General features: G+C 44.0%; 1 protein-coding gene across 2 annotated transcripts; it reads right to left on the minus strand.

Annotated features, from left to right (window-relative positions):
• Positions 1-6596: 6596 nt before the first annotated feature.
• FNDC1 (fibronectin type III domain containing 1) lies at positions 6597-103386 on the minus strand. 2 transcript variants are annotated; one of them, XM_046669587.1, is made up of 23 exons: positions 103101-103386; positions 78010-78204; positions 75621-75707; positions 75132-75200; positions 58426-58632; positions 53041-53139; positions 51348-51465; positions 49043-49230; positions 48244-48351; positions 45241-45429; positions 41162-43864; positions 39660-39760; positions 37086-37197; positions 35738-36139; positions 29245-29313; positions 27639-27806; positions 25424-25654; positions 19886-19994; positions 15228-15307; positions 12360-12389; positions 11163-11324; positions 9690-9812; positions 6597-7338 (listed from the first exon to the last, which is right to left on the minus strand). In XM_046669587.1, the coding sequence occupies exons 1-23, from the start codon at positions 103207-103209 to the stop codon at positions 7223-7225; spliced, it is 5775 nt and encodes a 1924-aa protein (XP_046525543.1). In that variant the 5' UTR covers positions 103210-103386; the 3' UTR covers positions 6597-7222. The 2 variants fall into 2 exon arrangements, with proteins under 2 accessions (XP_046525543.1, XP_046525542.1); XM_046669586.1 differs by having other exon boundaries at positions 78010-78228.
• Positions 103387-137682: the final 34296 nt, after the last annotated feature.

A 137682-nucleotide genomic window follows, 5' to 3' on the forward strand; every position in this document is an offset into this window, starting at 1 on the left:
TGGGAAAATCACAAAAAGGCCTTAAAGATAAACATAAAGTAAGTGCCCAGTCACTGTCTTGGAGGAGGGACGGGGCGTGCCTCAGTGACTCTGCTATCCATCTCCTCTTCCCTGTTGATGTCTGGAGCTTGAAGATGGGTGACTAGTTGGATAGGTGGACTTGGACTGAGGTCAGAAGTCCCCTGGGGGGGACAGGATCAAGACATCCTCCTTTACAGGGTCAAAGTTATACCAACATAATGGGTCAACTAGATTAGTCCTCCTGAGTTCAAAGATCATGAAATGGGCATTGTTTTATTATTGCTTTTAAAAGTCAAGTCTGAGATCCCATATGTCAAAGTAGAAACCACACAGTCTCAGGCATTCTTGGCTCCCTCCATGTCCACCTTCCTTATTTCCAGCCATATGGTGTCCAGGTCTGTCTGAGAACAGAGCATTTGAGGGGCCTCTTCACTATCTTCAGTCCCCGCTCGCCCGTGACACAGTCATCTGCTCCTTTCATGTCCAATCACTTTCACCAGCTGACATCTGGTGGACTTGTTTGCGTGTTTTCTGCCTGTTCCACTAGGATGCCATCTCCACGAAGACAGGGACCATATGTATTGTGGTCCTCCTGCAACCACAGTATCTAGAAGAGTGTTTGGCACATGTTTTGGGTTCAGTTGACTTGTGCTTTATAAATAAGATAAGGAGTGACTTGTCACTGATGCCGTGTTCACTGCCCAGGCCTCCATGGACCCTGAAGGCAATCACCCTCCTGCTCCGTGTTGTGTGAGGGGGGATCAGGCTCAGGATGGCATAAGCGTGGGCCCAGGTCCCGACTCATCTGCTCACTACGGTCATCCTCACTCCACCACATCCCAGGGGTGACAGAGAAGGGGTGGCCGCAGGGCCCTGCTCCTCCCAGAACCCCAGCTAGCATCCCCTCCACCATCTTGGGGGAAATGTCTCCTCTCAACACCACTATAGCTCCAAAATCACTCACCTCCCCCCGCCCCATACTCACGTAATCTCTTTAATGTGTTTAAGCTTTTGAAAGAAAAGCCAGGGAAGAGAGTTGCGTTCAGACCTGTCTCCATTCACCCTGAAACATTGAATCCTCTTAAACAGGGACTAGAGGGCCTGGCGACCATTTTGGACCTGGGAAGGGGAGAATCACGGAGGAGAATGGCTCAAGGAGGACAAGCTGGTAAAGACTGTCAGGTAGTGCCAAAAGATCACAACAGAGAAAGACTGGCCAGTATCCCCTGGATTTAGCCCCCAGGATAGATTGGGACCTGGGAGAGCTGAGTGTGGGAGGTAGCGGTCACAGAAACCAGGGTGTGGCAGAGAGAGAAATGTGTGGGAATGAGGAGGAGGGCAGGGAGATGGAAGGGGGGTGACTAATTCAGGAACTCAGCTCAAAGTGAAGCCAAGTGTGATGGGAATGGCAGGAGAGGGACCTGGGGGGATGGAAAAAAGATTGTTTAATTTAAATTAAAAATGAATTTTTTTTTTTAAGATGAGAGTCCAGAGCATGTCTGAATGTTGGAGAAGAATCTATCAAGAGGGAGACACTGCAGTCGCAGGAGATCAGAGTCGAGCACTGGTCTTGAGCCTGAGGGGGCGGTTCTTGGTGAAGGTAACAGGATGGGCGTGGACGCAGGTGTGTGTGCCCATCTGCCATCTGGTGGCTCCATCTGCCTTGTAAAATGAGGCGTCTCCTGAAGTGAGAGGGGAAGTGGAGGATGGTGGTGAGGGGCCACGGGCAGTAGAGTGTGAGAGCATGGACAGGCTGATAAACCATTACGGAAAACCGCAGGGAGCTGAGCACGAATCACACATGGGATGGTAGGCTGGAGGGGCGCATTTTGCTCGTTGATAATCTGGGATTAAAAACTTCTGCCTTTTTAATTCTTATCTATATTCTTAGCCATGCATTTACCTGTTTGACAAATATTTACTGTGGGCCTACTCTGTGCAGACTCTGTGACAGGCAGGAGCAGATGAGAAGAGAGTGGTGGGGAGACGGTAGGCCAGCGTGGTGGCGGGCTTGTTGGTGTGAGTTGGGGGGCGGGGGGGGCGTGACCAGATCATGGAGGGCCTTGGAGGCTGTGGGAAGGACTTAGGATTTTACTCTGAGGAAGCTGTCTATCTCAGAGCTCCCAACGATCTACATCCCCAGGTTACTCCAAAGACACTCCACTTCCCACCATGAGCATTCAGGGCCAGCTACTCGCCATGGCTTTCAAGAATTTTCAGTCTCTAGCTAATCTCCATTGTATCTTGTTATTCATTTCATTGTTGGTCGGATAACAGAAGGACTTTGTGTATTTAATTGCTTTCTTATTTCTGTTCAAAATTAAGAATTTTCCTGGAGCATCCCAGACAGTAAAAGGAATGCACTCATCTTTTCTTTAAAAACATAGGTGTGGTTGAGTGAAACTAGCCCATGATTTAATTATAAATATTTGGAATAGTTCTCAAACTTCTCTTAGTTTAACAAGGAAGGCGATCCCAGTGGTAGCTAGAAAGACTGGAGAATAGAAAGCATTAAGCCTTGCAGTGACCAAACATGAAATTTTTAATATATTTTGTGAAGTTATTTTAAACTTATCAGTCACCTAATAAAATGACTCATTGTTCTTATCATTTTATTTGTCATTCACCCATGGGTATTTGTCTTAGATGTGTCACTCATTATCTCTTTCCACCTACAAACAGCCTCTGCTCACAGGGCCGGCGTAGGCGGTCATGTTTCTACCAGGTGACACCCCCATGTGGGAAGAGCTGCTTGGACCAGAGTGTATATACTTGCCCCAAGATATCCAATCAGGGCCTGATCCCAGATCTTTGGATCTGGATACTGAGAGCCTTAGATAGTTGGTTGAGTTCCAATGTAGACAGACAGCTGCATACATTTGTGGCAGCTGGACACAGCACAGCCATATACAGCAGCCCTATGTGAAATCTGGGGCTGGTGGCCACTTGGGCCACATATGCCCAGAGAAAGCCCGCCTGCAAGGAGGAGAATGGAGCAATGAATGGAAAGGAGGAGAGAGAGAGAATAGACTAGAGGGAACAGGAGGCAGCCTTGCTAACATGTCGTTCCCCACACCCAGCACCACCTCCCGCACGTTATTTCCTGTCCTGAGGCTGTGTGGTCCAGCCATATATACATCATTTACTTAACAGTCAAATTATTTCTCTTCTTGGCCATCAAATAATCTCTGCCTGAGAGAATATTGCTTTTCCAATTTGGAGGAAGAATTTGTTTGTGTGTTAAATTTATTGGCTTCCAATTCTATATTAATTTTATTTCACTTTTATCATAAACCCTTATGTGCTTAGCTCTTCATGATTTTTAAATTTTGTACATTAATAATTTTACAACTAAGATTGAAAACCACACCTCCATTCATAACAGGTATGCTCTGTGTTTTCATATAATTTTACTGAGAATTTTGGGACATGGGATGGTTAGGAAGATATTTTACTTTTGTGTGTGTGTGTCTGTGTGTGTGTGAGGAAGACTGGCCCTGAGCTAACATCTGTTGCCAATCTTCCTCTTTTTGCTTGAGAGAGATTGTCCGTGAGCTACCATCTGTGCCAATCTTCTTCTGTTTTATGTGGGATGCCACCACAGCGTGGCTTGACGAGCGGCGCTAGGTCCACACCTGAGATCCTAACCCGCAAACCCTAGGCAGAAGCGGAGTGCGTGAACTTAACCACTACACCCCTGGGCCAGCCCCTGTTTTGCTTTTTAAATTCACTTCTTACCTCCACTTGCAAGATAATTTCATCTCAAGGAAGATGATTTTAAGGCATCCACAACATGTAAGATGTTGCACAAGCATGCGCTGATTCTTCCAGTGGAATCGTTTTATAATTATGCACAGTGACTAAGGCTTGTGTTCCTGGCCCAGATAGGCAAACCCACCCTAACCCATTCATCATCACGTTCTCAAATTCCCCACCCTGCTGAGCTGACCCCGATATTCGGCTTGGTCAAAGGGGAAAAAAGAAGTCAGAACTCATCTGGTAAAAGCTAGAAATTATTTTAACCAAATGGTAATGTTAAATATGCATGGAGCCTCCTAAAGAGCATAATACTTCCTGAGACCACAGCACAAACAGAAGGCTTGCCAAACGGGAGACTGGGGGACTGGGGGTCCAACCACTCAATGCAGAGTCCAGGTTTTAGTCACTGGAGATGGTTAGAAAATAAATACAACTCAAGTAACAGAGAAGGAAACAAACATCTATTAAGTAGTAGGTGCTAGTTTTCAAATTACAACTTTGCTTAAACCTTCCTTAAATCTCAAGAAAACTCTAATCTGTGGGTACGCAAACTTTTTCTCATAGGGCGAGATAATAAATATTTTAGGCCTTGCAAACCACAGACGGTCTCTGTTGCGTATTATTGGTTTTTTGCTTGTCTCTTTGTTTGTTTTGTTTACAACCTTTAAATTTGAGAAACTATTCTGAGCTCACAGGCCATGTAAAAGCAGGCTGGAGTCTCCAATGGCAAGTTTAGACATTTCCAGTTATTTAAGGTTTTTCAGTGACGGACATGTCGCTATTGTCCAATGAGGCTTATTTGATAGTTGGACTCTTCTACAACTCTTTGTCATATTTAGCCAAATTTTCTTTTCCTTTAATTCCCACCCAGGTCTACTTCCAACCTCTAGAGTTGGCCAACTTGCTTCTTCCTCAGAGCCTAGGAAATAGATGAAGTCTTCTTTAGGAAAACAGCCCCATTAATTTCCTCCTAACTTGATATGAAATGGTTTTTAGATCCATGTGGTTCCTAAAACATGGCCTCCAGAATTTACACAGTAAATTAATGTGACCCCTGTGGACTCACTTGAACTATTATGTGACCTGATTTAGACAGAATATTGGAAATAATACCACCTATGCTTAGAGTCAGTGTTTTTGTTTTTGTTTTGGCTGCTTTATCATCTGGGGTTTGTAGCAATTTCCATCAAAATTGCAAACGTTGATTTTTAATGAAAGTTCAGGTTTCTATAATCAAATACAGTCTAAGGTTCCAGGCAGGGCTTGAAAATCATTGCATGAGGGAATGCCAGTGAATTCTTTGTATCTCTGTGCAGTGAGCATAAAATTCTTCTGAGGGAAATGCATCCTTTAGTATATTAAAGGAGCATAAAACCCTTTCGGGGGTGAGGCAGGAAGCATACCCTGTAGTGTATGAAGAGCGGGAACCATAAAGAAGAGGTTGTCTGCATCTCTGTTGTTCCGGGTCTCTCTCTCTTCCATAGGAGGCCCCAGAACCCAGCCAGGTTTGTGGCCCACACCAGACAGCTCTTGTCTTGTACCTGCTAATGAATTATTTACACCCCAGGAAATACTTTTAGGAAATGTGCGGTCTGCTGGTGCTCCCCACCCACCCCAGCCCCGCCCACAAGGGCCTCATCTTGGCATCTTTCTCTGCTCTCCGATTGCAGGCCAGTGGATGCTGAAACCAGACAGAAATTGGGAGGTGAGGTGGGAAAAATAAAGCAAGCAAATGATGTGCTTATTGGGAAAATTCACTTATATTTAAAGATCTTATCTTCCCCTTGGCATTGTGAAGTGCATTTAAATGGTAGTGTGAAAACTAAGGTGTTTTTTAAACATCCCTTTTTAAAGAATCTTTCTTTCATGTACAAGAGCCCCAAAAGCTACTTAGAGGGTCCTATCTTATTTTGTAAACTAAAAAGTGAGTAACATATGAACTGGATCTCGTCTGTCCCACTAAGGAATTCTACTATTTTCCCAGGCTGTCAGGATGCTTGCATTTTCTTCACTTTTGTTTACTGTAGAAAGGGGATTATGGAATTTGAGGAAAATGTCAGCTATCACAGCCTCATCATGAAGACCCTGGAGAGTTACTCGTTTCCTTCCAAGTTTCACCTTCAAATCCATCAGATACATCAGGTGGACACAGTACTGGCATGAAAATAATTGACTCAAGGAGCCTGGACAACATTCCGCCGTTAACTTGTTTACCTAGAATGACAGCCTGCGGGCCCCGGAAAAGTGTCTCTCCCTCATTGCCACCACTGCATTTCTTAGGCTGAAACCTTTATGAGAGAAGACAAACCCCTCATTCCACAGAGCTGCCTGAGGACAGAGGAGCCAAGCACATGGAAAGGACATCATGTCTTAAAAATAACTAGAATAAAGTGTTTTTAAAAAAACTCTCTTGTGCTGCAGCCAAGAGAGGTAAGATGCTTATATTTTTAGGAGTGAATACTGAGGTGGCAGAAAAGGGCAAAGGAGTTTTTAAAAACTGGATTTTAAAATCATTTGGGACCTAAAATCTTACTCAATCTGGAAGTATACTGGATGTGTCCCCATGGAGGCAACTAGTCCATTTTTCACACAGGTTTGGAAAGACTGTCTCCTTCGGTAGAAAGCTCTCAGTCTGCGGCTAGTTCATTGCTAGATTCACAGCATCCCCATCATTTCCATAGTTCAGCAACATTCACAGGAAGAACACACACACCTTTCCATTATTGTCAGATTATGCAGAGTACATATTCTCTGGATACTTCTAAAATGTGTTCATAAACAGCACCTTTGCTCCAAAAAAGTCCCACACACATTTATCGAGTGAACAAGTACAAATTTAGCAATTTTAATCAATGTTCTTGCAGACAAGTGTGGATATGTATATGCATATATACATATATATCTCAAAATTGAGAATTTACAAATAAGATTTGATACATTTGGTCTAGCAGTGGGGAAGTCCATGGAATAAATCTTGAGTAGGATATATTTCCTTTGGTGGTGTTTTTAGTAATTCAATTCTACTGCATAGAAAGAGATCTGAAGCTTAAATTCGGCTAGTTTCAGAGGAGTCCAATGAGAAAAAAGAAAGCGTGTAGCATTCCGTGAAGCAAGCACAGCATGTTTATGCTGTCCCCTGGAATCAGTGGGCATCTGCTGTAGCTGTGTGTTTCTGCTGTCTCTGGGATGTGCTACTATAAGCAAAAAGTGTGGAGAAGCAAAGTTAACAGTAACGTCGATCCTGTGTGTAGTCCAGACCAAGAAGTAGGACTGAGTTCTAGACTGAAGATGCTCAAAACGTCCAGTGTCCATCATGTAGCCTTGCTGACATCCAGGGACAGTAGGGCTTGGGACACCGTCTTTCTTTTCCTGCTCATAACCCCAAGTGCCAGTTAGTCAAGGGGGCCAGGCAGGGTGAGCTTTCAGCGTGACGGTCCTGTGGTTACCACTTTCCCGGAATGGAGACCCCACATTCGTACCAGCCCACATAGTAGTAGGGCGTTCCAAAACCAATGCTGCCAAAGCTGACCGGCTCCTGGCGATACTGGCGATAGTAGCCTGGAAGGGGAGAAGGAAAGAGAGGGAAAGAAAATGTATCTGTGAGATTGTGATTTACAACGAGAAATACATCTATTTGGTCTTCATCCCCATTCCTGGCACAGAGCTCCTAAAACCCTTGGAATTTCCTTAGTGATAAGAGCCATAAAGGTGTCTAGATATTCATAACAAACCTCTTTGGACCACATCTGAGTTTATGTTGATAAGGTGACCTTCGGAAAGCACCTAAGGGTGCGGAATGGTCACCAGAGGAACCAACCGTGTGAGTAGAGGGTTGAGACTTTTGGTCCCGCCTCCTGATCTCCAGGGAGGGGAGAGGGGCTAGAGATTGAATTCAATCACCAGTGGCTAATGATTTAATCAATCATGCCTACGTAATGAAGCCTCCATAAAAACCCAAAAGGACGTGGTTCAGAAAGTTCCAGGTTGGAGAACACATGAAGATGCTGGGAGAATGGCATGCCCTGAGAGGGCATGGTAGCTCTGTGCCCCTTTCCCATACCTTGCCCTAGGCATCTCTTCCATCTGGCTGTTCCTGACTTATATCCTTTCATAATAAACCAGTAATCTAGTAAGTAAAGTGTTTCTTTTGAGTTCTGTGAGCTGCTGTTGCAAATTAAACCAATTAAACCACTCACTGTGGGCAGGCCCTGAGCTGGGAACAGCTGTAAGCAAGATTGCCACCTGGTCCTCACCGAACTTAGGGCCTCCCAACTCACCTAGAACCTCCAGCCTCCAAGGTTTACTTCTTGGAAGCCATAGTAGACTTTTAGACCTTTCAAGTAAATCTCTCAAAGGAAAGAATGTTGTAGCATTCTGACCATCTCTCCCCTCAAGTAGAAGTTATGGCTAACCTTCTCAAAAAGAAATTTTTGGGGGTAACTCAACAACTGCTCTCGTCCCTTTATCCCTTTTACTCTTGTGAGATGAAAGGTTACCTGTCATTCTACCTGTCAATGTAATTTGTTCATCCATATTCAGAGCCAAAACCATGACCACAGTCCCAGAAACACAGTGAAATATAAATAATACTTAGTAACTCCGGAGCACTGCAAGATCTTGAAAAAATGAAGAAATGTGATATATTTTGTGTGCTTAGCATGATGGTTAACTTTATGTATCAACTCGGCTAGGCCATGGTACCCAGATACTTGGTCAAATATTATTCTAGACGTTTCTGTGGAGGTATTTTTTAGATGAGATTAAGATTTAAATCAGCAGACTTTGAGTAAAGCAGATTACTCGCTATAATGTGGGTGGGCCTCATCCAATCAGGCCCCAGTAGAAAAAGACTGATCTCCCCTGAAGAGGAGGTATTCTGCCAGAAGATGGTCTTCAGACTCAAAGGGCAACATGGGCTCTTCCCGGGGTCTCCAGCCTGCTGGTCTGCCCTGCAGATTTTGAACTTTCCAGCCTCTACAATCATATGAGTCAATTCCTTAAAGTCTCTCTCTCTCTCTTTTTCTCTTAGTGGTTGTTTCTCTGGATAACCCTGACTAATACACTTATTTTACTGTTTTGTGTATTTTACTGTATCTTAATTCTTTGTAAATGGGTAATTTGTGTACCAGCCTATGGTATTTGTTTTTCCAAACTAAAAAACTTCATAGATCAGAGTATCTCATGTCTTGAAAATGCCAGATCACTAAGAGTTGAGCACATAATGGAAAAAGGCTGGACCTCATTCAGCTGTTCTGTTTGTTTGTTTGGGGGGCTGGGGGAGCTACTAACAAGTTGCTAGCCTTTGAGGTTAATATACTTGTTCTCAGCTTATGATGCCATAATCAGATAGCTGATACCTTATCTCCTGAAGTATGCGAAGTAGGTATACGGTTGGTTTGCATGTTTGTTTATTTTTTTCTTCTCTGTACTTTTGTGCCAGTCTCCACCCAGCAGGCCCTCCAATCTCTGCATATCTAGTTATCTTTATGACTCTTCTGAAACCTTCCCTGAAAGCCTGCCTCCCTTAAACTAAGACAGTGACTATAATCGGCACAATTACCTGACAACAGGACAAGGATGTGACCTAACTCTTGTCATTATCTACACTTTAAGTTGTTCACTCTCAGTTACCTTTCATATATTGATTTTCTCTTCCCAGTTACGGAGCATGTTCCTGAGAGCAGGGATAAGGTCTTATGTTGCCTTGTATCCCTACCTCCCCTAGGCTCACCCCAACTCCAGCACACAGTAGGGGTATTTTGTTGATTCCTTATTTTTATGATCCAAAATGCTGCCAACATCCATCTTCAAATGGTAAACCAAAGGCAGAGATGGGGTGGATTTCTCCTCATGTTACACCTCGTCTCCCACTCCCCAGTGTAATAGAATCAAGCCTTTGCTCGCATTACCTTGAATGGCAGGGAGGGCTTCTATGTAGGATTGAGGCCCTGTTCTTCCATCAAGGTGTGAATCCACAAACTGGCAGTGGTCTTCCCCTCTTCCCCAGCTGTCCCCAATGCTGTAGAATGTATCTGCATAAAGGAACATAATGGCTCAGTGACTAGTCAAAAAATGCCACAGCTGGTTAGGAGCTTACACAAGCTTTGGAGACCATTTAAATTTGGGTACTTCACTTCAACTCTATGTGTCATATTTTCCATGTTTAAAAAAAATGATGATAATGGCATTGACTTCGTAAATGTTGTAAGGATTCAGTGAAATCATGTGTGCTAATTACTTCACAAGTGTTCAATAAATGGAAACTATTAATATTATAGGCAGTTTCAGCCTATAAATGGTAGGCCTTTTTACTCCTTGGTTTAAAGAAAGGAATAGAGGAAACTATGATAGTCAGAGACTATATTATGAAATAATTATGAAAGGTATAAAGATCTCTAAAAACAGAAGAACCTATTTTCATACATAACTAGAAGTAGGGGTTGTGTCTGTGGCATGAGACACTGTCCATGGTGCTGATCCACAGCTGCACAGTAGGGCAAAGTTGTTCCTCTCAACCCTGGGACGCTGGAGATGGCTATCCAACCTCTTCCACGGATTCTGAAGCAGGAGAGGAAAAGAGTGGTGGCAGAAGAGAAAAGAAAGAGTAGAGAGAAACACATAGACAGTGGATGTTGACAGAGGCACATACACTGAGGAACCGCCAGAGTGGAGGATGGTAAGGAAGACTTTGTTTTGATGCTGTCTTTAAATGATCACCACTAGCAAGAAAAAAAAAATGACCATGACAAAAGATAGACCAGCTGAGGGAGAGTTTTTTTTTGAAATGTATGTACTAAAAAATTAAAAGTTGTGAAAGTTTTGAAATAAAAAACAAGTTTGTGCAGGTGGGTGAGTCAAAGCCAGCTGGGTAGAGATGGCACTGTGAAATGTTAGTAGTTCAAGGTACTAATGGTATTCTTTGTTTTAATCTTCTACCATGATGAAGACAATGTAATTTTTATTCAGACACAGAACATGTAATACTGTTGATGTATGTTTCACTATCTGCATTTTTTCTCTGTAAAGTTGTGGCAATGGTAGGAACTAGAGCGGGGACTTTTCCTCAATACTTCCAGCTTATACTCATACCTCTTATCATCAAATTCATGGCACAGCAAATTGGCTTTTTAATTTCTAACAGAATTTTGGACTTCATTCCTAAAATGTAGTAGAACTTACATATATATATATTTCTGGATGTCAATGTAAAAACTAGTAACTCCAAAGGAGAGCCTGCAGAACTGGTTTGCATTTGAGCCAGAGCGAGATATAATGGGTCCACACCTCAAATACAGTCTGATGCAGCTGCTATGTCAAGTTAGTACCTGATAAAACAAAAACTTCGCACCCCTTCTCATAGCACACCATCCTCTAAGACCTACCTTTCAGGTTGTCACTGAGGTAGATCTTATACCGCAGTGAATTACAAAGAACGACTCCCACAAACTTTCTGTACCACGTCCGCTTCACATATTGCCGGCCATGGCAGTCCGTGTAGCTGGGGTCATGTTTGAAAGAAAATGGGATCCAGATGGGCTCGCCACCTTGGTAACACAAAACACACCCTCTAAGTCATAGCATTGCACAATGTATATTCTCGCACAAGGTATCAGGAAATTTGAATTATTCACTGGGCCTTCCCCTCACTCAGGGCTTTTCTAAGCAGTTTTCCCACCTTCCCAATGGGCACCATCTTTCTTTTCCCTTCTTTCTCAGTACTTAAGTACAACTGGGGAGTTCCTTTTACGTAAACATATTTAAGCTATTTGCACTTCTATAAAGGGTTCTTTTTTTTGGCAGGGAAAGATTCGCCCTAAGCTAACATCTGTTGCCAGTCTTCCTCTTTCTTTTTTCCTCTCCCCAAAGCCCTAGTGCATGGTTGTATGTCCTAGTTGTAAGTCCTTCTAGGTCTTCTGTGTGAGCCACCACCACAGCCTGGCTACTGACAAACAGGTAGTGTGGTTTCACAACTAGGAAACAAACCTGGGCCACTGAAACAGTGAGAGCACTGAACTTTGACCTCTAGACCATCAGGGCTGGCTCTGTAAGGGATTCTTGGAGTGAGGAAAAGCCTTTAATCCTCAAGGCAAATACGCTATAATGACATATTTGATCTTTTGGGGCATGCCATCCGCCCTCTTCTCTCCTGAAGTCCCTCAGCATAGACTCCTACTGCTCTTGTCATTCACAAGACCTGTCTTGGACTCAAGCAGTAGGGCTTTCACAGTTTGAAACGCAAAGTAAAAATTTGTTGGACACAATGCATTTTGCTATCTTTTCAGCAACTTAAAATATTCAAAGAGGTTATCTAAATAAAATTATCTATTTCATAGATATTGGCCACTCCTAATGGGTTTTTTTAATGGATATTGCCTGCTATGACCCTATTTAAAAATTCCCAGATCATTCTTATGCTAGATCAGAATGAAGAGTGCAAGGAAACCAACCACAAAAGTTGTCATAAAATTATGAAAATGAAAATATGGTCCAGCATTTCTACTTGTGATTAATCATAGCAATATCATACTCAAAATCCAACTTGTTTACTAAAATGTTGTTTATCAAGAACAGAAACTTACCTGGTGGCCTCACAACAAGGAGAGGGTTGTCTGTAGAATGAAAAAAATAGACTTCACTATTATATTTCACAACCATGCAATTGTTAAAATGTTTATTGTAATTGTAAGAGCTAACCAAAGAGCTATCTGAAATAGATAAGGAAAAATGTAAGGATTATTTGATAGGTGCCAATGTTCTTCCTTAGTTTTTACCTTCTAAGCATTTCTGTTTGAAAAATACTCTTTTCTAGTTATCTTGCCTTGTTATTTATATAGAAGCTGTGGGTCCCAGAATATAATGAGATTTTTGACTTTGGGTACTACAAAACAATTCAATACTTATTATTATTATCATTATTATTGTTATTATTGTTATTGGTGAGGAAGATTCACCCTGAGTTAACACCCATTGCCAATCTTCCTCTTTTTTTTTTGCTTGAGGAAGATTAGCCCTGAACTAACATCTGTGCCTATCCTCCTCTACTTTGTATGTGGGACGCCTCCACAGCATGGCTGACGAGTGGAGTAGATCCTTGCCCAGGATCCAAACCCATGAACCCGTCCGCGAAAGCAGAGTGCGAAGAACTTTAACCACTTGGCCACAGGGCTGGCCCCCAATACTCATTATTTTTAAAAATGTGCCTATCTTGGGAAAATAGTTTGGAGGTTTCTTTAAAAGATAAACACACACCTATTATATAACCTATCCATTTCACTCTTAAGTATTTATCCAAAAGAAATTAAAACATATGTCCATACAAACACTTGTACATGAATGTTCATAGCGGCTTTAGTCGTAAAAGCCAAAAAGTAGACACAACCCAAACGTCTATCAACAGGTAAATGGATAAACAAATTGTGGCACAGCCAAACAATGGAATATTGCTAACTAATAAAAGAGAATGAACTATTGATACATACAACAATACGGATCGATCTCAAAATGACTGTGCTGAGTGAAAGGAGCCAGACAAAAGAGTTCATACTGTATGGTTCCATTTATGTAAAACTCTAGAAAGTGAAAACCAATCTATAGTGGCAGAAAGCAGAAGAGTGGTTGCCAGGAAACAGGAGAGACGATGAGCCCATGGTGAGGGGTGGGACAGCTAGACTGCAGAGCAGGGGGAGGCCCACATTGCAGTGATGGCGACGTTCACTTGCGTTGACTCTGGCGATGGCTTCAAGGGTGTAAACACCCCTCAGCCCTAATTCAGTTTTACACTTTAATTATGTGCCGTTTACTGTATGCCAATTATACCTCAATAAAGCTATTTATTCAATCCGTTTATTACATGTCTATGTAACATATATATGTCTTATAACATGCCTATATCTTAGCCCAAAGAATGCCACTTAAGAAAATCTGAAACTAGCTTTTTAAGGAAGTCTGCTTTAGAAAAAGTTTATTTTTATGAAACACCATGCCCTAGGCAAACACAGCCCATTCTCTTTAAAAAATTATCATAAAATTGCTCTTTAGGGTAAACATCCTGTGAATTTCAACATGTGTACATTCCTGGAACCCCACCACAATCGGGCTACAGCATATTTTTATCACCCCAAATCTCCCTTGTGTTGCCCCTTTGTCCACACCCTTCATTTTGACCTCATCCACTATCACAACAAAAGTGACATACAATCAGCCGTAAGTGAAAATGTTTGCTTTGCTCTCCTGCTCTTAAGTTTCAATAGTCTGCTGAAAAAAATCTCAGATGCTCCAGGGTGGGGTGGAGGAAAACAACACAAAACAACACCAGAAACTTCCCCCACGGTGCAGTCTGGCTTACACACATACACTTATTCATATACTAGCTTTTATGTCTGGCAAGTGTCATAATTGAATTACTTGATAATTTTCCTGTTGTTAATCCAACCACTTTCAGCAGGGTTGTACAAGATGAAGGAGAAATTAATAAGATTTTTATCATATTAATCCTGACAGTTGCCAAAGGTCCATTCTGTTTTTAGGAAATGTGGCCATAAATGTAGACACATTCCTCACTTTAGCAAATTAACCATTGATAATGGTTTTCTCTCACTCTCTCTTAATTACTAATGAGAGACACACTTCTTAGGTAAAATAGGTGAAAACACTTTTGAGGTCCTTTGCCCATATTTCATGGATAAAACTCATTCTCAGAAAAGACTGATTTTTTGCCACATACTTTGCGTTCAGCAGATTTCAAATCATGGCACTTAAAAATATCTACCAATGACAAATGCGCTGAGATCCAGCTACATGTAGGAAATAATCTAACCAAATAGAAGCTAGAGCTATTTCAGTGGAGAGCTGGGCTGCTGAAGGTGGCCTGGCTTAGAGACACAGGTACTGACTCCCCAGCATGGCTTCTGGCTTCCTTTAAGGAAACGTTGCTAAGCCAGGAGCTGTCACTGTGGCCAGCTCTGTAAGACTGGAGAGTACTTTAGTTAAACTTTCCATATTAAGTAAAGACATCTTCATCTCCTAGTAAAGGAAGCATCTTAGAGATCTACTAATTGGAAGAAACAACTGCCTTTTAGGCCACATGATATTTATGCTTTTCAGCTGTTTGCAATAAAAAGAAAAATGATCTTTGCAATTAAATCTTTTACAGATAGATGCAAACTTAACTTTCCTACACATGGTTGAAAATTAGAACTTTTCCTTTCATTGGAATTTGACCTTTCCACCTTTCAGGCAGTTCCAAGGAAGACTACTTTTAATTTTTCTATCCAAGTGTTCACCTAGCACAAAGAAAATGTTTATTTTATAAAGCAGCATCCAATGTGAATTCATTCAATTGAAAAGTAAAGATTCTACTTCTTCAGTTTTTATTCTATAACAGTCATTATTCCAAATTATTTGTTTTTCAGAAAAGGAAAAAAATGAGAACGGGAAGCCATCCATACCTGATTCTGTAACAAATGAGACTGAGGAGCTGATAGGTCCAGAGCCATGAGGATTTTGGGCTTGAACTTTAAAATAATACCTGAAATCAGAAGAAAACATTTTTTGACAGAGAAGCTTGTTTAGTTTCTGTGTCATAAGACAGATTCCCAGACCACTGAGCACCTACCCTGTGGTGGGCATTTGTTACAAAGGCACACATCACTGCTCTTTCTTCATATTTTTTCTGAATTTTCGAATAACCTTTCAAAATAACACAATTAACAGCAAAGACATGGCTAATGCGAAGAGAAGGGGCTTATTGGGCCAAGAAATCACATAGAGCGTGTGCGTTCCGTGGGACATGAAGGGTTGTACTGCCCCGTGCCTGCTCATCCCTGCATGAAATGCTCCTCTCTTGTCCTGCTCTTGTCCCAGCTGAAGTTCCACAACCTTAGAGGGAGAAGTCGGAGCAGCCAAACACTCACAGAGCAGAATTCAAATTTCAACCTCATTCTTATCACTGGACTCCATGTGAAAAAGCAGGATGTGTGACCCAGCAATGATGCAACTCACTTTTGGCAGAGAGAAGGTGAACCAGTCCAGAGGTTGGCCTCCTCAGTGGAACTAACATGACAACGATGTTTTGGGCTCATGACAAGTGCTATGGTTGGCTCTGGAGCTTTAAAAGTCACTGAGTTTTAAGCTGCTGTGCCTCAAGGAAAGAAAAGGAAATCTTGGAACAGAGAATGTGCTAGAAAGCACATTGTCTGAATCAGCTACTTCATCTAGAGGGAGACGGATAAGCCAAGTAGGTTGGGAGTCCCAAAACATCTTGCTTTGCACTCTTATGAGCTACAGGACAAAAAGTGGTGGCTAAAAAATACTACAGATCAACACCAGAGATGTGAGCCACTTACATCTATTTGTTAATCTCTGTGTTTTCCTTATCTCTGAAATTTCAGATACTAGGTGTGCTCTCTTACTCCTTGGCTACTTAACAGCTAAAGAAGGGGAGTAAAAATTCCCTGTGAGCATGGCTCTCCGCCATTTTAGAGTTCAGAACAAGCTTTTTCTTATGCCTTCTGGCCAGCAGGAGTTATGTTTCAATGTTACAAAATTCCTTATTTGATTAAGTCAGGCATACAGGTCATAAGCGCTAAATTTTTAAGAGGTGAATTATTTACATTCAGAGAGCAAAGGCATATCACTGCACCACTGTCCTGGCACCGAGCCTTCTGAGCTTGGTCGCCAAGGGAGTGTAGCGATGCAGTTACGCAGAGATAGCTGACTTCAGGCTTGATTAAACAGAGAACAAAGAAAAGATCATTCAGCAAAATTAGCCTTCTTTAAAAGTCTTGCAACTCACATCTCATTTAGGAGAGAATCCTTTTTTAATTTCATTTTTTAAAAAAAAGATATGCAGAATTGAGAACATATGAGTTTCTAAATCTCAATTCACTCAGCAGTTCGTGTTTTCCCAATGACGCATACTTTCATTCGGTGGTTGTGGAGTTATTTAAGGCAAAACTCTGCCGGCAGTTCAAGCGGTGGTTTGGCATCCGTCAATGATGCTGGTCAAACTTTACAGATGCTTTTTTTTCCCCTTAAGAAAAGGCAATTAAAACCTAAGGAATGACACAATTCAGAGGCTACATGGGACATTTCTGCTGAATGTTTCTCGAGCTATCGCTGGAGTCACCCTGATGCCACTTCCCAAGGTCCAGAGAGGGAAGCATGGCCATGCAGTTCAGGAGATGGCAAAAGGGGTGGCCAGTTGGCTAAGAGAGACCATTCTGATGTCTTTGTCGTATCAATTCTGTCTTCCTACCGAAACCCATGTATTCTCCGAATCTACCTGCCCTCTTCACACAGGATTCTGTCCCCCACAAAGCCACATTGGCCCAGTCCCAAAGACACATTTCCACTGGAACTTCCCCTAATGTGTCAAAGCAAATTTAAATATACTGAGCAGAAAAACAACATGGAATTATGAAAAAGGTAAAGTTCCTATTTTCAAAAGCCATATTAAACTTTTTCTGTGAACTAAAATATATATTTCATACACTGAATAGTCTCTGCCTCACCCAAATAACCAGAGCAATCCATGCCTTCTCTGCTTATATAAGCTTCTGGCATCTTCTGAATAGCCTCCAGTGGCGAAGCTTTGTACTTTAAGTATGGATTACAATATGCAGACTCCAGAAAGTGATCTGGGGCTGAGTTGGGTGAATAAGGTGGATAATGTCCATGTAAAGTCAAAAATAAGATTCAATTATAAAGAACCAAAGCTGAGTTTTATGCCCCGGCTCCTCTTGAGTCATCTGATTTCTTGTGTCTCCTACACAGACTCTGAAGATGGTTCCTGAGAAGCCCTCAGGACTGTGATGAGGATGGGGTAATGCGGCCTCCGGGAAATAAACACATGAACTCCTAAAATGAGTCCACCGGAGATTCAGGGAAACAATGAGCATCCTGACATCGTAGTCACACGTTTCCAGCTATAAAAATGCAGCAGCAGTTCAGAGGGGTTTGGAGGATATCAGTGTCAGGGACGCACCTGTGCTGTGCATCCCAGCCAGCACTCTCCATCTGAAGAACAAAGAATTGAGCAGGCATCCTGGAGAGAAGGTTCCACTAGCAGCTGCTGCTCCCAGCCTGTCTATAAGGGGGCCGAATGTGCATGGAGGGTAGGACAGAAGCCACAAGGACTCCCAAGGCCCTCTGGGCCCAGCCTGGCCAGCCTCCCGCCTCATCTTCCCCTCCCGCCATATTGGCATCCTCTCCTTCCTCCAACACACCACTGTTTTGAACATCCTTTCTGCCTGGAACCACTTGGCCTCCCCCGTCCACCTCTTCAGGTTGACTGCTGCTTATCTTCCTTCCCTAGGGTAAGCTGCCCCTGCAGCCCCAAGCTCAGGAAAAGGTCCTCTATTTTACACTCGTAGCACAGCAGACTTCTCCCTCAGGATTCCGACAGGCGCGAGTTTATATTTATGTTGTTTATGAGCAATCTGTTTCCTTGACCAGACTGTGAGCCCCATGAGGACAGGGCCACAGTGTATTTTATGCCTGCCCACCACTCCCACGTTCTACCCCTAGTGCATGACATGGGCCTGGCCTTGAGCAAATAGTAAGTATGAACCGAATGAATCACAGGTGCTCATTCACACTGTTGAAAGAATGAACAAACCTTCATCCTACATAACCATGTCCTGCCATTACTCAAAACTCAACATCAGCCTGGCAGCAGAAGTTGTGGAAAGACATTGGACTGTTGGGGCGGGGGCAGGGAGGGGGTGGTGCATGAGAGACAAGGATTCAAATTCTACAGCAAGTGACTATGTGAAAACATCTCCAAGGCCTCTTTCAGCTTTCTGATACCGGCTGTGCTACGAAAGCAGTGTCACGCTGCACACAATAAAAAAGTTGGATGTTGACCTGGTTTTCTTTAGTTTTGTTGTTTTTGTTTTAATCAATTTTTCATTTCTATTAGGGGAAAATAAAGAAAAGTCTTTTCTCAGCTTCATGTTTTAGTACTTGCTTTTTAATCTTCTAAATCCTGAATTTCATAATAGTTTATGAAAGTCAGTTCAGGGGGGCCCAAATGGCACATTAAAATACCCTGAGGAAAGTTCTAGGCTAGTTGAGAAGTCTCTCAATACCCATGGCTATTGTCCAGTTTCTATCCTCTTCTTCTGTTTAAGGAGAGAATTTTGTTCCAACCTCTGTGCAGAAAATGGGAGACCTCAGGCCCACCATCACATCACCTAGAGCTCTTTGCTACATAAATATGCTGCCTTGATATGACAGCGGTGTGCTGGAGCCATTTGCACGGGCTTGAGGGAGCTGATCATTAAATATTCAGGAAATCTGCAGGCCCACTGGTAGCCTGAAATTGGCCATGGTGGGGGTATTTACATTACAGAAATTGGCAAACACTCTAAACCAGGGATTTTTTTTCCCCAGAGCGCAGGTTTACAAGCACACCACTGCTCCACCATCACGTGTCTGGTGTTTTGCCAATGTTCATCCACCATGGAAACTTTCCTGATGACGATTACCATTCAAAAAACAGATGGCATAAAAGAGGAAATGCCCACTCATCCTCTTTGCACCCTTGAGAACAAGTTTTGCAAATTTCACACCGAAGGCCATAAACTCTGGCTCCCAGGTGGCCCTCTGGCCAGCTAGCAACTGCCCAGTTTGGGAAGATGTAGTTGGAACCTTTATTGCCATGTAAAATGCATCTTTCTTGAATGGTCTGAACTTCTACACCATAGAGTTTGAGGACCAGTTAATTAACATGTTTAGCAATTGTGGCGCCATTAATGTCACAAATGAAGGTTGTGCTGTCTAATGCCACCACATGGATGACTACAAATGGATCAATTCCATTTCAACACACAGAACAACCTTTCTTCACCCAATGGCAGGTAGTGTTTAGTCTTTGGAAAAGAAGGAACAAAATATAAACACAACAGACTGACAATTACAATCCATATAGTAATTTCTTCTAAGAAAAATACATGACATATGGTCAGTGTTCATTGATATTCACTGAGAACCAAAGAGAGAATACAAAAGAAATCATAAAAACATTTTGATTGATCCTCTAAGGATATCTGTAACCATGCACACAGGTCTCATTTTTTGGTTTTAGATGACTGACACATCATACCTTGTGTTTGGCTTCAGATTCTCAATGGGCAAATGAGTTACTGAGGAAGCTTGAGTGGACCACTTGTTCCTGATGAAGTCTTCATAGGATGCACTGTAAACCAAGTAACCTACAAGTGGAAGGAAGAACCCAATGAGGATCAAGGAACCACATCACACAAGAGGCGTAACTCAGTGGAGGAGGATGGGGATGAGGCAAGGGCGTAGAGGCAGCTCAGTGGGAGAGGGTCAAGAAGGGGAGCAAGCTGCGTGCTGGGTCAGGATGGGGTATGATTTTGGGACCTTCTGGTGAATCCAGATGCAGATAACAAAATTAAAGACACTTCCTGACGACTGTTGGCTCCCTACCTCTTTCCTTCTTCTTACCTTCTGCATTCCCTGGCCTTCCCCATCTCCTCAGAAGGAATCATATCTAATCTTGACTGCACAGCGAAAAAGGCAGCAGAAGAAAAGAGCCGTGACCTCCACACAAGTACTTAAGAATCTCCTGGCAGAGATAAATACAACTGACCTTCACATGAAATGAAGAAACCATTGGTGGTCAATGCCGTGTGTGTGTGTGTGTGTGTGTGTGTGAATGTGTGTGTCTGAAAGACCCTAGACTCACTGTGGTCTCCTCACCCACTGGGTGAAGGCTCTCCTTCGGTTTCTACTTGTTGAATAGCTGTGCCTGCCCTTGACCTTAACGTCTAATGACGGCAGTCAAGCAGCTCTTCTTTCTGCCTTATCTGCTATTTAATGGACCTCAGTGGGTGGGCCCTCAGTCCTGACACATGCCCAGCCTTCCAGGCTGCCTCAAAAGGCCAAGTGAAGTTCATGTCCCAACCCAGCACACTCTTTACACTAGGTCCATTATGTTATACACAAAGGAAGAAAACATTTGCCCAGCACTTCCTATGTACCAAACATTATGCTAACCACTTTCAATTGCTTTCTTTTCTTTTCTTTTTTTTTTTGGTGAGGAAGATTGGCCCTGAGCTAACATCTGTGCCAATCTTCTTCAATTTATGTGGGATGCCACCACAGCATAACTTGACAAGTGGTGCATAGGTCCACACCCAGGATCTGAACTAGAACCCTGGGTCACTGAAGCAGAGCATGCAAACTTAACCACTACACCACTGGGCCAGCCCCTCACTATTTTATTTTGATTAAGTCTCCTGATCCTAGTATGTAGGCATTGCCATCCCCATGCTGACACATGAGGAAACTGAGTCTTTGAGAGAGGTTAAACATCTCCTCCAAGTTCACACTCGTTAATTTATTCAACAGATATTTGTTATGTGCCCACTATTTGTCAGACACTGTACTAAGCACTGGAGATAAAATAGTGACTCGTTTTATCTAAAACTCACGGAGCAGTAGGGCAGACAGACAAACAGAACTATACAGCTGTGATTCAAACTACGAAAGAGCAGCCCATGTGCCTGGTGGGGTGGCGGTAGAGGGAGAGCTGACCTGGTCATGGAGGACATGGAGAGCTTCCCTGGGGCCAGGAAGATGTGGCTGAGAAGTGAAGGATGGGAAGCAGCTAAGGTGCATGGTGGGAGGTGGGGAGGAGTCCAGGTAGAGGGAGCACCTGAGCAGAGATGCTGACGAGGAAGGAAGCAGAGGACGAGGAGCCTTGGAGTGGCAGGGTGGGGACAGCCTGAGATGAGGCTAGAGAAGCACAGAATGGAACGATGTGCAGTGTCCTTAGGTCACACCGGCTTTTGCTTTCCAGACTGCCTTCAACGCCTCTCTGGTGCAGGGTGGAGAACAGATTGGGTGTGGGGTGTGGATGGGGCAGTCTAGCTACACGGCTATTGCAATACTCAGGTGAGAGGTGGCAACAGCTCAGCTTAATGTGGTGGTTAATGGAGAGAAACGGATGGGTTCAAGAGAAACCTGCAAGGTAAAATTGACAGGATTTCATGATGAACTGAACATAGAAGGGAAATAAAAGAAGATTTGAAGACGACCCCAAAGCTTCAGGCTGACAAAAATGGGTGGGAAATGGGGCCACTCTCTGAGACAGGAAACACAGATGAGCAGGTTTGGGGATCAGAAGGATCCTGAGTTTGATTTTGGATACACTGAGTCTGAGATGCTTTGGGGACATCTTGGTGACAATACCCAGTGGACATCTGATTTCACTGTCTGAGGCTCAGAGGAGAGGCAGGCTTGGCCTTGAGCTATAAATCAATGACTCAACTCCAAGAGGAATTAAAACCAGGTGCCTGGGTGAGATCCTGGAGGGAGAGAAGACAGAGCAAGAAGAAAAAAGGACTGAGACCAAGCCTTGAGAAATTCCAGCACTTAATGCTAAGATGAAAGAGGGTGAGTCTATAAGAGAGTCTGAGGTTGAGAGACTTGGACCGCAAGCCAAGGAGGAAGAGATGAACAGCATCAAATGCATCTAAGAGGCTAACTCCTTACATTTAGCAACCTGTGATTGCTGAGTACTGCACTGCTGAGCACTGCTGAGCACTGAGTACTGCTATCTTGGGAACATAAAAAGAGTGGATTGGTTAGCATGCAGCTATGGGCGTGCCGGAACTAGACGCAGGTGCACAGGGCTCTGAAGCCCTCTCCACACTGCTCCCTGGAGAAATTCATTCTTCTCTGTTTTCTAGAAATATTGTGTGAGAACCTGTGAAGCGTTGCTGCTCTCTCCATAGGATTCTCTCTTCCTCTGACAACGGTGACATCAAGCTATTTGTGCTTACAGTGATGCTGCATGTAACAACGGCCCACCCAGTGGTGGATCTGGCTCACAAGTGTGCTCTAGGAGCCCTGGCGTTGGGTGGGCATGGCTCTTCCCCTCTGATCTCCAGCTTCCATCGGAACCCTGTGCTTCTCCCCAGGTGGTGCACAGGTTTCTCTGCTTATCCTGTGTCTGCATTGTCAGGGCCTGGGTTTCGATCATGTACTTGCTGAGCACATGTAACTCCTGGTTTCTCTCTTGTTCTTCTCAAAAGCAGTCCTGAAACACTGATGAGCTAGTCCTGAAAAACTAAGAGGCCATCACTTTGGTGACTTCCCATGGCATCACTCCGAATGGCGCAACCACTTCTTTTATTAGGAGTGATTAGGAAAAGCGCCTGGTCGCAGGCCTATTTATGCTGCAGGGGTTTCATATTGCTGGATACCACCTTGTTACACATTGACTCGACTGCCTGCCAGTAAAAGAAAGAACAGCCGGGCAGCGCACTCGACATCTCACACAGCTACCAGAATCCAAATGCTCTGCGGTGGGTCCGAAAGTGTGATATTCTTTTTAGGTTTCGGATGTATCCATGTATCCACTTCGCTTCCTTGTCATGCAGGTAAAACGTTAGTGCTTGATTTACTAGCTGATAAAGAGCTTGCACTATTTTCTCTTTTAGCCTTTCGGGGTCTGCTGCTTCTCCTGCATGTTACAGGGCTGTCATGTGCTGAAACGTTCCATGGTCATCAGCTTGGCAGGAGTTGGCACAATTTTATATTGGGAGTGCCCAAGTCCCTATAAATAGCTCATCCATATTATTTACACTAGGGCATGAGTACTCATGACTAGGGCACCGAGGTTTGGTTTCAGGTTAGGTGTAGGGTTTGTGATGATATGATGATATCCGTGTCTCTGGAGAGCCTTGAATGACTTGGGATGTGAAGTTAACAAGAGCACGCGTTCCAGAAGCACGCCCTCTACAGGATAACACAGGAATCACGTCTGAGTGAAGATATTTATTGGGAGTCCTCAGACAGCTCCTCCTGCACCAGCCTTTGAGGCATGTTTAGTGTGGCCACGGCACTCATCCTGCAGCCACTGTTTCTCAGACGCCCCATGGCTCAGGGCACAGTGGTATATTTATGTTAAGTAACATTTGTTACACAAGAGAGCAAAAGCTAAAGAGCTTGAAATAAGATTTTCAATGATTTTTTCTGTATGCTTGCTGGCTTTTAAGAATTGCCATTCATTGGAATACTACTCAGCCATAAAAAAGACAAGATCATCCCATTTGCAATAACATGGATGGACCTGAAGGGAATTATGCTAAGCGAAATAAGCCAGACAGAGAAAGACAAACATCAGATGATTTCACTCACATGTGGAATACGAACAAACACATGGACAAAGAAAACGTTCAGCGGTTACCAGGGGAAGGTGGGCTGGGGTCAGCACAGGGGGTGAAGGGTGAAGGGTCATGTGGTGACAGTCAAGAAATAATGTACAACTGAAATTTCACATTGATGTAAACTATTATGAACTCAATACAAAATTGCCACTCATAAAATCATATTCAATTAATAAAAGAATTTTATGGCTGTTTGACTACAAGTTTTCCTCCTTCCACTGATTTATTTGCTTTCTATTAGGAACTTACTGGACTTCGCAGAAATTGGTCTCAGCAGCCCACACAGCACACATGCTGGAGGGACCAGCTCTTTTAGTCACACCAAAGACTCAGACTCCTGGATCCCGCCCGCATCCTCACCACCCACCTGGGCCCTTCAACCTCACCTGGCACAAGATCCAGGGGCATTTTTTCCTGTGTCCTTTTTTCTGGCTTTTGGGCTTTTGGAGTACAAACTCCATAAGAAAAGTCACTCTTTGAATGTTCCTGGACATTTTTTCTCATTTTAAGAGATAATATTGGGACATAAAGCAAAAGCCTAGACATTTTGAATTCTATGAACTACACCAGCATAATAGTGACAGATAACATGTCAAGCTCTAACCTACACCACCACCGCTCCCCAGTCCCAAGAGACACACACAGACACAGACACACATTTCCTTCCTCCTATACAACTCGCAGGCCCAGAAGAAGTCATTTGCAAAGGAAGGATCTATTCAAAGAAAATATTAATTTTTTTCTGTAAGAACTTATTTCGACAGATTTATCCTCAAATATATCGTTAGCAGAGTCAAATGAACTCATGAACATCTCACAGGCCAAGACTTAGGAGGCTCAAGACTCCTGGGCATTTTCCATCACATCCAATTCCCACATATGGAATTCAGGAGCACCCAGACTATTCTGGAAGCACTTAGCAGGCATGGAAAGAAGGGGAGAGGCAGAGTCATGATCCCAGGGTTGACTCTGACATGGGGCAGCACAAAGTAGGAGTTCTTTCACCACCTGTGCTGCAGGATCTGATCTTAAAAGTGGTTATGTGGACTCCCTGGCCATTTTCAGGATTATAGAGTGTTAGAGATGTAACAATATTTCACATATGAGGAAACCAAAGTCCAGGGAGATGAAGTAGCTAGCTCAAGGTCATATAAACCAATCTGGGACTAGGATTCAAGACTTCTGACTTCCATCCAGTGCTCTTCATAGTACCCCACAACCCTGCCCTTACTGCCTACACTTCATCCTTTTGAAAGAAGACATCTGTATTCATCCATCCATGCATGCATCCATCCATCCACCCATGCATCCATCCATCTGGTCCATCCATCCGGTCCATCCATCCATCTATCCATCCACTCATCCATCATCCATCCATCCTTTATTATCTGTATTTCCCACCTACAGGTTTACGGGAACTTTGAGCCTCTTCCTTAACACACCTGTTACCACATCTCCTGGGGAGGCTTTGTCCCAGTCCACAATGACAAATGAGTGGCAGCCTTCCACAGCAACCACGGTGATGTTGCGGGGGACATGCTGAGGAGGCAGGTCACTCTTCCTCAGGTCGTTTGGAATGATTTCATCCAGGCTTTCCACTTGGAAGTGGTCCAGAGCATCAGTGAGAGAGCATGGGGCTGATGGGTCTTTATTTAGGTATGTCACATAAGGAGCTGGAAAAGAACAGAGATACCCAATTGGATTGCTGAAATCTTTCCCTGGAGGCAGAAACATAACATCTGCCCCATGGAGTAGATTCACCATTCAGTCTCTCCCTGCTAGACAGAGGCTCCAAGGGCCATCAGCCCTGATGCCAAACTCAGAAGTACATCCCTACCCCTCCTTAACGGATCCACTCATTTACGTCTTTCAATCTCCTGGTTTCAAAAGATCCTATTGCCCCATCAACATTGACGACTATGCCCTCAAGTAATTGTGAATGATCCCCAAACTATAATCAGTGTAGTGTAAGTCTGCAGCATTCTGCCAGTCCTATGCCCAAACATTTGTAAAAGTGTGAATCGGGCCCAGCTGACACTTAACTAGAGCTCTCCTAACACAGTTCATTCCCTGGACTGTCTTGGGACTGGAAAAAAATATACACTGATCAAGATGGACAGCCTCTAGCCTTTAGTCCTGGATGGTCTTCTCTGGGGCTTTAGGGCTCCCCATAACCTTCTGGAATATCTGCACAAGACCAGGCCTGAGCAGCCTTCCACAACATTACTGCTCAGTACAATAACAGATTCAAGCTTTTTCTACACATACTATCTCAGTGGATACAGGGCTTGGGAATAAGGCAGGGCATGGACTGATGCCCCATGTTCCAGCAGAGCCAATGACCCTGAGAGGGGGCCCATGAAGTAAGGAGACTACCTCTAGTCCACAGCCCTTTTTATTACATACCCTCTATAAGAAGTTAGACAAGCCAAGGAATTGGGTTGGAGCTCTATATATGCAAGACTTCCCAGTGCTCCCAAGTAACAGTTTCTAGTACTTTCTAAATGTTCCATTGCACCTTTTGGTACCAGGTTCTCATTCTCTCTCAGTGACCTTTAGAACTAAAAGCAATTTTTAACTCCTCTGTTTTCTAACAATTTGTATAAAGTTAGGCCTTTAGAGCTTGTCCATGGATCTCATTGGTAAGTTTTGGGGAGTAATATACTCTACTTCATAGAGTTACAGATTACAAAAATAGCCAGACTATAGTAAACCTTTCTGTCTTCAGAAGAGTTCTTTGGAACAGCTACTAATAAAAAGCTTTTCAATTTCTGCCATGGAACAAGGAGAGAAAAGTCAGAACATTTGGTGAATTCGGCCAGGCCGCCACATGCCATCAGCCAGCATTAGAATTGGCCTCAGGAATGCTACCTCAAATTAATATTCTTGTTCTTCAAGTACATGTGGTTCACACACTCCATACTACGTCTTGACTGGCAAGAGCTGTTCTCTGCTTATGGCAGAACATTTATTTTGGAAGCAGAAAAGTGTGATATTAGTTTAAGCTGTCGCCTGTCGCCACTCAGTAATATATTACTTTTTTCCACTTAGTAATATGTTAATCTAACTGTCTCATTAGCGAAGTTCATTAAGGACATGAGAAGAGAAAACTCCGAGGGAATGCCACACAGTTTAGTGCGATCAAATTTCCTCTTGAAACTGTTTTAGTAACTGACAAAAAAGAGTAAAATAAATTTCTAAAAACAACTTCGGCGCTGAGGTATGATAAGAAGTACCAGTAGTTCAATTCAGTAAACCGCTCATCTTTTAGCAAGAATTGAACGACCTGCAGGCAAGGCCTAAGGTAAGTCTCATCTTAGAAGAGAGAGAGACAATAAAAATACTCATGTTCCCTGGTCCTGATGATTTTTACGTGCTCCTCCCTCTTAGTCTGCACAAGGCAGCCTTTCTAAACCCTACTCTGTGGGACGCCAAGTGTTCTCCGCATGCCTCCCTCTCCTGGCTTCTGCAGAAAGCAAGTTAATGCGAATCTCAACAGGACTGACTCACTGAACCATCCCAGATGGAAACTTCATTCCGGGAAAGCTTCTGCTCCCAATGCACCGCCCTGGCCAGGCCAAGAGATTAGTTATGCTCTTCTTCAAAGAACAAAAGTTAAGAACCCCATGCTTCTCTGATTAAGCAAGTTCTATTTACCAACAAATCGTTTCTTTCCAGCCAGATCAAATTCTTCTTCAGGAAAAGAACTAATGGAGCCTTCTGGAGGGATGACCTTGGGTGTGGCAGCCGTGGTGGAGGGCGTGGTGGAGGGCGTGGTGGTGGGCGTGGTGGTGGCCTGTGGCTTCGAGGTCTCAAATTCATAATCTGAAATGATAGGAAGGTTGTGTAAGTGGGCACTTCCAGAAAAGGGGCACTGTCTGCAGTCAAAAGATGCCTTCTTAAGAGTCAACTCGACTACAGCATGCACACATATACCCTAAAATAAATGCTATGCCTAAACACAGTTTGTTTCTAATAAAACAACATTTCCCCACATTTCAGGCCCCTCCGAAGAGCAGCTGCAGATAAAAGAAAGGGAAGGAAAAAGGAAACACATAGGACCAGAAAAACGAGATTTTACAATCAAAGCTGGACAGAACCTTACAATTCATCCAGTTTAGTACATTCTTTTTACTGGTCCAAGGCCATTCTTTACCTAAATAATTTTCCCTTTTAGAGTCATAGAAGATTCACATCAGAAAATAAACTAAATTTTAAAAGAATTTATCTCTGTGTATGGGCTTTTTTCTGGGGAGGAGGTGAGATTAATCCTATTATGAGAACTAATCCTTTAACATTTAAAAAAGAAAAGAAAACTCTGCTCCCTCCACAACAGCTCAAAGATCATAAGACAGGTGCTTAGTATTTTCAAAGGTGCTAAGAAACCTTCCTTCGCTTTCTGACAGCTGCTGTTTTTCTTTTAAGTCAGTTTTTGTTTGAAAACTGAGATTAAACCACTACGTCAAACTTTATGATGATTGCATCAAAGGTGATATTATTCCCACATTTGGGATTTACGGCCGTTGGAGCTACAGATAATAGCAAGCAAGATGAAGCATAAAAGGGAGGCCATCTTGAGTGTCAAAGGTGGCGCTGGGGTCGGGACAAGATGCGCCCCAAGAAGAACGTGCAGTTCTTCAACTGCAGAGGCAACTTAGAAGACACACCGAACAGTCACAAGTACAATAACAGCATTCGTTACCAGTTACCGAGTTAAGCGGTTCCAGATTGTATTCAACGCATTTTGTATTCTTAATCTTGTAAACTCACCCTTACTTGAAAAGAGTCTACGATGAAAAACTAACCCACCTAGAGCACTGCATTTTTTTATGTAACTAGAAAAGGAGAGAAAAGGAAAGAAGAAAAATGAGAAGAGCCAAGAGAGGAAGCTGAGACGTTGGTACAAAGAGTGGTGGAAGGGGGAGGCCCAGACGCAAGCAGCTCCAGAATTTCTAGAGGATGGAGGGGTGGGGAGGGGGAGAATGGGGAGCACAGGTGACTTGTCTGGCGCTACGTTGCCTCTCAAGCTCACTGTTTTCCCTTGGATCGGATACGTATTGGGGGGTAATTTACCTTAGAAGGGTGCGTAACTTCCCTACGCGTATTGCGTAACGTAATCCAATGCGTAACTTCCCTACGCATTGCCCCCCAGCGCAGAGTCCTGAAGGAAACTGCGGTTGCGCCCATTCAGTTAGTAACTAAAATAAGATCCTGCGATCGAGAAAGAAATTGTCCAACTAACGTGTTTAACGTCAGTTAGTACCTTCATCATAGATCACGTATGCCTCTTCCGTGGGTATCGCTGTGTCCGTCTCCAGGCCCGAGAACTCATCTAGGGAGGAGGGGAGAAAGGGTCATCAAACGCCCCAGGGTTTCTTCTCAGTCCGTCTCTCAGAACGGTGCCGCGACTCACTCCGCGTGAATAAGTCGCCAATACCAGGGCCTCCTCAGCTTTCTCAGAAGGAAGAGCATTAGGACACTGAGGTGGAACCCGGATTTTCTCTTCTTTGTGCTGAGAAGGGGGCACTCAAGATGCCCTCCGGAGATCAAAGGAAAGACGCCTCTGCAGCATGTCCACTCCACTCCCCAGCCCAGCGAGCTTTCTGACCTCCCTTCCTACCACCTTGGTGCCCACATGCCGGGCCTGCCCAGGCGGCCCTCAGGATGCTGTGGGAAGGTCCCCTGGCCATGGTGTCACAGGCCTGAGAACAGGCATTCTCAGAAAGCAGCAAGCAGAGTGGGCGGTTGATGCTCTGGGGGGAGACAAAAATCCCTCCACCTGTGAGCTCCTGTATTCATCCCACCTTCCTGCCCTTGATCTTACTGCTCGAATGTTCTAGAAGCAGGTTAATTTCCTGCCCCTCCGACATTCTAACTTGGCAAACCACACTCAGGTGTGTTCCCTGTGCTTCACTCTCCCTGCTAACCTCGTCCCCTCTCTAGTGAAAAGCCCACAGCCACCAGAGGCCTGTGAGGTGCGCTGGCATCTGCTTCGCCCTTAATGTGGTGACCCTGAGTGCATTCTGATGAGGCCATGAACGTCAGCAAGAGAGAAGTTGTAAATTATTATCCACCCTACAGCGGTCAGGATGGTCATTGCAGGAAAAACTATTAGACATAATTTTTCCTTAGGTCATTCCAACGTCAATATGCCTGGATCCAGCAGGAATTACTTCTGGGCTGGTTCAAATCAGACAGTTTTCAAGTTCACACCACCCAGAGTTTGGGGCTATCTTGCCGTTACTTCCCAGAATACCATTTTCTTTCCCTAGTCAATCTAACTTTTCAGAACATAGTCTTATTTTTCCTCATTATTGGCTCAGATTCATTTCTTTTCATTATTATTTTTAGCCAGGTCGAAAATGAATAAATTGTACAATTTTTGCACCCCAGGGTGAGCAAGAAAAGGGAAAAGTATAGCGTTTCCTTCATGGATTCTTGGTGTTGAATGTCATTCCTTGAGGCACTGAAATACTCTGGTGCACGTAGCAGGTCACAGAAACGATGCCATCTATGTGAAAACTGGGATCACTTCTTGAATGAGTGACAGGTAAGTCTTCTGGCAAAAGTAAACATCCTACTGAGTGATTTAGCGTTCTTTTTTTCTTTTTTCAAGACCAAATAAATTCAGGCATAATTTTTCTAAAAGGGCACCATAGCACCATCTTGACTCCAGGTAAAAATAACTTCCAGATGTAATGAAGCCTATTTACAATTTTTTTTAAAAGCTGACCATCAGAATTTGTCCCACCTGATCACCATTTTGAAGCAACTGGAACTATGTAAAACTGAAAGTTTTATAAATCAAGTCAGTATCGATGTCGAAAGCTTCCAACCAACTCTTCATATAATAGTTGCCAGCCACCAACCACGGTTTATTCTCTTGAGTGGTTTATCCAAATGGTCATGAAAAAATGAGTGCAAAATGTCACAAAGAGTTAAAGCCTTAGCTTCAGAGATATTTAAAAACTATGAAAATGATATTCTCAGTAGAAGTGTAGCGAGAAGGTAAATGACAGCCATTTGAAAGCCAACAATCTTTGCAAATTGTACGGTTGGTCCAACTCAAGTGAATTTTCAATTATTCTCCTTGTGTCTTCTGTCTGGAGAGAGAGCCGTGCCAGGGTGGAACTGTTTTCCACACTGACTGATCTTTTTCTGAAACGTGCCCCAAAGTCACGTTACAAATTGTTGAAGATGTTCAGCTGGCTCGTAACATTTCCAAACACACAGAATAGCGTCAGATTCACCAGAGAAATGGAACCTGAAAAACAGGGATCACTGGCTTTTACTTTTCAGTTAGAAAATGGAGAATGCCTATAGCTTAAGGTATGGTTTAGATATTCAAAGATGCGTAATTAGGTACCGTGAGGAATTTGAGATAAAGCAGGAGATACTGTCTCTACCACAAGGAGCTTATTATTTCATGAGGCAGGTCAAATCAAGTAAAAAAAAAAGTGTATGTGTGTTTGTGTGTGTGTGTGTGTGTGTGTGTAGAGAGAGGAGTAAAAGGAAAAACACATGAAACAAGCATGTAATATGCATCTATGCTTACAGGAATCTACATACAAGTATGGCAGCCATAATCAATGAGAAAGGGCATCAAGACTGCTTGACTCAGCTCAATGACTGCATGACATAAAGTTATTCCCAGAACGTTATTCTAAAGCAGTATCTTAAAGAAAAATGGGGGCAGGATTTGACCCGAGGAGCCAAGACTTTGAGATTTGAAAAGAAGATTTTAAAATTGGAGGGCTAGAAAAAAAATTTTAAGACTTTTTGCCAATGGAACGTAATGACAAATGGTTGACTGGATGGGGGTGGCAGAGAGGAGACCTTGGAAGGTCAGGTATTCACCCAGTGATCACTAATGCAGGTTCTAAGTTATAAGTGCCACAGCAACAAACATTTCAGGCTACTCGGCTGCAAAGTGCCATGGCCAAAATGTCACTTGGTCAATACTGGTTGTGGACACGTGGAGCCCCAGCATGTGTGAGTGTACATTATGGACTGAACTATACTTAATACAACAACAGAGAAGGTGCATGAGAGAAAACAAACTCGAGAGCAGAGCAAGAGGCAGGGAGCTGTGGTATGGGTGGTTCTGTAGATAATGTGTGATGGGGATCCCTGGGACAGTCCCCCAGCTGACATCAGAGCCTCTCACTGAAAGCATCTCTCTGCCCCGAGTGTCATAATAGCAATTACAGAATTCATTTTTTTCACATCACATCAAGCCCACAACAAGGTGTTCACCAAGAAATGGCAAACTCTATTGTATTTTATAGACAATGCATCGGATTTTTGAGTAATTTTGACTCTGATTTTCAAATTATAAGCCATCTTTAGAAGCTAATTCCCACCCAAGATGCTCACTTCTATGCCCTTCTCGATCATTAGCCCTGGCATGTACCACTCCAATGATGGATGAAGCAGGGACTATGCTTTGTATTCCCAAGGCAAGAACAGTGTCAGGCTCACAGGAATGTTCAAGAAATGTGTGCTGAGGTGGGCATCTGGATAGGTGGTGAGTGGAGGTTGGTGTAAGGGGGCCCAATAACGAATAATAATTTGCGGGTTGGGCCAATAGGGCCAGCCTAGAGATGGAGAGAATGGAGCAAATCTAAGAAAGGTGATGGAGGAAGAATCAGTGGGGATTGAAGAGACCTGACAATGGAGACGGAAGAGCAAAAGAAGTCAAAGAGACACTAAGGCTTCAGGCCTGGAGAACTCTCTGGGTTATTGTGAAAGGATCTTTAACCTATTTTTTGCCCTATTTTAAGGATGAACGATTTGGTTTTCTGAGGAGAGGATGAGCTGTTTCTATCTACTGTAATTTCAGTTCGATGGCAAGCCCTTCAGAGGCAGTGCCGTGCCATCTGCTTTTCTGTATCCCCCACAGAACCTGATCTGTGTGGAGTAGATTATGGAGTATGATTAATGATCATTTGCTCATTTTATTTTACAAAATTATGAATAAAGCCAGGAAAACAAAAACAGAGCTACTCCATCCTCTTTAAATGACTACATGGGTTTCCTCATAATGAAATCATTGTCCCAATGGTAAAGATAAAGAAAGATTGATCAAATGAATTTACTCAGCTCTAAATCAGGGCTTATCTAGACACAAAACTTAATCACACACACTTTCACTTTCAGAACCTATAAACTAAAAGTATAAAAAATACCTACATCAACATCATCAGTTATTAGGGAGCCATAAATCAAAACCACAGTGTGATACTACTTCACACCCACTAGGATGGCTAGAATTAAAAAGACAGATCATAACAAGTGTTGGTGAAGATGGAGAGAAATTGGAAGCCTCATACATTACTGGTGGGAATGTAAGGTGGTCCAGCCACTTTAGAAAACAGTTGGTAAGCTCCTCAAAAAGTTAACATAGAGTTACTCTTGGATATAGCAACTCTACTACCAAGTATATACCCAAGATATTTGAAAACAGGTGTTAAAAAAAAAACTTGTACATAAATGTTCAAAGCAGCATTATTCATAAGAGCCAAAAGGTGGAAACAATTGAAATGTCCATCAACTGATGAATGGATAAAATGTGGCATGTCCACACAACAGAATATTAATCAGCAATGAAAGGAATGAAGTACAGATATTCTCTACAAGGTGGATAAAACTTGAAAACAAATTATGCTAAATTAAAGAAGCCACTTATTTCCGGACAGTGAAATGTCCAGAATAGACAAATACAAAGAGGCAGAAAGTAGGTAAGTGGTTTCCAGGGGCTTGGAGGAGTGGAAAATGAAGAGTGACTGCTTATGGCTATGAGTTTCTTTCAGGGATGGTGAGAATGTTCTGGAATTTGCTAGTGGTGATGGTTGCACAACTCTGTGAACACAATGAAAACCATTAAACTCTACCCTTTAAAAGGGTGAACTTTATGGTACGTGAGTTATATCTCAATAAAGCTGCCACTAAAAAAACTAAAACTAAAAATAACTATGATTAGAATTAATATAAGGAAGAAAATATTTAATAAAGTTGTCAGTGGAGCAGCAGAAATAAAAAAGCAAGATAGGCCATATAGAAATATTTTTAAAATAATAAATTATACTACATTATAATATTGTTTAAGGATGACATGCTGCCCTCCCAAAATTTAATTCCTTCACAAGACTTTGTATTCATTTATACTTATTTTCAAAATGCTTCCTAGAGGCAAATTATTATCAATACTTGGCTACTAGGAAATTAGAAAAATGGACATGAGTGAAGTAAAAACTACACATATGTATATCATGACTCACAAAGAAACAAAAATGCCAAGAAAAATATTGATTTTCATGTCAAATAGAAGTCCAAAAACACAAAGAAAAGAACAAGCTATCAGGCCTATATAAAAGCAGATGAAAGAAAATGCAAAATATTAGTAATAACAGTAGTTAAAACCAAATCTAAAATAGTCACTCTTCTGTTTACAACCAACTATTAAGCAAATATCTATTCTAATTATACTTCAATTTTTTTAAATAAACACATTAATGTATGAAGAAATAAGAGGTCAAGAAAAGTACATAACACTTTCATTCCAGAAATCCAAAGGTAAATTCCCATTTGTACTCACTGAGTACACTGATGGTGTGAGAACTTTCTTCCCAAGGATCCTCTTCTTTAGTATGTTTTCTTATTCTTTAGTGTGAATTTGTTAGACGTATCCAGTGTTTCTCTTTATTTGGAATTTTTCCGTGGAAGGGCTGACTTCAAACAGAATTCCCATTTTGGACACAGCATTCTAGTTCAAATCCATTGGGCTTATCACGGTCAACAACGCTGTGCAAGAACTCAGCACATGCAGATAACTCCTGAAATGAAGGGTCTTCACTCTGCATTCGCTTAAAAAGACATAAGCTTTACAGTCGACCCTGCAATTCATTGCAACCTGAGGGAAAGAGGAGGAATTTGCCTCCTCCGAGCCTGACACAAATACAGGATGACCTCTTCCGGAGCCACTTGACAGAGACGGAGCAGAAAAGATGGTGCCATCTCAGCTCCACCGAGACCTGGCCAAAAGTGTCCTAGCTTCCATTCTTGACGGAGACTGGGCTGTTCCCAGTAGGAAGACCTGGCAGGGGTAGAGGCTAGCCCTGATTGGAGAACCCAAATCAGGGAAATGGCGCCATCCCACCCAATGGACAGCCCCTCCTGCCACAAGAGCCCAGCCAAGCAAGGATTAGCATTTTCCAAAGGAAGAGCTGATCAAAAAAGTGCTCAGCTACCCAACATGCTTGAGAAACTCTACTTTTCTTGGAAATTCACGATGAGACTATTCAACGATCTGAAGGATCCAACAGTAAGAAATTCATTTAACCTTGTTTAAATCACATAGCCAATCACAGAACCTTCTTAAAATATATATATATAATAAGTGCTAATCTACTAATATCCAGCAGAACATACTTTGGGAAACGCTAGTCCAAGCTAAGAATGTCCCATGCTTCAGCTAAATTTTTGACTTGGGTTGTGACAACAGTTGCCAGATAAAACATAGGATGCCCACTTAGATTTGAATGTTAGATAAACAGGAAATAATTTTTCATATAAGCATGTCCCATGCAATATTTTTATTCACTCAATCTGACAACCCTAGTTGTGACACAGGACTGCATGCCTCTGGCTGCCATTCCGCCCTGCACCCTACTTACCCCGCCCTGTAGCCTCTATGACTCTACTTGGAAATGCAGCATGCTAGTTATGTGGGCCACCATTAGGACAAAGGCGGTTACCTTCTTCAGGGTAGCACTCCGGGACCCCATTGGAGCCCATTATGAGGTTGCCATCTTCGTCATGCCGCTCCAGGGTCCCAGGGGCACAGGTGGGGATGGGGGTGGTGGGTTGAGGGGTGGTGGTGGTGGTGGTTGTCTGCGTAGTGGTTCGGATGGTGGTCGTTGGGCGTGTGGTGGTCGTCGTGGGCCTCCGGGTTGTTGTGGTGGGCCTTGGAGTTGTGGTGGGTCGAGTGGTTGTGGTGGGGACACGGGTGGTTGTTTTGATGACCTCCAAGCCCACCAGAGGCTTCCCTCCAAGACTCAAAATGGGCTTATCCTGGGCACTGGCCAGAGGTTTGCCATGCCGCCCCTGCCCAAAGAGGGGGAGGCCATCAGGGCTCACCACGGGGGTCCCTCCCAGATCTGAAATAAAATGAAACACAAGCTGTGCAGCAAGGTGAAACAACCCAGAGGAAGTAAAAAGCAAGCAAAACAGTGTCTTCTCGAAGCTTACGTATTCCTACATTTTAATCAGTAAGGGGCAAAGAAATAATTAAAAAGATATCAGCCAAGGTAGCAATATCTGTTGCTTTCCAGAAATTCCTGGGCTTATTATATAGTCCATTGCTCTGTATTACTTTACATAAATATATAAATATTTCATCAATATGCCCCATTACCCTGAAGTAACTCTCAGTCTTTCATAAGGAAAGTAATTCTTTCCTCTTCTTCATTCTTACCCCTAAGGAGTAAAATGTTACTTTGGACCAGGCGTGGCAAACCTTTTCTGTAAAGGGCCAGGGAGTAAATATTTTAAGCTTCATGGGCCACATCGTCTCTGTTGCAACCCCTCAACTCTGCCATCACAGGGCAAAAAAAGCCATAGACAGGATACAAACAAATGAGTGTTTCTATGTTTCAATAAAACTTTGTGAATGACACTGAGATGTAAATTTCATATAATTTTCACATGTCATAGATATTAGCTATTCTTTGATTTTTTCTTTGCAATCATTTAAAAATGTACAAACTATTATGAGCTCATAGGCCATACAAAAACAGGCAGTAGACGAGGTCTGGCCTGAGGGCTGTAGTTTGTCCATCTGTGCTCCTGGCTGCCCAGTTTCAAGAATGAAGTCGAAGGCTAGCACCACCTTTTCTAAATGGGGGAGTCTGTAGAAAAAATGTATAACTACAGTTGTATCAGGGAAAAAGCTAAATTCTCCCTCTTTTGAGGCATTCTTTTCCAGATGGCTAAAAGTAACTGGAGCAAGGGCCCCATCAAAAATCAGGGGGAAGAGGTAGAGAGGAGGTGTTCTTCTAGAGTAATCCAGGACACTTCTGTACCTTCAGAACCACTCTCACTTACCCACAATGGTTCGACCATCTCCTCCTAGCTTAACCCGCAGAGGGTTTCCATGCGAATCTTGGAGGTGCCTTCCTTCTGCATTCAGTACTAACCCACGATCGAGATCCACAACCTAAATCCATAATATAGATTAAAGAATATATTGGACATTTCAAAATGTTCACATTAATCCAACCACATGAATATGTGCATGAAGCTTCCACAGAAGGAAACCATCACGTGAGCAAGAAACATTCTTTTTCTCAGCATCATTCATAAGATTTAATAAGAATAAAATGTAAGACAACCATATTTCATATAGTAATAGCTTACCCATAAGAAATGTAAACTGTTTTAGGTTCCTTAAATATATGAAGATGTTCAAAATACTTTTACTGGTTAGTACATTGTGTGTAATGCTGAAAAGAAGGGAACAACCTCAGTGTCCATCACTGGAAGGAAGAGATTAAGTAAATTATTCCAGACAGTGCAATACTATGCAGGCAAAGAAAAGGATTTGGAAATTCTACATATATTGATATATACTGATGTGAACTCAGATTACAGGATTATTTTGCAAAAATAAAAATATATTCATTTGTGTCTATAAGCTTAAAACTGCAGAGAAAAAAGTCTGGACAGATATTATCCCAAATTATTAACAGTGGTTATCTCTGAGAAGTGGTTTGGGATGCTTATTTTTTCTTTTTTTTTCTTTTGAGGAAGATTAGCCCTGAGCTAACATCTGCTGCCAATCCTCCTCTTTTTGCTGAGGAAGACTGGCCCTGAGCTAACATCTGTGCCCATCTTCCTCTGCTTTATATGTGGGACACCTACCACAGCATGGCTTGCCACACAGTGCCATGTCCTCACCCAGGATCCGAACCCGCGAACCCCGGACCACCAAAGTGGAATGTGCGCACTTAACTGCTGCACCACCGGGCCGGCCCCAGGATGCTTATTATCTTTTTCATTTATATCTGAATTGTTTTAACTTCTTGCAAGGAACATGTATTCCTAGTGTATTAAAAATGAGCTTTGCTGTTAATGTTAAAAATCAAAGTTGCTATAACAAAAACAATTGAATTTGTAATTAAATTTGTATGCATGCAAAAAGCTCATATTCTGAGGAATTATAAAACTTAAGGAAAGCTATTATTATCTCTGTTAAGAAACAAGCTCATGCTGTAAACTGGTGGTTCTCAAAAGTGTGGTCCAGGACCGATAGCCTCCGCATCACCTGAGCATCATATATTATCAGAAATGCAAATTACCTGGCCCTACCCCAGAGCATATTTGACAAGCCCCTCCCACCCTATGATTCGGATGCTCGCTAAAGTTTGAGGACTACACCTTTGCAAGATCAGGCCACTGGAAGAACCCCTGCAAGCAGGCCACTTGGTTGGGTGCTGTCTCAGTAATTTAAATAAAACTTATTTATATAAACCCTGCTTTTGAGGTCTACTCCATACAGTTTCAATTCAAATTTGTTGATGATGATATTTTGCTTTATTAATATGCATTCTTCCTATTATAAATTTCTGTTCCTTTGAGAAATGATAAGATGTATCTTTAGATCACCTGGGCCTGAAAATTTCATGAAGTGCTTTAATATGTTTTCCTAAAACTTTATTGTTATAAATGGGAAGTTGGGGTTTTTTTTTTTTTCTCCCCAAAGCCGCAGTGCATGGGTGTATATCCTAGCTGTAAGTCCTTCTCATTCTTCTATGTGAGCCGCCACCACAGCATGGCTACTGACAGATGGGTGGTGTGGTTCCACAACCAGGAAACAAACCTGGGCCACCGAAGCAGTGAAAGCACCAAACTTTAACCGCTAGGCCATCAGGGCTGGCTCACAAATGGGAAGTTTTGACTTGGAATTCTACTATGAATAATGTGTTGACTCTTTGAAGAAATATTTCAAAGCCCAAACACTGTTAACTGTTCTGCCCGTTAACCTCAACCCACCAAAAATCTCTAAACATTTATCTTAACCCCAGAAAGTTAAACTCATTTAGCTTAAACATACATGAAGTAGTAATATTTATTTTTTATTTTATACAAACGACTTCCAACAACTTGGAAGATTCAAAAGGTGATCTGATAAAAATTGCCTATTTGATTCAGGGTTTTTTGATTTCTTTATTCGTTTTTACCCTGCTTCCCTTGACAAAGGATTTGGACAACTTACAGAAAACATGTGCACTATTTAATCAAACAATAAACAAAAAATAAAAATAAAATAAAGCTTTCAGGACTGGGAAAATAGAAGCTCATTGTAAAGGGCATGCATCAGATTCTGTGCCATTGCTGTGGTTGGGCCATATCTTTGTGTGATCAAGGCAAATGAGAAGCAAGGGCCCATGCCTTATCCTACTAGCTAGAGAACTTACTAGAACACAAACTAGCTACTCAGGAGAATCAAAGATTTTTCTGAGTACTGAAGGAAACAGTATACAAGTATGTTGCCATCTGAGTGGTTAAAGATAGAGAAGAAAAGAAAAGACCACTTCATTTATTGTTATACAATGTCCACCATTTTTCTCTTCCCAAAAGCATGAAAACAACTAGTATGTGTAAAGAAGTTTACCCTACCCACTTTGTTCCTTGAGGGCCATTGATAATTCTTTGTCCATTGGGTTTTCCATTACTACCAGGAAGTACTTTCCCTTCTCCATTTGGTCTGCCATTATAACCTACATGGGGCAAAAGAAGATAACAGAACCTGGTAAATTCAACCTTCTTGGAAAGTTGGCTTCCTACCACTCTATAAGTAGTAACACATAATTTCAAACAGAAAAGTTAAACAGAATTTTAAACCAACAGCTCATATGCAACATAATGATAGTTTTGACTTGTGACTTCTACACGACAAAGAGATGAATGTCTACTAAGAAGATGGCAAAGTCAGTTTCCTGACAATATTAGGGGAATGAGAGTGTTCAGCATTAAGTAAATTTTCCAGAGAAAGCAGTAGCTGTAGTTTTATTTTTGCCAGTTGGGAAGTGGAGGGAGGGAGAGTTGGAAGGATGGAGAAAATTATCTCTAAATGTAGTAGCTGCTGTCCGGCTTTTCTCAGCAGATTATTTCTATTTCTAGCTGACTCAGGTCCCAATCATCAATTGCCAAGCGTAACTGCACGGCGCTGACTCAAAGCTTGCTGAACTCTGTGGGGTTGCTTGAGAAGCATTTGCTCAGAGAGAAAACAGAGGGTCCAGTTAGCCGCCCTGCCAGTTTCTGTTTCTGTCTGTTGCTTCCTCTGCCCTTTCTCTTCATCTCGTGCCATTTCTGATCAGCTAGTTCGTAGGTGGCCTCCACTGGGAGCCTTCTGTGATCCAGTCTTGCCCAGGGATAAAGCGTTTGAGCTCTCTGACAACTATTTGGAGGTCAGAGACTTATTTCTCTCATTCAAATAGTTAATGAAAATCAAATACTGAGTTTCTTGCCTATTACTCCTCTGTGTGACAACCGTCTTTAACACGCATTTTCTGGACATTTTGAACAACACTCACTGATTGCAATGTCTAAGCAATCCACACCCAAGACATTTGAGTTTGTCCCAGGGGATGTTCAGCGGAGGGTTTCATGCACAGGATCAACGAGAACAAGATCCAGCCTACAAGGTATTGTATTCCTTTCTGCCACTCCTTTAAAATATGCTGGCACGTGAGCAACTAAACAGAACCTAAAATACAGGAACCTGAGTTTGCCATTGCGGCTGTGACACATTTTCACAGATTAAGAGCATCTATGTTAAGGATTCAAAGAGGCGACATGGGACAATGGAACGGCAGAGGGCTGTAGAATTACTGTTCCAGACTGGAATGGCAGCTCTGCCACTTACTTCATAGCTGTCTGACCTCGGGGGAACCACTCAGATCTCCAAGCGCCAGCTTCTTCACCTGAAAACCAGGCAAAACAACGCAAACGCTAGGAGATGGTTAAAGGATGAAATCATGTTGCATCTGCAAAGCTCTCAACACGGTGCTTAGACAGAGTGGATAGGAGATGCTCAACAAAATAAAATCCTTTCGGGCATTGCTATGGACACTACTGAGAACTGGAGAGAAAATGGTAAGCGACTGAAAACGAATTACCTTGTCTGAAAGGGGGTCTCACAGGCTGGCGTGAGAGAGGGTTCCGGAATCTCGAGTTCATCATGCGCTGGCGCAAGGAGAGCATAGGGGTGGTGGAAGAATAGACAGGAGGCGCACGGGTGGTGTACCGCGCCCAGGCGGGCGTGCCCACCGTGGGGCTTAGGGTGGCAGGGCTGCGCGGGGGCTGTCTGGGCGGCAGGTGCGAGGCTCTCGGGGAGCTGCCTGAAGGCGGAGAAAGAGGACGCTTCACTGGGGTGTCGTTGTCCTCCTGGGAGGAGCTCACTCTGGGAGGCGCAAGCACAAGGGTAGGCTCTGTCTTCTCTTTGGCCATTTTCCCATCCGCATATTTGCTGCCCCTGGGGCTGGAGGAGGGGGGCCACTTTGCAACAGAGGAAGACAGAAGGTCCTGGTCCTTTCCTCCTTTAAAAAATCCCGCGTCTTCATCATCCTCGGCTGAGACCGACTGCTGAGATTTAGACGACAGCGACTCCTTTTTGGACGGCGTGGCCTGGGGCCCTGCTCTGCCCGGGACCCTGGGGCGGGCGTAGGGGTGGGGGCTGCCGGGCCTCGGGGAGGAGCCTGGGGGTCTGCGGAGGTGACTGTCGCCCGCGCTTCCTGGCTGAGTCTCCACCTGGCGGTGCTTGGGAAGGGACAGGGTGGCCTCCTTAGCCCGGGCCGGGGGCGCGGGCGCCCGGACACCTCGGGCCTCTGCCTCTGTGCTGTCCTCCTGGTTTTCGCCATATCTGCTGTCGCCATCCCCGTTCTGATTCTGGGGAGACGTGGGGCGCACCCTTCGGGAGTTTGCTGCGTGGGGGGACTGACTGTCTCTGGACGCGTAAGGATCGGAGAAGGAGGCGCTTCCCTGCGACGTGGGGTGGGGACGCCCAGCCTGGGGGAGTGCAGGCTTGGAAGGCGCACGCCCCACTTCCTTGCCCTGGGGGCCGCGGGGCTGTTGCTGCGACACGGAGATCGCTGAAGAAGGCTGCTTTTCCGCAGCGGCAGCCCCAGCACCCATCCTTTTGGGCACGCTGGATCCGGGGTGGTGCTGTGACCGTGCCACGGGCGGCGGAGCAGGGGACAGCTGCGTTTTGCGAGACCCGCCCTCCGCGCCCACGTCGGTGCTCTGTTGAACATCCTGCGCCTTCGACTCAGCTTTGCCCTGAGGATGCGCACCTGCCCAAGTTCCCGCAGCTTTGGGGTTCTCTGCCACCGACTCCTTCCGCAGAAGGTTCGTCCCTTTCTGGGGGCCTCTTCTTAGGTGGTCCACGCCCCGGAAGGCAGGCTGCCTGGAGGAGGAAGGCACGTGGTCATTCACCACGGTGGCAGGAAGCGGCTTTTCATCTTCTGCCTCCCTCTCTTCACTGTCTTCATGGGTACTAGAGCCACGCCTATGGTTAGAAGCTGGGTGAGAACTCACCCTCGAGGGAACTCGGGGGGACACGGTGGATGATGGGGGGCTGGAGGGCTGAAACCGGGGTCCTCGGCCATTGCCAAACCTGTTTGGATATCTGCCGTGGGCAGCAAAAGGCCTGTTTCTGAGCAAACTGAAATGTCCAGAGACAGGAGGACCTGCTGGCAGCCGGGTTCGAAACGTGGGAGCCGTGGCCTCAGTCTGCCTCCCTTTAGCTTCTGCATCATTGTCGCCATCGCCATCGCCATCGCCATCAGACGCATCCGCTCCCTCAGAGACCTGTGTCCTGGAGGAGAGACGAGAAGAGACCGAGGGAAACTTGGAAGGCCGTGATGGCGCATTGGACTTGGCGGCTGCGGCATAATGCCCATCCTTCCAGCCCCTGGAGAGCGGAGAGCGGGAGTGTGGTTCTGCGGGCAGCAGCCGAGATGACCCCCCATGGGGTGGAGAAAGTCTCGAGGGTGGGACTGGAGCACTCGAATTTTCCTCCGCATCCTCAGAATAGGGTGCCCTCCGAGCTGGCAAGGCTGGTTTTGCGCTGTGGTGCGCGGAGCTCCTGTCCCGCATGGCGTTCCAGGCCGACTGGCGGCTGGACGGCAGGGCCGGCCTCGAGTGGGCTGCGCTCTTGAGAGGCAGCTGCTGGGAGACCGCCTCCTTGGGGTGGGGGGAGCCTGCGGCTGGTTCTTCCTCCTCTTGGCCCAGGGAGTCATTGTCAACAGAGCTGGAAGGCAGGTGGGTAGAGGGTCTCCCTGAAGGGCGGTGAGGGCTGCCCTCCGTGGGCTGGGGGACAGAAGAGGCCGAGGCCGATGGGGATGCCCCTGGACGAGGGTGGGAGGCCAGTAAGGAGCCACGCTTATCTACACTTTCCTTTCGGGGCAGTACTGGCATTCGGGCTCTCATGGGAGTCCTTCCAGGAGCAAAGACCGGGTGGACAGATCTAATTGGCGGCCTCTGCTGTGGCTTCTGGTCCTGAATCTCCGAGGGTGATGTTGGTGGGTCCGCTCGGGATTCCAGTTCCTCGTCATCAGTGAGTTCTGTGGACTGAAGATCCAACCCTTCAGGCTTCCTAGGGGGAAGTAGGGGTTTTCTGGGCACCCCACCGTTAGCCAGTATTTTGTTCTTCAAGTCAAGAAGTGGATTCTTGACATTTCTGCCTCGGGGAGAAACAGGCAAATGAGTGTGTTTTGAGGATGCTGGAGCTTTCGGAGAAGGTGCAGAAGGCTCGGGTTTTTCAGGTTTGGAATTATCCTCTGTGTTTGCTTTCCGCTGAACATCAGACGCACTGGTCGGGGCTGTAATAGATTTTAAAGAATTTGCCGTCAAAGAAGAAATTGGAAAGCTGTGCAACAGAAAGTATTTAAATGGCAGTATGGAGGCATTGAAAATTAGTAGTTATAATTGATAATTTCTCATTCTCTGGACATTGCACATTTATTTCCCCAATTATAGCAATCTCCTTTTAAAGTTCTGTTTGGCTTTAAGTAACAGATATAGGCCTAGAAAATATGTGTATTGAATTTCTGTAAATTGAATCAGGTTATGTCAGCTTATTTGAAGGAATTCTGAAGTGGGTACTTTGAAGTAATTCATGGATTTTGTAAATGTAAAATCTTATGTAGGATTTTTTTAATATAACTGTCAGGACATTACAAATGCATTACAGCCATTCTTAACAATGTAGGCAAGAAGTACACATGAGACTGGTGTAAAATGCTGAATGATCTATACTCAAAATTATATGGAGATGTGTTGTGTGTGGCTTGCAAGTAACTGGAGTAACAAATTTGTAATTTTTGAGGCATTACAGAGTTCCCTATTGCCCCAATATGTCCTTACTTGCTTCTTCCTTCTTGATGAAAATCCCTTTAATAATGGATACATTTGTAATTCCAAAATAAGGCCTAAAATAAAAAGACTCCTAGGGTAGGTAAAGCATTATATTATGTGTACCCTACAATTTTCCCTTTCTGGAGAGCAGAATTGAATGCAGAAAGGGATGCTGTAAGGGGAGGGGAATTTATATAGCAATGGGAATCCTGAAGGAGCAAATTTCGTCAATTTCAGTTTCTTCCAGGACAGAACTGTTTCATATTGAGCTATACTGTGGATCCTCACAGTATGTAATGAAGGAGACAGCTACCAATATCTGCTGTAAATGTGGGGAAGCAGAAAAGAAACCACAGTCTACAAACACCCCACTCCAATTTTGGATTTTATTAACCTGCTTGGTTTTGATACTGATCAGATAAACAAGGTAATGGAGATTCTTCTGAGTAAAGTTGCCCTCTAAAATAATGGAATACAAACTAAAAAATTTTAATGCTATGTAGAAATTGAAGAGTTAACAATTAAAAACGTCACATTACACTTGTAAAAATGTTCTTTCCCCGTCATCATAAACCCCAAATTACACAGGGACATAACATTAACCCCATAATTAATACGTTCCTGCTGTTGTAATAGTAATGAATGTTATTAGCAATCAATATCATTTTAGTCTTTGGGGAGACTAATTTCTAAAGGGACCCCAAAAATTATCTGAGAAATCAATCTGTAAACTTAGCCCAAAAAAATCACCCACGGAGCAGTTCTCAACCCAAGAGCACGATTCAAAGTAACACACCACAATTAGCAGTAGTAAAGAGAGCCACAAATACACAATGCTTACTTGTTGGCATAGCGACAATGAAGGCTTTGGAGTGAGGCCCCATTCCTCTCCTGTTTGCCGCCCGGATTTTGAAAAGATAGCGTTCCCCAGGCTGCAGACCATCCACTATGGCAGAAGTAGTGTCTCCAGGATAGGTGAGGGATTTTGCTCCAAACGGTTTGAGAGCCGGGGCGTATGAAAGAATGTATTCTGAAATGATTTGGCAGACGGTTGGAAGGAGGAAACTGAAAACAGTCCTGTGTCCAGCAGACAGACTGTATGGGCAGGATGAATTAGAACGTGCATTACTAAAATTAATACTCAGCCATGCACGCCAAGTCGGCAGCTGGAGCATAAAGACACAGTAGAAGGTGAGCTAGCATTCATTCAGGCCGCCAGACAGGGCTAGCGAGTGAATTAGCTGGCAATTCTCTATTTCAGCGAATTAAACATATGGACCCCAGGAGCCCCATCTTCATACAATTTACCCAAAATATTTACACTGTGTTTGGGTTTTTTCTTCACTGTATTTATTTACTAATTTACTATGACAGAATTAATACATCCTGAGTTGAAGAAACCATGGGAAAAGAAATGACAGCTGCAAGGAACTAATTCTGAGTAGCTGCTGACATCTTCAAGAGTTTCACTTGATTTATCTGGGCTATTTTTATTTGCACATTAAGCCAAATAAATTCCATTTTAGGAATATAATTTCACTTTTGTAGGAATTATAAAAGTTCTTATTGAATATATGCATGTAAGGATAGTTCACAGTGTTTAAAACTGGGGGGAAAAGTCGCTAAGTAGTAGATTTATGTGATGTTTAATGTTTCCATCTTTAATTGGCTATATCTGTAAACATATAATACTCTTGAACTTTGAAAATCATAGCAAATTCAGTCAAAGCAACTGATATATCTCTATGCCCGTATGGAAATATTGTAACATAAGGAAGCCATATTTTACAGCATAATTTTCAGCCTCAACTAAAATCTGTCATGCCTATTTTCCTCCCAATGAACGCGAGATTTACAAGACTTATCAAGAATGGTAATTTGAGTTACAGAAAAGCCAAGCAATTATCATACTTCCTAGGGAAACATGCAAGATTTTTTCTTTTCCATAACATCTAATCCTTAAAAAGGACATTAATTAAAACACTTTCAACCAAAAATGCTTTTGCAGCATTTGTCTGAAAAAAAAAAAAACAGCATTCTTTTCTCTTTGAAAATGAACAAACTAGTCATTTGTGGTGGTCAAAAGTAAGAATTAAAAGAACCCACTGTCTATAAAATTTTGTAACTCAGATTTTTTTATGGATCCAATTCATCTGGAAAAAATTTAACCATGTCAAAGGATATTCTTCTGTTATGTTTTATATTTCTCATACATGAAAAATGCCCCAGTATAATTATAAATTTTCAATCCCACCACTAATTACCTAAGCAGGGTTAAGATATGTGAGTCCTTTTGGACATAAAAACTCAAAGTTACTATTATTTCTGGCAGTATTTACTTGACTGTCATGAGCTTCTTTCACCAAAGAGCTATAAATATAAACTAAGATGTGTGAGAAGGAAAGAAAAAAATAAGTAACATGGTAATAAAGTCACTAGAAGGGCAGTAACTAATTTTTTTAATAACTAAAAGAAGTTGTCAGCCAAAAAATGTCTTCATTAAACTTTCAGAAGCCTTTTCAGAATCACAAAAATAATACAGAAGGAGCCGATGTTCAAATCATCATAAAAAGAATGATTAAAGGCACCAACTAAAGATTTATTCTCTTCATTTGTTTCTGATTTATTTCACTGGTAAAGATGAGAACAACAGTACAATATATTCCTAAAAAAAACTTGAAAGTAAAAAAGCATTAAATTTAATACTATTTTACGTATACCTCCCTTAACTTCTATTATTCCATGAAAAGACATCCTTATAGGCCAGCAAAGATAACTTAAGCTGAATACAAAAGAGAGCCATTCAACTTCTTCAATTAAGAAATTCCCAAAGGAGACTAGTGATAATTTTCTGGATTTCTTTAAGCTTACACAAACTTTTCAAGTTTCAGGGCATATTAAAGTTGTCTTCCAAAATCAAGTAACAGTAAAATGATTTGAGGGTCAGCCTGGTGGCCGGTGGCATGCTCCACTTTGGCAGCCCAGGGTTCGCCTGGGCTGGATCCCAGGCATGGACCTACGCATCGCTAATCAAGCCATGCTGTGGCAGGCATCCCACATATAAAATAGACGAAAATGGGCACAGATGTTAGCTCAGGGCCAATCTTCCTCAGCAAAAAGAGGAGAATTGGGGCTGATGTTAGCTCGGGGCTGATCTTCTTCAAGAAAAAAAAAGAAAAGAAATGATTTGTCCTTTTATCCAATATTCTTAACAGACTATTTTTAAATTTAACTAATTGTAAATATTTCATTCTATTTTACTGTTTAAAATTTACAATATTATTTTTCTATTTCAAGGTCCCATTTTCCTCAACCAAAAAAATAATTAATTAATTTAAAAGGGTGATAAAAAGGGAAAAAAATCCATTTTCCATTTTATTTTATTACAGTACTTGATTTTTAAACCTATGAAATATTTATGGTCCCGTTTAAGACATTTATGGCCCCACAGGGCTCCTGCTCACTCCTACTTTCCATGATCTTACTGGCACAATGAAATGACCCAGAGCATGAATAACAAGGTGTCATTTACATGGGTAAAGGTTGTGATGTCACACCCACACAATTAAAAACGCCCCCCCGAGAGCAGCACCAAAATGTCTGCATATGGGGAAGATGAAAAGTCATCTTCGTGACGACCTGGATCTTCCTGACAATGAAAACCCTGCATGAAATATCCTTGTCCGTTGGGTTAGCACCCCATATATGTATGTCGCTTCCTTATTGCTTTTGCAGTCACTAAACCTGCAGTTAGAACCAGTGTTGATCAGAGTCAAGGTACTATCTCTGTTTGGGGTATTTCACTCTCGTGTGGCCCTTATACTTTACGAAATGAGGTTCTTACCTTTCACTTTCCCCTCGGTCTCCGGCAGTGCATCCCACGCGACAGTGACAGCGGTGGGTTTGCCATTGACTGGCCAGACGTTTAAGTTCTCAGGAGCTGTGGTAGGAGCTACAAAAAGGACCAGGATCCAAGGTTTAAAAATGCCCTTGTGGATCTTTGCAAGTAAATGACATACGGTCTCTACATACACATTTTTTATTAAAGAGCTACTGTCTTAAGTTTTATTATACGTGAGAGAAAATTCTGCACTTGTTCTTTGTGCCACAGAATGATTTACGACAGTTCTACCAACTCGTATAGTGAATTTAGACATATCTAGGGAAATGCTTTTGGGAACTCCGAATTTCTTTCATTGATGAATAGTGAAATATACAAACAATGTGAAAATCCAGTTCACATTTCTTTTTAATAAAGCTTTTAAAGACATAGTTTAAAAGAAAGTAATTGTAGCTTTGAATACAGTGTAAAATTCTCCCCAGAATCAAACATGATGCCAGTTTTAGGAAACAAGAGGCTCTTAGGAAGACAAGCCATGCGTTACTCAGGGGCATCCATGCACATGTGCTCCACATGTCAGAACAACATGCTAAGGAAAATGGTCAGCGAAGGATAAAACTTGGACCCAAAGAAAGTGTTCTTTGTGTTCATACGTAGAAACACTTCCAAGATTTAAGGTTAATCTTGCTTTAAAAAATGCCTCTTCTGGCCTTTATCACTATTGGCTTCTTAAACTGTCTTTAAATCTTATTTCAGGGGTAATTCCCAAATGGAAAACCCAAAGGCCGTTTTAAATACAGACCCGATTCTGGCGTTCTCTGGAAGACGGAGGTGCTCCACTTTCCATCTCTTTCACCCTGTGAAATACGGACTGCAAATTCATACATGGTGTCTGGAATCAGGTTCTCGATCAACACGCGTCTGTGGGAGATCTGCTTATAATCCCACCTGGCTGATTCTCCCTTCTCGCGATAGCGCACAGTGTACTGTCTACAAGAAACGACAAGACATCAATGCACCCAGTCGACAATTCTCTGCAGCTGAACATTAGATTCCTTGCTGGTTTTCCTTCCCCATAAGTGATGGCTTTTGGAGGTAAGCAAAGTAACCAAAGAGGAGAAGAATCTAAACTTCTGACTATGTTATGGACTGAAAGAACCTACTTAAGATCCAGGGAAAGATGTCTGAAGTCGACCAGAAAAGATGGAGCTTGGTGTCTTTTCAAGACCCAAAAGTCTTACTGCTCAAAACATCAAGCAGAGACTAAGAAGGAAAGGGATAGAAGGGGGACAACCTTTATGAGACGTGTGTGTGCATGTTTGTGTAGGGATGTGTATGTATGTGGTGTAGAGAGGGCAATATTAAGAACCAGAACTGGCCCAAGATAGCTTGGCTCTCCAGAAAAGAAAGACAAGAAGACTCATTTCATGCCAAAGCAGGTATGTTTTTTATAAGTTCTCGAGGAAAGGCGACATGTGGTTTTGAGTAGACTTATCACCTTATGAGAAGAAGCAAAATGTGTAACAAACAGCAGGATAGAGTCGTTTATAAAAGGACCTCTCTAGTGTGTGATTATCTATCTAGAGTGTGATTACAGAAACATGGTGTGAGCTAACATGGTCATATTCAACCACCCCAGGTAGAAGACATGATCAACACTCTAAGACATGCAAATGTCATGTACTGCATGTCTTTTCCAAGAAATTTTCTTTGAGGTTGCCTTGCAGTAGAAAGCACTGGATGCATTAAAAATGTACTATTCATTATGATATTTAATAAGTCAGGATAAGATTTCAGTTGCAGACACGGCACACCAATTAACACAAGAGTTCTGCTAAGAAAACTCAAATCCTCGTTTTCATCAACATGCTGGAAATCAAAGTCCAATGGGAATCAGAGACGCTTCATGTTGGGGGAGAGCATCTGGCTAGGGAGAGAATCACTGTGAACCTTCTAAAGTCTTTCAAAAGAAGCAGATGTCTTCCTTGTACTAGTGGACAGTGACAGAAACTACATCTAATGCAAATAACAGCATATATATATATATATACACATATAATTCCAGCATTGTATTTCATTCATTTTTTTAAAGTACATTCACTTTTCCTGATTGCATATAGGTTCAAAAATTGATATATAGTGACTAACCACCAAACCTTTGGCTTTCCCTTGACTATGTAAACTATTTAGTCACTTACATGAAATTTTGATGACTATATTAATCTCCCACTACCTGGAAATGGTGTTCATCGGTGGTCTTGTTAATGCAAAAATTATTTTACCCTTATGATTGGTTTTTCTTCTATTGCTATTGCAAATCAATATAAAAACCAGAATAATATAACGTCATGGCTTAAGAGAAAAAACGGTGCATTTTGTTATGCACAAATGAGCTGGACATGAAGCAAGTCAGTGTTTGAAGAATGTCTAAAGAGGAGCCACCATTAGAGGCATTAGACAAATGTCCACTACTCTACATAATCCTCCTTCCTCCTGTCACTCTTCCCAATAACAGGAGGAACCGTAAGACTCCTCCTGAGATGACCCACATGCTCTGCACATGAGCAGATCAGAAATGAGACAAAGCAAAACACAAATGGGCACAAAGAAAGAAACGGAATCTAAGAAATTTCCAGACACAAGATAAGACTTTAAGTGAGATGTGTGGTCCTGCTGTGTGCATTACACACGAGGCCCTGGTAGCATCTGATCTGTGGGAAATGTGTGACCACACTTGGGATTAGCTGGATTGTCACAGAATGCTTTACTGGTGAGCTACAGAAGAGGCCAGCATTCATATACGTCAGAAGACATGATCATTCAAATAAATATGTCTCTTTTTTTTTTTTTTCCACCCCAAAGCCCCAGGACGTAGTTGTATATCCTAGTTGTAGGTCATTCTAGTTCTTCTGTGTGGGACACCACCAAAGCATGGCCTGATGAGCGGTGCATAGGTCCACACCCAGGATCCAAACTGGCAAACCCTGGGCTGCTGAAGCAGAGCACGCGAACTTAACCACTCGGCCACGGGGCCGGCCCCTACATGTGTCTTCAGGGCCAGAAAAACCACATCTCATACATAAAGGCAAAGAAATAAGGAAAAGTACCTTGATGCAACAACTTTCTTCTGTTTTTCCAAAACAGGATCCACCCAGGCCACAAGCACAGATTGGGACGACATAACCCGGACATTGATGTCTTCAGGCACGTCCATTTCATCCTCTTCTGAAATGACAATGGGACGCATGGAAAGGCTGTCTCTAACAATGGTCTCTGCCCTGAATTCCTTGGGCCTCCAGAGTTTATTATTTACCCTGTATAATTTTTAAATTGCTTATGCTTAATGTAGATAAAATGAAAAGAATAGAAAGCTAAACAATTACTTGATTGGTCAATGTAGAAAAACCAAGATCTCCACCCTGGCTCTTCTTACACAGTCTAAGAAATGCACAGTTCACCTTAAAAGCTGCCCGACACAACTGACATAAAGAACAGGACACAAGTGTTGCTGAGCCTTGGCCAAAGATCCTCCAAGTAACTCAGTGTTTTGCCAGTATACACTGTAATTTTCAGGGAAATATAATTTTTACGGGAAGCAGAAGTTTAGGGGAAGAAAAGCTCCAATCAGAGCATTTCCTTGGTGATCATGGCATGAAATGAAAACTCTGATTCAAACAACTGCCCAAATCACATTGAGTTCAGCATTCTCACATTTTAGAACATGTAATTCCAAGGCAGATTCAAAGTTATATTCAGATAAAAAATAGAATTCAGTGTGTCAATTTCCAACAGAATAGATCCTCGTCACTAAGCTTGTAGTTTTTGTTCAATCTCTAACTTAAATACTCACAGGAGTCTTCGATTTTGCTTTTTAGTCTCTTGGAGTTTTTGCTTTGGTTTTTTTTTGCGTATTTTTTTTCTTTTTACCTTTCAGGGACCATGTTTCAAAAGGATGTGGCTTTTACTACAAGTAGGGGAAGATGGAAATATTTAGCCTGTTAGAAAAGTGATATGGACTTCTGCTATAGTAGCAATTAATGAATAAAAAAGTGAAACAACATGTATGTGAGGCTTCTGTTATATAATGTAAAAAATTATAATAACTATAAATATAAAATTATAATGTATAAATATGATATGTAATAATAGAACATATTATAGAATATAAAATTATAATCCACAAATAAATTGTGAATTCATGAAAATAATTAGACTGCAGTTGCCTCTCTCAATTAAGGCACATGATCCAGAAAAGGTATACGTAATTTGTTAAAATATAAGTAGTATAAAAAATATCTGTGAAGGGATGTGGAAAAAAGTATTCCTTAGTAAGTGACCAATGATCAAGCTATCAGCAAGGCACTACTACATTCTTCTCTCTCTTTTCAATGCCATTTTTACGCAATATTAGCTGAAATAAAGTTTGAGTGCATATCTTCCAAGCCACCTCCTCCACACCCACTTTTATTTCTCTCTGTTCGCAGTCGATAACTAGGCCAATTTATGCATGGATCAGATTATGCCTTTAAATGGAATAAATACTTGGCCGCTCCTATCGTGGCAAATCTGCGCAGTGAAGCCATTCAAAATATACAGAGAAATATATTTCACCAAAGAATGCTCTAACCTCTGAATATAAAAGAAACACACTTGTATCCATAATGTGCCCAAGTCTGCCCTGTTGTTTCCTTGACATTCAATAAAATCCATGTAATTCATCACCCAGTCAGCATCACTTGGAAACAACACTGCATTCACCCCTAGACCATGGCTCAACCAGATGCATCCTTAGAAACATACCTGAAATCTTCCGCTTCGTTAGGGCCGCCCTGTAGACTGGCTGACTCCTCCCCTGGGCGTTCATGGACTGCAGGGAGACCACGTACACTGACTCGGAGGCTGTGGACCAACGAGCAAGGGATGAGGCTCTGTGGTTGGTGTTCCGAGGACACACATCCCTAGTTGTCTGCGTCCCTCCCACCTTCCTCCTTCCTGTCTCATCTTTCTGGGGCGTTCCCACTTCTTCAGGACAACTAAAGGTGACAAAAAGCACTGCAGGAACTAGACAAGAACACTCCTACGTTAGAAAATGTGGAAGCGATTTGTACCTACAGTCTTGAAAATGAAATGGGTTTCCATCTCATCAGCCCCAAAGACAGAAGAACAATGTTTAAGAAATCAAAGAATAGCATATTTACCCACATAATTCCCCCAATTTCTTTTTAGTTCCAAAATAAAGAAGGGGCGACTCTGGTTTTATCTGTCATCAAAAAGAAGGGAGAGGGACAAGAAAGGCCAGTGGGCTAGGTCAGCAGCCCCGAAGGGATGCTGTGCCCTTCGAAAGTAAAAGCCTCAGAACGGAAGAACAAATGGAAGAGTTTAAACATATCCTTTATTTCTGGATTGTTCTTTCACTTAGTTCCCCACTCCCACCCCCCAAATTGCACTTTGGGCCCACTAGCATTCAACTTAACCTAAACTTGAAAACTCTATTTGGAAAAAAAGTCACAATGATGAAATGAAACTTGTAACTCTTGAGTAGTATGGAATCATAGAGTCTGAGACCCACGTGAAACCTCAGTTATCTTCCAATTTGACCTGCTTATTTAAGAAATAAGGACATAAAGCCATGAAAATTGATTGATTCGCCCAAGGTCACACCCCTAAGAAGGCCTCATTATCTTCCCTGACCCCAAGGTTGCCGATGCCTAACTTGTCTCTACTGACTGAGCTTCTTGTAGCAGCCCTAATCAATTCACAAATAAAAATGAGGCAACCTGATATATTTCTAATGCAGACAGTTATAGCAGCATGTAATACCCAAGTAAATTAATAGATCCTAAAGGAAACTTACAACTCTGGAGTCCTTCCTTCAGGAATTGCAAACTTTCATAAGGCAGTGGGAAAATAAACCTTTTGTTTTTACAAACAGCATGTGGAGTTACATAAAAGGAGACCCGTGTCCGAAAACCTCACACAGAGAGCCCTATTTATGTAAAGTAAACTGCTGTAGGCTATCAGATTTCAAGGGAAAGAGATAATATTGACAACCTGCTCTCTCTCTCTCTGTAGGGCAGGTGAAACTCACACTGTGCCGTGAGTAATTTATTTAGGCTAAGGCTCTCACATCTTAGTCTACCAGAGAATTTCGAAATGCAGGTTTTATACAAGGCAGGAATCAAGTTTGATACACTTGGATCCACAGAACATCAAACTAAGCTTCTAAACAGAGGAGCTGCTTCAGCTCTGTTAACTTCTTGGTGCTGTTGACAGTGGACGCATGCCCAAAGGCAACAAAGAAAAAACTGTGCCCCACTGCCGTCCAGCTTCACGATCCAGGAACATGAATAAATAACTAAATGCGAAAAGCAGTGGCCCATGATTTATCAAGAACCACCAAGAAATGAATAATTCCCCAAATCGACATTTTTATGTATTAGCAATGTAATTCTTAAAGTTCTTTGATTTTTTTTTTTATGCCCAGATTCTTGATTTGCTGAGCTCTCCAAACTAAACTTGGCTCAAGATTACCACGAAGGAAGAGCTTTGTACTGCAGTTAACTAGAATAACAGCTCACGTGTGTGCAGTCCAGTCTCTTCGCTGTGTTAAGCATTTCACGTCAATTCTTCATTTAGTCCTGAAAAAGCCCATGAGGGAGCTACTCTCCTTGTCTCCATTTCAGAAGAGGAACCAGGCTCAGAGGAGTGAGATGACCCCCACAAGGTCATGGTCTAAGTGGCAGGGCCAATTCTCACATCCAGTTCTGTGTGGCTGCAAACCCCAGGCTCTTAATAACGCGGGCAAGGATGTTAGCAGGCCCAGGGCTGAAGGGGCACCGGGGCTGAGAAAGTGCCTGACAGCTGGATAGGAGGAGAGCACCCCGTTTCATAAAGAGATAATGCAGACTATGCAATGGTATAAAAACACGCCTCCGTCTGTGTTCCTGATTATTGAATAAAAGGTGGAAATAAAATTGCCAAAATGATCCCAGCATCACCAACCCAGTGACCCCAAGTACCCCCCCACTGTCAGAGCCAATGTATTTGCTCACTTTCCCAACCTGAAGTGGACCTCGAGTGTGTGATGCGTGAGAAACTCTGAGTGTCTGGACTTCTGAAGGTCTGTCGTAACTTTCTGAAGGACTCCAAACTGAAACGTCCTCATTCTTTTATTACCGTCCAGCTCCCACCTCACATCCTGGGGCTTGCTATCTCCTCTCCCCTCCACTTTCCCTGTGGGCCTCCTTTGACCTTGGGATTGACACTGGCGCTCCCACTGCAGCACTGCCCGCCTCCTGGGCCTGCTTTGCTGTCTCCAGGCAACTTTTACAACAAGGAGCTCTACTCACACTGTTGATTGTCTGTCTCTGTGAGCGACTGCTGGGGCCTCAGGACCTGGGGTGGTGACTGAGAGAAGATGCCCAATAAGACGTAGTTAATGAATGACTCAGAGGATGAGGTTTCTGCTGCCAGTACCTCAGGCTCGCTTTTCTCCAAATTTCCTTAATATCTGACCATTCTCTGCAGTATGACACTTTCAATGGCATCTGGGTTATAAGCAGAATTAAACTACTATCCAGGATAAAACCAGGAGACAGGTGTCCCATAATACAGCAGGCCCACTCTAACATTCCCGGGGAATTGATTTCATCTTTCCTCCCAGGCACGATGGAGCAAGCATCCAGTAAGACCTCCTCCTCCTCATGGTAACCTCTCAGATTGTACAGAATGGCAAGCCCAATGCTTTTTACGTGGTGGAAATTCGAAAGCTATCATGTTGTAGTGGAAGCCCAAGAGACCAGCATTGTCTGTTCAGGTTGGGACCGGAGCCCACCCCCACCTCAGTTCCAACGTTTGCTCAAGTTCAGGCAACAAAAAAAATCCTTCTGCCACCCTCAAGTGAGCCAGGGGTTCACTACTGAGGGAATGAATAGAACCAGTCAGATGAAAAACTTGTCAACACCAAATGACATTTTAATGTGTGGTGTCTATGAAAGACCCAGAACAATGAAAACTTCCCACCGAAAAAATGCTCTCCTGCAGTATCAAAAATGCAAAAATAGTGACTCTACTCTTCTGTTGACATTCTGGGTAAAATCTGGCCCACATCACCAAAACAGAGCCATTTAACCTGCACAGCACATTCAGGAATGAATGACTCAAGAGTGTCCACATTATTCAGTGGCTTCAGTGACTGAGCCTCTAGCTCCAGGTCTCGCGGCCAGTACTGAAGCCAGGCTTCACAATGCACCGAGAGCTCAGATTTCTCCCTTGGCTTCTGCGATCCCTCGTGGTTCCGTGTGGCATTGGAGCAGAGAGGCAGCTAGTCTCTTTTGGCTGGAAAAAGTCTGCATTCTGTGCTTTGAAATGGCTTCAATGCTCTGCCTGGCTCGCTGCTGCCTCTGCCACCACATGGAGACCATGGAGCCCACAGAGCGCCACAGCTGACCCTGTGCTGTGCATACCCAACGGACTTTTCCGAGAAAGTCTTTGGCAGGTGGCTGAAGAGAGCAGCAAATAGCCTCGGAGGCTATTTCAGGAGGGAATCCAGCCTGGCCTTGCACTGAGTGTCTCTACCAGATCAACATGTCCTGGGCAGTGTCTGCCCTGCAGCCCAGGGAGCCAGCCTTGAGTCCTGAGAACTTGGAGCTGCTTGTCCACACTTCAAGATGTTGTATGGTCATGCCTTTAGCAAAGCGGATCTTGTCCTCAGGGCACCTGAGGCCCACCAGGCCTTCGTCCCCCAAGCAGACCTATTTCCACCACCACCGTTCTCGCCTCATCGGGCTGAGCTCCAAACCAGTGTTAATCGCTGCTGTGGCCCTGGCAGCTCTCACTCCAGGGTTCTCTTCTCCCCCTTCCTTCTACCATTCCTCTGTCCTGTCTCCAGCTAATCTCACTTCCTGCCATTTGCCCATCCCTTGCTGTATCTGAGAGAAGATCTTATCTTTTATACCCACGTAGGCGCCAATGGGCGCCACTCTGCCTTCTCATTGGTGACTCTGCTCACATCACACAGGCCTTCAGCTGTCTGCCCTTCTCTGCTACTTTGCCTTGAGCCATTCCTCCTTCTATCCCCAGCTCGTCATTGAATACGCTGGATGCTGAGCAGTGCCTCACTATATGTAAGTGAAGAGACCACTGGATCCCATTGGAGTCTCCAGAAGAGCTCAGTAAACCACTCCATCTTCCTCGCCTGTGTACTGATCCAATTAGGAAATGAAGGAAGAGTAAGCAGCAGGGGCCGAAATATTTACTGCTGGTACAAACTAAGTTGCAGAACATGGGGACGAGTGTACTTTCTAATACGGAACCTCAGAATTAGACAGCCTCTGCTGCTCAGCAGCCCTGGGCCTTACAGGACTCAGGGCACAGAGGAGCTGAGCAGAATGTGTGCTTTCTACAGGCCAGCTCCCCCTCGGGAGGAGGAGATAGGAAGGGACCAAGCCACAGTTACCCAGTCTCACTTGCCAAACTCATCCAGTAGATAAGAAGGTGTGAGGGAAGAGGGAGAAAAGCAGGAGAGTTGCAGCCCTTGGCACTGACTCCACACCAAAGAAGCACCAGGCACGAGGAGAAGCACTGGCCCTCAAGGATCATGGCCACGCCATGTCCAGGCCTGCCAAAGAATAAGGCCAGCAAAGGTCAGGCCTCGATCCAGGCTAGAATGATGCACAGAATCTCTCCCAGTCGCAGCAGAGGAGCCCTCCAGCCTTCCACAGCCAACGCTTCCTTTACCCCGTGAGGGTTTGGAAAGAGGGAAGAGGGCAGGGCTGGTGTGCAGGCTCCACTCAGCTGCCACCACATTTCATCTCAATGGGACTCAAGGTCCCGTGTCCTAGGGTTTAAGATGAAGCTTAAAGAACAAAACGTTGAAAGCAGAGCAGAGATGGGAAAATCATTAGTCCTCCCATAACATCCAGAAAAGTGGTCCAGTTCAAGAAATTGGTGCTGTCAGGTGAGGAAGCAGGTGCACTGGAAGGGTGGTCTTGTGCTGGCACCGACCAAAGGTTAAAAGGATGGAGGCATAGAGGATAGAACAAAGGGTAAAATTTTGAATAATTGTAAAACCTGGAAAATGACCATTTTAACTACAATAAAATGTTCGATCACGAATGAGCATCTAAATATTGAAAGGATGGGAGAGATCATCAAACACTGAATACTGCTTAACGTAACACTCACCTAGCTTTTTAATTTCATGTGTTCGCTCATCTCTTGTCAGTGGGACGTAATTCATCTTCCGGCCACTTTCCCCGTAGCCCAGAAGAAAACCCCGTGATCTTCGTGGACTCTTGGCTCCAGACAGCCGTGGCGCCTTCCACGCAACGGACAGCCGGTCGTCTGAGGATCGCACCCGGACACGCAACGGCTTGTTTGGCACGTCCTTTTCTTAAAGAGGACATGACACAGAAACCATTAAACAGTACATCCCTTAGAGTTTACCATTGGGTATATAAAGTCTTTCCGAAGACTGAGCCACAACAATTAGCAGTTGGGCTTAAAACATCCATTTTTGGTAAACAATTCTAGTAAGAACATTTTTTCCCCAAGGGTATCTACACTCTGTGCATTTGTTCCTCCCCACATTTCAGACCAAGAGATCTCGATAACTTGAAGTGAAAACCTACCGTGTGTGAAACTGCCAGCCAGAAATCTTGGATATTTTATAATGTTCTTTTTCATCTATTTCCTGTTGCCCTCTTAAGGCCAAAACTGTATATTCTCTGCTGAGAGCTAAAGGTCAGAATACAGCAAACAGTCTTATGTGCTATTTATAACTGTCCTCCAGGAAGCTTTGCACTGTCAGGTTGAAAAGATGGGCTTTCCTGGCCTTTACGGTGAATCACTGAGAGCTAAATATAAACTGATTTGTGGTTTTGATCTTAATTTTTCTTGCATGTCTGTCTTGCCCTTCCAAACGAACCCTGCCGCTATCTTCAGTCTCTGTTATTTCTTTCCCACTAAATCAATCAATTTCGAGAAATCCTCTTGTGAAACTGATTAAGTTCAAGAAATGCTCCACTATGAGCTTTCTCAAAGCAATGCATTTTGGTGGCCGACACCTAGTACTCAAAGTTTTGCTTTTACATCAATTAAGAGCTGATAAGTTTGGGAACAAGGGACTTGTGTGCTGACTACCTTATGCATTTATAATAGTGGGCCACATTATAGCCCTTACTTGGGGATCCACTTAGGCTAAGGAGTGTCTCTGTGGTTATATAAGCCCGTTACTTCCCAGACATTCTTCCTCACCATCTAAATTAACCCCTTCCTCAATTCTAATTAATTTTATTAGACTAGAAAATTCCCAGCTAAGCTAAAGCAAAAACAAAAACTAATGTCATGAGTTAGTGCGAGCCTCAATAACACAATAGATACAGTCATGCATCACTCAACAACAGGGATACGTCCCAAGAAATGTGTCATTGGGTGATTTCATCGTTGTGCAAACATCATAGAGTGTACTCACACAAACCTAGACGGTACAGCCAACACACAAAGGCTACATGGTACCAATCTTATGGGACCACCATCCTATATAAGGTTCGTTGTTGACGGAAACGTCATTATGCAGCTCATGACTATAAACAGCCATCGGAGATGGTTGCTCTGAACAGCAGACACCTGGCTGCAATGTTCTAAATCTAACCAAAAAGAATATGCATTTGTACACTAGCTGGAATTAACTAATCAGTCACTGGGCACCCCATTGCTAAAGGCTACTAAGAGAATACTGCGTAATGGTTCAACAAATATTTTCCCCAGTATATAAAGTAGTAATTATTAAGATTTTTTGCTTTTAATCCAATAGTGTAGCAAATGGACTAACTATATACAACTTCGCCTCGCACCCTGGTGTTGTGAGTGTAACCACTTCCACTGGGTCATACTGAATTGATCTCAGTTTTGGTCCAAGTTAAGAGGTGGGCTCTCAATTTCAAGGTCTAGCTTCTATAAAAATCAGGGACCACCAAGCGCCTATGGAAATGACAATTATGCTCATTATCGAGTTCAAGAGAAAGTAATTCTCTGAAAGTGTTCGGTACGAATAGTCCAACGCATTAACGGCACAGCATTGATTGATCCTATGAGTTCCTATATCAATCCTATGACTTGATTATTCCTATGAGTTCCCGTTGGGGATCTCTTGCTTGATGCTCATAACAATGTGACATCCGATGTTTCTAGAAAGATCCAGGCTGCCAAATCTTGTTAAGCGTTTGAGTTGTCCATGGGTGACTATATCACAGAAGCAGACGTGAACTTCCTTCATCAGCGTGTGTCGCTGCTGAATAGACCTTGTGTGGGGCTAGGGTAAGAATAATTTTTTGAAAAATACTCGGGAAAAAATCTTGTAAAAACTACCTAGAAAAGCAAAATCTGGACAGGGACCAGCATGTTGACTCTCATTTATCAACAATGACGTTTTCGTTTGTTTTTTAAAGTTAGTTAGCAGATTTTTGGAAGACATTTATCAGAATAAAATACACAACCGAGTTAATTTTTCAAGACTAGTGTTTGTGTCATTTTCAGATTTATGCAAAGTTAGGAAATAAATTTTCCATGAGCCATGAGCATGGGAATAGAGGTCAAGAGAGAAAATTTTAAAGGAAGCAGAGAACTTTTCTTCAGTCTCTTTTTACATCCTCTAAGGCATTCTTTTCCTCTGTAAGCCTCCAATTCAAACTATCACCACACACAAAAACTTCAGCTGGAACAGAAGACCTGCTCATGAATGACGTCACAGACTCTCTGAGGTGAACCACCTGAAGTCAGGGTTTGATTTCATGGGGTACCCAGCTTTGGGAGGGGTCAGGGCTGTGTTTAAAAAAAAGTCTGTAAGATGAAAATGATCTCTGCCAACAACATATGATGTTTATTTTACTGTTATCAAAAGCTCATACTTCCTCCAGAGAACCTCAGTGACGTGGGGGTAAGAGATGACTCCTGCTCAAGTGGCCACAGGCCATTTGCATGGCTTGATTTCTCAGGTAGTGCTGGCAGGGTGACCACCCAACCAACACAATCTATTTCCCAAGAGACAGCAGTAAACAGGATTATGTCCATGCTGCTATCATCGACCTGACTGGCCTCAGTGCTACCCTCCACAGCTCTTGTTCTAAAGCCCTTTGTGGCCCACAACACCTCTCCCTTCCATGGCAGAAAGCACCACTCAGCATGGGAGTTCTGGGATGATGCCCAGCAAAATGGGCAAATCTACTGGAAACACATACACGAGTCTGAAAGAGACAGCTGAAAATAAATTATGGAACAGAAATGGCATTCCCTGCCCCGTGGTCCTGCGACAGGCCTGGGACCCTTCCAGCCACACATCCCACAGTGGGTACAGTGCTGGTGGAGAGCGCACTGTCACTGCCGGGCCTTGGGGAGCACTGCAGGTCTCCGCTCCAGGACACACCACCTCTGACGCTCCACAGTAGGATACTGAAAAAACAGTCATGAGGACAAAGGTCACCGGAATTTCCTAAAGTGACGAGGTCCCTGAAGGAGGAAGCAGGGAGTTTCTCGGGACGAAGAGCTTGGTCCCAGTGGCACAAGTTTGTCGCCCGAGGTGCCCAGCCCGTGGCTCTGTCCTGACCCACACCAGGCCCACTAAACATCAGCCACGCTGCCCAGTGGCAGCGCCAGTAGCTGCCCCCTAGGACTGCACAGGCTTTCACCCCAGGCTCCGACCTGCTGCCTAACCACCCCACACCAGGGTTCAAGAAGGAGGCCAGGCCTGCCGAGCAAGTTACGGGAGCAGGGCTGAGGCCAGCCCTTATAACCAACCTCACTGCCTACTTGACATAGAACTTTACAGTTTGTCACAAGCTCTCATATGGTTTCTTTTAACTGTCCTTACACAAGCTCTTAAGTAAGTAGGATAGATGTCGTAATCCCCATGAGAAAACTGAGGTTCAGAGAGGTGAAGTAACTGACTCAAGGTCACACAGGCTGCTAAGTGCCAAGCAGGGACCTGAATTCAACCATTCTGATGCCAAGTTCCGTTCTCATCTGACCAGATCCCTTCCATTTACGCTCTCCCCTCATCCCATGTGCCATCCCACCAACCATCCCACCAACCATCTAACTCTTCTGCTCACGAATGCAAAACAGGCCTTCTGAGCTACAGAGGCACCCTTCAGACTGGGAGCATAAATGCCTTGCACAACAGGCATTAAATTTATGTATGTGTGTATCTTTTTAAAAATGGACCAGACAGGTACACTCAGCAAGTAGCAAAGGAACAAGAGAAGGCCTCTCGCCAAAGATCGCCCCAGAGAACTGTTTCCGGGCGGCACAGAGGCTACTGACTCTGAAAACCGCAGAGCGAAGGGAGAATGCCAAGTCTCTCAACACCGCCCTCTATTTTTCAAATCTTTGGGTTTAGAAAAGCCAACCACAATTTTTTTGTCAAGTACTTTGAAAATGTCCTTTCTTTAATATTCTGGGTTACGTATACTGTCAAACATCTTTTATAGCTCTTTTATAGATCATCTGGTCATCCCCTTCTAAGATGAGATGCACATTACAAAACCTCTCCATATGGTTCAAATTCACTTGCAATGAAATTAAGTGTTTTCTTTCAGCCGTGTGTGATAGCATCCCAGAAGCCTTCTGGACATCATCTAACAAATCTCTGTAAGTTTTTATCTCGAAAACAGGAAGTCCAATTGCCAAGAGTAATCACATTCATGTCCACCAGTGCTGGGCATAGTCTACACTTGGCAAGACACATTCCCCTCATTGCTCTTGGTACAACACAGTCAGGTAGATCTTACGCAGGGATAGTCAATAACAGAAGACCCACACCAATTAATTACACACCATCCACTTGGCAGGTCAGTTGGGTGAAAGAATTACCATCTAGATCATAGTGGACATCAGAAAGCTAGATAGGATGAGAACATCTCTCCTGATTCGTATCGCCAGCTATGCAAATTGGCAAATATTCCGAAATTGTAAGGAATCAGAGTCTGTCCTTTTCACACAGAAAAAAAATTCAAAACTTAACATGACGCTTTGCCCACTTACAATTCAATGCTAATTAAAGATGGTAGCTTTCAAACTGGGCTTCCACAGGCCCCAGGGTCAGGATCTGAATCTAACAGGCACTGGCTATGTGACTTTGAGAGTCCTCTCTGAGCCTCAGTTTCCTTCTCTGTAAGGTAGTGCACATGTGTTGGGTTTTGTAATATAATCCAGGTAAACTTTACTACGGTACATGGCATATGTTAAGCACGCATTAATGGCCAGTTGTATTTGTGGTCATGATAAAAACGAAATCTCTCATTTATCACATTCATTGGACGGGTGGGTGGCCCCCTCCAGCACACAAGCTGGGATCGCCTCTCAGAGCCTCCTAGGATGACTTGCACACACCAAGGGCACTAAAAAAATGTGTTTCAAAGAACCAGACAGGAGCAAAAGAGACGGACGCATTGTCAAAGACTCTTTACACTGAAAATCTTCTCAAAATGAGGTTGTCTACATCCAGTTGACGTTTTTTGCACCATAAACTGAAAGCACTATTCATTGTCTTCATCGTCGTCTAACAGTTATCAATTACTCTGAGCAGGTCTCTACTCTTCATTGGCAGAAAAGTACACAGTCACTGTGTCTGGTGACCACTTTCCTTGGCCCCATCTCACCTAGCAGGACATCCTTGTTTACCAGCAGAACGTGAGGTATCACTGAGTCTACAGCTCCTAAGAGTAAGCAGTTTGTTCTGCTGGCCAATCTGTTGCCTCTCTGCACTGACCTCCAAGCTTCGCAAGATGGCCCTTGCCCTCAACCCCGCGGCCTGACAGAGCAGGTCTGTGTGCTCACTGGCCTCCACTCGCCCATCCTCCGCCCCAGGGAGCCACGCCATCATCCGCAAACATCAGTCCTCAAGGCAACCAGGGACAGTGGTTGTAGGTTGAGAGGGAGTCCAGCCATGAGGCTAGAGTGGTGGTCCTCAAGTGCGGGGTGCATGAGAACCACCTGGAGGGCTTGGGAAAACGTGCCCTTGTCTCCCACCTCTATGGGGCCAGCTGAGACTCCAGAGTTTCCATGCACGTTTGATGAATAAGCCTGATAAGGAAGAGGAGAGAAGGGCCAGAAAAGGGAAGGAAATATGCGTTAGAGAGGGTGAAGGTGGATGTGGACAGCCAAACAGAGGACATGTGCTTTGCTGTCCCCATTCTGCTCCCGACACAGGTCCAGGCACAGCACTGATGGTCGTCTGCCACGGGAGGTTAGCGAGTGCCTCATCAGCCTCTACCTACCAAGGGCTCCTTTTTTCTGGGCAAGTTCTGACACATAATCCTCCTGAAACACCTCCGTGTGTTTCACAAAACTCTTCTCCAACACACTCAGTATTTGCAATACTTACTTTGAAGTCTCTGTTTAATACCCCATTCTCCTCTCCAATAAGCAACTTCCAAAATTTTAATCACTTATTGAGTTTTTGTGTGATATTTGGGTCGGCCCAGCTATTTAACAATAAGGAGAAAGAGAATCTCATTTCTTCATTTTGGAAGAGTGTCTGTCAGTGTCACCAACCTTCATAATTTATTGGAGACCTACTGGGGGAAGGCATTTGACAAACATCCTCACGTTAACCCAGCAACACCCCATTCACAGGCAAGGAAAAGGAGGCTTAGAATTTTGAAGCCAGACAGCAGTAGGCACTAAGCTAAGTAGGCAACCCCAAAAGTGTCTCTCTGGCTTGATTATTTTTAAGAACAAAAGACTCAGAAAGAATCTTTGACCTTCTCCCTAACTGCCTACAAATTTGAGATAGAAGGTCTGTTCCAGGGAGAAGCTCTCAGCACAGATAACAATAGTATAACATGAACTAGGTGTGGTAGACAGGAGTACCCTGGCAAGGCCCATTTGATCAAAGTCCTCTCCACGTCTGATTGTCTTTGCAAGGCATGGCAAACTTTTGTTTACCATTATTTCCTTTCCCATCTCCATGTGAACTGCCTTCCTCCCCTTTGAATTTCAAACCACTACCCCCAACATCCTCCTTTGTTTTTAGCTGAAGATGGTATTCAAAGTGGTGGCTTCAGCCATTTTAAAAAGTTACTCAGTTTTCCTGGGTTTCTCCCATGTATACATGTTATTAAATTTGTTTGATTTTCTCCTGTTATTCCACCTCATGTCAATTTAATTTTTAGACCAGCCAGAAGAACCTAGAGGATAGAGGAGTATTTCTTCCTCCTCGACTGCTGGAACCGGAACCTGGGTCTATAGCATCTACAGCCCTATTCTTTCCACTTCACTCTTGTTCAGAAGCTCATGGTGGCTGCAGAGTTGGTGTCACCAGCAGCCACATGATGGCATAAGCACTGTGCCTGCTCTGGGAGAAGGTCCCCTTGGTGCCTCACAGACACCTCTGGTGAAGACTCTGGTCTCCAGCATCTGGTTTCACTATCCAAGATGTTCATGCCATGAGTACATCTGCTTACATAAAATGTCAGCTAAGTTCCCAAGGGCCTCATTGCTTTTCAGGGGAAGTCAGTCCATTTGTCCCTTCAGGATCCACTCATCACACTATTCCCCTTACATTCACACACGTTTCAGTGTCCAAGCAAAGATCATCTGATGAAGAGCCAAGGACCTGGTCAGCCACAACAATGGCCTGGCTGCCTGACTGGGAAGCAGATGGGACACTGAGGAGAGAATTAGTGGGACAGGCACACATCTCATCATCCTTCAGAGACACTAGAACAGCACTCCTAAGCCAGTGCCTGGAGTCAGTAAACGCTTGCTGCCTTTTCAGGGGCTGGAAGAAGAGAGAAGGTCTTAAAAGAAAAACAACAACAAAAAAGAACCTTGATCTCCCCAAAGCTAATCAATGTCAATTACTAATAATGTTACAGATTGTGGAAGCCTGTATAAAGCATTTAAAGCTAAATTTTAAAACAAACAAACCTAAGTGCCTTCAGTTCTAAGATTTCTGCTGCCCACTGGACCTGTCCAGCTCTTCACAGAGACTCCGCTTTCCTGCTTTCTAGGATGATGAGGTGACATCCAGGCTGTCACCACGTGAGGAAGCCATGGGGAATCCTACTTGAATGGAGTATAGAAAAGGACGGTGTGGTCAGAGGCCAATCTGTAAGGCTGCCAGCATTTGTGCCCCAAAATGTGGTTCTCAAAATCCAGCAGGACTGTCTCAGAAACCAAGCAAATACCTCCAGCCATCCTGCGACCACTCGATTTCAACCATTTTGTTTTGTTTGTTTCACAAAAGCGCTGGACCGCTTTATCACCTAACAGAGTTCCTCAGACTTTTCACCAAAGTATACATAACAGCAAAGAAAACAAACTCAACACCCAGAAGCCTGGAGCATGGCAATTTATTCACAGTCTTGGTTTTCTCTCAAAATTGCATTTGAATTCGGTAGATGACCCCATAATATTTTGGTGCTTGTTTTAACATAAAAAGTAACATTTTAAACGACTGACTGCCAAGAAAACGCTTCCCGTTGGATGTGGCCAGTGTATCTTACGCCTTCATGGACTCCTGGCAGTGCCAGGTTCTCCCAAGTTCTGAAAACCGCAGTTTGAGAAGCCCTGAGAATCACTGGTATGTCAGCAGCTTCAGGATGTCATCCAAAATGTCAATCAGTGGCTGACTTTGACCCCAATGTGCTATGAATATCAGTGAAAACTACTTCATGCCATCAGTTTCACCACAGAAGACTGAGGCTGCAAAATGCCAAGTCATCCCAAGATGGCAGCCAGCTCTAGATTAATGACACTAGAGAACAAGCTGGCAACGAAGCCCTGCTACCAGCGCAAGAATGAAGAGGTCCTACAATGGCTTGCATGGACATATCCCTCAGTTTTTACAGATCATAAGCCTTTTGAGGGGAATCTCTCCCTACGTTAAGCCAATAGTCTTACTCCACCACTGTGTAGGGAGAGCAGGAGTCTGCATCCTACTCATGCCAGTGCATGCTACTGCATCCTACTCATCCATGAGCCTGGAAGGCAACAGGAGTCACTGACGTCCTCAGTCACCTGCAACAGGAGATTGGGGTGAGCCCTTCCATGGTCCAGCCCCTACTGACACAGCACGGAAGGATCAAGGAGCTTCTCTAGGTAACCAGCTGTGAAGGTTCCCTCTGCTAGTGACGTGAAGGTGTGGTCGTTAGAGGCATTGGCTCCAGATCCATCTGGTGGTGCTGTAGTTTTCAGTCGAACTTCCCGAAGACTCGCGGGGGCCACAGAAAGCAAAAGAAGCAATAATCCTTTTCTGATCTCTTTAACAGCTGAAATGCAGACATCGGTGTGTCTTCATCCCATAGTGTAACACAGAGACAGCCTCATGGACCATGGAAGCTAAGAGGAAGGAAGGTTAAATGTTCTAAGGAAAATTATGGCTCAATTCAAAGGTTCATTTGGTTTGGTTTGTTTTAGTCTAAAACTCTCTACATTTGTTTCATTTGGGAGTAGAACAGTAAGTAATGCAGCCATTTTCTGGCAATGAAAGACCTTGTTTTGTTGAAGGGCTATTGGTTATTTCAATTTTTTTTTTTTCTAAAGATTGGCACCTGAACTAACATCTGTTGCCAATCTTCTTTTTTATTCTTCTTCTTCTTCTTCTTCTCCCCAAAGCCCCCCAGTACATAGTTCTATATTCTAGCTGTGGGTCCTTCCGGTTGTGCTACGTAGGATGCAGCCTCAGCATGGCGCGATGAGCCATGCTAGGTCTGCACCCAGGATCCAAACCAGCAAAACCCTGGGCCGCTGGAAGCGGAATGCATGAACTTAACCACTTCGCCATGGGGCCGGTCCCTGGTTATTTCAATTTTTTACTGTTACCCAACATACCATGTGCAAATGAAAGATCCAGTTACAATATATGAATAGGTTGATAAGTTAAAAAAGGTGTTTTCTTTCGAGCCGGACAGCTGCATTTGCAGGGATCCTGGACAGGAAGCTGCATGCCTCTTCAGTGACGTTACAGCCCCGTGCCTGCCCTCTTCTTCACTCAGACCTCAAAAGAAAAGCCTGTGATGGATAGGCAGCGGGAAAGTGGCATCCGGCCCCCAGGATGCCGACCTCATCGGAAGCACCAGTTTTATTAACTACCGCAGGTTCTCCCAGGACGTGAAGGCAGAGACAGCTAACATTTCATTTCATTCAAGGCCACACACATGGGCACCGTTCATCTCTCCAGCTTTCAACAGGCCCTCACCCTCCCACTCGGGACAGCCACTCATCACCCTCTGAAATAAGTGTCCACCCTGAGCAAAGGGCCTCTCTTCCAGTTGCTTGCTTCCTAAGAATTCACTGAAGGGAAACTCTAGGAGCAGATAGTTACATTCATCAAGGTAGAGGAAACCCCGCAGAAAGCTGCTTTAAGCCCTGGTGCCCGAGAAGCCTGCCCTCAACTGTTGCCTCTTCCAGTTGGCTGATGGTTCTGAGTCCCTTCTGTGGCTTTTTTATTCGGGCTGGAACTCCTGGCTTCTTTGCTCTTACCCAAGAGCATCTGGCTAAATGAAGTTAAAAAGCTCTGCTCACGAGCCTCTATGGCCTGCTTTGTATTACTAAAGAATGGGCTCTAAGACTGGTGAAGTCTAAATATATTCTAATATGAGAGGCGGCTTTGAAACGGGCACTCGGACAAAGAGATCTGAGCCCCCCGAAGGCAGGTGCCTGTTAGTGCCTCCAAAGGAGAGAGGCAACCTCACAGCAAACGGATCTGACTGCATAAAAGCCTCCTCCTCACAGACCAGCCAGCCTCGAGGAATTCCAATCGCCAAATGCATTCAACGCCACTCTTCACCCAGGCCCCTCCAAGAAACAGGAGGCAAGAATGAGGATCTCTGCTTAATGACAGCACCACTCTGTGGTCAACCGACTGGCCTGCCCAGGACCACCCTCAGAATCAGCAGCTGAACCAGATCGAGGTGACCATGACCTTCTGACAGATAGCTCTGCAACATCCAGAGCCCCAGCTCCTCTCAATGCTCATTTCCTCCACCAGGGCGCAGACACAGAGCAGAAGCAGGCTCCAAGCGCATCTCACTTAACAGACATTTATTGAGGACCTACTATGTGCTTGTCCCAGGCTCTGGGGATACGAAGATAAGCAAATCAGGGGGCCTTGCCTTGAGGAGCCCACCATCCAGGCCATGAACCAGAAACTGAGCTTTGCCCTGCAAATAGCCCACTTAAAAAAATGAATAATTGCATGAGAAAGCTACTGAGAAAATAATGCCACAGACATTATTAATTTCCCATTGGCCAAAGACTTTAATTGAAACTAGTATGTGAAAAGAGGACAGTCTTTGATTCATAATTAATTTAAAACTTTGGAATTGGGGTACACTTTACGCACTAGTCTGGCACACAGCAGCCCCATGACCTGGCTCCAGCATCGTCTGATGGCACCGAGGCAGCAGTACTGTAGTATGTGATTTGCCTATTGGTGTACTGGGCTGCCTGGCACCTTTTCCCAGAGCGACATTGACACGTGTCAGTTTAAACACGTTGACGTGGTCATCTCCTTGGCTCATTTGGCAGAATTCCTGCCACTGCACATAGAGAAGGGGAGGGCAGCACGGACTAAGCGGCCGTTGGGAGAGGTACTTGCAGGGCATCATTGGAGACAATTCTTTATTCTTGCACCTCTGTGTGTTCAGTTTCAAACACATCACGCAGCAACTATAATTCAGTGTTTCCTCCTTCACTAATATGATTTTTGGATATGCTGACCTAAAACATTCAAAGTAGGGTGGAGAAAATGGCAAATAGCAATTTCTCAGGAATATATACGGTTCCCAATGCTCACAAAACTTAGGATCGCTCATTAAAAGTGGTGGAAGTGGTCCACTCAGTGTCACAAATTCATGACATTTCTGAAAGCAATCCTAGAACCTTAGAACCTGAGAAGGTCCCTAGAAAGGAGTCTAGAACCTTTTTGTCAAGTCCCAGCATTTTACAGCTGAGAAATCTAAGGCGCTGAGAAGACTGCCTCTTGCTGGTGTTAGTGCCTGTTGGGGCCTGACCTGGAGCCCGAGCCAGGCATGCAGGCATGAACAGTGAGGATGGTTATGGCTTCATGGATTAATTACACTGCTCAATCAACAGATGAGGGAAGAAGCCCATCTCAAGACCCTAGGGTCAGAGTTTTAAAATTCCACATCAGTCATATTTAAATAAACAAACCGCCAAAAAAATATATCTGAAGATTGGTGCTCATTTTGATGAACTACTCATAGAAAAGGATGAAATGCATGCTTGAGGTATCCCTTTCTCATATGTCCACAGATATTTCCTATGAAAGGAGTGCCAGGTAAGAAAGTAAAGATGCCAACTTTGCTTTACATGGTTTCAGATTCACTGCTTCAGTGTCAAATAATGTGACACCTGTTCAACAGCAGGCATCAGCTTTCCGAGCCAGGTACTATGGGGGAGGGGGCTCCAAAGATGGATTCAACCCAGACCTGCCCTGGGGCCTAAACCTGCTTGCAAAGAATCTTTATGTACCTGAAGTCATCTTCAAGAGAAGTGGTGACAGCAACCTTTCCTCAGAGGAAGGAAGGGGGAGATGAAGGTTTAGAAGTTAAAAGAGGGAAGATGAGGGATGTCATCCTGATGACCTTCATTTCCCAGGGACGCAGGAAGCAAGGTCACCTGCTAGAGGTGAGAGGAAGCAGGCGGAGGAAGGAACCTGAGCACAGTGGCAAAATTCTGGACTTGCCATTGTGGAAGAAACAAAGGAAACTGAGTAAGGACAAATAGAATAATTGCCGGGCAGCACCAAGGACCCAGATGAAGTGAGAAAAACAGCTATAAGGAGTTATAACAATGCAGATCAGATCAGGTCTTTATTTCTCTCACAAGGCCCCCCAATTAGCATCCAGGATGGAAAAAATGATTGCGGTTGAAAAGCTGGGACCTGGATAAAATCAGGAAGAGAAGAGCCAAGAGACAGCTTCTGGACTCTGGAAGTGGGAAGACTCTAGAGACTCAAAGCCTGGTTGGGTCTGAAAGCAAAGTTATGACAACGAGGGCACTGAAGAAGTGAGAAGATTGGGAATTTCATAATTCTAGATTTTGGAGAGGAACAACTCTATCATAAGTGACAGGAGGCGGCAGTTGGAAACCACGAGGTGAGACTACCATGAGGGTCATCATCATGGAGGCTGATGTGGTCCAGGACGCCAGGGTTGAGAGGCACATTATGAGCCAAGGGCCCGAATGCTATTTGGATTGAGGGAGCAAACTAGAGGTCAAGGAATGACCTTGATAAAGAAGGGAATGGCTGGACCACAGGTATCATGCCAGTGTTGGCTGAAAATGGCCTAAGAGAACTGTGAACGCTATGCTGAACTTGAGTCTGAGCCATAATTTAACTGTCAAAAAACGACCAAGCTTCATAAATATAAAGAAAATCTAATAAAAATGAGGCATGAATCAGGTTTTATTTCATGGCTATCTCTAGTTTGGGCTCCATGGCTTAAGAAAAGCCAATAGGACTAGATTTTTAGAAAATTATATTATTGTTAAAATACATATGATCCTATTGAGAGCTAAAACGAAGAGCTTGGCAAAAGCAGATTAAGTGCCTGCTGAGTCCCTGGGCTGGCTGGAAGCTGAGCTGAGCCATGGTCTTTGTCCTGACCCCCAGTGCCTGGCTCTGCGCACACCAGAATATCCCAGATCCAGTCACAGCAAAAAGCTAGAAAAACTTCAGAAAAGAAGTGTGCAGGAAAGCCAAGTAATAGGATGCCAATATGTGAAGGGACTTGGGACATCTATTCCCTGAGGACAAAATGAAAGGATGTGGGTTTACATCTCAAAGGGAGGGACTTTACACTTAAACACAAAGAACAACTTTCTGACTAGGAGACCTGAGATGAGCTACGCAAAGAGGAAGCCAAAACTTCTGCCCTGGAATTTCCTTTTTGCTTAGTCCTGTGATTTTCTGAGTCCTAAGAGTTTCCCTATTTGGACAATTGACAGGTCTGAGAATCACTGAAGTCCTGCCCGCCTCCAGGACTCCCTGGCAGGTTCTTCCTCCTCCTCATGTGTCTTCACCCATATGGTCCCCATATGGTCTCAGCCTGGTACCATCATCTTATCAGTGCCTCCCAGGCTCCCCACCCTGCCTGTTCTAAATCACAGTGCTGCTTATTTTTCAAAGAATTCGTGTTTAACTTACAGGGTGAATTCTCACCCCCTCACAACTCATATGTTGAAGTCTTAACCCCCAGTTACCAAAGACTGTGACTGTATTTGAAGATCGGGCCTTTGAAGAGGTGATTAAGTTAATGGGGCCATTAGCGTGTGCCCTAATCCAATATGGCTGCTGACCTTATAAGGAGAGGAAATTTGGACGCATAAAGAGACACCAAGGATGTGCGCCCACAGAGGGAAGAAAAGCCAAAGCGAGAGGCCTCGGGAGAAATCAAATCTGCTGACATCTTGATCTTGGACTTCTAGCCTCCAGAACTGTGAGAAAATAAATTTCCATTGTTTAGGTTGCCCAATTTGTGGTATTTTGTTACAGCAGCACCAGAGACTAATACAGATTATATGCATTATTTTTTGCTTACTTGTTTATTGTCTTTCCCTCCCATTAGAATATAATCTTCATGAAGGCAAGCCCTTGTCTGTCTTTTTTTTTCTTTCTTTCTTTCTTCTGTCCTTGTCTGTCTTACTCCCCACTGCATCTTAAGCACCTAGGCCTGTGCCTGGGAAACCACAGGCACTGAATGAATGAATTAAATAATGAAAGTCCGATTGAAGCAAAGATAATGAGGTCAAGACAGGTCTTAGCCAGCAAAAGGCCTTCTGGAATTTGAACTGAAACTACTGTTTCCAGCAGAATGAAAGAATGGATTTTCCTCTGGTTTCAGATAAAACACTGGAAGAACATGAGGTGCTACCAGTCAAAGCATTAGAGCGAGTCCTTGGGGCCTTACACTAGAAGCTGATGCTAATGTCTGCATCCTGAGGACAAATCCCTTCCCTTGAATGAAGATACTAGATCTCAGAACACTTCTATTGTTTCACAGAATTATCATATATTAACCCTTCCTCAGAACAATAGCATAGTATATTTTCCAAGCCTCACAAAAAGGTATGGATGTTGATTACTTATTGATAATTTCTCATAAATTATTCTCATTATTTTTACTAATGATGAAACGTAATTTTTTTCCCAGAGCACTGTAATCAAGTCTCTGCATTCTGCATACAGATGTTTTTTGTTTTAAGTTCTGCTTTATATCATATGCTGCAAACGGGTTTGTTGAGCAATTTCTTCCAGTTCTTTTTTATCATAATGTTTGACAAATGTAGCATTGTGTACTATGGCAGAGGGCTGTTTGGCAACCAGGGTCTACCAAGGCTCCTGCAGAGAAGGGTTCAATGATCTTACAGTACATGAAACCAACAAATATGAGATGGGGTGTGATCGTCTCTGACTCTGATTTTCACGGTTTCTGCAACATGTGCTCACTCAGAAAGGTCACATGCACACACGCACACACGTTTCTATCAAAGAAAGCATAAGAAATTAATTACTTAAGAAATGCAAGAAAATTACTTGTTCTAAAACTACTATCATTCAGAAAACCTTATCAGGAAGATTACAAAAATAAATAAAATGGTCATTTAAAACACAAAATATAGGATTCAAATGTAAGGCACAGTACATCTGTCAGGAAAGGGTTTATGCATACCTGCGAATGTTGAGATGCGTGTCTTCAGGGGTAGACAACCTCCAAAATAAACACCTTTTCCTATTTTGCACATTCTCTAGGTGTACTACCTTCTTGACTGTTTTATTGTCAATGTCTTCCAAAGTCTGATCCGTGGCCTTCTGCTCTTATTTCTCCTAATTCTTGCTCACTCTCTACTTCTGTTCTCACCCTACAGCATGACTCCTAAATCCACACATACCTCTTACTTCTCTCTTCCAGAGTTCACTGCCTCATCTCCAATCACCTCTAAGACATCTCCATGACAATGCTTCACGGTCATCTCAAGTCCAACATATTTGAACAAGAACATATCACCTTTCCTTGAAAGCCAGTTTCCTTTTCTGGTTGTTTTGTTTCTCCACTCCCTTTACACATAAAACGGAATTTGAAAACTGCCTACATCCATGAAATCTGATCTGAGAAGCAGATTATAATCATTGGTTTCAACATACTCACCTTCCTCTCAACTATACCAGACTGATGTATTTAGAAAACATGCTTCATGAAAAAAACCACAGCTCCTTGCCATATTGCCTTTGGGTTATTACCCAACCACATTCTGAAATAACTGCATTCATTATTTTTTCACCATTAATTACATATGTTCAAGAAACACACAAGAAATGTCAACACTTCTCTCAACAAGCAAAACAATATGACCAGACAACATCAACATCCAAATGATAAAACATACATATGTACAAATATGGAGCAGAGATGGAAGGCAGGTTATCTAACATATCACAAAATATCCCACGGTTAGAAGAAAAGAAAGAAGGACTTGATGCTGCATTTTAGCCAATAAAAGCCACTGCTTGGTGGCTCCCATTCATTTATGCCATCCACAGGTAAGAGAGCTGTAAATATCCTCATCAGGCCAGGACTGCCATCTCGACCACCATATTTGCCTGTTAATAGTGCAACAGTATCCCCAGATGTAGACACAGACACTTCCCCACACCAGAACACGAAAGAACGGTGAGAAATGAACAACAGTGGCTGCAGTCTGGTCCATTAAGTGCAGAGCAGATTGACCAAAACTGTGGCATGTGTGTTAGTTTAGCGATGGGAACTAAATGAAGGTTTGTGAGCACATGTGTGTGACAGAAGCACAACCCTCTTGCGAGATGGTGCTTCAGTGAAGACATGAACCGAATGAGCAAATAGTACCTGTGACGGTTTCATTAAATGATCCTGGACCCTTAATGGGAAAACCATCAATCTTGATCCATTCACCTCCTAAATTAGGAAAATGCAACTTGATAGTTAGAAAGGAGGACCACTGGATTTTCCACATTTCAGTGCATCCCTAACATATACTTAAAACGTCTTTTCAACAGTCTTCAAAAGGATCTACTCAGGCTATCTTAGGTGACTAGGCTTTATGGACAATACATATTTTGGGTCTTTTGTACATGGTTTACGCTAGTGAGTACTCAAAAAGGACAAAGTGCTAGTAACCTACATTAAAATTACTTTAAAAGAAGGGATAAATCTCTCCTACTTTTCAATCTTTCAGCTTGTTATGCAAGTCTAAAACTTTCTTGTTCAGGCACTCTTTAATGCTGCTAGATTTGTATTGACCTGAAGAAGCAAGGAGAGATGTTTCTCCCAATCTAAGTCATGAAAACACAGCCTCCAATTCTAGGTAAGACTTACCAGGTGGGCTTTCAGCTCTGTAAACTGGACGGCTCACTCCATTGTGGTTTTCTGCAGTAACCAGCACAAAGTACACTACCCCCGGCTCTGAAACATATGGTTTATATCAAGCCACCGTTTCAAATCTCCGAGAATGACAGTTTGATTCACTAACCATGTTCCTTATACCAGTTATAACCAAATATGAAAATCTGAATTAAGCGACAAGTCTAACTATAGCTTTCTCTTTTTTTAATCAAAATCACTAACATTCCTCTCATGTCACTAAAATGCACTTGATCAAAAGAACACAAAATTTACTTAGTACAAAGTATTATGGCATGTGCAATAAACCTGGATTCAAGAGTAGTCAACAAAAAACACTTTTGAGGTTTTTAAAGTGAAATCAATGTAGGAAATAGGAAGGCACTATGCACTAAACAGGTGTTTTAACCTACTGTAACTAGAAATAATATTTTCCCATGGACGGTCCAAGTGGAAATCTCCAAAAATATTAAGAAAGTGTCAAAATAACTGATAAAGGTAGCACATGGGAAATCTTCATGAAATGTTCTACTTTTCACAACAAAATATTCCCTTTACTATGCCTGCATATTGTCTTTGACTATTTCAACAAAATTCTAGAAAAATAGCTCCTAGAATCTTAGAAAAGCTAATCTTGAAATAACTGGGCTTCACTTTTTGATTCAAGGTCAAGGTCAAGGTCAAGTAGCAGCAGTCTCTTTGACTGAGCTCCTGAAGTTGTTGGGATGCAAGAGGAAACCAAGATGCCATGTTACAAAGTGAGTGTACCCTGAACTTGCAGCTTCCAAAAGCAAAACTCTAGTAGTGCTGCTTTTCCTCAAAATGAATTATTATCTCACGAAAGGTAAGTAAAGGTGTCGATTCCTTGAAGAGATGAAAGTCTGAGGGCATTTCAGGGGACGAAGGGTTGGAGAGTTTAGAGTTAGTTCTGTCAAAGGCAATAACTGCAATTACATTTCTCCAAGTGAGGAGCATTCCTTTAACAAAACTTCAGTTCTCAAGCCAGAGGCCCAAGAACAGCGACACAGCCGATACCATCTGGGACGCCTGCTGTGCTCAAAGCTGATATCACTTCTGTCTGACTAGGGCAGGGCCTGGTGGCATTCAGGGTCTGGCATGACCTGCCGACTAATGGGGAAATGCTCTAGATCCAGACAGAATGCAAAATCATGCTTGGCCAGGCACTTTCTCTCTTCGTTCTGAGTTTATTCATATTTCAAAGAAATTTAATCCACATGTCTCTGATTCCCGCTCGTTAACTCATCAGAAAGTTGCTTGGGAGACACTATTTGTTTTTCAGTGAGGTCTAGGGCTCTCTTTCTCCATGTTTTTCTTCTCTGCAGTAACAACCCAAGGTTTGAACAAGCAAATATGACCTTGCTCATGCCTTTGGTACAATGGAATCTCCACTTAACCTCACAGTCAGACTTTGCGGGGCCACACTGATGTGGAAGAGATTCAGAGAAATGTATGTTTAGCTGGAACCATGAGGAAGGGAATCTGGCCCCCTTTATCTCCCTTCTATACACTTTCTGCTCCGTTACCCAGAAAGTCAAACATTACAGTGCAGGGTGTGGAAAGGAATAAGTGTGGCGGACTGACGCCAAGAATCTGAGGAGCCATGAGTTGATTTTGATGCACTAAAGGAAGACAGCAAAATGGTAACCTGGCTCAGGGAGACCTAGATGTGACAGAGGCTGACTTCTGTTACTTCTTTATGATCCATCTTAAGGTTGGACCATGAGATGATTGCAGAATAAATGGCGTTTCAGGCTACTGGGATCAAAAAAGCAGAAGAGAGAAGATCCTTAGGAAGCAGCTCAAAGCCTGAATTAAAACCCCTACAACTGCACTTATAAAACAATCTATTAGGAAAAATTTCAAATACTCCAAACTTCCAGAGTCAAATTTAATGGGGAGAAATGTTACATCTTTGAACCAGATGTGGCTAAGCAGGACATATCACACACACCTTTACAAGAACATAGTCCTTGTATTATAAAATGGTTTATAAATTAGAAATGAAAATTAGGCTATAAAGTTGTCCAGTAGTCAAGCTTTTACGAGACAAAAGACGATCAACATATTTCCCAAAAGCACATTCAGAAACTAAAAATTGTTTCCTATATCAATTTGGAGAGATATCCGGGAATATTGGAGTTCAAATGCATGATGGGGAAGCCCAGGAGAGGGAGGAAGGCTGCTAAGCAACAGCCTCATGACCTTGGCTACCTGTTCCCAAAGAACCACTAGGTACCTTGAGCCTGGCCACGCTTTGTCTCACAAATAGTCATCCTAAGAATGAAACTGAGAATATTGGTGTACAGTTAGTTCTGACGGGGAACAAGACCAGAGTGTCACTTACCCACGTCCTCAATAAGGAAGGAGTGTGTCTCCGCATTCACCTTGATGTATTTAAGACTTTTCAGTGACTTCCCATAGGCAATGTTGTAATGCTCCACGGGTCTACTGGTAGCATCTTTGGGTGGGTCCCACGTGACTTTCAGGCCCATTTTAGTGGACAGCAGTTTCACGTGCCTTGGCTTCAGTGGGTGGTCAGCTATGCAAACAGCGCAACTATGAACTTATGGGAACGGCAGATGGGGAAAACGAATTTTTTTCCATTGTTCTCTGATATGGTTAGCAAAAGAACAAATGACTTTTAATCTGTCTGATCCCCAAGACTTTAAGTACAGTCATGTTTGGACATTGTTACAGGATGACAGCAAAAGAAACATACCAAACCCACAAGCTTTTATGTATTCTGGATAACTATGGGTGGTAAATTTAAACCAAAGTGAAACAAATCAAAGTTTATGCATTCTCTGGCTTGATTATGTTACCTTGCTAGTGCAAGAATAACTTATTAGTAATTTGACATATTCTCCAGAAGCATTCATATACTAAATAAGCGCTTAGTATTTTGCTCAGTGAAGTTGGACAATCTTTAAAACACAATGAGACGAATAACATAAAACTCTCATGATCAGGAAGAACAGCCACTGAATCCAAAGCATTCATTTCCACAAAGAAAACAAACCAAGATCATCAACACCTTAAAAGGGAGGTAAACCTCTGGTTGATCTGCATATAGCTGATTTAAACGTTTCCATATTTTGTCCCAGAAGAAGAAAAACAAGTTATTAAGAAGCACAGTTACATTTTTATCTTCAGTTACGAGGCTCCAAAAAAGTATTCTTGATTTTCAAAAATAACCAAAATGAAACATAACATTTTGTCAAACAAAATCTCTCAGCTCACGAGGTAACTGATACTGCAATGTAATACAATATAAATATATGTTAAATATTCACACAACAGTCAAATGCATTTGAGGCAAACTTGGATCTGAAACTGATTATTCAATGATGCAAGGCACTCTCACGAAAGAGAAAAGTAACCTAAAAAACCCCCAAAACCTTAAAACTTAATAACAGTATGAAAAATGAATTTGGAATTTCATGGAAGAAGAAAGAGAAGGAAGAGTGTTTCGTGATGACATATAGATTGGTTAGTACGTGATTTTAATACCGAACGAAAATTCTGAACAGAATAAGTACAGACGATTCTAACAGACATCACTTATTCCTCCCAAAGTTGCCCCACTGCCTCTGGAGTAAAATGATTTAGCAAAGGAGGGAACTCCTGGAACTCTGCTTAGAGAAACTCAAAGAATGAAAAAAAAAGAGCATGAAGACAATGACTTTCAAGCATTAGCAATGAACGCCCTCGTGGAGACAAAAGCACCATGTTGGACCAGAGGCACAGACCGAAATCCACAAAGCCTTCCATCCTCAGCCTCAGAGGAGAGGTTCCTGTGATCTCGCGATGCGAGAAATCACAGACAAGGAACCCAGTGCTCTCCAGGAAGTTGTGGGCTAGGGAGACCATAAAGACAGCAATGACTTTCCGAGCCTTCCCAATGAGCAATCATGGCTGCTCTTCAATAATTCCCATCTGCCCTTCCTCGCCAATGAGAAACTTCTCAGGATTTTCTTTGCCAGAAGACTGAGGTTCCCTTCCCTCAGTTTCCTTTATTTCTCCTGAGGCTTCACTACAAAAAGCTCTCCTTCTCTGCCATCTATTTGACAAGCTTTTGTCAGCTGCGATCCCTATTTCGGGCAACAGCAGAAATCATTGCCAGAATCCAATATTTCACTCTGACCAAACGGCGGTGGATGAAAAGCAAGGTCTCGAAACTGCAAAGGGAAGTTTGTGGTTGGATGATTCTCCCAAGGAAGAAGACAAAAGAATGATTGAATATGCGAATAACACTTTTCTTTACAGTTGAATTCCAAATCTCCCTCAAGAAAAGTTAGATCCTGGACAGATAGACTGAAACGCGAGTCCTGCAAAACCCAAACACCGTCCCATTTACTGCCAGGCACTGGTGAACTCAACTAGGACACAACTGCCTAGGCCTGAAAATGATTTACTGACGTGAAAAGAGGAACAACTCATAAATGTACTCATTGTTCTTCCCTGCTCTGCCTTGCATCTATCCTTGGACACACATGGAATAATTCCCAACTCACATGAGAATCCACATCCAAATGGTTGCATGAGCCCAGACTAAGAGGAGAAACTCAGAACCTTCAAGGAGCTCTAATCAGATGAACAAAGTAAAGAAGGGCAAGGGGCAAGTGCCCTTGGTTGCCCAAACCTAGTGAATGCCGTTGCCTTCTTCTTACGCAATCGGTTTCCCAGCGTGTCCATGCATGGGTTTGTTTGTTCTCCGCTTGCCAATGAGCAAGTACCATCACACAATGTGTCTCAACTCCATAATTGCCTGTGTCAGCATTTGTATGTTAAGGAAAAGGCCATATCGTGTAGATCTACTCTAAAATATATAAAAATGCAAGGGTGAAATAGACAGGAAAAGGGGGCTTATTGAATCTACCCTCTTCCCCCTCTGCTCTAAACACGTAAACTTAAGCTGCATGATGCTCATAACACACACCAGCTGGGAGGTGTCATTCACTCCCTCTCCACGTTATTCACTCCCACTTCCTCTGGATGAGGAAGACAAGGCCTGGAGCAGAGAGGTTAGGAGAAGTGCCCAGAGTCACACAGCTGCACCAGGACTGGAGGCAAATGCAAACCCCACTTTGTCCAACTCTAAAGCCCAGCTCTTCCCACAGCGTACGGACCCTCAGGGTCCATCCCTGTTCATAAATGACCCCTGACCACATCCATTGAAAACTAATTAATTTAGGAGCCACCACTCTCCTAAAACAAATTATGAGCCCTCCATGGCTGTGTTTACTGTTTCCGCCAGATCTACCCCCAATTCCCACGCCATTCTCCTCTCTGGGGGCCACTCCTGCCCCCACCCACAGTCGCATCACCTCGTGCTGGTGTCCTCATCCTCCCCGCTCTCTGGAAGGAAGGATAAGTGAATGACGTGCTCTCTCAGGGATATTTGCATTCTTACAACAAAACCTTAGACCAGAGGAATGACTTTCCAATAGAGACATTTTCAGCCTTAGAGTTACCTAATGGAGATCGTTTTTGAACACAAAGGCCTTTTGGGGACCATGAAATCATACCTTCAAGGCAGCCTCAGGGTCAATCTCCTTGTAAGATCAGTCCTGAATTCAAGGTTCCCCAAAGGCCTTAGGCCAATATATGACAAGCCCCTCCTCCCACCCAACCCCCCAACACACACAAATTGGGCCAGTTAAACAGAACACTACAGTGACTTGATTAGGAGATATTTAAAACTGATGCCGTTTTTGATGCTTCCTAGTGAACATCATCCAGGCCTCACTCAGAAAGAATTGGATGCAAAGAACAGGAAGCCTGAATGAAAGGCAATCTCGGCTGTCATTCCAGCCCCACTCCGACCCCTCAGTGCCTGAACTCCGAGTGAATTCATGAAACCAGCATTTAAGCAACAGCCGCTCCAGGCAGACACATGTCAGCATGCACAAACTCGCATTACTTGACCAAAAGCCGGTTCTTGGGTCTAGAAACATGCCTGTTTGTTCTATTCCTGATCATTGCTTTGTAGGTCTTGTGACTTCATTCTTTAAATGAGAAGTGAAAGCATCAAGAGCGTGAAATTCATTTCAGCCTCTGCAGACTGCATTCTGGGTTTTCTGTAGGCTAAAGATGAAGTATGACAAAGTGGTTTTTAATTTATTTCTAAGTGTTCTTAACTTAGGACAGGCCATCCTTTCTGCTGGATAAACGAAACACGTAATCTTGTGTAATAGTTTCAGTATTTTCATCTAATAAGGATGATACTGGGGACATTCTTTAAAGCTAATTAGTCCATGAACTGTCTCTCTAAAGACGAAAAGGACAAACCGAAAGTCAATACAACAGGAATGATACAGCCTAACAGAGGGAATACCGGGATGTAAACGCACAGAGCATGCATGACAGGTTATGACCGCAACAAGCTGTTTTTTCATCTCCACAGGATGCAAAACGAGCCTAAGCTGCAGCCTACGGGACTTCAGTTTAAGCAAAAAGAATTTCCTGTCTGTGTCCTTCCCCATCTCTCCCCATTCAATGCTATCTTTGGATGGAGACAGATGGTAAGGTGCTCCAGACACAGAAGGAAGCCAGCAGAGTCTGCTATGACTCAAAGTCATTCCATAGTTCATACCAGTAAACTTTATCCAGATTCAAGAATGTTTTGCCAGGTACTGAGTGGCAAAATATTTTGGTGACCTTTCAGATACCTGGCAACTGCCAGGCTAGACATTTTCACAGCATGGCTCCCATGAGACCTCTATTGGTCTGTCTGGGAATGGAAAATAAGGGCACAGTCAGTACCTAGAGTTGTTCCTTTGGTCTAGCTCCAAGTTCCAGGTCTTTCCAAGAGAGTTCTAGGAGGCCAGTTTGGTTCAAGGGTCCAAGTATGGATTCATGTCGGCTCAAGGATGGATACCGAGATTCCAACAGTTCTGCGATGTCTGTCCTTGGAGGGTCTTCAGCTTCTGCAGAGAGGCCTCAAGGGATCCTCCAGGGCTGATGAATGTCCTGGGGAAGCCTGAATCCAGAGCCAGGTCCCCAGAGCCAGCCTGGTCTGACCAACATGTGTGGAGCCCGCTCATCATCATAGACAAGGGTACCACACCTCACCTGCCTCTTCCCCACCTTCCACTCTGTCATCTCTCTTGGCCCTGGGCACCAGCCACACACTCAGTGCTCACTTAAATGGCTAACAGATTGAAGAAAAATATGCGAGGAGGGTTTAGACAAATGAGGTCCACCAAGATCTCGAACCCAAACACCTCCAAGGACCAGGAAGATCAAGCAAATAAGTGAAGACATATTAATGAGTGCACATTCCATCTAAAGGCACAATTTAGTTTTAGGCACCTGTTGACAAAAAGGAATTCAGGCCCCATATTGTCTGACATTCTGGGGGGAGGGGAGGTTCTAAAAAGCTACAGATCCCGATTTTTGTGTGAAATCTCCCAATTTTATACCAGTTGGTAATGCAACTTTTTAAAAACACTGTGTGAGGAAACACACACCACCACCCCCAACTGGCTGAATTCAGTCCATTGGTGGCCAGTCGGTGACTTCTACTTTAACTCCAGGAGAAACCCTTCAGTTGCTGATCTGGGCAACTTCCCAATGTCCTATTTCAGCTCTAAGACTCCTGTGGGAGTCTGGGTCCAGAGACAAGGTCTGCAGGTCCAGATGGATGCTCAAGTCTGGAGAAGAAGTGGAACAAGAGTTACCCCAGGCGCTGAAGGCGCCAGGCATAGATCTGTGCAAGGACTCATATCCCACCTCTAGATCTCTCTCCCTCCCCGAGAGACCTAAAGGCTCTGAATAAAGTGGCCTGGGCTCCAAAGAAGTCAGGAAGATGCATCCCAGGATGCCTTTGCGGAGGGATGTGTGTGATGCTACACAGGCTTCAACGGCTAGCAAAACTGATGACGTCCACACATCTCACTCTGGCCTAATGATTCCAGACCAACAGTCCCCACTGCCTGCTTGACAGTCTCATGTGAGTTCCACACTAGCTCACTGCTCGCGATCTTGGTTCAAATATCACCACCCACCCTTAAGCACGCAGGCATACCCACAATGGACGAAAATAAATATGTTCCTAGAAAAGGAATTCTGTCAAAGGATATTTCTCAGAAGAAAAGTAAGGCAAGTTCAGAATCAGTTAATAAAATGAATCAAGGGTAAAAGTAATCCAAAAATGACACAATTCATGGGGAAATCATGCTTAGAAGACGGTGACTCAAGATAATAACTGAATCTTTCTGGATCCAAAGTGTTGCTTCTGCTTGTTTGTTTTACTTTTTAAAAATAACATATAGTTACTTCATTATATTCTCCAGATAGGCAAAAAGGGAAAGGACGATGGATGGTTGATGTGAGAGAGAGGGGTTATAAGAGCATCATTAACCCAGGAAGAAACAAAGAAAGAAATGCCTCCTCTTTGGCACGATTCCTTCATGTTTGCTCCATTATAACTTTTGAAGTTGACTGATTTAGCCAAACATGCTATACCACTGAAAGTGTTGGCACATATTCAGAATCCAATAAATATTAGATGAATGAATGCATACTTTGTTTGACTTACCATCTAGAAACAAACAGCAGCTTATAAACGTGCTTCAATCTTGTAACTTCTGTGATTGCACTGAACAGAGCTGTCGTTCACATCATCACTGCGCACAGGGAAGCTAAAACCCAGAGCTGGGGTAGGAAAATCCACTAAGAAAATGTTGGCTACATAGAACCAAATGTTTTCTGAGGCCCTAACCAAGACAACAGTTGCAAGAAAAATAAATATTACTTCTTGGATTTTTATACTGTGTACTTGCTGAAGAAAATTACTCAAGTAATTAAATATCAGTTTGATTTGATTTGAAAATCAAATTTGAAACATAGATTTGGATCTCAAAATTCATGGTCAAGAAGAACTAGAAGGACTTACAACTTGGATATACAACTATGTACTGGGGCTTTGGGGAGAGAAAAAAAAGAGGAAGATTGGCAACAGATGTTAGCTCCGGGCCAATCCTCCTTACTAAAAAGGATAGCCTATAAACAAAAAGACAAACAAAAAATGCATGGTTATACTGTGCTACACAATTCATAGATTCTTAGAACTTAAGTGCTATATCTTAAATAGCAAATGGGATCTACTTGGGCAAGCAATAAGGAAGGGCCTATGTGCTTCTACTGAGCTATAGATAACAAATCACATAGCAATTTTATTTCACCTCACTAAATGTATGAAGCAGCTTTTCCTGAATTGGAAGCATGGGGCACAGAAGTGCTCATTCGGAACATCTGAGCTCAAAACTAATTTGAGAAAATAGATAAAGGAGTCAGAAATCACACTATCAGTTTTATTACTGATAAGGCTGAGTTGGAGAAGGTGGAGCTCATGTGACCCCCATCATGCTTCCTGCCCCCCCCCCCTCCAATTCTGGACCCTTGAGTGAACACAGAAGGGAGAGCTGAGCCTGCAGCACAGGCTGGGTGGGGGGAGAGCCCGGGTCTAGTGCCTCCCACATGGAAGCAGAAGTGGAGTCCAGTGCAAGAGGAGACTTGCATACCTGTGCCTTTTAATCCATTGATCCCACTGGGTAGAGAAGTAGACCAATGGAGACTGGGCTCTTTCATTCACCCCTCTGGTACAGCTTGCCTCATGGTGGTGAGGGAGTATGGGATGAGGCCAGAGGCCAGAAGTGAAACATGAGAAGAAAGTGGAAGTCCCCTTAATGTCCCCAGCAGGTTGTTCCCTGACCCCATTGGGCTTGACCAACAACCGAGGTCAAGCTATGGCTGCCTCTTCAGGGTGAGGATCAGGACCATTGCCCCACCTTCAGGAACCTCCTCCAGGACACTCATTGGCCCACCTGTATCCTCCTGGGGTTAAGGTAGGGATTCCCCACCCAGCTCCATAAGGCTCTGAAATGCGAAAAGCTCATTCTTGAGCCAACTCAAAGCCATGTTGGCCACCAGGCTGAAAACCCACTCCTGGCCTGTCCTATTCCAGTCCCAGATTTTGCCCCACTCACACTGTCCAAAATAGCCCACCAGAGTTTAAGCAATGAGATGAAATGATAACGTGAAGACGCTCCGATAATACACCACCAGCAATATAAAAATGTCCAATGTCAGTATAGGTCCCTCCCATTACAGAATTCCCAGGGAAAATTTAAAGTTGAAGAGTGAAGCCCTCTTGGTTTAATAGCTTAAGATCTAACAAAATGAAAGCCCTCCTTCCTTTCCTCTCTTCCTTCTTACCCTGTTTAGCCTCAGCTAGAGCAGATTCACTCAAACGCCCAGACGGGGTCAGGGTTCCCTCAGCAACTGCAGTCTCTGCCATCTTTCACTGGGATAGGTGTAGATTCTTCAAGATTCCCTGAAGTAAAAATAATTGAATGCACAGTCTCCCAGAGCCTAAATTCTTAGAGTCCTAAGACCCTAAAATCTCCATAAGGCAGAGAATCCAAAATGTGCTGTGCAAAGGACACATTATTTTGTCTACCCCGTGAAGCCTCCTCCAATTCTTCCAGTAGCCTCTGATCATATGACCCTGGCCAGACCAGGAGACTTCACTGGAATTGTTTTAACTGGAGCTGGACCCTGGGCACTGCCTTTGCTTTCCAGTTTTGAGGCTGTGATGGGTGAATCCTGGAAGTGCTGGTGACCAGCTCTTGTTGTCACACGGAGAAGAGAGGAGAGAGGGAGAGAGAGTCTGGGGGCAGTGAGAGACCTGGTTTTAGGCATCCCCAGGGCCAGCTCAGTTCCTGTCCTTCCCAACGTACGGCTGCACAAGCCAATGAATTCTGGGATTTAAATTAGTTCAAGTTGGGTTTTTGCCACTTGTAGTCAGACCCTGATGGATTAAGAGACTATTAATCAAGATCTTCTATGAAAGTCAAAAATAACTTTTTGAAGCTCCCCCAGCAGCCAGTACATTTGGTCACAAAAGGCTGCCAGTGCAGACACACCCAAAAAAATTAAGGCAAATACCAGCCGAGGAATGGCTGCCATTCCCAGCTGAGCACTCCGTGCAGCCCACCCAGTCTGGCAGTCGATGCTGAGCAGCAAGAACGGACAACGTTGGTTCAGAAGAAAACCCCCAAAAGAATGTTAAGGGCTTTTGAAATAAACCAGTGCCTTAAAACCCCAAAAATGCTAAAATTACTTCTTAAGTATACCAAGGATCGCTCTTTAATGCAACAAAACCTTCATGTTTATGTAAGTCTGCCTGCTTCATCTTTGTTTGAAATTCAAGTTTTACTTTCCACTGGAAACCGCCAAATATTTCCCAGACTCTGAAATGAAGAAAACACAGATCTCAGTGTAACCACGGGTGTCTGACCAAAAATCCAGTCGATAAGCCAGAAAAGGTTAGGATGTGCTAAAATGGCAGGAGAGCTTGGGAGCAGGAATCAAGGTGATATACAACTTTGAGACTATGATTCCAAGGAAAGGTGGCAAAATGCAGCTATTGTCCCTAAGACACCAGACAGCACAGGAATATAGAGAAATGTAGAAACACCCAGACGGTTGGCAACATGTGGGCAAAACACTGAGTTTTAAATAATTTTTCAAATGGATGTTGGAATTGTATTTGCAAATAATTACAACCTTGCCTCCAGAAAAACAAAAGACGAAGAAAGTACGGATTGTTTCGCAACTGTGTAAAGTAAAACTGATACATACTAGTAAAATTTACAGATGGTTGCTTGCATTTTCCACCTGGAAGGCTGGGTTGGGTGGACACCATCTGAGTATTAAAATAATGGCCTGGCTGCTCTTCTGACATTTCACAATATGCACGGGGTTCAATAAATGTGTTTTCCACCATTGGCATATTTCTCCAGGAATAATTGTACAAAAAGTGAAACCAACGTCTAGGTATCTGAAGTCTTTAAACTTAAAAAACATTCCAGGGAGTGAAAGAGCTTTGCAAACAGAAACTCTGACCCCACCACAGGGAAGCCACACAGTGCTGTCCTCACAGTAGAAACTCCAAGGCAAGCAGATGTCCCCGTCCCTCGGGAGAGTGAGGACAGACAGGGCTCCCCAGACTTGACCCCTGGTTCCCATTCCTCAAAACGCCGCCAGTTTCCCAATGTCATAGTGACTTACTGGATTTTATCCCCAAGTCCAAAGGGTCCTGTCATATTTACCTGGTGAGGGTACACATGAGTAGAGTGAGATGCTAGAAGACTTGAAATGCCCCAGGATGCTCTTGTGTGTGGCTGGAGCACCTGTCACTCTCAGCGAATCTGCCCTCAGCGTTTCCCAAAGAACAGAGGGGCCAGCTGGACCGCTGGGCTCCCAGTGTGCTCCTGCTCACCTCACCTTCGTCCTCAGCTAAACCTGAGTTCCCTGCGGTTGTCCCCAGCCCTTCCAGCATTTTCCAGTATTTTCATAACAACAAAGCATCATTTTATTCAGACTAAAAGGCCAAAATCGCAGGCATACATGCCAATGTGCTTATAAGAGCGCTAGATGGTCAGTGAACACAATTGTGAATCACATTTTTTCTCCATCAGCTCAAAGAAGCCAACGGTGAAGCCATCCAAATCTCAAAACTCGAGCCACTGGCTAATCTTTAAGTAGAGTTTGACTGAGTTCATTTCTATCCTCTTCAGATTGTCAGCACCACCTACACCCTCATCCGTCTCTGGGCGAATATTCTCCACCTTGGGTGAGTTTTAGGCAGCCACGTGTCATGAAAAGAGGTGACTCTCATACTTGGCTTCAGCAAACGGTTCCCCCTGGGTGCTGCACATAAACTGGTCATACCCAAGGCCACCTGCTTCCAGCTGGCACATGGGACCTTCCCAAGGAAAGAGCCCCGTGCCTCATGGGCAGTGATTTCTCTCCCTTGCCCCCGTCCCCTCAGAAGCTGGTCCCAATCTCCTGCCTAAGGCCACTTGCATTCTCAACGCAGCCACAATTCTGTGATGCTGGTAAACAAAGGCTGTCACTCAAATGCTCTCGCATCACTTCAAGGATTAACAGCTCCCTCTGGACAAATTTACCTAGAAGGTTCTAGATTCTAGGTTGTTTATTTATGTTTGGGAGGAAACTGGAGTGAAGAGAGAAAGACAGAATATTTGTTAATATAGTTTACCTCACAGTATTCTCTTCATTGTCTTCCTTCTTTCCCCACTCCCCCCTCCCCAACTTGTGAAAGATCGGCAAAAATGGACAATAAAATGAAGCAGCAAGGAATACTGTTTCAAAACAAACACCAAGTGGCAAAACTAAAATCAAGTTCTCAAGCCCAAAGGACACCCTTAAAATGAATGTGCCTTCTCCCTCAAGGTGTTTGCCGAGGCATTTTAAGTTGAATTTTTATTAATCCCACTCAAGTCAAGTTTCCCAGCTAATTTACAATGGTTCAACAGCTTGCATTCAATTTAGAACCGCCGTGGCAGAGACTGTGGGTTGGGGACCCAAGAGCCATTCCCAGCTCTTCTTCCTCCCTTGTTTTCTTCTACAATGGAGGCTGGCACACTAAATATTCATGACCCTTCAACAACCCTTGTAGCTAGGGGTGGTCATGTGGTCAATTCTAGCCAATGAGACATATAAGTAAGTTACTGCTGCCACTTCCAGGAAAGCATTATAAAGGGGTCAGGATCCACTGTCATGTGCTTTTGTATTTTTGTATCCTCCTCCTTTCCCCTCCCCCCCACACCTGCCCCCTCTGCTCGGGAATGTCAACACCATATCTAGAGATACGGCAGCCATCTTGGAACATGAAGCAACAAGGCTGAGAATGATGACCTGGCCAGGGATGGCAGAGGGGAAAAATAAAAAGATCATGGGTCCCTGATAGGCAATCTGCTCTTGGCCAAGTTCATGGGTAAGTGAGATGAACAATTCCCTTACCTGTTCAGCCATCGTTCATCAGACACTGTGTTATTAGCAGCCCCATCCCTTGTTACCTGATATCATCACTTCTGGATCCATAAAATCAAGTCACTTTTTCTCTTGATTTCTAAATGAGAGTTGCTTTGTTTTAACTTGAATTTCTTTCCGTTTGTTGTTCTTACGGGATCCGCTCTGGGAATTTAATTTTGACAATGTCAATGCTTTATTTGTCAGAATGCCATAGACTTGAGTAAGTACATCTGTCTAGAAAATGATGCAGCCAGAAATTACAGTGAACTTAACCAGCAGAGCTGGCAGAATTTGATCATTAGAACTTGAGGTTTTAAAGCTCTTGGCCATTTTATTCGGGAACCTATGTAAGCAAAAGCTACTATTTACTGTTCCAGAGAAAAAACAAGAATTTTTCCCCATCTAAACCACTTTCCAGAATGGTTTAGGGAAATGGAATTGGAAGGATTCCATAGATATATTTATTTATAACAACAATAAGAAAACAAGGAACCCTACAGCGAAAATGCTTAAGGACGGGAAGGGAATACAGGATTTATGGCTGCTGTTGACCAGCATCAGAGACCCTACGAAAAACCAGTACTTTCCAGGTTTTTGTGGGATCTCTTGCACATTCTTCAAATTCAATTCGCAACTGAGAAATAGTTTCTTAAAGAATTACCATTGTTTGCTGGCCCAGCTTAAACTCAGCCTACTATAAACTGCTTGACATGCCAGCCAAAAAAACTCCCTGAAAATTCATTCTTTTTCCCAAAATGTGAAAGTCATTGTCTAGCTATGTTAAATACTTGGGCATTACTGTCGCTGAAATCACCATTCATCTTACTCAGAAAGCTCCCAGAAAAATACCCTTAGAAGCCAGGCCAAGGAAATGTTGTGGAGAGGTAGGTATCAAACAGAGTAAATGAGACAGACACAACCAGAAGCCAGCCACTACATGGACCCACCAACAAGCCAGACTGCTAATGATAACCACTTTTTAAAACATTTTTTAATATTTAATATTTCAGATAATCACTTAATGGGTATAAATGGGCATTGGCAAATAACCTTTCAACGAAGAGAAAAAAATGCACAACACACCTAATAAGCAAAGAATTTAAGTTTTGCCATGGGGCCATTTGTGATAAAGAAAATATAGAGAGACATAAAGAAGAAGAAAGGAACAAAGATTTCTTGTATACCTACTAAGTGTCAGCCATCATTTACTTCTGCAACAGATATTCATTGAGTACCTACTATGCATCAGATTCCGAGCTAGGCATTGGGGATCTAGAGGTGATTAAAAAGAGTTCTACATCATCATAACTACTAGCCCTCGAATCTCCCTAACAACCCTGAGAACTGTGCTTTGGTATCCCCACTTTTATAAATGAGGAAAGTGAGTCTTAGAGAATTAAGTGACTCGCCAAGGGCTCACAGCTAGTAAGTGACATTGGTCCAACTCAGACCTTCCTAAACCATAGACCATGCTCTTTCTACTAAACTTTGTTCCCTCTCTGCTGTAATCATAACTGAAGGGGATAGATGTGGGCCTGGAGAGGTATCAGAACCAAAGGTAGAAAACTGAAAGTCATCAGTGGAAGCTGAATCCACAAGGATGCATGAGCTCATTGCACTGAATGAGTTCTTGTCAATGTCAAGAAGACTCCATGTTGCCACATCCTCATCTCTTGGTCCTCGACTTTCTTTATTTCCACATCAGCTGAGTGCTTCTCCTCCTGGAAGCACCTCTTCTTCTGTCTTCCTTGACCCCCCAGTCTCCTCCTTCCAGAACACCATACTCCCTGGTTTGTCTTCCATATCATTGGTCTCCTTTGCCAGCTCCTCCCCGTTTGCCAGAACTCCAAAGGTTATTGTGTTTCAGAGCCCAGCCTCCAGCCCTCTCTCTTCCCTGCGTGCACTCCCTCTGTCTTCTTTCCCTCAGTTACCACATCTAGTCCTAGGATTGCAGATATCACCATATGCTGCTGGCTCCCCAATTCATAACTCCAGCCCTGGCCTTTCCTCTGAGCTCCAGCGGGTCCCACTGTCTCCACGACATCTCCAGTGGGACCCAAAGAACACAGGTGTCTGAAGGATGACTGGAGAGAAGACATTTTAAATATAAAATATTAGTGATAAAGAGGAGAGCCAGGAAACAAGCAGCATCAGGGAACACACGAGTAGAGAGATTTTCAGGAAGAAGGCAATGTCCATGGGGGTCAAGTCAAGCCAAAGTTGAGAAAAGCCCATTTTTATTTGCTTGTAATTAGGAGACGTCCACTCCCATTCAAGGCCCCCAAACAAAGCAAACAGGTCAGCAAAGTTTCTCTCTGCAATTATCAAACTTAATCAGTTCCTTTTCTACAGCTACTCTTACAGGATTGACATAAGGATAAAATACGAAAGGAAATCGCAAAGCACTCAACGAATGTGAGATACAGGAGGAGGAGGAGGAGCCACAGAAGGGGTGTGGCTAACACCCTAACACCCAACAGAAATGACCCGGCAGGATGCCCAAACCTGGGCTCTCATCCAGTTCTCCCTCCTGACACAGCAGGAGGGGGCTTTCTGTCCTCATTTTCCTCAGTCTTGGGAAATATACTGTAAATGAGAATTTTTAAATCTTGAGAGTTGAAAAGAAGCCTAGGTAATCAGGCCCAACTTCCCCTCTTCAATCTGCCTATCACCTGTGTGTCTAAAATGGTCTTCAGGACTTTCCATGACTAAGTAGTTCTACCAGAAACCAACACGTTTCCCCACCTCCAGAGGTAAACTTCTATAAATGTGTCATGCAACCGGGTGATGGTGGAGTTACCAAGCCAGGTGCTGCCCTGGGAATACAAGTGAATTAATTCACAGATACCTAAGAAAGGCAATGGTCTTCAGTCCCCTGAGGGAAGCACTATGTTGACACATGGAAAGAAGAGTAAGGGTACTGCACATTTCACATCAACTGAGTCCTACCAATAATAAACATCGCCAGGGCTCAGAAGGGTGAGGAAAGGAAGTCCTCCTCTGGCTAGGATGATCAGAGCACAAAGAATGGCACGGTGGGATTCATGGAGGGCCTTTGCTAGAGATTTCTGCCATGTGTGGAAGCATTGGCCACGGCTTTCCACGGCTTGAATTCTAAAAGGCCATTTGATCAAGCCCTCTCTGCGACTCTACCCCAGCCTACCGTTCACCCCTCAGAATGCTCTGAACAGCTTCCTGTAATGAAAGCTCATTACAATTTCAGAGCATCAGTGGACCCTATGGAACTCATCCCAGAGACCCCAAGTCAAAACGTTTAGGTTCTATAAGAGAGACATGCAATCTGGTCAGACCATAGCCAGTGTCTTCTCTCCCAGACCTCTTTCTCCCTAGGTGTTAGAAGTATCAAAATGTCGTCATTTACACTGAAATCAGATCAGCCTGTAAAATAGGACCAGCCCAGGTCACAGGAGGTCAAGCAGCTTAGAATTCCCTGCCCCTCTTTTCTCTTCCCTTTGGCTGCGGTTTGCTTGGACATCTGTAGATACATATGTGGATTCTGAGAGTCATTAACCACAAGGAGATGCTTCAATTCTCCCAGTCTATCAGGAAGTAATAAAGGGACATTGCTGAGTGGGGTAGAAAATGGTATTAGAAACAGAGCAGGGCCAGGCCATGCGCTACAGCAGACAGAGAACATGGCGGCTTTCCATAACCCAAAGGATGTCAAAGAGAGTCTGACACTCTGTGGAAGAGCAAGCCTGCTTTATCCCATCACTGGAAGTCCAGACTAGACAATACAATCTAGATAAAAGAAGGAAGGGGGTGCATCCCAGCTTTCACTGACTAGGGAAAAAACATAGGTTGGGTCAACATCAAAGTCACTCGCCAGGCAAAGTCCTCAAACAAATGTGGTGATTTCTCTCACTGATCTCACAGTTCTATGCGCATCAGAGTAAAAACATTCAGAACTTAACACCATCTCTGGCACGTAGAAGTTGATTAGAAAGTACTAGATGATCCTGTATGGCTACACTTTTCACATTCGATGCCATTATTTATTGCAATATCAATCCCAAATTCCTTATTGTTAAGTCTTTGTAGCCTGTGCCTTAGATCCCAAAGATCTGAGTTAACTACTTACTTTATGAATGAAGGACCTAGCTGGGCTTGAGCTATGAATTAGGCCCGCTGAAAATGCCTAGGTCTTTGGGCTGACAGTTCAGCACAGACAATGCAACGCGGTGACTCACATCTTCCCACGCCTCAACTACGGCCCAGTGTTGGAAGCTGCACGAATTCCTTCACCTACTGAAAAGGAATCGTGTTGGTAGGCATACCATATATTGTGGGTTGAATTGTGTCCCCTAAAAAGATGTGTTGAGTCCTAAGTCCCAGGACCTGTGAACGTGATGTGGAAATAGGGTCTTTGCAGATGTATCAAGCTCAGATGAGGTCATGCTTGATTAGGGTCAGCCTTAACCCAATATGACCAGTATCCTTATAAGAAGACACACAGGGAGAATATCACATGACAACAGAGACAGAGACTGGAGTGACGTGTCTATAAGCCAAGGAACACCAAGGATTGCCGGAAACCACCAGAAACCAAGAAGAAACAAGGAAGGAGTCTTCTCTAGAGCCTTTACAGAGAGGATGACCCTGCTGGACACATTCCAAACTTCTAGCCTCCAGAACTATGAGAGTATAAATTTCTGTTGTTTAAAACCACCAAGTTTGTGGTCCTTTGTTACAGCAGCCCTGGGGACCACGTACACCTCGTTCACTCCAGCTGCAGACTGAACTTCCGACAAGGGCCAACACTCTTCAAAACTCGTGTGCTGACCCCACAGGGCCAGGGGGAGAGGGATGCAGGTGACTGTCCCCCACCTCGACCCCTACGTATCCTGCTGGTCAACACACATAAATATATTTAATGTATATCATATATAACGAATGCCAAAGAAAGCACAGCCAATCATTCAGCAAATATTTAGTGAGCATCTACTATCTGCAGGCAGCATTCTAGGCAATGGGGAGACTTCAGCGAAGAAAACCCACAAAATGCCCCGTCCTCATGGGGCTTACATTCTAGAGGAGGAAGACGAACAATTATCAAACACAAAAGTGAAATACACAAACTATCAGGTGGTGATAAAGGTTGTGGGGAAAAATAAAGCCGGGATAAGATGTACTGGGGGGGGGACAGGATTACGCTGTTAAGTGGGGGGGAGTGGTCCGCTAAGGCCTCATGTGAAGATGACGCTCCATAAAGAACCTAAAGATGGTGAGGGATAAACACACAGATGTTTATGGAAAGTTGTTCAGGCAAAGGGAACAGTAAGTGCAAAGGCACTGAGGTGGATGGTGTCAACACATTAGAGAACCGGCAAGGAGGCCAGGCGGCTGGGGCTGATACTTCAGAGGATGTGGTGTAGAAGATGACCATGTGCAGCCTCGAAAAATTGTTAGGACTTTGGTTTTTATTTGAGAGAGATAGGGAGCTGCTGAAGGTTCTGTGACTTCATGCATCATGAGAATCATTGTGGCTGCTGTTTTGAGAATAGAGTGTAGCCCCAGAGGACCCGCGGCCTTAACTGAAGTCTACACCAACCTCCCTGCATGTGAATGCATGAGACTCGCGGTGCCCTGGAACCCATTCCAAAATGGGATTGTTCTAGAACACATGAGCCATGTCAGATAGGACTGAAGGTAAAGACAGTAGTTAGGAGCTGTCGGCTTGCTCTGCATTATAATGAAGAAACCCCAAAGCCCCAGATAAACGAGCAGATGTATCAGAACCCCCGACACGATGAACAGAAGCATCTACCGCCCCTGGGGCCTGACTGCAGTGCCGTCCTCCACTCGGCTGCCCGTGCAACCTCCCACCGATCCAGTGACGTGCCACACTGCGGAGGCTCCTTCAATGGCCATAGTCGCTCTGGGTTATGGTCAACCTCCAGGATCTTCCTGAGCCGGCTGCTGCTGACCCCCCAACCCTGAATGCCACCATTCCCCCAGGGGACCACTTTGCAAGAACCACCCAGAACACTCACGTTTCCTCAAATGTGCCACAGTGCTTCTTGCCTCTGTGCCTTCACACGTCTGTTCCTCCACCTGAATTGTCCTTCCTCGCCTTCCTTCTCTAACATACACTCATCCCCTCTTCAGAACCCAGCTCAGATATGGTTGTCCTGGCCCTTCCAGGCTGGTGCCCCCAGGGCCACACTGTCCATACCCCCCACCCCTGCCTGTGCATCTTCTCTCAGAGGGACTGTGTTTATGAGCCTCTGCGTCTCTGCATCTGACATGTATTAACGCTGGATGAGTGACTGACTAACTGAATGAATGAATGAGTGGACAGCCTTCAAACAGAGACTCGCACAAAGTTTGAGCTGGAAGGGGCCCTTGGCCATGTCTGCAGTCCAGGCCCCTCATTTTTCAGAAGAGGAAATTGAGGCCTCAGAGTTGTGACCTGCCCAACCAAGGTCACGCAGCGCAAATTAGCCACTGGGTCAGGATGAGTGAAGTGGGGAAAGAGATGTGACACTACAAAGTAGCCCTAAACACCAAATCCTGGCGTTTCCATGACAAGTCCCTTCTGAGAAGTTCAAACCACTGTAACTCTGTTCGTGTTACAGTCTCAGCACCTCGATGCGAGGGAGGGACCTGTCAACCCCGTAGGTGAGCGACTAACATTTCTCAGCATTGACCCTTGACTTAAATGGTCTGCTGTGAACAAACTGGAATTCTGGGGGCCTTCTGCTTAAAGGACAAGGCTGACAGGTTCGAGGTTGTGAATTCCACAGTAAGGATGGAACATTCAGGGGCCGGCCCGGTGGCGCAGCGGTTAAGTTCGCACGTTCCGCTTCTCAGCGGCCCGGGGTTCGCTGGTTCGGATCCCGGGTGCGGACATGGCACTGCTTGGCAGCCATGCTGTGGTAGGTGTCCCACGTATAAACTGGAGGAAGATGGGCACGGATGTTAGCTCAGAGCCAGGCTTCCTCAGCAAAAAGAGGAGGACTGGCAGTAGTTAGCTGAGGGCTAATCTTCCTCCAAAAAAACAAAAAAAACCAAAAAAAAAAACAAAAAAAAAGGATGGAACATTCACCAAGAACCACTGTATTAAACACCGAACGGTTTATGGAACGAACCAGACGCAGAGCACCAGCCTCAACGGCAAGTCTTAACAGGACCCACTGATAAAGGCCACTTCCCACAATGGGGATCTTGCTTATACCCAATGCCAAGTATATTTCGCAACACGGAGTAAGATTCGCTGCAACTTCATCTTAAGTGAAGCCCTACTGGAGTTGAACACGGTTCCCTGTGTGACAGAATCATTTCTCAACAGCCATGGCGATGTTCCTGGAGTGTAGACAGAGAAAGGCGCCCTGGGCCAACCAGAAATGGCAGTGCTGGCTCCCACCCTGGCCTAAAGAACAAAACTAAAGAAATACAGAAAAGCCCCAAACCAACGGGAGCGAGGACAGGCTGTAGGAAGAGCGTGGGGTTTGGATCCAGAAGATTGGGGTCCAAATCCTGGGATTACCACGTACTAGCTTACCAGGGAACCCCTCTAAATCCAGGTCCCTCATAGTAAGATGGGGGTATCACCAATTTCACAAGGTGCTGTGAAAATAAGTGAAATGACACACGGGGAAACGGTTAGCTCTGTGGCACTCGTAACTGCCAGTCATCATTAAAAGGAAAGGAAAATGCACACCTAAGAACTCACAAAGATGAAAATAGGAGGATGTAGGTTGCACTTTATAGATTATGACGGTATTGTCATCTAATCACTTCCTCCCCACATAGGGACCACAGTAGACAATGTGAGCCATCACTATTAACAGCTCCCAGTTATTTTGTTGCACCTGCAAAGCGCCTTAGAAGCAGCCTTACTCTGCCTGGATACAGAAAGAATCCACTGACGGTGGAGGGGAGATGCTGGGAGACACAAGTACCACCCTGCGGCGTCCCCTGTCCCTGCCCGCCTTCCTGCTTTGGCGGCGGCCTGCAGAGACACCGGAGAAGCCCCGCAGCTATAGGGCTGCCGACCCCGCCTTAGGCTGCAGCTTCCTTTTTTACCCAATGATCAGCTGAAAATTACTAACACGGAGTCACTTCCACTCTTAATGAGTGATTTGTCCCTCCTGACTTCACATCTGAAGGAAGCTCCAAAGAGCAGCAAAATTGCAAAAAGGCAAACACCAAGGAAAAACCAAAGTAGCTAAGGGAACATTTGTCCTAGTTTTCTGGTCTCCGGGAAGCCGCAGCTCCTGGGGCGGGGAGGCGAGGCGCCGCGGGAAGGCCGGGAGCGCCCTCTACCGGCCGCGGCGCGGAAAAGGAACTGGGCGAAAAGCGTGTCTTCCACGGGACGTCACAAACGCTCAGAGGCACAAACATTCCTTACTGAAAACTTCTAAATTTTAACCATGTGCTCCATACTGGGGAGTATTCCTTATAAAAGAATAACACGATTCCCCCAAGTTGGATTAAATTCATATTCTTTGTCATGAAGACAAGGATAACTTCTAGAAGCAAGGAAAAGACGATGTTCGCTCGTGTATGTAACGTATACCTCCCTCGTTCCAAGTGCTCTAATTTATGTCTACTAAAGTTTGTAAAAGAACTAATGAAACAATATCCATCCCGGACCCCAGGGACCCAGTTGTCCCCAAAGGCACCCAAGGTTTCCGTTTCGGATGTATCCCAACATAAATATTCTACGGATCAACAAGTAAATACATATACATATGTATTCTCTCTCCTTTATTTTTATACCTTTAAGTACTCATCTCTATATTTCATGACTGAACTAAACGCTCCTGAGAAGAGGTTTAATTATAACCCAAGTAATCCCTAAGTTCCACAGAGAATGATGAAGAGTTCTCCTTAATGGGTGAAGGGTGATGGGGCCCTTCCTGAAATGCCTGCATCTAGGCTCCCCCTACCCCGACCGTGACCCCTTGCAGGAGCAGCATAGCGATCCCCAAAGATGTGCACATCCTAATCCCAGAACCTGTGAATATGTGACCTCACACGGGAAAAGGGACTTTGCAGACGTGATTAAGGATCTAGGGTTGGGGACATTATCCTGGATTATTCCGGGGGTCCTTACAAGTGAAAGAGGGAGACAGGAAGGTCAGAAGCAGGGCAGGTGATGTGCGGATGGAAGCAGTGTGATGCAATGGCTGGGAGGGGCCATGAGCCAAGGAACACAGGCACCCCTGGAAGCTGAAAAGGACAAGGACTGGCTTCCCCCCGAGAGCCTGCAGAAGGAGCACAGCCCTTGATTTTAGCCCAGCGAGACCCATTGTGGACTTCTGACCTCCACAACTATAAGATAATAAATTGGTGTTGTTTTAAGCCACTAAATGTGTTACACCAGCAACAGGAAACCAATACACCCCTTCACGCCTCACCCCTCCTCTGCCTGTCTTCAGGGAATGGGCCTTTATGACTAAAACAGAGATAGGAATGGTCTTTGTGAGACACACTGATAATGCTCTGGACCTGTCTGGTGACAACCTTCCAGAGACAGGAATTGTCACACTGCCATTATGTTACAACTTTGGATTCCATGGTTATGAACTGCATGCTCAACTGATGAATAAAACAGGGTTTTCATCTGGGTGCACCCCAACGCACAAGATAAAAGAGAAGGGTATATTCACCTCATCCTCTCAAAGAGGACTTAAGTAGGAGGGAAACCCCACAAAGCTGGAGGTAGACTGGGCCACAGGAAAGCCTGTGGGATGGAAGGAATCTTCGCTCGGTCTAGTGGAGACTGACTAACTGGCACAAGGCCACACAGTGGGTGAATGACAGTGCTGAGACTCAAACCCAGGCATCCTGATGTTGAACCCTTCTACATACAGGTGGTCATCACACTTTCTGTTCTCTGAGTCCTTTCTACTCTTAAGTTAATGAGGATCTCACAGAGGTTATGTTTGTGTGGGGTTTATTTATCCATATCTCCTGACCAGAAATTAAAACTAGGAAGAGGTTAAACTATGTATTTATTAATTCATTTTAAAATAGCAATAGTAAACTATGACACATGGACATAAAAAACTGGATTTTATGAAAAATAATTTTTCCCAAACAATAGCAAGAAGAATTGCATCGTTTTGCATTTCAGCAAATCTCTTTGATAGAAGACAGCGGGATCTCCCACCCACTGTGCCTTCAATCTACTGCAGTGTGTTGTTTTGGTTGAAGTAGCTGAAAAAAATCCAGCCTCATATGGGCATGTAGTTGAAAAAGTATTTTAATAGCCTTATGGAAAGTTTTGGAAAATCTTTGATACTACACCAAAACTCATCAAGTAGGAGTTTCTTGAAGGTTGGTTACAATGTAGAATCTGAAACCACATAAAGAATTTGTCACATTTTGTTACGTTAAAAATCCATTGGGCTATCCTACACTTTGGATGGATCATTTAGCCAGGCAAGATTTTGTAACACTCTCCATTGATTGCTTGAATTTCGTGGTTCGCCAGGTTATGCAGATTATCTATATGTTGACATGTTTTATACACAATATTTCAAAATCACATTCATTTGTATCACCACCAATCTTGTGAGAAAAATGTTTAAGTATTGGACCCTTCCAAGCTTATGCTGTTGGAGATGACTTGGCACAATTCTCATTTTCCCTTGAAAGCTCAAATTTTGTCACCAGCAAGACATCCTAGCAGCTATTTTACAAAGGGTGGGCCCTATTTGTTCATTTTTGAGACGATGTCTGCCAAATACTCACGTCAGAATAACTAGTTTGTCTATGCAGTCATTCTTTCTGGTGAAGATGGTGTTCCAAGAAAAAAGCAGCCAGTTCAGGTCACAACTCAAACTATCACACAAGTGCTTTTCCCAGGATTGCCTTGAACTTGGGTAGGCTTTATGTACCTCTCCCTTGTCTTCCCACAGAATATTAAAAAGATATGCATTCGAGAACACAGATTTCGTAAAATTAACAATTCCTCCTGTTGCCCCAAGGGCATTCTTAATTGAAAACGGCATATCTTTTCTTAACTTCAAAAGTCTGAAAAACTCAATGACCGCTAGTCCATTATGGTGCCAGCGCCCGGATTCACACCACAGTACCAACAATTTTACCCACCGAGCTTTCGCACCCTTCCTGCAAAAATGTCAACACAGTGACAAAGGCAAATAATATCTTAGTATTACACTGAAAATAGTTTTGACCTTGTGGATTCCCTGAAAGGCTCTTTAAGCTTTAAAGAAAGAAACCAAAATCACGTATAACCACCCTAAGATAATTGCTATAAATGTATGCAAGAGTGCGTGTCCCCATACATTTTTAGAAAAATGTATCCTATCAGACTGGCAAGTGCCGTCTTAATTTTAATTGCATAGTAGTTCATTGCAGGAATGGATGGCGGAGGAGCACCACTTGCTTATTTTGTTTCATGTTTTAATTGACCACCAAGTTGGAGGGTTTATTTAGAGCTTCAGCCCGCCCTGCCAAGTACCTCTGTGTTAAGGAAAGTCCCTCTGAGCTGTGGTGGTTTGCCATTATGACTGTGGCTCTGGGTGATTCCAATACACGGATCCTGGCTCCAAAGGTTTAGAGTGGAGGGGAGGACCTGACTCAAGCAGCTTGCTGGGCGCATGCATTAATTCAGCCAGAGAGGGAGCAGTGTGCCCATGGCCTTGCCATTAGACCCAGAATGCAAGTCTGGAGCAGCGACTGTAGCTATGTACAGCAAGACAGACAGGAAGCCTCTGGAGGAGCAGATGAAACAAATCGCATGCCCCACCATTTCTTTCACAGCATGGGGAGCTATCTGCAGGTTATGTCTGTCTCTTTCCTTCTATTATTTCATTTAAATGCAGTAGATATTCATTTCAAAATATGCTTGACCTCCTTTGTCCATTTCCAGTCTGGTCATCATTTTACTGCAAATCCCACGTCACCACTGTAGAGGGAATTGCCAGCAAGCGTTCCAGCTCCAACATTCCACAGCTGAGTGATTTACAGAGCAGAAGGCAAGAGAAGGAAGAGTGCGGAACCCGGCAGGATTCCGGGAGCTATCACAAACATCCCTAACTCCAGATGGGCTCGAATTAACCCATCGGGCAGGTGGCGGTGGGATCTAACAGGAATAAGGCTGTAATCACCACAAAGCCAGCTTAGCATTGCTTCCAGTTTCAGTCCATCTTTGGAACAAAACCTCTTTCAACATTCAGAAAATTTTAATTTAGAAGAAAAAAAAAAGCCATGAGTTGTAGGTGGGGGAGTTGAAAGCCTTGAAAATAGTTTTATTCTTGTTAAGTACTGTAAAAATATTCCATGAATGCTTTCCTAGAGATTGCTAACAGAGAGGAAAACAAAACCCACAACTGGCACTGCCTCTTAGGAAAAAGTGGCATTTGGCATCCCACCGTTTGGCGTAAACCTGAAGGAAGCGTTATGTATGATGTACCCACAAAAAAAGGGCCACATGGCAATGTGACACCCAACTCCCCACCCCTTCCCTGTAGTAAGCAGGCAGTAGAGACACTAAACAGCATAATAAAGCAAGTAGCCCTCATTGGAATCCCATCTGAATTTTTATAACCCAGCTGGGAGTGAACAGTATCAAGAAAAATGTGGACTTCTTGGACTCCTACAAATCGACGACAAACAAAAGCTTCAGTTTCAAGTGTGAAAATGCCTGCACGGGAGGTGGGAACAAGGGCCACCAAAGGCTTAGGGAGGAAGAAACCCACCGCAAACTCGTCTCTCTCTGCGGGAAACATACAAGAAATCTGACAACAGCACGCTGGCATTTTCTGAAAAGTGTTGCTCACATTTCAACCCCCAAAGAAAGGATCCTCCAGCCACAGCCTTGGGGGATGGGTGAGCTTCGCTCTCGAACCGACTGTCCCACTCACTTTCCTCTCCCTCCTCTCAAGACAAATGTCCTGCCCCAGCGCCAAAGTTCCCGCCGGATGCACCGGCCCCCGAGAGAGCGCGGCTTCTCCTTGGGCGCCCAGGTACCCGAGCGCCCCGGGGCAGCTCGCAGCTTTTCCCTGTGCGCTTCTAGAACAGTCTTGCCTCTCTGCGCCCCTCCTGGTCTCCGGAGGGCTGCTCTCTAACAGGCATCTATGCCTCGGGGCAGGTGAACTGGAGGAAAGAAGGATGCCCACGGGGAAATTCTGGGCATAAAAAAGCATCACCCCACCCCCGCCGCAACACCTAGAGCTCGCTTTTCTTTGGCTTTCTTTTTTTTTTTTTTTTCTTCTTTGCCTGAATCTCCCCGGGAAGTTAGACTGCTCGAATCTCCCGACTCCGGGGTGTCCGACGGCAAAGTTGAAACCGAGGGCGCTGAGGTCCCCTGGCGCCGACGGTGTCCCCTCGCCTGCCTCGCTCGCGCTCGCGGGAGCCAAGCGCCCAGACCCCGCGTCCCCAGCCGCCCCTCCGCGTCCCCAGCCGCCCCTCCGCGCCCCGACCTGCGAGCGATGAGGACGCACAGGTTAGTGACACGACACGCAGCCAACACAGAGCGGGGCGACGGTCCCCGGGGCGACAGGCGGGGTGGGTGGTGCACGGAGGGTGGACAGAGAAGCGGCGAGGAGGCGCGGAGAGCCGGGCGGCCAAGCCCCGCGCTGCGCGTACCTGGAGCCCCCGCCGAGGAGACGACGGGCAGCAGCGCGGCCAGGAGCAGCAGCGCCGCCCAGGGCAGCGGGCGCCGCGCGCGCGGGGGAGTCCCGGCCTCGGGCGCCATCGGGAGCCCGCGGTGCGCGGCGGGCTGGGCGCGGCGGCTGGCCAGTGGGCGCTGGGCCGGAGTCGGGGGGCGCGGAGGCGCAGCCGTCGGGTGCCCGCCGTCCGTGTGGGTTTGCGCGCTCTGCGCCGTGCCCGCCGCGCCCCGGCCCCACGCCGATCGCTCCCGGCCCGCGCACCCGCCGCCGCGCTCCGCACTGAGGCCGCCGGCCCCCGGCCGCGCCTTTTAGCCGCGCGCGGGCGCCCCCTGCCGGCGCCGGGATGGCGGGGGCGGCGGGGGCGACGGGGGCGCCAGGGGCCTAGGCGGGGCCCGGGCTCGGGGTGCCGCAGCGCCCTGGAACCCCGCTTGGCGGTTCTGAAAATTCGGTATCCCGTGCGGGGCGAAGCGGCCTGGGATGTTTCTCCTCGCGTCTAACGTCTCTCATTTTCTGGCTGCAGAAATGGCCCATCGCGTCCAATCGTTGCCAAGTCCAGGAATGCCCTATGTCCCCTTAGATAAATCCCTTTGGTTGCAACGTCGGGGACAGCAGCCAGGCCCCTTCACTTCTGTCTGCACTTGTTCCTGCGGCTCACCCCGGCCTTTCCCACGCCCCGCGCGCCCTGGAGAGGAGCTTTAATGTCCTTGGGCACTGCTGCTCCTGGCTGGCATTTCTGTGGAGCGCAGGGACTAGATTCAAAGGAAGCCGTCTTGAAGGACGCGGAGAGGCCAGACCGACGACTGGATCGGCCTTGCTTCCTCCAATTTCTGTGATGTTAATACGGCCTAGGGTCTCGCTATTCCCGATTCCCACCGTGACCGCCTCGCCGCCCCTCCGGGCCGGCTGGGGGCGCCCCTGGAGGCGACAAGGACGCCTGCGCCGCCAGGCCCGCGTTCCAGGTCCGCGCGCTGCTGTCGGCGATGCAGTTTCCTCGAGTACCTGCTCTGGCTGAGGTTCACAAGCTAGTGTGAGCTTCCGTCGTGACAACCCAAAACTTGACCAGATTTGTGTCATTCTGCAGCGAGGAAAAGATTATTAAATAAATTGTAGACTGATGAAAAAGAGAAATACAGTATCTCTTTGCTGAAATAAAACGACAGCACCACCTCCACGCCGCCGTAAGCCCTGGCTGACGCCTCTTGCTCAATGAGCATCCGCGAGTGGCGTAACCCTCCAGCCTTCCTTTCGGGAAAACTTCCTCCTGGTTCCCAATGAGGGTCGGTCCTTCATTCACCCTGAAGCTCTCTGAGCTCCCAGAGCTCTTGTAGTTTGCAAGTACTGTCAGATTTAAGTACAGACTTTCCTGCATCACTCCGAATGTTACAATGTTTCCCCACGTGCCATTTAATGAGCTATGACTTTCGTCTGTCCAGCAGCCTCTCTGCCTTGCCCCTCTTTAGGGATAGTAGCCCCTTCCCTCACTCCAACCGAATGGCTCCAGTGGGGCCTGTCCCCTCCCAACCACCATCTTGCCTACTCCCATCCGTTCAAGGATCCCCAGTGGTCCAAGCCCGGTGGGTCAGAGTCAGGACTTTTCTAAATGGAGCTGCTGAAAAAGTCTTTTCTTTCTCGGATGGTTTGTGGATGTTGAAGGATAGGAGCTGTGATAGGCTGAAATACAGCCCCCCAAAAGATGCCCATGCCCTCATCCCTGGAACCTCAGAATGTTACATTTTGGGGAAAGGGGAGAAAAGTCTCTGCAGATGCAATTAAATTAAGCATCTTGAGATGGAGACTTTATCCTGGATTATCTGGGGAGGCCCTAAATGCCATCACGTGCATCCTGAGAAGAAGGAAAAGATGTGACACACACAGAAGACAATGTGCACGCAGAGGCAGAGATGAGAACGATGTGGCCACAAGCCAAGGCATGCCAGCAGCCACGAGAAGCTAGAAGAAGGAACAGATTCTCCCTTAGAGCGTCTGCAGGAAGCATAACCCTGCCAGCACCTTGATTTCCATCCAGTAGAACCAATTTCAGGCTTTTGGCCTCCAGAACTGTAAGGAACAAATTTCTGTTGGTTTAAGCCCCTAGTTTATGGTGATTTGTTACAGCAGCCACAGGAAACTGATATAGTAGCCAAGAGGGGCCTGTGTTCTCTGGCTCCAGCCTCAAGAGACACCATCTGGAGAGAATGAAGCCAACACATGGAGAACAAAGGAACAAGGAGAGAGGCGTGCAGGTGTGCATGTCCTGGGCACTAGCTCCAGCCCTGTGCTGCCTGAAGATTGATTCCAGGAGACAAGAAATTCCCTCTTGCTAAGTTGGAGTGGGATTTCTAGCCCACGTAACCAGACTCCTGACCAGCGTGTTTCCCTGTCCTTATGAGAAGGAGAATTAAGAGTTACCTTTATTTCCAATCTACCACCCAAAAGACTGTACCAGGCACACGGTAACTTCCAGGAAATGCTGATCTGTTAATTGCCATTCACTTGTTCATTCAACAAATATTTATCGTGCATCCACTCCATGCTTGACGCTGCTCTGGGCACTGGGGGTCAGTGACAAAAAGCAGCAGTGATTAAACTTAGCAGCAGATGAGTTAAGAGAAATGAGGAAAAGCGAGGGTAAGGACTTGGCGGGCCACAGGAAGGATTTAGCCTTTTATTCGGAGCAGGATGTGGGGGCACGTTGGAGGATTCTGCTCAGGTGAGTGAGCCAACAAGACCTGCATGCCGCGCTCGTGGAAGCAGAGATACCAGGTAGCAGGCTCTTTGGATCCAGGTGAGAGAAGATGATACATGGACCACAAGTATAGCCATAGAGGGGATGAGAGCTGATGAGACTGGGCACAGCGAGAAGGCAGAGGTAGAATGATTTTCTGACTAATTGGATGCAGGGGGGAAAGAGAAAGAAAATTGGCAATATACAAAGTCACAATGTTCTTACCCTGGTGGTGAACTCTCCATCAGGACTTGTAATTTCAGGATTCCACTCTTCAGTTTAGTTTTAGTAAATTTATCCCATGACAGAATCTGTAGAAGCTCATGGAGAAAGCTCATCCGAGGGAGGTTTCCTTCCTTCCTCAGGAAATGCACATGCGGGCACCTGTCTCCCCTGTGTGTTACTTATTAGAGCAACTTTCTTATGTGGACCTTTCAGAGTGAAGTACAATGCAAAATACCTCCAAGTCTAGAGTTTTGATGACTAGATCAGGATGATTGGCCATGGGCTGTTAGATATTAAATAAAATTACTAACATTTACAAGTCCGGATTCTGATTTGATTACAAATTTGAGAGTGTGTTTAATTTAAAAAGTCCTAAAAGAAATTTCAAAGGCATCGCTAACTTTTAGGTTTAAAAGACCTCAAAAAAACCCAGTCCTAGTCCTCTGTCCTGAGTGTGATCATCTCAAAAAATACACGACTTGGAAGTTTTCTTCCTTCTAGCCAATTTTTAGTCCTTTCTATCGTTACTATTGTCCTGATAGACTTTACTATTTTTTAACATTTTAAATTTCTCAAGTTCCTGGTTGCTACTTCTATTTTGTTTATCAAAACAAAACAGAGTGTGACTGGCCCCATGGCCTTGTGGTTACATTTGGCACACTCTGCCTTGGTGACCCAGGTTCGGTTCCCAGGTGCAGACCTATACCACTCATTGGTGGCCATGCTGTAATGATAACCCACATACAAAATATAGGAGGATTGGCACAGATGTTAGCTTGGAGTGAATCTTCCTCAAGCAAAAAGAGGAAGATTGGCAACAGATGTTAGCTCAGGGTGAATCTTCCTCAGCAAAAAAAAAAAAAAAAAAAAGCAAAATGGATGTCACTCTTGGGCTAGACAGGCCATCAGCTATTTAAATGTGACCGCTTACTAGCCTGCCTCCAACTTATTTCTATGGTTTATTTCTAGCTTTATGAATCAGTCTGTGTTCACATCCACTCTCTCTGGTTCTTGTTATTTTTTAAATAACCATACATTCAAAGAGTTTAGTATGCGCCGTACACATTGTCATGGCATTCCTATGTGGTGGAGTGGATTAGAGTGCTATTCTCATGTTTCATGTGGGTAAATGGAAACCGAGTTCAAACGACCATCCATGACAAACTCCAGTAGAGTTTTGAGGGCGCATATCTCATGCCATCATCTGACATCAAATCTTGTTCAGGCTTTGGTTTGGCTCACATGGCTCTTTAACTCCTTCTTAGGCATCACAGTTGAATATATCTCTATAGCGTGGCAGCAGCAGGACCTTGTACAATACCCATTACACAATGGTGATGTGCACACAACTTTTTAAAGAACTTATGGAAGGAGAATAGAAGCGAGAGAGAGGACCCACAGTTCTTGGAGTGACTGACGAGATCCTTAATTCAGTCGCAACAGATGTGGAGGAAAACACGATCTCTAGGATTCCCTAAAGAGAGGGGAAAGGGAAAAGGAAAAAAATAGAGGTAGGCAAGTAGACTTCATCTCGACGTGAGGAAAAGATAGAGATTCCTTTTAACCAGCAATAGTATAAAATAATGTTTTACCAAACTTTTCTCGAGCAGTATCCATTTGGTTCTGATTCCCGCAACAACCTTAGAGGCACTGATTTTACAGAGAGAAAGCCAAGCCTTTGAGAGGTTGTGTGGCTTCTCCAACCCACACCAGTGACTAGTGAGGGGGAGGGTCCTACCCAAGCCGTTTGACTCCAAGTGAACATCTTTTTCTACAGCACCATGCCATCCCCAAACGTCCCCTATCAGATTTTCAATAAAAGCTTCAGGATCCAGGCAGAAGGTATGAATAAAAGTTTGTTTTACATGCCCCATGTCCAGTACAGAATTCTAAGAAGCTCCCCCTTATCATCCGAATGGTGAACGAGCTTTCTTAGCAAGCAGTTCCGCAAGCCCTCACTACTGCATTGTTCATCTTCTCAGGGTGTGGAAGGTTCGGGAAAGAAATGGCACTCCTTAAAAAAACTGCCGTAAATCCATCATTGCCTGAAACATGTTCCTCTGCCCAGACATTCTAACTTGTTTCCATGGCAAGGCAGTGCCAAGGCAAGTTCTCTTTTGTATAAATATCCTGGGAATTAGGAAACAGAAAGATGGCAGACACCCAACCTAGCCTAGGAATTGTTAAGGATTGTAATTGAGAATGTTTCTATTGCCGTTACATAAAAGCACTCAGAACTTGGTCCTCAGTTTCTGTCTAGTGGTCCATGTCATAAGGCAGTCACGCTGCAAATGGAAGCAGCTGGAGGGTCCAATTCTAGCATCTACCACTTGTCAATGGACATAGGGCTTGGGTTATATCGAGAGAAATCATTCATTAATCTATTCCTTTATATGATCATTGTTGAACACCTATTTTTCTGTTAAGTAATGTGTTAGGATCTGGAGATTCAAATGTGACTGAGTCTCAGCCAGCCGCTGCTTCAAAGAGCTCATAATCAAAGTAAGAGAGAAACAAACCAAAAAGAAAAAATTTACAATCCAGAGTGTTGTGATATTTAGGCCATGAAACTTACAGAAATTGTTATAAATGTTGCCTATCTCATCACTTATTTTCTGTTTTCCCCCAAGGGGCTTTTAACCCCATGTGTACTTTCTGTGGGCAGACATTGGGGTGCATTCACTCTAATCCTGTGGGATTAAAAAGAGGCCAGTTTGGGGAGGCGGGGTGGTAAACCACGGTGGAACAAGAGCGCAAACTGTGCAGTCTTCAAGTTGCAGTTGGCAGTTTTAGAACTTGGCCCAGGCATCGTGCTAGGAAAACACATGTCTGGAAGGCTTCCAGCCTGCGTTTGCCTGACCCCATCTCCTGTCGAGAGCAGAACATGGCTACAGGTCAGCGGGTACCACAGAGGCACCAGGCACAGAGCTGTGGTACACGGAGCGTGTCACACCAGCCACACACACCTCAGACCCCATGCGGGTGCACAGACACTCACTCTCAAAATGGGGAAACTAATTATTTATTCAGCAAGCCTTTAATGAGCTCCTACTTCGTACCTGGCCTATATTCAGGGGCACAGACCTGTGGTCATCTATGAAATGGCATCTGGACCAGCTAACAGCTGACAGGGGCTTCTGCCACTACTAGCCCAGTGGACTACCCCCAGGCAAGCCACCAAAAGGCCCAGAAAAATCCTGGTGCCCAGCAGAATCCTTCTCTCCTAAAGAACACCCACCTCTGGCTGGTAGCAACGTGCTGCCCAGCGTGACCAGCCCCAGAGAAGGTGATGAAGAGGACGATATGTCAGTGGTGACCTCCAGCCCATTGCCTGCTGGTGGCATCCCCCTCTCGTACCACTTGCCCAGCTGTGCTGTGTATACCCTGTGGCACCCTACCTCCCCCATCCATCAAAGCTTCTTACAAGGAGGGACCCGATCACCTCCTTCCGGCTGAGATGTAAGCAATTGATGAGGCTTCAGGTACTCTTATGTGTAAGTAAGTGGGGCTCTTCCATTCACAAAGCATGATCTCATTCATCTTAAGGAAGCACGAAGGAAGGAGACACATTATTATGCCCATTTTACAGAGGGAGCAACTGAGGTTATGTGCCCAGCCCACGTCTATCAGAGCCCGGAGACAAATGCTGATACTCTGTATGTGAACTCAGTGCTCTTGGCATTACAAGCCAGTCGAAAGAATAATTCTTCAATGAATTAGCAGCAAGAAAATATTGGCAAATATTAGGACTAGGGCTCCTTTTATTTATGGCTAGATTTTCCTGACTTTAGAAAGTCACCATTTTCTGCATCAGCATTTTAGCCAACTCTCTCAGACCACACTTGAGAAGCAAAGCGAGTCAATTTTCCTTGCAGCCTTTGGAATCAGCACAAAAACTGGCATCCAGGGAAAAACATTCTGTGCACCATTCAAATCCATGTGCTTCTCGAACGGAACTCATAAATTCTACTCAGTAATTACTTGTATGATGCTCTTGAAATGAAAAAGTATACTTGAGCTGTTTTCGAGGTTACCTCCATTCTGGGGAGCCATCTTGCTTCTCTGTTCCTGCTTCAGCCATAATTCTGTGACTGCTCTGCGGCCTTCAGCCCCACAACCTCTTCCGTGTTTTGGAAGCACTCTTTCCTTCGCTCTCCTCTTCTGCTTCTCCCACCATTCCTCCTCCATCTCCTTTGCAGCTGGAGCCCGTTTTTGTCTCCCTCTCTTCTCTCAGTAGGAAACCATCCACACTCCTGGATGTGCTAACCACATGCTCCACTACCCTCGCCCTGTTTCAGTACGAGTCACCATGCCACCTCCTCCCACGGGGCTTTTGCACCAGCTGATCCCCTCCCCTGTTTCTTTCTGCCTTCCTTCCTATCCTTCATAGCTCAGCTTCTATCAGAATCTCCCCTGACCTCTGAACTGGTAAACCACCCTCCCCCCCATCCCCACTCAGAGCACCATACGACTTTCCTTTGCGTCTTTCTCATGGCTGCGTTTTTGCACCCATCTGTGTGCTCCTTCATCCTGCATCACCACAGCTTGATGTAAGCTCCAGACACAGAGACCATGTCTGTTTTTCCTCGCCCTGTAGCCCAAGACCAGGCATAGGACCTGACCCATACAGGCACACAGCAAACGTTTGTTGAGTGCATGTAGGCATGCACAAGTGACTGAAGGATATTCTGTATGCAGTAGGACAAGCTTGGTAGAATTGGCCTTTTCAAGAAGGCATGTAAGCTTGGAGTTCTTCCCTGCTGCCACTCCACTCCCACCCAAACCCTGGCTGTGTTGAACACCCTCCGTGCATAACCAGCGAGTCAATGAACCAGGTGGCAGATGTCCTCAGACCAAGAGATACTCCTGCAAACACAATTTAGAAATGCTAGATTTCCCATTCGGGACCACCCGTGCTGTGAGTCTAGTAATTTGCAGCAAGATTCTCATTTATTGTTTCCAAGTTGGGGAAGGAATGATTTTCTGGTAACTTTGTAAGAAACGGCATTTTTTCATTAATTGGTGATGCTCAGCTTGTGTATTGTTTCTTTCATTGATTCAACAGCTAGGTATTAAGTGCGCTAGGATTTGCAGACACTGTAATTTCTCTAATCAGATCATGCAACTGGTTTGGTAAATGTAATATTAACCACTGCTGCCAGGAAGGAGTCCACGGACTCATATAACATCAGTGATCACCTTGACCAACACTGTCATATTAGAAAGGCACAGACTGAGGGACACTTTCCAGATGATCTCCTTCTCTTCTAGTCCATGACTGAACGATTACCCAAGGATATGACAGGTTTGCTTTTTGTTTTTTTTCAGGAGGATTGGGTTCCAGTTATTCCAAATATTAGTGGCTTAAAGCAATTCTCATAGATTATCCTTCACATTTTCTACGGGTCAAGAATTCGGAAGCATCTTGGTTGGGCAGATCTATTGGAGGTCTCTCATGAGTTGCAGTCAGAAGGTTGGCTGGGGTTGCCATTGTCTGAAGGTTTGGCTGGGGCTGGAGGACCCACTTTCAAGGGGACTCGCTCATGTGGCTGGAAAGTTCGAGCTGGCTGTTGGATGGGGGCCTCAGTTCCTCTCTGTCTGGACCTCCCACAGAGCTGAGTGTCCTCAGAGCACAACAGTTGGCAATCCCTGAGCAAGCAATGCAGGAGCCCAAGGCAGAGGCAGCAATGCCCTTCATGATCAGCCTCAGAGGTCATCCACAGCCACTTCCATTGTCTTCTGCTGTTGGCACAGACCAACCTTGATTCAACGTGGGAGGGGACTACACAAAGGTGGAAGTGCCAGGAGGTGGCAATCCTTGAATCTTTACTCTAAGCTCACTCACCTTTGTTCCAGCTGAGGCCATGCTGCCCCAGCATGCCTGCTCTTTAGAGTCACAGAACATGACATCATCCTACCCTACACTGCCTCCCCATCTTATTTATGCCATTGCCTCTGGTGCCTTTTGTGTCCCACTATCCTGTGTCCCTGAGTATGTTTTTTAACTAGATTACAACCTTCTGGTTTGCTTTTATGGCAAGTATCCTTCTTGTGTGCTCATAGTATGCCATATGTTGCAGCTCCTAAATTCTATGCAGCAGCCCATCCAGGATGGATTCCATTTGCAGCTCCATTGCATTTAATGGGGCCCCTGTACAGCATCCTGTGGATGGAAATGATGCAGGGTTTCCCTCTTCACTGCCTCACTGGGCCACCCGTCCTCTGCACTCTCTCACACACCTCCCTTAACTTGGAAGGCTCCCACCCATTTTCCCTTTACCTAATCAGTTCACTTCAACAAATGTTTTTTGCAGTGCATATTCAAATATTTGGCCACCTCCTCCTGGAAGCCTTTGCCGACTAGACCCTCAAGGAATTTTTCCCTACAAATTCCTTTAATGCTTATGGTCTGCATTACGTGATTTGTAATATCTGCTATGTGTGAAACACTATAATAAACACCGGAGGCACAATATGAGTGAGACGTAGTGTCTAGAATGGTCTTTCAGGAGAATAGTATTTTGGTAACAGCAAAGCACCAGTTGTGTGATGGACCTGTATGGTTTAATAAACTTGATATGAAATAGAGATTCAAACGTAGCAATCAAAATGTGGTCACTTTGCATATTGCAATAGCAAACTGCTAAACAAAGCTAATTAATCAAGCTGGATATTGTCTGTAAGCACTTGTTAGCTTAGGTTGAAGAGCCTAACGTGAAAATGTCACTGGAGTGTATTTTTAAAAGCAAGATGTCTTGGTATAACCGTTGGCAAGAAAGAAAAGTTGCAAAGTTTCAAATATCACAAGGAAAACTTGAAACTGCTGAGCCACCAAATCAGGTGTCTGTGACAGGTTCTCCAAGAAGAGAGCCTGCCACGGCTCTCACACCAGGGCAGGCACGGTCCTCTGTCAGATGAACTGTGGGCCCACTCTCCTCACCATCTACCCCCTGCCTTTGCTGTATGCCCCTCTGAGCTCGGATGCTGCTACCAGCCCCAGGATCCACTCATTCATTCAAGATTGAATCATTCATTCAAGATCATATCTCTGATCCCCCCCCCCACATAAAATACAAATCAGTAGAAAGCCTTTTTAGCCTTTTAACTCTTCAGAATTAAGTCCCCTGAAATCGACCACTGACTACCTCCCTCTTCCAGGCCCACCCTCCATCGAGAAAGCCTTCAGGGAGCCCCTGGTGTCATCGTGGGGTTCTGACCACCATAGTCTTCTCAGGGATGTTGCCGCTGTGCTGCCTTTAAAATACGTAGGATCCTGCAGAGACTTTTCACCTTTATGTTGAAAAATCATTAAAGATGGGGTTGGAGTGGATGAAACTTGGGATTGGCTGCAAAGATGAAACAGAACCTGACCTAAAAAGGCAACTTCAGGGGCCGGCCCAGTGGCACAGCGGTTAAGTTCACACATTCCACTTCAATGGCCCAGAGTTTACCAGTTCCGATCCTGGGTGTGGGCCTATGCACTGCTTGTCAAGCCATGCTGTGGCAGGCATCCCACATATAAAGTAGAGGAAGATGGGCATGGATGTTAACTCAGGGCCAATCATTCTCAGCAAAAAAAGAGGAGGATTGGTGGCAGATGTTACCTCAGGGTTAATCCTCCTCAAAAAAAAAATTTTTTAAATAAAAAGGAGCTTCAGAATGGTAGAAAAGAGAGGGAAAGGGACTCTGAGACAAAGCAAGAAGTGATTAATTCCTGAGGGAAGGCTCTGTCTGTGTGCATGTGTGTGTGTCTGTGTGTCTGTGTGTGTATCTATGCATGAGTATCTCTGTGTTTATCTATGTGTGTCTATACACATGCATCTGTGTGTGAGGGGGTCTGTGTGTCTGTGTCTGTATGCTTCTGTCTCCATGTATCTGTGTGTGTGTCTGTGTGTCTGTGTGTGTATCTATGCATGAGTATCTCTGTGTTTATCTATGTGTGTCTATACACATGCATCTGTGTGTGAGGGGGTCTGTGTGTCTGTGTCTGTATGCTTCTGTCTCCATGTATCTGTGTGTGTGTGTCTCTGTCTCTGTGGATCTGTGTCTAGTGTGTCTGTGTATGTTTCTGTCTCCACGTATGTGTACATGTGTATGTCTGTGTGTCTCTGTGAGTACTGCTTAATGCGCAGGAGACAAAGAGCGTGTTCAGCTAAGGAGGCCAATGAAAGGTGTCTTGGAAGAGTCAGCAGTGGAGCCAGATTTGGAAGGAGAGATAACTCCAGTGGAAACAGCGATGACAGGACATTCTCACCTGAGGGACTGACGTGAGGAAGGAAAAGGAGAGCTTTGAGAAGGTCAGGTTGGCTGGACTGCAGGATTAGCAGGTGATACGGTTTTACAGGTACGACAGAGCTAGTACTAGAAGGACTTACAGGCAGCACTCGGGAGCTTGGGTTTACTCTGGAGGGAAGAGGAAGCCACTGAGCAGAAAAAGCATACTGACTGTCTTTCACAGAGTTACTGTGTGAGGTGAAAGCAGGGTAACCTAGTGGCAGTATTTTCCAAAAAGTGACAACCTATACAAACCTCAGAGTTTGACACTATAAAAATCAGAATTGTGCTCTAGAAAGGTTAACCAGGGAGCCAGCTGCAGAATTGATTGGATGGGGAAGGAAGGGAGGCAGAGAGGCAGTCAGCAGGCCACTGAAATAATCTAGGTGGAAGGCTGGAAGGGGCTGTGAGGGCTTTAGCAGAGAAATGAATTCATAGACAGGATACTGTAAGGTGGAATCAACAGAATGTGGTATATGTGTGATGGGAAGGAGACTTTTAGGGGCCCCATGATTAATCTCTGGGCTTACCACAAGGCAGAGACTGAATCTGAGAGCCCCCACCCCAACATCAGCCTGGACTCCTGAGGGTCCCAGGCCAGAGACGTCTTCTCTCCCTGGAAGAACAAATACAAAACCTCTCCAGGTGAAAGCATCCTCAGGTTAGGCCCTCAGGATTTCTGCCATTTGAGAGCAATCAAACAGGAGATCATAAATGCCCAAAGAAACAAACACCATGAGAAGAGCCAGCAGAAACAAGATTTGGGCTCCCAGCTACTTTAGATATTAGAATTACTAGATTCAAAATAAAAAATAATTATACACAATATGTTTAAAAAAATAAAAATAGAATAAAAACAAATAGTGATTTGAACAATAGCCAAAATAACTTATAAATGAGAAATATTACCATGGATAATAAAAGTTGAGTGGATGGTTAAATAGTAGATTAGACACGGAAGAAGAGAAAATTAGAGAACTGGAACATTGGTCAGAAAAAATTATGAAGACTACAGCACAGAGATACAAGGAGATGGAAAATACAAAGAAAGTAAAAGACATGAAAAAAAGAGTCCCAGAAGGAAAGAATAGACAGAATAGAGAAGAAGCAATGTTTAAAGACGTGATGGCAGAGAATTGATGAATGATATAAATCCACTGTGTAGGAAACACAGTAAATACCAAGTTGGATAAATACAAAGAAAGCCACTCCTAAGTACATTGTAGTGATGTTGAGAACACAGACTGTAAAGAGATGATTAAAAGCAGCCAGAAAGGGGATGTCCCGGTGGTGTAGTGGTTAAGTTCACACTCCGTTTTGGTGGCCCAGGGTTCACAGCTTCAGATCCTGGGCACGGACCTAGCACTGTTCATCAAGCCACTGTGTGGCAGCATCCCACATAAAATAGAGGAGAATTGGCACAGGTGTTAACTCAGTGACAATCTTCCTCAAGCAAAAAGAGAAAGAATGGCAACAGATGTTAGCTAAGGGCCAGTCTTCCTCACAACAACGACAAAAAAGCAGCCAGAAAAAATGGGAGAACACCTACAAAAAGATTAAGCAGTTTTCTCAACAACAGGAGGTTGAAGATGGTGAAATAATATCTTCAGACTTTGAGAGAAAATAACTGCAAATCTAGAATTGTGTGCCTAGCAAAATTATCTTTCAAGAATTAAATAAAGACGTTTTCAGATAAATAGAATTTGAGAGTATTCACTACTTTCGACCTTTACCGTGACAACTTCTAAAAGTATTTTAGGAAGAAAAGAATGACCTCAGAATAAAGATCTGAGATGCAAAGAGGAATGGCGAGCAAAGAAATTTGGAAATACGTAGGTAAGTCTAAAGAAACACCAGTTGTATACTATAATAAAAATAACGTCTAATCATGGAGTTAAAAGAGAAAACAACTGAAATACTGGATCAGAAAAGAATGAAATCTAATTGTGGTAATCATTGTTAAGAGTGTTAAAATGAATTGTATTGTTCAAGAAGGAGGTTGGGAAATTAAATTTGGATTTTTTTAAATTAAGTATGGTAAAATTTTAAGAGTAACAACTAAAAAATATAGAGTATATAGCTTCTAAACCCACAGAAGGAGAGATTTCAAAATTCTTTCCTTTCCTTATTTATGGGTAGATAAATCAGATGAAGTAGTAAAGTTGTAGAAAATTTGAACCACTCAATTATCAAGCTTGATTTAATGGTTATATACAGAATTCTTGAGCACACATGGAACATGTATAAAAATTGACCATAAAGAAATCATTATCAAATTTAATAATAAGTATCATACAGACTCTGTTCTCTTACCATAATGCAATGAAGTCAGAAATCAAAATCAAAAAACAATTTTAATATATTTTTGAAAATTAAACATAGAGAAAATCATAATCAAAATTTTAAAATGCTCAGAACTGAACAATAATGTACAATCATGTACATATCATAACTTGTAGGATGTGGAAAATATATAGCCTTAAATATTTATATATGAGAAAAATATATAACCTTAAACACTGGTATTTAAAATTATAACATTGAAAATAAGCTGATGTCCAACTAAGAAGTCAGGAGAAGAACAAGAGAATAAACTCTTTAAAGGAAAAGGGAAGAGATAATAAAGACATGAACACACATTAATGAAAAGGAGCAGAGGTACAACAGAGTAAATGCAAATAAAAAGGAATTGGTTCTTAGAAAAGACTAATATAATAATCAAATCTTTTGTGAGATTTATTGAGAAAAAAGGAAAGAAGGCACAAATCAAGAGTAGTAGAAAATTTTTTAAGAGACACAACGACAAAACCAACAGATATTAAAAGGAAAAGAAAATATAAATTATCATAATTGTTTTATATGCTCATTATAATTACTTGATGTGCTCATAACTATTATGTTAATAAATTTGAGAACTTAAATAAAAGAATTCATGAAAGATTGTAACTTGCTAAACTTGACTAAAGAAGAAAGAGAATGCCTGAATAGTCCTATCATGATTTAAGAAATTTAATCAGTAGTTAAAAATATTCTCATAAAGAAAATAGCAGGCTCAGCCAATTTTGTGAGCAAATCCACATAACTTTCAAAGAAAAATTGTTCCAATCTCCTAAAAGATGGAAAATAAGGAATTGCTCCCTCAGTAGCATTCTATGAGCTCAATATAGCCTTGATGCCAAAACTAGACAAATATGATACGATGAAAGAAAATTACAGACAATCTAACTGGTAAACATTGATAGAAAAATCCTAAATAGCATTAACAAACCAAATCTAGCCAAGAATAAAAACAAAAATGTATCTTGTCCAAATTTGCTGTATCCCAGGAATTCAGGAGAGGTTTAACGTTAGAATAAATGTAATTTACCACATTAATAGAGTAGAGAGGAAAAACCATATGGTCTTCTCATTTGATTCAGAAAAAGTATTAGATAAAATTCAACACCTTTTCATCTTAAAAAAAAAAAAATCCTAAGAAAGTCAAAACAGAAAGGAGATTCCAAAAACTGCTGAATGGTATTTATAAAGAACTCACATACAGTGAGCACCATCCTTCATTGTGAAATATGAGAAGGATGGGACATCCATTCTCAACAGCCCACCGTGCTGGAGGCTCTGGCAACTAGCCTTTATCTATTTCAGGCACTTGGCAATTTCTCCTGCTGTCTGTTGCACAGCTTGGCACGTGAAAGGCAATCTTTTCCACGTATCTTAGTAACAAAACACAACTTTACTTAAGTGATCTTCCTTTCTAAGATCCTATGAAACACATGATGGTAATTGATTTAATTTTGCTTCATATATTAATTTACATTAACTTATATTACCTTGCTGGCTGTCAAATATTTTGGAGAGCCTCCTGCCCTTACCCAAAACCTTGTGAAGCCCCTCTTCCAGCATTATAATTCTCTCTCTTCTGGACATTTTTCATTCTTCTTTAAGTTTCAGCAAAAATGGGTGGAGTGAGAAGAAGTGAGAAAAGTCAAATGTGTACATTTTTTCCTACCTTGTGCTGTAGGAAAAGTTTCAAAATGTTGGTAAGAGACGTGATTTCATTTCTCTGTACTCTCCCTGGTACACACAATTCTTGGTGATTGAATTCTCACAATCAGTTATCCTTTTCCTTAAATCACCTGGACATTTTTCTTTACACAGGGCAATGACCCGACATGGATTCCTTTTAGTAATCATATTTGCCCAGTGGGAGAATCTGAATTTTTTTTCATATGCCTTTAATTCAAATCACGAATTGTTCTGCTTCTACAGCTGGTTTTTCTAATATACATTTAAAGTAAGAATAAAGTAATTGGCAAACATGATGTTAATTAGAGGAACTTTTTGTAGCAGGCTTGACCTACCGTACTTTTTGCTGGTATTTGATGATTACATCATTGTTTGTAGTTGCTAAGGTGATCGTTTGAGAATACTCAGTTTTGGAATACTTGGAGTCCAAGTTCGCGGCTCATATCCTTGTGAATCACTCACTTATACATAAAATTAGTTTGACACTGGGCCATTTCATCAACTATACCTCTGGCAAGTTAATACAAGCCAGTTGTATTCTAGCAATAAGAACTTAGTTATTTGTTGGTCAAGCCACTGTCGCAAATGACATTTCACTCATTTAGAAATAGAGTCACTCTATCAGGAAACCGGGGTGGCATTGTATTAGACAAATGGAATAAAAGGAGACTCTGTGCATAACACCACAGAATCATTTAAAGCAAATCGAAATAAAAAGAAGCCCAGAAGCTTCCAATTGTTGGTGGAAATTTAAACTGCTACCTCCGATTAGAGGGCAGCCAGAGGTATTTGTCAAAATATTAAATGCATTATTCTTTATCTCATTGAGAAACAATAGAGACACACTCAGCCTAGATTCATTTAAAAAAAAAAAAACACAGAGTTAGAAAGATAAGTGGTTCACGGGATTGAAGAAAAGCGTGACTAACAGGGTCTCAGGAAAAATAGGACTCAGGAGAGCTCTAGGGCAGAAACAGTTGGCCAGCTTCTTGAAGGCACTCTTTTCAGGACAAATCATCTCCAACCATTTTCCATTTTGGGGTCACTCTCTTCAAGATTCAAGTTCCTGGGAGGGAGCATCTGCTTGGCTTAGTTGGGTCCCATGACTCCCCTTAGTTGGGTCACATGACATCCACTCATAAGGATGGGGATGCGCGGTTCTCTTCTCTGGCAGGGCCAGCACTGGCTCCACTGTATTTGTTTTACAAAATAACAGCAGAAGACAACAATTAGAGATGTTTTCTTATTATAGCTCCATTTCCCCAAAGGAAAATGGAGATGCCATTATCAGAAAGAAGGAGCATGGAGGATAGGAGATGATGACAACATATGGTCCATCTCTTTGCAACAGCAGTTCTATGTCAGCAAATCTATCCAAAGAATCTATTCATCTGTGTCAATTAGATGGTGAACAGTGTTTTTGCAATATTATTCTTAATGGTAAATAATAAGAATAATAGTCATGCCCATCAATAAGGGAGTAGTTAAATAAAGTACTGTATATCCATACTGTGGAAATCTAGGCAGCCACTAAAATCAATGGAGTGAAGCTTTCCTGACACAGGAAGATGTCTGATATAGAGCAATAAGTAAAAAAAAGGAAGTTTCAGGGGTGTGTAAAGTATAATAATGGTCATGTACAAATTTAGAAGGTGTTTGTCAGACAGGAAAGACTTATAAGATCTAATAAGAAAACTTCTTTATTTTTGTCTTCCACCATTCCTTTAAGATATATACGGTGGGAAATTTCCTCTGCTGCCTCAGGGAGGAAATTCAGACCGTGTCATGACTTCTGTGAACTCATAGGTAATAGACAAATCCTGTGGTTGCTTTAAGTCCTAAGCATGGCGTCAATTCAGTACTAAAGATGTCTAATCCCGTATAATAATAAAAATTCCGAACTTGATTTAAATTAAAGTCACCCTCCTCACCTACCATCTCTACACGCATAACTAGTTCCATCGCGTCCAGTTTATTCTATGCAGCTGCCTTGGGCTGGGAGGAAAAACCTCTTCTTCACGTTCTTAGCTGTGGGTCAGATGCCAGTCCCCCCATTTGGAACAGCCCATTAAAGCTCCTGTGGACTGGAGATAAAGGGGGACCCTCCCTACGCTCCCACTCCTAGCAGATAGGATTGGGGCCCAGAGCAAATGGAGTTGCATTTTTTCAAAGTAATTATCCTGATAAATACTCTTTAAACTGCAACAACCTAGCCCTTATCGTACCCTTCATGTAAGTGAGTCATTCAACTCGTTCTTGACCATCTATTTAAAAATATCTGCAAGGTGGTAAATCTCCTATCTCTCTCCCCGTCTCTCTTCTGACACACTGACAGACACAGCCTAATCGACGCATCCAGTTTATCATCTTATTACTCATGCATGTGGGCGTGTGTGTGCATAAAAAGTTATAGAAAAAATGTGGAAGGACTCGCTCTGTATCCATCACCATCCTGGCATTGGAACTGGACAATCTGAAGAGAATTTGATAAAGGGACTCCTTTCAAAGGTGCGAGGAAACTGCCGATTAAACTATAAAACAACGTCCATTGTAAATAAGTCCTAATTTTGGAGATGTTACAATAGGGAAAAATTTAGCGTCAATGAAATATATTATGTTCTGAGATATGGAGACAGAATAGGATAAAGATATTGATTCTTCCCAAATTAACGTATGGGTTTAATATATTTCTGATGGGACTGTAAATTGTTGTAACCTATCCAGATATTCTAAACATATTTCTACATATTATTAACTTATATCAAGAGACTTAAAATGTTGACTGTTATTCAGTTTCTATTAATCTATTTTAGGAAATAATCAGATTCATGCAAAAAGATGTCCATCCTATCATTATTTACATCATTTGCAATAGTGGAAAATTACAAACTATCTAAAAATCCAACAGTAAGGAGATGATGGATGATAGTATAAAATTTGGTACATGTGCACAATTAAATATTTAGCTATTAAAATTCAGTTTACAAATAAGTTTTTGAAAGATGAGAAAATGCTTAAATATAAGGATATAAAATTGTATCTAAGGAAATAAAATTGCATATGCAGAATGATTGCATCTATTTTTAAATATACATAAGAAGAAATAGAAATATATGTTCTAAAATATTATCACTAGTTATGTTCTGCAAATACAAAATGTATTTGCCAAAAGAAATCAACAGACATGCTATTAAAACAAAATGAAAGTTAATTTTGAAAAATCTTGAAAGTGGCTTAAGAACTCTGGGAGTCCTGAGACGAAAGTGTCATTCAGAGGCACCGTGACTTAGTAAGGTGTCCCGTGGCTAGGCTGGACTACATTCCCCAGAATTCTCTTGCCCGGAAGTTTCTGGTTAGCCTGCGAGAGATGTGGAGGGAGGAAATGAAGTAGCAGCCATTGTGTAGCTCACACGTTGTCCATTAAATGCTGGCTCCCCTCAGTGGTGTGAGGCAGCAACCAGGTCTGCAACTGCTTCTTCCTCCCCGGATCCCCTCTAGCTTCTCTGACTCCTGCGCCAGTTGTGTGTGTCTAGCTGAGTAACAAAGGGCCCCAGCTTTTGTGGGACCCCCACCCCATCGAGGTCAGAGGCAGTGAAAACGGACATCGCTTCCAGTGTTTTGCGCTTGGCTTCCAGCTTGCTCTTGGTTTCCAAGACTTTACATCCATCTTTGATTCCCTGCTGCCTGCCTTTGAGACTTCAAGCTCCAGCATCCCACAAAGGCAGCAGCTCACAGAGAGACCACCTCACCAACTCCCAGAATTGCCTAGGGTCAAATCTCTGTAACTACACCCTTAAGATTTATCTGTATCTATATTTACGTCTGTATCTATATGTCTATATGTATGTATGTGTGTATATGTATATATGTATGTATCTATAGATGAATGGCAGATAAATAGCCAGATAGATGATAGATATATAGACAGATAGGGAGATATATTTATCTCCCCTGGTGGTTCTGCTTCTCTGATCAAATCCTGACTGATACAAGGGGCTTGTCAACATTATCATTGTCACTATCATTGTCACCATTATCTATCATAAAAACATTGGTTTTCTCAGGTCATCCTCTGTGCAAGCTAAAGTCTTTAAAAGGGTTCATGTATTTTTTATTGCCTTGATAACTAGCAAAGCAAATATCCTCCCCACATCACAAATAGGAAGAGAAACTGGTACCCAGAATTCCCATAAGGAGCAAGGATCTGACATACCCATCTTTCATTCCAAGAGTTACCATGAAGGAAAGACAAGGAAGTGTAACTAGTTGGAATAAACAACCACCCTTGTTTATCTTGAAGAGGTCAAGGGGCCACCTCAGCTCAGGGCTGGATTAGGGACTCAGTAAATATGAAGCATTTGCGTTCGCAAAAATGAAATCCCTTGAATGTTTTCTTTTTAAAGGGCTGACCTCCCTCTGCTTTGTTGAATAAAACTCATCTGATTGGCTCTAACCAGCCTTGAATTGGAGATTACTTGGCCTTGGGCAAGCTTAGAAGTAAAGCAAGTCAAAGCAATGCATAAAACAAGGGTGTGATTTTTGCAAAGGGTTTTTCTTATTTATTGGTTTAACCAACTTTCTTACTCCCCTGAAGGTCTAAGATGTTAGAGACTTGGTACAAGAAGATACACACATTGCAGAGCTTCTGTGAACCCATGAAAGTTTCAGGTGCTCAATGCCATGGGGCTGCCTTCTGCACCTCCGACTTGGCTCCTGTCCCTGTGTTTGCAGTGGGTATGGACTCTGTCCTTGTTTTCTGTACCTCAGCTGGATTTCTCTTTCGACACTCAATCTGCCAAGGGAAGGAGAGATGTAATTCAGTCAACTCAGGGTCTCCCTCTCCTGTCCTTGGAGTTACATCTAAGTTCTAGGAAGCTCAGCGGGTACAGAGTCTTTGGTCCCTGTGCCATCTGTTCACGCGAGTCCTCACTGAGACATCTCATGTTCCTGACCACGCTATCCTTCGTACTGGCGGATCTTCCTGTGACTTCTGTGTCACACTTAGGACAGAGAGACCATTTGGCCGCTCCAGCTCCCCACTGATGAGAGGAGAAGGATGGCAAAGAACCTGAAGATGAAATGTGGGCTAACATGTCTCCAATAATATCCTGCCCCCAGGTGTTATTAAACTTTATTCTATATGTTTTACACCTCCCAAAGAAGATTTGGATTCCCTCCAGGACATCAAAACTCTGCCTTATATCTCTGTATGTCCTTGCTGGTCAGCAGAGTATCCAGTGGTACATTTTTATTGTTGGTAACAATCCCGTGTAGATTGCATATATTTAGGTATGTCTGATGGCTTTCGCCATACATGGGACCCATGCCTTAAGTCAGAATTGCCCAGAAACAGCCATATGACGGAGATTCATGTGGAGATGGTGTGTTGATTCTGAAAGCTGTGCTCCCAGGGCTGACCGGGAAGCGAGGAAGGCAAGAACAAGGAGCCCAGCAAAGGCCAGTCTCAAGCTGAAGCCCCACAGAGGGTAGCTGCAATCTGATGGCACAGAGGAACCTGGAGGATAAGTTACTCCTCGGGAGTAACTCCAGGGAGCCAGGGAACTAGGTGTTGGAGCTAAGCTGCTCCCACAGGCCAAGAGCAGTCTGTTAAAAGGGATCAAGGAGCACACAGATGTGGTGAGAAGGGCTCCCAGGGAATCCAAGCAGAGCCTGGGCACTGACCAGCACAGTGCCCCCTACTGACCCAACAGATGAGGCAAGTCCTGCAGGGAAGGGATGCTGTTGCATCCACAACACAGTGGCTGTCCATGCAAGACCAACAGAGCCAAGAGAAGAAAATGTTTTAAAAAACTTCAAACGAGGGTGTGCACCCCTGTGGTTCACTGAGATTTTTCAACATGTAATGTAAGCAATAGTGTAACTTTTTTTTTTTTAAAGATTTTATTTTTTCCTTTTTTTTCTCCCCAAAGCTCCCCGGTACATAGTTGTATATTCTTCATTGTGGGTCCTTCTAGCTGTGGCATGTGAGACACCACCTCAGCGTGGTCCGACGAGCAGTGCCATGTCCGCGCCCAGGATTCGAACCAACGAAACACTGGGCCGCCTGCAGCGGAGCGCGCGAACTCAACCACTCGGCCACGGGGCCAGCCCCGCAATAGTGTAACTTTTTGAGCAATGGCTTCAGGCCAAGAATTTGTCATATAGAACTGCAGAAATGTCGCACAATGCAAATAGTGGTTGTCCAGATACACAAAATGCCAGTTGGCGTGTACCAGGACACACAGTAGAGAACTGGTTTTATCTGAAATTCAATTTACGGGTATTTGGAGATATTATGTATATAATATTTATTCATACAGATGTGTTATATAGTTTAAGAAAAAAGGTCCCATAAAAATTCAAGAGTTCTTTTACAGTATTTTGTGTATGGTATTTTTAAAGGAGCACTTATTCTAGAAAACCTGGAAAAGTTGCAAAGGAGATCATAACTTCTAACTTTGGAGTGGCTTTTTCCTTATTTAGAACAATGGTTCTCAGAGTGTAGGTGAGGTTTGGGACCAGCGCATGAGCTCCACCTGAAGCTTGTTAGAAATGCAAGTCCTCAGGCCCCGCCCAGGACCAACTGAGTGAGAAACTCCGGGGGTGGCCCAGCAAGCTGCGTTCACAAGCTTCCAGGGGATTCTGGTGCACACTGAAGTTTCAGAACCGTTGATTTAGAAAACCAAGTACATGAGTTCAAGCTTATGATCTAGAAAAGGAAAAGTGCCCAGGAAAAAGTTCTAATTACTAACTTAGAATTAACTGTTTCAGAAAACTTAGCCTTATCAAGGCAACACACAAGATGAATTTTATTTTCAAAATGATAAAATGATAAAATTTAATACTCTTCTGATTCCAATAATTTTCGAGTTCATTACTTTAAAACATCAGACAATACAGAAAGGAATGTATAAAGAAGAATGTAGCATGCCCTCAACTCCTACCACTGAGAAAAAATCACAGTTAACATTTTAGCAAATGCCTGTTGTTTCAGATTTTTTGGCATCCAGAGATACATTTTGCATCCATAGATAAAAAGAATCCACAGATTCTTTTTTACAAAGAAATATTGTACTAGAGATATTGTTTTGTAAAGTTTTGCAAAGTTCTTTTTTAATTTAAAAACACATCATGGAGGAGCTGGCCAGGTGGTGTAGCAGTTAAGTTCGCACGTTCCGCTTTGGCAGCTCAGGGTTCACCAGTTCGGATCCCAGGTGTGGACCTACACACCATTTATCAAGCCATGCTGTGGCAGGTGTCCCACATATAAAGTAGAGGAAGATGGACACAGATGTTAGCTCAGGGCCAATCTTCCTCTAAAATTAAATTAAATTAAATTAAATTAAATTAAATTAAATTAAATTAAATTAAAATAAATACATCATGGATATCTTTAATGTCAATAGGTAGAGGTCTACTTACATTGTTTTAATGTCTGCATAGTATTCCATTGGAAGAAAAACCATAATGTTTAACTACTGCCTTATTATTGAATATTTAAGTGTTTCCAACATTTCAGTTATAAACAATGCTGCAATGAACATCCTGGTACTAATGCCTCTGTGTGCTTAGTTGAGTGGATACTTTGTAAATCTCCCTCCCAAATTATGTAGTCCTAGTTCCATGTGTAAACTGCCATGCTAGAGCACAAAATATCAGAACCTCTTACTCCTACCAAAGTGTCTTCTCCCCCTAACTTCCCTCCTTCTCTCTCCCCTTCCTTTCCTCTGTTCTCCCCTCATTCTCCCTCTGTCTCTCTCCTCCGCTTTCTCTCCTCCCCCCATCTCCATCCAACAGAAGCTTCAAGAAGGAGAGGGGACTGCCTTGCCTCCGGTTTCTTTCTCCCTCTTCCTCTCACTCAATGCCAAACCCTAGATTAGACACCTAGGTGCGGGGTGCCTTGGGCGGGAAGGGAATGCAAAAATGAAACAGACTACAGTAAAAACTCCCATTTCTGATGCATCTTCTTGCATTTTCTCTTTGTCTCCTGAAGGGAGATCTGCTTGCCCATCTGGACAAGTAGCCCAGGATTTTTCCCATCCCACCTGAGCCGCAAGGCAGCTCTCATCACTATTCTATCCAGAGCTTAGGGACAGGACTTACAAGGACGCAGACACAGCTACTTCCTCTTTTAGCGTAAATCAAGAAAGAAGAGCGGGAAGTTGAAGAGAGTGGGAGGAGAGGGGAATGAACGGGAGGGGTAAGGAGCGGGAGCTGTTCACAGAGGCCCATGTCATTTAGGGGCAGAGAGCAAAACACAGCTGCTGCCCCGGCACCGCTCATCACCTGGAGCCCCGACTATCCTTACTAGCGCTTTATGGAGATACCTGGGCAATTTGCGCTTCCATAAATCCTCAAGGCTTTTTTCTTTACAACCGCAGACAAAATTCTCTTTCTGCTACAGAGGCTACAGGCCGTAATAAATACATCTCCCGCAATTTCAGCTCTTAATGTTGCCAGAATCTTTGTGCCAAATTTAATCCAAAAAGATGAAGTTGCAACCGCCTCAGCTACAGATTGTTAAATGTGTTTTCCCTTTGACCGTATCATTGAGATGAGAAAGGTAACTCACACAGAAATGTCAACACGCACCTGAAATTGGAAAAGGGTTAAGTAAATCACCCTTAAAACAGTGATAAAGGGGCCAGCCCAGTGGCACAGCGGTTAAGTGCATACGTTCTGCTTTGGCGGCCTGGGGTTCGCGGGTTCAGATCCCAGGTGTGGACATGGCACCGCTTGGCAAGCCATGCTGTGGTAGGTGTCCCACGTATAAAGTAGAGGAAGACGGGCACAGATGTGAGATCAGAGCCAGTCTTCCTCAGCAAAAAGAGAAGGATTGGCAGCAGTTAGCTCTGGGCTAACCTTCCTCAAAAAAAAAAAAGACCAAAAAAAGTGATAAAAATTATCCACGTATTTTCCATTCTGCTGTGTCACTTGCACTAATAAATACCAAAAAAAAAAAAGAGAGAGAGAAAAGAATTGTACAACTTTCCAGTAAACTTGCTAGGGCTCGTATAAGTAAAATTTCAAGTCACCTGAGAAGGAATGTGAGACTGACTAAAAATACTAATAATGTGGTCCCATGCTTTCTGTAATAATGTCAGATTAGCTAATTGGTGGCCTCATCTGCCACCTCTCCTCCTTGCAACCCACCAGGCACCATGTCAGCCCCCGTCCCGCATGCCAGACGCCTGGTGCTCTGTGCAGCTGCTCAGGACAGCAGACCTGTCCTCACCTCTTCGGTCACTGGCACCAGCTTGCAGAGTCACCTTGCCTGTGCGGCCTGCTGATGGCCTCTGTCCACCGCAGGGGCCCACTGCATGCCACCCTTGGCTTTACTCAACTCTGACACTGACTCATGGGGGCTGTATAATCCCCTGCCTGGGCATCCAGACTCTGAATCCTGTGAGGCTGGGGACAGTGTCTTCATCCTTGCTCTTTGGGTGTGGAGGAGATTCTTGAAAAATCCTCAAGCCCTTGGCACATGCCCTTCACGATGTGACTTTGCGGCTCATCCCTGCCCCACTACAGAGGTGGAATCTCCTCCCCATCCCCCTTGAAGCTAGGCTCAGCCATGTGACGTGTCTTGGCCAATGGGACATCAGCAACGGTGACTGGTCTTGCGAGAAGGAGCCCAGGCCAGGCTTGAATCAGCATGAAAAGGAGTAACATACCCCAATGTCTATTATTTTTGAATGATTATTGATCAGGTCTCCACTGACAGAGTGGAGCAAAGAGCAGAGTTTATATCGAAACAGACTTTTTAGCTCCAGGTGCTGCGTGTGGCACAGTGGAGAGAAGACAGGGCTGCGAGTCTGAAAGCTCAGGCTCCTGTGGGCATATCTGGCTCTGCCACCAGCTACCACGTGATGCTGAGTGAATGAGGTCACTCCTCTGGGCCTCAGTTGCATCATCTCAACGTGCGCAACATCTGGACCACTTTTAAAGGGAAAATTTGCAGGCCTCCACGGTTGGATTACTTCATTGGTACTGTAATGACACATGTATACACAATTATGAAATAAGGTGTAAACTATTTAGATTCATAGCTCTTAATAGCACCAAAGCACATTTTAAAACATTTTTTAAATAAACAATAACGCTACACGTCAACAGAACTCCACTGGCAAAACTAACGTGAGAGAATGTCACGTTTCTGGACTACACTGCCTCTCACCTCCACGAGTGGTACTGAGACCACAGGACTTTTGCACAGGGTTTGCTGATACTGTAGTATGCTGCTCGTGGTTCTCAAACTGCAAATCCTGTATTGGTACAGGGACCCTGAACCTCCTGAGGCTCCCTTGGCAATTGAAATAGTAACCCTTCGCACCAGCCTGACTGTAAACACAACATAAACGAGAAAACAGAATTGGAGGGTGGTGCGTGGATAGAAAATGGGCATCTGCGTAACCCAGAATATGCTTGTATTTTAGATTATCACCGAAACTTACACTAATTTTTAATCTTGTAGAGAATTCAGAGGCTTTTCAGAATCCATCACAATCCCTCCAGCTGGAGAAATACTGGAATCAAAAACCTCTAAGGACCCTGCAGGCTTTAACAGTCTGTTCTATTCAAATCTAACCTCAGTGGAACCTCAGAAATATCAAGTGCAGTGCACAGATCCGCCACCAGAGGGAAATAGAGAGCCATCACGGTGAAGATGGGCACGCGAACAGCCTCCCCTCTCCGTTAGCAGAGCAGAGCGTTTGTTGCAGACGCCGTATGTTCCCTTGTTTTCTTCCCGTGGGTCCTAAAGATAAAAGAGTTCAATCCAGCTATGCACGTGGTAGATGTGCAACTAACACGAATTCACTCTTTTATTTAAATAAGAGGGGTTTTCTCTTTATTTATTGAACGAAGTTTAATTGAGTGCCTACTATGTGCAAGAAAAACACATGCTCCCAAGACTCAAGTTGTCCACAGAATTCGGAATAGACTTCTACCCAAAGTTGAGTTACAGTTCTCAGAGATTCTCTTTCCAAAATTCACTAGTCAGGATCTTCACAGGGCATGTGGCTCTACAGTAGGAGGATAAAAGGATGCGCCTCTGAGAATAGCAAAGAGCTGTCGCACCATGGTGGCTATACTGGGACAGAAGGAAACACTTCCAGGGGTCATCTCCGTAGAAAGTCACTCTGTTTTCCAAGCCACTCGTTCGACTAACAAACAATCCTCGAATACCAGCGGTGCACCTAGAATTTGGTAGATTTCTGGTATTGAAAAAAAAAAGTCGGGGCCGGCCCCGTGGTCGAGTGGTTAACTTCGCGCGTTCCGCTACGGTGGCCCAGGGTTTCGCTGGTTCGGATCCTGGGTGCAGACATGGCACCGCTCATCAGGCCACATTGAGGCCGCGTCCCACATGCCGCAACTAGAAGGCCCCACAACTAAAATATACAACTATGTACTGGGGGAATTGGGGGAGAAAAAGCAGAAAGAAAAAAAATAGATTGGCAACCGTTATTAGCTCAGGTGCCAATCTTAAAAAAAAAAAGTGAGAGCAGATCCCATTCTCAAAGAACTCTCTAGAAGCTAGGTGAGTAAGCAAAACTGATAGGTGAGAAATGAGAGAAGTACCAAACAGTGGTGGGGAAAATAAATGAAATAGGAGCCGAGAGGAAGGGAAAGACAGTGCTGTTAATGACGAGTGAAGGGGCCCCTGGGGAAGGTGTGGGAGGAAATGGAGAAAATAATATCTAATACACTCACCTCATAATGGTATAATGCGGCTTTATCAGATATACTTCTCCAACGACTTGAGTTTCCTGAAAAACAGAATCACATCCTCCATGGAAGGGAATTGTCTCCAAGGCCTCATCACACAAAGGTGAAAGACAATAGCTCCTGGGCATTGGGACATCAGGACCCATGCTTCCAGAGCCGTCCCTCTGCCCTGCCTCACGGCCTCTCCTGCTGTGGCTGGAACTCCAGGGGTGTCCGCGTGGACTGTTGGTGAACCCACTAATGTTTGTCCTGCCCAAGAAGTGCATGATGGTATTATCACCACGGCCACCACCCTCCCCCGTACTCCCGCACCACATGCCCTGTGCTCCCTGCTGCTCAGCTGAGCACAGCGTAAAAAGTGAAGAGAATGGCCTCCCCCAATTCTTTGGGGGATTGCACTGTCTGCCCCCAAAGCAGCCTCCCCTGGGTCCCAGGTCTCACGAAGCAGCTCCTCTGACCCACCAGCTTCAGCCTGGAACATCTCTGTCTAGAATGGTCCCCGGAGCCATTCTGCTGTTGCCTGCATCCCCCCTCCACCAAGTGCCTCTGCCCAAACCTGTCTCCTCTCCCTCAGCCACAGAATAAAACCTCATCTCCATTTAAGCACGCAGGGAGTCACAAAGTATCTTGTTCCTCTCTACAACCCTGGGAGAAATAGTTGATCCTGGATACTATAAATGAATCTGACCTTGATGGGAGTTTGTGCACCGGGAAAGGAGCCAAGCAAAGAGACTAGGATGAAAAATCAAAATCAATGTTGCGTTCACAATCAACGTGTATAGAGTCAGCCTGCTGCAAGAGCGACTTCCAGTGACCTAGTTTATTTTCAAAGTTTTGCATCAAGAGATAAGTCCTGCCCTTTGGGTAGGAAAGTTTGGTAACGTTGAAATGATCAGAAATTATGGTTTTGCTTCTGTAAGCTTGGAATTTTCATTCCCTCATGATCATCCATCCATCCATCCTTTGGAAAAAAGAATGATTGCACACCTACTAAAGATCAGGCGTCCTGCTAGGGCTGGAGCAACAGAGAGAAATACAATGCAGTCGCCATCCTAGAAAAACTCCACACGTCGTGGATTGGAGGCAGGCATGTCCACACAAATCATAATTCGACCAAAAGGCTTCACACGTATATGCTTGTGTGTGTGTGTGTGCATGTTTGTGTGCATGAAATAGGCCACCATCAGAGACTCTCAGCTCTCTGTTTTCAGGGTACTGGATATTTTTATTTCACACCACAAGATTAAAGATAACTAGGGGACCTCTAGAGATGGAGATACCTCTCCGTGGGCTCAGATAAGAAGCTTGTCAAGAAAAATAAGAGACCGAAGGACCACACACAAATAGATCATAAATAACAGCATATGGTGCCCTAGGAAGGCCCGAGCAGGGGGTGAGACAAAGGGGTGACAGGGGCTGCCTGTCAAACCTGTCACTTCTTTATTTAGCATTTAGGGGAAGGGGCAAAGGTCATGCTTATCCAAACAGCAAAGGATGCCAAGGAGAAGCTGCTATAAATACCAAAGAAGACAGGGCTCATAAATCAGACCTGGGGAGAGGCAGAGTACCCACGGAAACCAGAATGGCCAACCGCCTGGTTCTCCTGTAGAAAGACGGCCGGGAGCCGATCAGATGGGATGGTGGGGTAGCCAGTTCGGGCTCCTGTAACAAAGTATCACACACTGGGTGACTTAAACAACAGACATTTATTTTCTCGTGATTCAGGAGGCTGGAAGTCTGAGATCAAGGTGTTGACAGGTTTGGTTTCTCCTGACGTTTCTCCTTGGCTTGTAGACTGCCACCAGTGTTGCAAGCAACAGGATATATTGGAGTATATGGTGTTTCCTTTGTGTGTCCTGATCTCTTCTTGCAAGGACTTCAGTCTTATTGGGTTAGGGCCCACTCCATGACCTCATTTTAAGTTAACTCTTGAAAGACCCTCTCTCCAAATACAGCCACATCCTGCAGTACTAGGGGTTAGGACTTCAGCATACAAATTTAGGAGGGGACACAATTCGGCTCATAACAGATGGCAACTGTGACCAACCCCTTTTCCTAGTAAACAAGTATCTCCCTCGGAAGAGCAAGATGCCACCAACGAGACAGTTCGCTTGATAATTGGAAAAAACTGGATAAAGCAACCATCTGACCTATGGAGTTCGGCTCCCAGCAAGGCACAGATTATGGCAGGGAATTCCAGACTCGGTGTCCAGACTAAATAAACGATACCTTTCTTATATCATCCGGGGTGATTTGAATTAATGTAGATGCTGTTATAATTAAGAAAATACTAAATATAAGGGTTATTTTAATTCATAGTAGTTTTGTTATGCGGTACTTTTTTAGCACTTAAACAGCTAAATGTATTTGAATTATCATTCCTGATTTATAACTTTGGGTACATAATGAAAAATCCATCTTTTGTGCTAAAAACATATATATCCTGTTTATTTTATCTACAGATAGCAAAAGGATTACCATTGCCTTATTAGGGAGCCTTAAAAAATTACTTATTTTTAAATGGTGTCTGAATCTCCATGACTGGCCTTAGCATTATTATGCAAAAGCAAAATTCCCATCTCAGAAGCAGAGAGATATTGACTCAAATAATCCATAACCACTCTATAAATCAAAACTGGAGTGAGTTTATTACGAGCCAGATCTGAGCCCGGGGCCTTCCTTCCCCAAGTGGGGTGCACAGAGTGATTATATACCATCTTTGAACAAAGAGCAGACATCACATATGATAGGAATGTCCCTTTTACAACAGTCACGAGATTGCTCTGTCGACACAGCACAGCTATCCATACAGCAGGGTAGCAGGTCTGCTGTCCTGAGCTGGGTGGTCACAGGGTGGGCGCAGCAATCAATTCCTAGCAGAGGGAGAGATGCTCATCCTTAAGGAAATGCCAACGTGGGGGAAGTTGCGTCTTTATCGTAAGGGCATTTGTTCTTGTCTTTGGGACACAGCAAATGCTAAAGCAGATATACAATGCATGCTCAACAGCCATGTCAGGCTCCTTTGGAAAAAGAAGGTCAGGCTGAGTTAGGTTTACACCACATGGCTTTTTCATATACTCCAATATATCCTGTTGCTTGCCATTCATTTATCAGAATAATCTCCAGTGCTGGGGAGAGAGAGTGGGACTCCGAGTTCCTTTTGCAGTTCTCGCTCAGGGAGAACTGACACGGAGAGGATGAAGGTCAATGGAATGCGCCAGTGTGGATGGTTGATCTTTCTTACCTGGCTATCCACACACTGAGCTTGACTTCTGATCCTTGGGGGAATTCCTGCCTGGGGAGAGGCTTTTCCAAAGGAACTTCCTGCATCCAATTCCAGGCAATCCAGCTGCAGAAAGAACAATTCATAATGAATCACCAACTCTCCCTTCTTGTGATGCTGTAGGGAAAGGAGGCCGGGCCCCTCCCGGCATGGAGGGCCCGATGGAGCCCCATCAGTTAGGTGTGGATGGCTCATCGGCTCAGGTGGCCTCTTAGGACACCTGTGACAAGGTTGGGACTCAGTTCTGTGACTCTCCGACATTCGCCGCATCACAGTCCCCTGGAAGGCCTGCTGAGACAGACTGCAGGGCTCACCCCAGTGTCTGATTCAGTACATTCCTAGAAAGTTTTCGGGGGATGCTGCGGGTCTGCTGACCCACCCTGAGAATCACTGGCCTCTTGGTAGTCCCATGGCCAAGTTATATCATCCTCTTCCCATTCTCAGTTCATCTTTCAGATGGATGCAGACCATCTTCAAGCAAGTTTGTCAAGAAGAGCGATGGGAACACCACTGCCTCTGGACCCAGCAAGAGGGGCCTCTGCTCCGGCTTCTGTTCTGGAGGGTGACCCTTCTGGACTCTCTCTGGCTACACCTCTCCCCATGGGCGAAAGGTTCAGGAGGCCAAAGGGATGTGGCTACCCTGAGCTCATGTCCCCTCCTAGTTTCCCAACACCCAGGGCCTGGAATTCCCAGCCCAGAGGCTCTAGTCTGCTTTCACAGCCTGCTTGGGCCTCCCCCAGGCCCGTCGCTTGGGGCCTAATGAAGACTTGTCCTCCCCAACCATGGATGGGGCAGTTTCCTATGAGACACATGTAATGGTTTGGGGAAGGAGAAAACTGAGCGGTGTCTGTGTTCTGTTAAAATTGGGCTGTTGGTGGGGGTGGGGGGGTGAGGGTGAAGCAAGGAGAGAAGGCTGGGTGCCCCTTTCTCCATGCAAGCTCCCCAGTGGGTGGGAAGAGCAGGGGGCTGGCTTGGGACAACTGTCAAAGGCTGGCTGCCGTCACTGTGTTCTAGTGCACAGCTCCAACCAGGTCCTCCGAGTCATGAAGAAGAGTCAGGAAGATAGGACGTATTTTACTGAAGAGTTTTTTTACCTTGATTTATAATTTTTAAATACCACATAAATAGGGGTATGTAGACCACTATTTGTTGTCTTGTCCCTGGACCCAGAAATAATAGAGGTGGCCCCCAGGCATCTGTTTCTGAAGCTTTTATATCTGAAAAAGTCTCTCTAAGGTCTTTACTCATGAAAGGCACCTTGGCTGGGCATATTGTTCTTCATCCATAACATGAAAGCTCCTTAGACAGCATTTCCCATGATTCAGTGGAACCTGGGTACCACAAGTGCTCCAAGATAATAGAGTTCTACAACCAAATGAGCTTGGAAAATGAAACACCATCACTGAATTAAGGCACAGGCTTGGCCCCTCAAACAGCAGCACCTGTGAGGTGGAACTTTCTTCTATGTTTTGGCACTAATTTTTGGTGGCACTATGAGTTTTCATCATTTTCCGTGTCATCATGGGTATTTTCATGTCACAAAGGGATGACTGTGTCAGGGGTGATTGTCAGAAGCCACTTCAGGACCCCTCTCCTCTACTGTCCTTCTTTTAAATGTTTGCTATAGAACCATGAATAGAAATCATTAAAGAGGATATACATTTGGTTAAAAAACATTTGAAAAATGTTCAGTCTTATGATAATCCTTCGGAAACTAATTACAAGAAAAAAATTATTCCTCTATCAAATTAACAAAGATTTTAAACTATGAGCACACCGTATGCTAGTGAGAATGGGGAAAAGGGAGCACTCCTGAATACTAGATGGAGAATAAATTGGTGCAATCCTTTTGGAGTGGAATGGTAATGTGTGTACAAATAGTTTTAAAATAATCAGAACTTGGGGCCGGCCAGATGGTGCAGTGGTTAAGTTCTCACGTTCCACTTCTCGGCGGCCCGGGGTTCGCCGGTTCGGATCCTAGGTGCGGACACGGCACCACTTGGCAAGCCATGCTGTGGCAGGTGTCCCACGTATAAAGTAGAGGAAGATGGGCGCGGATGTTAGCTCAGGACCAGGCTTCCCCAGGAAAAAAAAAGAGGAGGACCGGCAGTAGTTAGCTCAGGGCTAATCTTCCTCAAAAAAAATAAAATAAAATAGAACCTTTAAGACAAAAATACACTTGTAGGAATTTGTTCTAAGCAAATAATCCTAAATACTAGATATAGTATTTATTATAGTCCTAAATACCGTAAAAATAGTTTACAAGTATAGACAAAGGCGTTCACCATAATGTTGTTTAAAGTTGAATTTTGAAACCATCTAATTCCTTAAAATTATGGGGACATAATAAATAAATGACAGTGTATCTATAATATTAAATAATATATGACCACAAAAACATAAAAAGCTTATAGAGGCCAGCTCTGTGGTGCAGTGGTTAAGTTCACACATTCTGCTTTGGTGGCCAGGGATTCACCGGTTCAGACCCCAGGTATGGACATGGCACCACTTGGCAAGCCATGCTGTGGCAAGTGTCCCACATATAAAGTAGAGGAAGATGGGCATGGATGTTAGCTCAGGGCCAGTCTTCCTCAGCAAAAAGAGGAGGATTGGCAGCAGATGTTAGCTCAGGGTTAATCTTCCTCAAAAAAAAAAAAAAACATACAAAGCTTATAATATACATGGAAATGTGCGTGCTGTAATGGTAACTGGAAAAAATAGGAAACAAAATTGTGTCTATAGAAGGATCACAACTATGCAAAATGCATTGAAAAGAATCAGGCGAGAAATTTACCAAAGTATTACCAGCATTTATTTCTTTCTACTTTTTCAATAATTTCTGAATTCTTTCCAGTAATCATATATAACTGTTATAATGTAAAAATAAAACATGTTCTATTTTTTAATATAAATATATCATGTAGTATATCCTACTTTAGATTGTATAAACTTCTGCTTACTATCTATAATAGTGTTTATTCAAAGTAGCAATATGTAAGACTAATGTTAGACTTAACAATTGGAATATCATAAGAAATAAGGGTAATCCTCCAGGAAATATGAAACTCAAGAAAAAACCTCCAACGACGAGATTCTTTTCCAGCTTTATTGAGATATAGTTGGCATATAAGGTGTACGACATGATGATTTGGTGCACTTGTATATTGCAAAATGATGACCACAGTAGAGTTAGTTAACACCTCCATCATCTCACATAATTACCTTCTTTGTGTGCCCGATGAGAACATTTAAGATCTACTCTCTTAAGCAACTTCCAAGTATACAGTACGGTATTGACTGACATCTCCTCTTTTCCCCCAGCCCCACCTCCCTCAGGCCCTAGCAACCATTCTACTCTCTGTTTCTATGAATTCAGCTTTTTATTCTCCGACCTTCTATGGATGCGCCTGTTCCACATTCCTTGCTTCCTCTTAGGGCAGCTTGTATGCCTTTTCTCAATCCTGCCACGCGCCAAGCCGAGTGCTGACCGCCTCCCTTTTGCTTTCCCAAAGGCAGTGATTTATCAAGTGAGGTTTATCTAGTTTGTGGTTTCTCCCTGGCCTGCAGATTCAGGCTGACTTTCTGCACATGCTCACTAGCCATCTGCCAAAGCTCGCTCTTGCCAGCACCAGGAGCATGTGCAGTTGTTGACCATGGGGTGGGGGTGTGCGTGAGTGAGACATGCAGAGCTCTGGGGTGCCCATGGGCCAGGTGGGGCTCCAGGGGTGAGAGGTCCCCAGCAGTTCATGCACAGGCCTCCTGATGGAGTCCATGACATGCTTAGTAGGATCCACATCCATTTAGTACATTCCCTTCTGAGCCCTGGCTGCTGTTTTGCCAGACGCTCACACCCGGCATCATGCAGCTCATGACTCAGTGCCCTGGATGGGGCGAGAGAGAAATGGCCCTCTTTAGCAGCATCCCCCACAGCTGGGGAAGCCAGGCATTCACTCCCACACTCTCGCTTTCCCTGTGGGAGAAATCACAGGCAGGGAAGGGCTCGCTGTCTTGGCCCTGAGCTGTGCTGCTGCAGGGGAGGATGGATGTAGGTGAAGTCAACCTGTTCCTCTTACTCCCTCAAATGTGTGCAGTCTCAGATTTTTTTGCTCCAGCGGTGTGCTGGAACTTTTCTGCAGGACTTCTGGGCTTCCACAAAAGCTCTCTTGCCCATGGCTGATGGATTCAGTGTTCTCCAGCGACTCCTGCTTCACTTGTAATGAATCAATTTTTAGGAGTTAGAGATGTGAATTTGCCATGAGGACTCTGGAAAGACTCACAAAACTCAAAATTAGAAAATATGCG

Source organism: Equus quagga, chromosome 8 (genome assembly GCF_021613505.1).
Source record: "Equus quagga isolate Etosha38 chromosome 8, UCLA_HA_Equagga_1.0, whole genome shotgun sequence".
Taxonomy (NCBI): domain Eukaryota; kingdom Metazoa; phylum Chordata; class Mammalia; order Perissodactyla; family Equidae; genus Equus; species Equus quagga.

Bases quoted from the DNA above. Each gene is read 5' to 3' on its own strand.
- FNDC1 (XM_046669586.1), bottom strand. From the start codon at position 103,209: ATGGCGCCCGAGGCCGGGACTCCCCCGCGCGCGCGGCGCCCGCTGCCC. The intron at 49,231-51,347 runs GTACTTTTCCTT...CGTTTCTTGTAG, and splicing joins AAGAAAGTTGTTGCATCAAG to ACAGTACACTGTGCGCTATC. The intron at 15,308-19,885 runs GTATGATGTGTC...TTCTGATTTCAG, and splicing joins AATCTGAAGCCAAACACAAG to GTATTATTTTAAAGTTCAAG.